The 135,606-nt window shown below is 40.3% G+C and overlaps 1 protein-coding gene across 3 annotated transcripts; it reads right to left on the reverse strand.

Moving 5' to 3' along the window:
- Positions 1-57,334: 57,334 nt before the first annotated feature.
- On the reverse strand, positions 57,335-119,446 carry FRK (fyn related Src family tyrosine kinase). Of its 3 annotated transcripts, XM_081325426.1 has the most exons (9): positions 118,252-119,446; positions 117,952-118,135; positions 90,168-90,289; positions 88,389-88,552; positions 83,064-83,232; positions 76,559-76,717; positions 72,974-73,155; positions 67,289-67,454; positions 58,849-61,859 (listed from the first exon to the last, which is right to left on the reverse strand). In XM_081325426.1, exons 1-9 carry the CDS (start codon positions 118,283-118,285, stop codon positions 61,645-61,647), a joined length of 1,395 nt encoding a protein of 464 aa, XP_081181552.1. In that variant the 5' UTR covers positions 118,286-119,446; the 3' UTR covers positions 58,849-61,644. The 3 variants fall into 3 exon arrangements, with proteins under 3 accessions (XP_081181553.1, XP_081181552.1, XP_081181551.1); XM_081325427.1 differs by lacking the exon at positions 58,849-61,859 and adding an exon at positions 57,335-57,714 and having other exon boundaries at positions 117,952-119,446; XM_081325425.1 differs by having other exon boundaries at positions 117,952-119,446.
- Between the last annotated feature and the right edge of the window lie 16,160 nt (positions 119,447-135,606).

A 135,606-nucleotide genomic window follows, 5' to 3' on the forward strand; every position in this document is an offset into this window, starting at 1 on the left:
TTCAGCTTTGAAACAGAGATGAGCACCGGCCCCTAGAGTCGGAAACGACTAGCATGCATGTGCGGGGGAACTTTACCTTTACCTTACTTGAAGGATGCCTGTCCCCCATTACATTTAACCAGTCCATATGGACATGAAGGCAGGTTCACCATCCTTCTTGGTGATGGCCTCTTTCCTGTGGAAGATCATTCCCCCAGAGATATGACTGCCCCCCCACACACACACCTTGTTGCTTTTCCAAAAGGCCCTGAAGATATGGTTTTATCAATGGGCCTAGGGACTGGAAATGATGATGAAACTGATCAATTGGTTGATTTAATTGTTTTATTGCTGCTCTGTATGTGTCAGGGAGGGAAGAGTTAGGGTTTTTACAGTATAGTTTTTTTAATGTGCAAGTCATTCTGAATTACTTGTGTGTGAGTTGGATGTCCATATAAATTGAATAAATAAATATTCATAATGCATTCTGGAGTTGTAGTCCTAATTAATCTGCAGGATAGCAGATTAGGGAATATTAAAGTTGGCACTGTAAAATATCACAAAATACTACCAAGGAAACAGCTCAATATCTTCTACAATGTCCAGATTTTAGATAGATACATAGATAGATAGATAGATAGATAGATAGATAGATAGATAGATAGATAGATAGATAGATAGATAGATAGATAGATAGATAGATAGATAGATAGATATGGAGATGGAGATGGAGATGGAGATGGAGATGGAGATGGAGATGGAGATGGAGATGGAGATGGAGATGGAGATGGAGATGGATAGATATATAGATATAGATATAGATAGATATAGATATAGATATAGATATATAAATGTTGGTATGTAAAGAACTGTGCATTAAGTATAGTGCCCCTTGGGAACAAGCACTTGGAAATGGCATCATTTTAGTCTTAATCGTAATGTATTTAAGCAGTTTACAGTAGAGGACTTGTCTTCCAAACTGCTCCTGCAGAAATGCTGTCTTCTACATAGCTTTTACCAGACTCAAATTGTCCTATTCTGGACCCATTATACAAAGACCAAAGTCTCTGGAGAAGGCTCTAATGCTGGAAAAAGTGTGTGCATGGGGGGGGGAGAGATATCCATCAGCAAAGTGGATGGCTCAGCTACAGTAGCAATAAGTGTACTGTTGAAAGAACTGAAGGACAAATCATCATGGAGAACATCTTTCCATCTGGTCACTAAGAGTTGACAACAATTTGAAGGCATGTCATCATCATCATCATTATCTTGCTTTTATAGATGAAAGAGCATTGTCCAACTGCTCCCAACCCTAACATGTTACTAAGCTGTCACTCTTATGTTATTAACAGCAATAGACTGACTAGCATTCTAGATCTGGAGTCCATTAAAGTTGGAAGGTTAATACATTTCAAATAAATAAATAAATAAAAATCTATTTTACAGCCTTGCCCAAGCTGATAGGTCACACCTCAAAGATCTGGATTAGTTAGTTCTCCAGTGAGGTCGGGAGGACGGGATGTCTTACTTGCCAAGGCGAAATAAAAGACTGAAGAACTTTGGGTTGCCTTTTCCTAGGCAGCTTTCTCCATCACTGTCAAGCAGCAGGGAACACAACAGAATTGTACTTAATTCTTCCTTTGGGTTTTGATGTAATATCAGAGGTTACACATATTTAATCTCCCTTCAGTTACACATAACACCACCCACTCTTGGAAACCCAGAACAACTTTTCTGTTGTAGCATACACCATTATGGAGCGCCCTTACCTAGAAATAAGGCCATTTCAGTGGATGGGGGAACATTTGTTTTAAAAAACTGTTTGAGAAGTGTTTGATTTATGATGTTGCTCTTGTACCTGTCATCTATATTTATACCATTGTTACTTGCCACCTAGATAGCTAGACCATAAGTAGAAAACTATTTCTAAAGAAATAAATACATGCACACATGCATGATTCACAACTCCTAACTCCATTTAAAATAGCCTTCCCTTATCCTAGCATCCTTGAGATATGTGATTTGCCAGGGCCTTCTTTCGGGGTAGTTTTGAATTTCCCAGACTGTTCTACAGCCCAAGAATCTCCTGATGATCTCCCACTAAAGCATTCCCCAAGCTCAGCCCTGCTTAATTTCCATGCCCAGAGAAGGTGTTCCTACCTGTCTTTTTCAAACACCTGAAGAATATGGATTAGATTGGCCTTCTCAATGCAGAGCTTTTGTGAACAGTCGTCCAAACATCTCTGGAAAACACCAGTTTAGGAATGCTCAACTATATCCTTCCTAATTCCTTTGGAATTAGACTAAAATCAAACATTCACCATTATTAAAATAAATCCAAATGTGTGGAACTGATAGTAGTCCAAAATTAAAGCTATGATTATAACTGGAGAAAAAAAGATTGCACTAATATTGAACCTATCTGGAGTCAGACAATTTTTTATTTCTCTCTGCTGTAATTGCTGGTTTTAATCAGCTGGATCCAGGAACACGTGGATCCGAATATCAACTTATATAGACCAATTATTTGTTTTTCTAATCTTGGCTTAAAGAGTTCTAACCAGTATGTCATGGTGTCAGGAGATATGTTTGGATTGTAGATAGAGAACTTTTGTAGGAATGATGAACCACAGCATCAGCCAACAGAGGAAATCGAAAGGTTCAATTTACAATAGCTCTCTGCAGCTCTCTGACTGAAGGCCTTGGTTTTTTTATTCAGGTCAGGCCTTACTGCAGACTCAACACACATGGGAGAACAGAAGCTATACCGAGTGGCTATCAAACATGAGAATTCTGCACAAATAATCGATTGCAGCTAAGCACAAGGGGATGGAGGGGAGAAACATGGCAATAAGAATTGGAAGCTAAATTGTTTAAGCATTTTACTAAGAAAGCAAGCAGACTGTCCAAATTAATGCATGAGGTAGCATGCCAATAATATTTTTTTCACATTTCTCTGAACGTCATAATACAGTGCCCCAATTATATGAATGATGCAAAAACGTGTAGATCTGCCGAAACTATATATGCATGCCTACATGCACTATTAAACATGCCATACACGTGTGTTTTAGTTAAACTTTATTAAAAAAAAACATTTAAATATTGAGGATAATCACTTCTTTTCCCACAAAGTTTGATAAACACTAAAAAGTTAGAGTGGAAAGGCCCAAGATCAGCACATCTCAAACTGTTGCTTTGCTACCAGTGCAAATTCCCCAGATCATGCTTTCCATGATCTCTGTTTTTCTTTCATATTCATATTATTCAATTCAGGATCTTCTCCAAGTGCTTTGCCCTGCTTCTCAGAGAGAGAGACAGATGCTCAATCCATGGGATAGGATCTTAGAGGCAAGGATGTCGTAGCTGGTTTGGAGACATGAATTTCCGATAAATCGTCCCATTCTCTAAACATGTTATAAATGTTCTTAGTAGTTCCTTGATAACACACAGGTTAATAATTGGATAAACAAGAGGCTGAGAAGAATAGCCCATGTCTCAAGAACAATGCACTTTAAGAATATTACAGATAATCCTTGACCTAACAATCACAGTTGGGACTGCATCTTCCATCACTAAGCAGTATGGTCATTAAGAAAGTCATGCTTGGTTTGATGACCTTTTGGCTGTAGTTGTTAAGCAAATCACCATGGTTGTTAAGCGAATTCAGCTTCCCCCATTGAATTTTCTTGTTGGAAGACCCCTGGGAAGGTTGTAAATTGTGATCACATGATCCCTGAATGATGCAACTACATGTAAATACATGCTGGTTGCCAAATGCCTAAATTTTGATCATATGACCACGGGGATACCATGACAGCCGAAATGGAGGACCACTTTTTCAGCACTGTCATAACTTTGAATAATTGTGAAATGAATGGTTGTAAGTCAAGGATTACAAATATAGTATCTCTAATGCTAAGCATAGCAGCTTTGTGATCTTAAATCTATTGGAGAATTTCCACTCCCTCACCAAGCATTCAGGTGACAGTGGTGTTTTTTCCCCCTTGTATGGTAGATAAATAAATTTGATTATCATTTCAGTGGTATGAAAGACATATTCAAAGCTATTCCTTATTATATGGCTCCACTGGATAAGTCAACTTGGACAATTAGCTAGCCTTTGGAAATCCATGTTGTATGTTTGTGTGCGTAGCTATTATTCCATGATTCATCAGGTTTCGCCCTAAAATGAGCAAAATTAATTTCCTGACTTATTTAGATTGAATTGCTTTAGTAAATGAATTATTAATCTCTTAATAATTGGTATTATTAATAACAATTACCATATTAATACTTCTTACTGAAAGAATAAACCAGCTTTGGGATTTTAATCTGTTAAGAGCTCTCAATCAATACCATCAAGATGTACAGGAGGGGCAGAGAGAAAAGGAGAAGAGGATATGTAATAATGTATAAATAAACTTTACAGTATAGTGAAGCAAATTGTGCACCAAAGGAAGAAGATACTTCAGTCCCAAAGTACTTAAAATGTTGCACTCAAACATCTGAAATCTGCTTGAAATGCTTATTGGTCTGTATATTGGCGTGGGGGGGGGAGGAGGGGTAGGTGCTTATCAACTCTCTTTCTCATCCCCAGAGAATTATTTTAGTACAAAACATCTGTTTTGCATTTAGCTTTCTCCCCATCATCTCCACCCTACCTTCAGTGGCCTCCACCATCTCTGAAAATGTAGGTTAATATTAAACACAGTCTTAATGGTTGTCCAATCAATCGTGATTTTTTCTCTGAGTTAACGCCAGGCAGAGCAACACACTTTATAAGAAATCAGAGACAGGAGTGGATGAGATAATGTAAAATCACTTATGTCGGCACTCTAGAGACATTGCCCATTAAATATTTAATAAAGTCATTAACCTGATAGAGAGAGGAAGAGGGTAATGGATGGCCTTTGCTTATAGGGCAAGGCTTGAAAAGTGTACCATTTTCCCCAGGGCAAATACTGCAAATGCCCCAAATCTATGAAGAGAGTCACAGACAGAAAGGGGAAAAAAAGACTTAAAACAGTCTTAAAATACCCAGTTTGGCTCATTTCAAAATTGCAGAAGTGTTTGAGACAGTGACACAGTGACGATACTTTGTAGCATACACAGCCTTGCCAAAGCAATCCAAAGTCTCACTCAGGGTCTTTCTCCACCCATACTCCACTGTGGCATAATGCCTATTTTCTGCCCAAGCTCCATGAAACTGTCTTTATTTTATCCTCAACCACAAATGGGATTGGCTTAAGTCACCCTTGGCTGCATGGGTGTTAAATAGCATTTGCCCCTTTAAGCCAATGGCATCTAAGGACAGCTGCAAAATGTGTCAAAACTATGAGGTTTTCTCACCCATTTCCTTAGAGTCAGGACTTGAAAGAGATGAGAGACAAAAGAAGAAGCAGAAGCAGGACAGGAAATTTCATGCTCGTATATAGTTTTCCGCCTATTGAAAGACAGATGAAGAGTGTTAGATCGTGAGCTCTGGACCGCATGGCCAAGATGGACGATGCAGGACAACAGGGTTCAGCATAACATTCTTTATTGATGTAGCACAGACTTGGCAAACAAAGGGGCAACTGCCCCCCTTATATACCTAGCCAGGTATACTTGGAACCAATCCCATTGTCCGGATTTCCCGCCAAAGACTGCCCTGCCAATCCTGACAGGGCACCCTGCCACCTGGTGGTGTTAGTGGCTATCTCTGTGAACATCTCCTATATACATATATACATAACAAAGAGGGCTTCAGCTCAGCAGTTCTGAAAGATCTTTAATGTAATAAGGCAGCAGCATGTGTGTAGACAATGAAATTTGGAGAAACAACCCCAAATAAACCATCATTGGAGAGTGGGGAAACATTCTGCAAAATAATTGTGAATCCTACCTCTCAATCCTTCCCTTTCTTCAAGGATTTGTTTGTTTTCAGTTTGGCAAGAAAAGCCCATCCTTAATTGTTACTGTATTGTTTACTTCTTTCTTTATAGTGAATCACCCTCTTATAACTACAGTAAAATAGAGTACCAGTAGAATAGAGCACAGCAAAATAAAGCATTACAATGATGTCTTACAATTCAGGGAGTAGTAAATGACACCCAAACAAGATTCTTTCTCACTTCCATGTCACAAATAATTTCCTTTTTAGGTCACATTCTGAGGCAGCTTAACATTACCTGTAAGTGATCCAGTTTCAAAGTAGTATTTTCTCTTTCCCTCTCTTCTCCTGGCACAAATTTTGTGACCGACATGATCTACGTACCACACTTCACAACAGGAGCCATGTAAGAACATAATTCAGATGAGTGCAAATGCACTGCAGCAGCCCAGAACACCAGAAAAAAAGGAAACAGACCATCTATACAATACTTTCTAACAAAATGGATACCTACACAACTTTATCAAAAAGTGCCTGACCATTCAACTCACCACAGCACAACCAACACAAGCTATGAAAAGGATAACACTACTGTATATCTAAACTACCTTAGAAATAACCAACCGACTATTATAACTATTATGTCATGGGCTTTGGTGTTGGAGAAGAAGGGCCTTGAGATCCTGGAAACTTTTTTCATGTAAATCAGTCCATTTCCAAGGGGCTTTTTTATCAAGTAGCCTGTGGAGGGGCTCTGCTATTGCAGCCTTATGAGGTAGAAATGTGTGATAAAAATTCAAGAGGCCCAAAATTGCTAGCAGCTCTCCTTTTGATTTTGGCCTAGGAGCCATTTTGATGGCCTTTACTTTTGAATCAGTGGGGTGAATTCCATTAGCATCGATGCAGAACCCCAAGAATTCCCAATTCTACATTTGTTTTTCTTTAATTTGAGGCCCGCATCGCGGAGCCTTTGCAAAACAGCCCTGAGCCTATTGGCCAATACTTCTGGGGATTCCCCGGCAATGAGAATATTATCAAAATAAGGACAGACACCCTGTATACCCTTAAGTGTGCATTCCATAATCCCTTGGAAAATACCCAGTGCAACGCTGACTCCAAACTGCAAGTGTTTGACTTTGAATGCCCCTCTATGAGTTACTATTGTTTGAGCCATGGCTGTGGCCTCATCTACCAGCAGTTGCTGATACTCCTGCGCTAAATCCAGTCTAGCAAAAATGGTTCCCCCTTGCAAAGAGACTAGAATATGGCCGACTATCAGGACCGGGTATGCATGTTTGTTTTTTTTATTGAAAAGTTTTACAATACATTTTTAAATACAAAAAAAGCCCCCCTCCTCCCCCTCCCCTCTCCCCAACCCCTCCCTCCCCTCCCCTCCCCCCTCCCCGACTTCCCAGAGCTGAATGCAGGGTATAAAAATACAAACAAACATAATCTAAAATATGCTAACAACAATAAAACATTAAGTTCTATCGCACTTTAACTCTCCATCGTCAAATTATTAATAAAATAATTATTTTTTTTTATTGAAAAGTTTTAAAATACATTTTATCTTTAACAATCCCCCCTCCCCCTCCCCTACCTATCCCTCCATACCCCTCCCCCCCTTTCCCCCCTCCCCCCCGACTTCCCAGAGCTAAGTACAGGGTATAAAAACAAAAAAAAAACAATCATAAGCATCCATTTGCTACCAATAATAAATTCTTAAATCTATCACTCTCTAGCTCATATAAGATAACTACAAGCAATACTAATATTTCATATAGAAAAAAAAGAAAATAGAAAGGAAGACTTATTCAAATGCTAAATGAAACTTTTTAGTCCCATATTTGTTCTGGATATATTCAATCCATTTTTTCCACTCCATAATATAACGTTCTTGCGAATGATCTTTCAAATAAGCCGAGATCTTTGCCATTTCTGCCAGGTCAGAAACCTTTAAAGTCCATTCTTCTATAGTCGGCAGTTCCTCCTTCTTCCAATATTGACCTATTAAAAGTCTTGCTGCTGTAATTAAATTCAAAATCAACTTAGTGTCCACAACAGTAGCATCTGCAATTATACCCAACAAAAAGAATTGCGGACAAAACTTTATCCTTTGCTTGAAGATCTTCTGCATATTCCACCAAATTTTTATCCAAAAAGCCTTGACCTTTTTGCAGGTCCACCATATGTGAAAATAAGTTGCATCTTCGCCACCACACCTCCAGCATTTTGGCTGATAATTCGGATACATACTTGCAAGCTTTTTAGGATCTAAATGCCATCTATAAAACATTTTATAAAAGTTCTCTCTTAGATTTTGAGCTTGTGTGAATTTTACATTCCTCACCCAAATCTTTTCCCACGTGTCCATTGTAATAACTTCTTGGATATTCTGGGCCCATTTTATCATACAATCTTTAACAAGTTCTGTTTCTGAGTCAATTTCTATCAATGCAAGATATATCCGTTTAATATGTGCTGGACCCTGATTTCTAATTTGCTTTATCAAATTTTCATCAGTCATTGCAAAACCAATTTTCTGATCTTCTTTCCACCTGGCCCGTAACTGAGTATATTGAAACCAAGTTTGAACAATCTTCTCATGTCGCAAGAGGTTGTACAGCTTCAAACACCAGACATTTCTTTCCAAGCTTAAAATCTCCTTATACGTAGTCACATCATGTTTGAAGCCAACATTTATGTTTTCTATTGCGTGCTTTGGGATTGCCCACAACGGCATCTTGTAATCTAACTTATGTCTATACTTCTTCCAAACTCTCAACAATGCCTGTCTTAAAATATGCACTTTAAACACATTATCTACCTTCTTATCATACAACAAATATGCATGCCAGCCAAATAACAAGTCATGGCCCTCAAGATTTAATAATCTCTCTTGGGACTTCCGGTGGCTCCGCGGCGCCGGAGACAGCCTTCCCGGGCTGCCCGCCGCTCAGCTGTGTGATTTTTCGCCCGAAACAGCGCCGATCAGCTGTTCGGGTGAATTTGAAGCCCCCTCCTCGGGAGAAGAGGAGGGGGTGAGCCCCCAGGTAGGGGTTGAGTTCTCCGGGGCCGCCTGAGCTTGGAGCTTGGGCGGCTGAAGGATCGAACTCCCCCGTAGCCTGGGCTGCTCCCAGCTGGCTAGCGTCTCTGCTCCGGACTTCATGGAGCAGAGCCAGGCGTCTGCGACCATCCCTGCTTGAAGGAGAGACTATGAAAGGAAAAGAGCAGGCAGAGCAGTACAAGAGGGAAAGATGAAGAGATGAAGAGGATTATTTTATTTTACTCTCGAGCTTGATGGACTTTGCTTAAAACTTAAAGTGAAAGTGCGTCACAATTGTAAGTAAAAGATGGCGTCTAAACCTCCCCCTAGAACTTTTCGGAGTGCTGGAAATTCTCCGGTGCAACAACAATCATTACTGCAGGCGTTGCACTCTCCAGATGTATTGACATCGAAGGATCTTGAAAAACATACCCAGTTAATTTTGGAGTCAATGGGTGTTAAATTTGCACAGATGGAGGAGAAATTGGAGAAATTGGAGCAGAGAATGGAAGAAAGGATGGAACAGAAACTTAGAGAGATGAAGGTAGACATTTTGTCCTCAGTGCATAAAGTAGCTAATTGTGTGGAGGTGCTGGATGACAAAGTGAAAGAACTGACTCAAAAGAATGCTATATTAGAAGCAAAAGTATTGGAAATTGAAGATTTAAAAGACAAAATGGATAGCGAACTGAGTCTGGCTCAATTTTATCAGATGCAGTTTGCTGTTAGAATTAGAGGCCTAAAAGAGAATATTAAGGAAGATTTAAAGCAGCTGGTTTCTGAGGCTTTTGAGGTGGTATTGAACCATCCAGCATCTGAAATAAAACAAGGCATGGACAAAGTGTTTCGTGTGAACTCGTGGATTGCTAAACGGAGAAAGTTGCCTAGAGATGTGGTGGTTTACTTTGTAAAAAGGGAAATTAGAGATGAAGTTATACAAGCTGCCTATGATACTAAAGTTGTGATTGCTGGTCAAGAAGTTTTGGTTCTAAAAGAAATTCCTCCAAAGATTTTAAAGAGAAGGAAGGATTTTATATTTCTTGTGCAAGAGCTCAAGCAAAGAGAAATAAGGTTCAGATGGGAGATTCCAGCTGGGTTGAGTTTCATGTATGAAGGCAAAAGGTACTGTTTGGGTACTGTGAAGCAAGCGCATGATTTTTACAACAATGTCTTAAAAGCAATCCCATCAACACTTTTGGAAGATGCAGAGGGATCTGGAGAAGGAGAACATCAAGAGGATGAAGATGGACAGATAGACGAGAATGGTACAGGAGGAGATCAAGCTGTAACTCTTTTGGATGATCCTAGAGAACAGAGGGTGACGCGTGCTGCCTTAAAACGCTCAAAAAAGAAAAGAAAATAGGACTAGTAGAAATCTATGGAACTTCCACAACATACTGATAGTCAAGTGGTAGTTGTGTTTTTTAAGAGTTTTGGGATGATATGTATGGTAACAGAATCTTTAATTTGGAATTAATGGACAATTTACTACAGAGGAAGAGGAAAAAAGTTTTGTGGGTTAATGTGGGTTAATTTGTGTAAGAACTATCTATTATAGCCTATTTTGGCTAGAGAGGTTAATAGGGATAGGTGCTTGTGATGTGTAAATGAGAATATGTTTAGGAAATAGTGAATTGTGGAAGAACATAGATGGGAATGACGCTAGTTTTCTTTTATTTTAGTTCTTTATACATATTTAGTATTATTAAGGATTGGTTTACTCTATATAAGCTAGAGAGTGATGGATTTTAGAGTTTATAATTGTTAGTATATGATTGTTTATGATTGCTTTTTAGATATATACCTTGTATTTTGCTCTGGGAAGTCGGGGGGGGGAGGGGGGGAGGAGGGGAAGTAGGGGGGGGGGAGGCAGGGGAGGGAGGAGGGAGAGGGGAAGGGGGGGTTTTTAAAGGAAAACTGTATTTTAAAACTTTTCAATAAAAAAAAAACATAATAATAAAAAAAATAAACAAAAAATATAATAAAATAATAATCTCTCTTGTGTCAAATTAATCCAATCACTTATTCCTGCTAACGCAGCAGCTTCATAATATAATTTAAGATTGGGCATTTTAAGACCTCCTCTTTCACGAGTATCCTGCATAATCTTAAATTTAACTCGTGGCCTTTTCCCTGCCCAAACAAATTTATTGATACCCCGTTGCCATTCTTCCAAATTAGAATCTTTCTTAAGAACCGGTATCATTTGAAATAAGAATAAAAATTTAGGCAGGACATTCATTTTCACTGCTGCGATTCTTCCCAGCAAAGACAATTGCAATTTTTCCCAACTCTCCATTTCTTTTTGAATTTTTCCCCATAATTTTTCATAGTTATTTTTATATAACTTAGTATTAGAGGGTGACAAAAACACCCCCAAATATTTGACCCTTTTAGCAATCTCAAATCCAGTTAATCCTTCTAAAAGAGCCTTTTGCGATACTGTCATATTTTTGGCCAGAATTTTAGTTTTTTGTGCATTAACTTTAAATCCAGAAACCCTCCCATATTGCATTATTATCTCCATCAGGTCCACAACAGAGTTTTCTGGCTGGGTCACTGTAACAACCAGATCGTCTGCAAATGCCCTCAATCTATAATCCTGATCTCTAATTTGTATACCCTTAATTCTTTCCGAATTCCGTATTTTAACTAGTAATATCTCCAATGTTAACACAAATAGTAAAGGCGATAACGGACACCCTTGCCTTGTGCCCTTCTCAATATTACATGCTTCAATCAAACTATTGTTAACTATTATTCGGGCAGTTTGTTTTTGATATAATGCCCTAATTGGTTGCAAAAATTTATCCCCAAAATTCATTTTATCTAAAACTTTCATCAAAAATTGCCAATTCAACTGATCAAAAGCTTTTTCAGCATCTAAAAAAATTAGCGCCACAGAAATCTGGTTGTTCCTTTCCAAAAACTCTAACACATCAACTATATGCCTCACATTATTTTTCATTTGCCTACCACTAATAAACCCGGTTTGATCCCCATGAATCACCTGTTGCAGAACCCTCATCAATCTGTTAGCCAACACCTTAGCAAATATCTTATAATCTGTATTTAAAAGTGATATCGGTCTATAGTTTTTTACTTGAGTAGCATCTTGATCTTCCTTCGGAATCAAAGAGATAAAAGCAGTTCTCCAAGATGGAGGCACCTTTCCCCCTCTCTGAATTGTCTGAAACAGTTCCTTTAACGGCTTTATCAACTCCATTTGTAAATTTTTGTAGTAAACCGCAGTCAAACCATCCGTACCTGGCGCCTTATCCATCTTCAATTCCTTAATTGCTATAAAAATTTCTTCTTCCGTTATCAATTGATTAATCTCCTCTTTTTGTGCTTGTGTAAGAACCGGGATGCTAGCATTCTCCAAATATACATCAATGTCTTTTTCATTAATCTTCTCCTTAGCATATAATTTAGAATAAAAATCCACAAAGGCTTCCTTAATAAGATCCTGTTGAAACACAACCGTTCCCTTATGTTCAATTTTATCTATATTAGAAGCCCTTTGCTTTTTCCTTAGTCTGTAAGCTAGCCATCTGCCTGGCTTGTTAGCATTGCAAAAAGTATTATGCCTGGCAAACCGCAAGTTGGTTGCCACTTGATCAGCCATCAATTTATCAAATTGTCCTCTTAATAGCTTAATAACCTCCTTAGTCTTCACATCCAATGGGTTCAAAATTAAGGCCTTTTCTTTTTCCCTAATTTCATTCTCCAATTCTTTCCTTCTGGCTTCCAAAGTACGTCTGTATTTATTATTCATATATATCAACACCCCTCTCATGTAGGCCTTGCTAGCATCCCAAACCATGTCCATAGAGGTACCCTTATTCATATTAATTTCAAAAAAATCCTTCATCCGCTGTTTACATTCTTCCACATTTCTCTGATTTCTAAACAAATTCTCATTTACGCGCCACGAGCGCCTATCCCTATTGTCCTTATTAATCTCTAACCAAACTGGACTATGGTCCAAAATAGTTCTTGCACAAATCTTTACCTTCTTAATCCTAGAAAAAAAATCATTAGTCAGCAAAATAAAATCAATCCTGGAAAAAGATTGTCTGTCAGAAAAAAAAGTATAATCCTTTTCATATAAGTGTGTGTCACGCCAGATATCTCGCAGTTCCAAATCATCCTTCATTTCAAAAAAAGATTTAGGCAATCTGGCATGACTCGGAACACGCTTAAAAGAACCAGCCTTTAATAAAATAATTATTAACTAATTATACATCATATAGATCCACTACTTATTCAAATGCTAAATGAAACTTTTTAGTCCCATATTTATTCTGAATATATTCAATCCATCTCCTCCATTCCACAATGTATCTCTGTTGCGATTGGTCTTTCAAATACGCTGAAATCTTTGCCATTTCCACCAAGTTAGAAACTTTTAAAGTCCATTCTTCTATAGTCGGCAGTTCTTCCTTCTTCCGATATTGAGCTACTAAAAGTCTAGCTGCCGTAATTAAATTCAACATCAACTTAACATCTATAACAGTAGTATCTGTAATAATACCCAATAAAAACAATTGCGGAGAAAACTTTATCCTTTTCTTAAATATCTTTTGCATATTCCACCAAATTTTAATCCAAAAAGCTTTAACCTTTTTACAAGTCCACCATATATGAAAGTACGTTGCATCCTCACAACCACACCTCCAACATTTGGGCTGGCAATTCGGATACATACTTGCTAATTTTTTAGGGTCTAGGTGCCACCTATAAAACATTTTATAGGACCGGGTATGCATGTTGATTGAGGGCTTTATTTAACGTGCATTTGTAGTCTGCGCAAATGCAAACCTCCCCGTTGGGCTTTAGTGGGGTGACAATAGGAGTTTCCCCACTCCCCCCCCCATCAACAGGCTGTAATACACCCTGCTCTACTAACCTATCGATTTCGGAATCGATTTTGTGTTTCAAGGCGAAAGGAACCCTGCGAGGCTTGACCCTAATCAGTACAACATTAGGATCTAATTTAAAAGAAATTGGTGGCCCAGTATACGTTCCCAGTTTTGACTCGAAAACATCCGCGTATTCCTCACAAACAGCCATGAGGTCTGCTGTCTGTGTCCGGTTAATGCCTGTTATTTGAGTGCCCAAAGCCTCAAACCAATCAAGTCCAATAAGACTTGTTCTTTGGCCCTCTACTACTATGACATCCAGGTGTCCCAAAAACCCTTTAAATTTCACCAATAAGGTAGTTTCACCCTTAACTTTAACATGAGCATTCTGAAAATCTGTTAAAATAATATCTGAGGGCCTTAGTTTAGCCCACTGGTTGCTGCGTCTGCACACAAAGTTGAATGTGTCATGCGAGATGATCGAGACCGCCAAGCCGGAGTCCAATTCCATTTTACATGGAACTCCTTGTAGCTCTACTGAGAGCTTGAGTTTAGGCTTGAGGGGGGCAACAAGCCCCAGTGTGGCAAATGCTTCTCTGGCTCCTGAAGAACCCCACACTAACTGGACCCTGGGCCCCAGTACCTCTCCTAGTCGGTTCCTCCGACTGGTGCTTGGGTGGCCTGTCTCTCTGGCAGACTCTACACACCACTGCAATGTGGCTGGTCCTTCCGCAATCTCTACACGTGGCTGAACAGAATCTACAATTGGTGCGGGAGTGGTTGCCTCCACACCCCTTACATCTAGGTAAGAGAACTGCCTTGTAATCATTCTCTCTTTGTTGGTTGCTGCGGTTTTTCGTGTTTGGTTGTCTCTGGAGCTTGTTTATTTCGGGTTCTTAGTCTTCTGATGATTCTCCACTGCATTTGGTGACCTCAAGGTAGACGGAATCTTCTATTTTTGAAGATTTGGTGGGCTGCACTGTTTGTACTGCATCTCCGGCTGCTTCGTCAGCCATGACCTCGTCCTGTGCTTCGGCGAATGTTAAACTTGGTCTGGCAAACAATCTTTGCTGCAGGGTTCTGTCTCTCAGGCCACAGACGAGTCGGTCTCTTAGACGTTCCTCTAAATTCGAAAACTTGCAGAGGCGTGCGGCCTGCCTTAGGCCCGTGATAAACTCTGATGCTGTCTCACCAGGAAGCTGCACTCGATGGTCGAATTTAAAATGCCATGCCATCTCTGACATTTTGGGCTGAAAATGCCCGGTCAGCTTCTTCTTGTCAGCAAACGATACTGCTTCAATGGGCGTTGGCGCGAAGAGATTTTCCGCTAGATCGAAAGTTTCTGGCCCACACATGCACAGCAACGTTGCAGCTTTTAGGCCTTCCTCTGCAATCTGGTTTGCTCGTAGATAGTTCTCCACTTGCGAGAGGTAAGACAGCAATCTTCTGGATGTTTAATGTCGAACTCTCTAAGTTTGTCGACCTTCGGCAACTTTTCCTTGATTCCTGCATTCTTGGATCCTGCTTCTTAGGCTCAGGGAATGTGTCCTCTGAGCATGCAGCCACTAGTGTAGCTTTACTAGCCGGCCTAGGGAAGGGGGGGAAGATGCCTCTTCCCTCCAGCAAGTAATGCCGACCCCTCGTGACTTCAGCCCTTAGGCGGTGAAGCAGGATCCCACCTTTGTTGCCACTATTATGTCGTGGGCTCTGATGAATAGGAAGGAAGATACACAGTTGAGTACAGAGAAACTCATTCTTTTATTAAGCTGGAACTGTACTGAGGACTTGGGTGCACCTTGCCACAATATATAGCCAGACCCTCTGGTAGCAACCAATCAGATTGAACCCATGCTTGCCGCCCAAAGCTGACCAATTGCAGGACCGGAGACGTCCTGTCTGGGTTGCTGGAGAACTTTTGATACCGCACGTGGTGAGGTACCAAAACCCCAGTACATAACAATAACCACATGGCAACCTGCCCCATCTGGTCAGGCAGAGAGGGTATGTTACAGACTCCATCAGTTAAAGAATTCCAGCCGGCAGGGTCTAAGAAGAAAGCCTTTTCTATCATTGCCCCTGCCCTATGGAGCTTCTTGTTCCCCAGTGGCAAGGTCGACACCCATTTCCCTGGCCTTCCAGAAGAATGATAAGACCTGGCTCTGCCAACATGCATGGGGATCAAAGAGCGGCATGCAATCTTGGTGATGGCTGGTGGCCTGAGAGTACTTCATCTACCTTTTAACTTATCTTTTAGCCTTTTTTTCCATTTGGTTTTAATTCTATTTTAACTCTTTTATTTGATTTTATCATTTTTTTTAATCTCCAAACCACCCAGAGTCAGTTAGATAGAGATGAGCAGTGCCTACATTTGGTAAATCAGTAAATATTTAATGTCATTAAAGAATGACAGCACTCGAGAGACTGTTCCAGACAAGTTTAGCATTTTTCACCCAAACTTAGGATAAGCTTTGGAGGCATTAAAATGAAATACTAAACTCTCTAAAGAGGTTAGAAGGAGAGCAAGGGCAAAACAATATTTGTAAGCACAGCAAGTCCTGTAGCTTGTTTTATATGCTTTTCATGTTATACTTGAAATTGATAGCAACTTCAGTGCTGATAAAGCAGCATTGGTTTTTAGCTTGCTGTGCTTTTCCCGTCTTTCAGAAATTATGGCTAGCTAAAGTCTAAATGATGCTATGAGCCATTTATAAAATGCAATTCAGTGACAAGAAGTTTTATTATTGTTGCTTGTTTGTTTTGGAGATAATGGCATAAATACTCAGAAGGAAACTCAAAGTACTTCATTTTTAAGTTTGGTTCCCCCCAAGAATAACATTGCAAGATGTCTTTGGGCATTATCCTGCAGCACATCTCCCAAATGCAGGAAAAAAAATGCCCTGTTAATTTTCTTATAAGCAGATTGCATTAAATCTCAGCCAATGGCAGGGCTGCCAAAGAGCTCTGCTATTATAGATTTCAGATATGATTTCAAATAACGGTTGACTGTTATTTGTGTATCTCCGAAACAAATTATTTCCTGGAAAGCAGCATTATCTTTGGGGTATTGTTGCTCTAATCTGCCCAGACATGTTGAGGAATTATTTTTAAGAACGTGTGAGAATTTTATTTTTCATGAGAACTTCTTAAACTTCCCAAGAATCTGGAAAGATGAAAAAGAAAAAAAAACATTTTTCATTATTTTTCTGTCAGATTTCCCAGCTTTGCCCTCTTTCCTATTCCATTATTAGTGATGCTTCTTCTAATGAAGCCAAACATAAGGCAGGAGAGTGGGCAATCATCGGTATACAATCAAGCAATATCAGAGCTAAAAGTGGCATCCGGAGGAAATGCAAGCAGGTGTTGATAGCCTGCTGAGTTAAAATGGTACAAAATTGCATCAACATAAAAGAAACAACATAAAACAACAGGACGGCAAGAACTAAAAATGGCATAGAATACAACAACACAGATTCAAACCAATTTGGGGTATGCAGGAAGCTTTTCAACTGTGCCAACAAGAGAGGGATCTAAATCGATCCTAATTAGATTTTCTGTTATGCCATGAAATCCTGTGTGCCGCCAACCAATGGATTTTTTATTTATCCCAGCTGAATGCCCTCTAACTCATAAATTATTAGCATTGTGTCATTCTTTTTAGCATCGCCTACTCTTTCAATCTTCCAAGTACATTCACAACATGCTTAAACCAGATCTGATTATGGATAGTCCTTGACTTACGGTCACAAATGGAATGAGAAATTCTTTCGTAAGTCACTGCAGTCATAAGCTGAGTCAGATTTCACAACAATTTTTACAGTGGTCATTAAGCAAATCACATGGCTGTTAAGCAAATCCAGCTTCCCCAACGAGCATTTTTATGGTGGAAATTGGGCGGGGGGGGAGGGTTACAAATTGCAATGAGAGAACTGCAGGATGCGGCAACTCTTTGCAAATGTGAGCTGGTTGCCAAGCACCCAGATTATGAGCATGTGAACACGGGGGACTGCAATGGTCATAAATGTAGTGCAGGTCAATTTTTCCAAGATTGTTGGAATCATTGTTAAATGAAAGATAGTATGTCAAGGACTATCTGTGTGCATAATCAAGGCAGTGCTTACTTTTAGTAATGATATACATTTTTTTCCAGGGTGATCTCTGCCCAAAATGGTCTTGCAGATGTTCCAACTATGCAGCCATCTCCATTGTTATTGAGTCTATGGTTTCTTCTTCTCTTTCATTCTACTTTTCCTAGTATCATAAAACCTCTTCAAAGATCTATGTAGGTATTTTCATAATGTGTCTAAAGTATGGTAATTTGACCCTGGTCATTTGTGCCTCACCTGAGAACTTTGGATTGATTTGTTCACTGATCCATCTGTTTGTTTTCTTGGTTATGAATGGTAACCTCAGGAATCTTCTCCAACACCAAAGCTGAAAAAGCAGCAAGTACTCAAAAGCATCACTACTCTTTATATCCTGCTTTTTCAAACACTTCCATAGAGGGTTGAAAGGAAAACCATTGCCAAAACAATTCTGATCTTTGCATGTATAGACACATCTAAGAATCTGAATAATTTCGGCAGCGAGACTTTTAGTAAGGCAATATTGGAAGAAGGAAGAACTGCCGACTATAGAAGAATGGACTTTAAAAGTTTCCAACCTGGCGGAGATGGCAAAGATCTCAGCGTACTTGAAAGACCATTCGCAACAGAGATATATTGTGGAGTGGAGAAGATGGATTGATTATATCCAGAATAAATATGGGACTAAAAAGTTTCACCTAGCATTTGAATAAGTATTGATGTGATATTTATATTGCTTGTAGTTAGTTTATAAGAGTTAAAGTGCGATAGATTTAATAGTTTATTGTTGTTTGCATAAGGTAGACTATGATTGTTTGTATTTTTATACCCTGTATTGAGCTCTGGGAAGTCGGGGAGGGGGGAGGGGGAAGGGAGGGAGGTGTTGGGGAGGGTTGGGGAGAGGGGAGGGGGTGGGGAGCCGTTTGCATTTTCAGCTAGCTGAATAGTGCCATCAGCACAATACAATTTTACTGAAGTTTCTTCCCCAACTTTAAAACCACCCACATCTTCTTCCCATCCAAAATAAATATAGTGAGAGTTATACAGCCTTGCCTCGTTTCTTTGCCAAGATGCAGCCAATCTCTTTTGCCATGTTCCGTGCGGACCATGTCTTCATAACTTTTACAGTGCTATTGCATGAGGACAAGATTTTCACCTAAAACCGAACATGTTTTAAACTTACCTGCTACTGTAGATATATCCCTTGTATAACACAGTCTGCTTAGTGCTCTTGTTCCTGTTCTTAAAATAAAACACAACCAGAAAAAGGAATAACATCACACTGCTGGGATCTCATGAACAATATTTTGCCTGCAGGTAGTCCTTGTTTTACAACAGTAATGGGGCCTACCCATTAGAGTTGTAAGTTGTGGCAGTTGTAAAATGAGACACCCATGTGACCGACCCAACTTTACTACTTATTTTGTGGTGGTCATTAAGTGAACACTGTGGTCTTTAAGAGAATTAATTGTTTGCTATGATCCATTTTTGTACCAAAAACTAGAAGTAAACAATGATTTTTGGCAAAAATGTTGTAAAATGCAGTCATGTGACCATGGGATGCTGCAAATGGCTGCAAATGTGGGCTGATTGCCAAACACTTAAAATGCAGCCACCTATTCACAGAAGAGGCAGCCATTAGAACTTTGGAACTTGGTCATAAGTACCCTCAGGAGCTCCATTATAATTTCATCTGATCACTAAGCAACCACCATTAAGTCAAAGATTATCTGTAGTTACACGTATGATCTTTTTTATAATTTTAAAAGATCATATTAATTTGGGCTTAATTTCTGAACAGCTATTAGGGCTCTTTTGAGGCCTTTTGACATTGCTTCAGGTGAACACCTCGGCCCATACTTGGCTGATATGCCAAGCAATGAATATTTTCCTGCTCCAATACACTTTTATGGGCTTCTTATCCAACTACAGACCATACCTGCTGATGGGAGAAAGAAAGGGGCCTCTTTCAATAACTGTTTTCAGTAACAAAAAGTGTCTTTGATTAAAGTTTCTATTTCTTTGAGGTAGACAAGCAAAAATGTGGGTTCTGATAGCAAGAATCTGGATTCTGATACTGTATGAACCGGTTCAAGGCAGACGGAGGCAAGAACTGCTCAGAAAGAGAACTTTAATAAACTGAAAACTCATTACAATGTAAAAGCCACACTTGTTGAATATTCAACTAGTCATTAGCAAGATCATGGTAAGAATATTATGGGATGCTATGAAATGTTACATGTTACATGAATGTTAGAAATGAAGGGAAATGATACTAGCCAATGGGGAGCACATTCTAAACCCAACATGTATAAACTGTATATAAAGTGATTTTTCCCCTTCCTATGAGTCTCTCCACTTTGTACCTATCCTTTACTTATTAATAAATAAAAGATATTTATCTACCTTTCTAGCTATTTTTGATGTTATTTTTGCAGGGGCACACCAGACTAAGAACCTAACTATGACTTGCAGCTAACATTGGGAGTTCAACAAGAACAGTATCAGATATTCTTGAAATAATCATATTTTTATTTGAAATTACTTTATGCAGGACCAGCATAAAGCATATTAAAAATGAAGCAGCTGTTATCTTCCCCAGCCCTTCCCGGATTCTCACAACTGGAGTTGACACCTGAAAAGCCAATTCACTAAAACTCTTTGGCAGCCCCTCCCCACACCCACACCCAACCGCAAGTGAGAGAAAAAGTGACATGGTAGAGAAGGTAAAGGAGGGAATAATAGGTTCTTTGCCCAACCCAAAATTTATTAGCCATATCAAATTGTAATGGAGGCATATACCTTTGAATATATGCTAGCTATACCACTGAATGAATAGTTGCAGCACCTATCCTATGGCATAGATAACCAAAACCAGCTATTACGGTGAATATTTAGGCCAGGCTGCATATGCTACTATATGGTTCATCCAGTGTTGGGATTCAGCCAGTTTGCACCACTTCAGCAGAACCGGTAGCTATTTTTTTGTTTCCCAGGCCCAGAATGGACTTCCGGAAGCAGCATCCACACAGAGAACCGGTTGTTCACATATTTGAATCCCACCACTGGGTTCATCCCAGCAGGAGAAACAGATTTCCAATAACTCTTATGACACTTTCTCTAGCAGTCTCTGCTTCTTTTAACCCAATGTCACATCACAGTCACATCACTTGCAGGTCATAAGAATTTTAACTAACTCCAATCTGTTTGGATAGCCTATACCCTTTCATTAAATGTTCCATTTTCTAGTATTTAAAGTAGCATCTTATCTCTTACCGACATATCTCAAAGAGGTTGTTTTAATTTTTTTTTAGCCCTCTTATGGTTTAAATTGGTTAGTTACATTCTCAAATCTGAAATCACTCCTCGTTTCACTACATTCCTATTCTCTTTCTAAAGTCCATTCCATGTGAACAGCATTGACACGGGAAATGCTCTGAATTTTTCATTTTTCACCCATACTGGAAGGACCCAAGCAAAGGAGGAGCACATGATATTACTGTAGGTACCAAAAATGAATGGATCCCATGACATTTTTCTCCTAAATGATATTCAGAGCAGCTCTGTGGATCTTTAGATAAAGCTTCTGAAAGAGAGTATCAGTGAGACGGATGGTGGATGGATGGATGGATGGATGGATGGATGGATGGATGGATGGATGGGAGGGAGGAAGGAGGTTCTATATATCCCAAGCCACAAAATTCAATTTTTGAGATAAGTGTAATTAAAAACAAGGTAAAAACTGACAAATTAGGAAAACAAAGTTATTTAAGCATCCAACACTAACCTTAAACCTTGACTTACACTCTTCAAACATGTGCCTTGTAGCTGAACAATAAGCATAATCCCAAATCAATGGTATACAGTGCTATGAGCATTATGCAAGACATTCAGATTTTGTTTGTTTTTAATTGCATTAAAAAGGCTTACAAATGTCCATTTCTTCTAGTATCATCTTTTGCTCTAACAGTTAAGAAAAACAGAATAAAGTGGTAGTCCAAAGAAATAATTACTCTTAATCCTCTGAAATAATATAACTACTGTAAGTTGTTACAATAAAAGATAATGTCATATAGAAGCAGTTCAAATTTTGTACATTAAATAACTCTTTATATAGAAAACAAAAAAGCTGATGTTTACTATCATTTGAAAACTTTTATACCACACTCAGTAGAGCAGACAAAAATATAAATAATATGTATTTCCACCCCATGAAACATATTCATACATGAGTAAGTGGTTGGATGGAGGAATAAATACATCTTAGGACACAATATTATGGTGAAGCATTTGAATAATTTAAGGTGTTTATTCACTTGGATTTTTTATTTGAATGAATAGCCCACTTCAAATTCAGTTAAAATAATAACAGCTATAAAAATTCAGCCAGTGCTGATGTAACCCCATTCTACAAAACTGTTCCAATTGAAAAACATAACTTGCAATTCACATTGTTTTGTGGAACAGGGTATTTCTATTAGTTGAATAAATAGGACATGAGAAATGCTTTTCTGTAATTCTTTCATGACAAGATTATTTAGCAACATTTTCGCTTCATTTTTTCCCCCTTTTACTCAATCAGCGAATCAATCTGTACCAATGTTGGGTCATTATTCTTTTTCCTTTTTTTTAAGTGACACCAGTAAACTCATATTCATCTCCAATAACAATGTGAAGCATTGAATTGAACATGCATTTGCCCTTATTTCCAGGAGAAAACGAAACCTAAAGAAACTAAATGCAGCCCACATCTTGAACTGGACTACAGGTGGTCCTCAACTTACAACAGTTCACTTAGTGACAGTTCAAAGTTACAACACTGAAAAGGGGCTTGTGACCGTTTTTCACACTTATGACCGTTGCAGCATCCCCATGGTCATGTGAGCAAAATGCAGACAATTGGCAACTGATTCATATTTATGACGGTTGCAGTGTCCCAGAATTATGTCATCCCCTTTTGCAACCTTCTTATAAGCAGAGTCAATGGGGAAGCCAGATTCGCTTAACCAACTGCATTACTAACTTAACCCTGCAGTGATTCACTTAACAACTGAGGCAAGGAAGGTCATGAAAGGGGGCACAGCTCACTTAACAAATGTTTCACTTAGCAATGGAAATTTTGGGTTCAATTGTGTCCATAAGTCGAGGACTATCTATACAATACTTGCCTCCAAGAGTCCCATAGTTAGAGTCCATAGGGCTAGTGGGGAAAATAGAAGCAGGCTCCATCTTCCCCTTTGGTCCTCTAAGTAGGAATCACTGAAATCCCCACCTAACAAACTAATTTTCTTCTAATTAGTTGCCACTCATGGAACATATTGAAAATGCTTTTAAAGTGCATTGAAAACAGCTTTGTTCTTCTACCTATTGTGAAAAATTAAGCTACCTAGATGAGAGTTACCTCATTTCAAGGCACACATTTGCATCTTTTAAAATAGTTTCTCAGCTGTTCCTCCTTTGGGCCATAGCACTGCTAGCAGGAATGAAATCTCTTTTCTTTTAACACTAAACTCGGCAGGAGATTGCAGATGGAGTGATAATTTCACCTTTTCAATTTGCAAAGTCAGGGCCACCCTTAAAGTGTCGAACATTGGTGTAAAGTTTCAGAAAGAGATATAAAGCACCTTCATGGATTTTAGGCATTGCAATATACAGTAACCACATTTGTTCATTCCTTGATAAGAATAACAGGGGCATATAATATACTTCACAATAGTCCCAATTTAATCACCCTTATTATTATTCTTTGATATATTGCTAGTGCTTTGTTTGACCTTATTTTTTTCTTCTTGATTGATGGCTTTGGAAATTGCAATGGGGCTTCATGCTTGAGAAACATGCATTCCAAAAAATATTGTAGATTGTATCATTCTGGCTTCCCACTGTGGTGAGAAGGTCTCTAGATCCTCTATTCACAACCATTCTGCACCCTCCCATATTCCTGGGAAGAGACATTTTTTTTTATCCCAGAGAAAAATCTGATTCTGTACAGTTAAATTAGAAAAAATGGGGAAAATAATCTGTGCCTTTAAGGTCTTTCTTTCTTTCTTTCTTTCTTTCTTTCTTTCTTTCTTTCTTTCTTTCTTTCTTTCTTTCCTTTACACTGAAAGAAAAGCATGTAAGCTAAAAAAATAATATACTATATTAGTAATATAATTAGTATTAATTATTGTGTAGTGGGTCCGACGCAAGGAAGAGACGCCAGCCGGTGTGTGAGTTCAGCTCTTTATTGAAGGGGGGGTAGTGAACTGGGGAATGAGGGCTACCTGGCCTCCTTAAATACCTAGCCAGGTAAGCGGACAGCCAATGGGGTTGGCCCTAGGTTTCCCGCCGAAACTGGGTTTCCCGCCGAAACCGTCCAGGCCAACGCCCCCTGGTGGCGGTTGCTATGCAGGTGCCTGCATACATAACATTAATAATTAGTATTATTGGAACTTGAGATTTCACCCATTTGCTATATATAGCATAGACTATTTGTACAACTCTTGAGGAGCAAACTAATTACAGATAATCCTCAACCTATGACACAACTGAGCCCAAAATTTATGTTGCTAAGTGAGAAATTTGCTAAGTGAGTTTTGTCCCATTTTGCGACTTTTCTCACCACATTTGTTAACTGAATCACTGCAGTTGTTAAATTAGTAACATGGTTGTTAAGTGTATCTGGCTTCTCCATTGACTTTGCTTGTCAGAAGGCCATCAAAGGTGATCACATGATCTCAAGATACTGCAACCATCATAAATGTGAGTCAGTTGTCAAGCATCCGAATGTAAATCACATGACCATGGGGATGCTGCAACAGTCATAAATGTGAAAAACGGTCATAAGTCACTTTTTTCAGCGCCTTTGTAACTTCAAACAGTCACTAAGTGAACTGTTGTAAGTTGAGGATTACCTGTACAAAGAATATTTCCATAATTCTTCCTTCCCATTGTTTTTTAGTGAAATCAGTTCTTTTCTTAAATATTTTGTAAAGCTGAAAATCAATAACAGGGAATGTTGTCCAATTATTTTTTAAGTGTACTTTAAAAAAAGAGAAAAAACCTTTCAATTTCTCCTGTTATTCTTAATTCTCCAAACTTCTTGTAGGGCATGGAAGAAAAAAGAAATAAGAAATGGTAGGGATTAGACAGGACTTCTACTGAATAGGAGTTATTTGGGTATATGTTTCTCTCTTTTTAAAAAAAAGTTGGTCATATTGGATGAAGTGTTAATGTAAGGACCCACTTCAACTAACCACCCAAGAAAGCAGAACTCTTGAAACAGGCGTTATCTCCAAAGGATATTTTTATTGAGGGTCAATGACAATAGGGAAGTCAAGGCGAGATCTGGGGAAAAGCCCGCCAAAACAGTATAGTTAAGCAAGTAATATTCCTCCTCCCAGTGAAGTCATAATGTTCATTTGAAATCCAGCCAATCCACAGGTGGTCTGAAGAGCAGGTATCTCAAGGTCTTCTCCAGTTTTGTTTCTTTGTAACCGTCTCCCTGATAAGGGAGACACATTCTTTACTCAAAGGGATGGAGGCAACAAAAGACGGTAGGAAGTGAAAGTTATCCCAAGCTAATGCAAAGCTCCCCCTCCCCCAACAGAATGGCAGGCCCCCAAAGTAGAATATATATATGCAGGGTAACGAATAAGGGTTTGGGGACCTGACAGTTAATGCCCAGCCTGTTTGTGTCTGTGCCTATTATTATTATTATTATTATTATTATTATTATTATTATTATTATTATTATTATTAATAATAATAATAATAATAATAATAATAATAATAATAATAATAATAATAATAATTTTATTTGTATACCGCCCTTCTCCCGAAGGACTCAGGGCGGTGAACAGGGCAATACATGTTAAAAAGACAGAATACAAAAATTAAAAAAGATTAAACAAGTGCCCAGAACTCTTAGATAGATTAAAACGCATTTAAAAGTAATAAAAACCCAACCCCCTCCCATCAGGCCAGGCCAGCTTGTTCAAAAAGATACGTCTTTAGATCGCGCCGGAAGGAGCGAAGGTCGGGCGCCATCCGGAGCTCAACCGGAAGACGGTTCCATATCTATCATTTTCTGAATGTTCATTTGGAGACACAGATACAAATAGAAATAGAAACACACACTTACACGCACATACAGAGAGACTACTTGCAAGATCCTAAATAAATAGCTGGGCTATTGAGAGTTTCCCCCTTAAGCACAATAAGCCTGTGTGAAAAAGATTCTCATCTGGGGCTTATCACAAAAGCCATCAATGAGGCTGAGAGAACACAAGCTCATTACCATCAATGCAAGAGGCTGTTCTTTTGAGATGTCCTCCTGTTATGCTTTGGAAAGACTGGCAGCTGTTGCGCAAAACTAAATAAATGTTTCGGAACTAGCTGGCTCCATCAAGTGATTGTTGATGAACATTACAAAACAAAGACATTTTTAGGGCTTTACTTTCAGAAAAATCAACTTCAGACACGAAGTGGTTTTTTTTAATGATGCTATTTATTTTTAAAAGGGGTTTACAGGGGGATGTTGTTGATGAAACCCAATGTGGATTGATGTGCCTGCAAAGGAGACATCACGGATGCTCTCATCTTTTAATTAATTAGGGGGAAAAAGTAGGAGAAATTCAACCATACCTTTTTTCCCCTATAAGTTTATATTAAGGGGGATTTCCACCTAGTTCTTCAACTGCTGATGTAGCACAGGTAGTCCTCAACTTAAGACCACAATTGAGCCCAAAGTTTATGTTGCTGAGACATTTGTTAAATGAGGTTTGCCCCAGTTTATGACTGTTCTTGGCACATTTGTTAACCGAATCAATCCAGTTGTTAAATTAGTAACACGATTTTTAAGTGAATCTGGTTTCCCTATTGACTTTGCTTGTCAGAAGGTTGCAAAAGGTGATCACATGACCATGGGACACAGCAACCGTCATAAATGTGAATCAGTTTTCAAGCATCCAAATATAAATCATGTGGCCATGGGGATGCTGCAATGGTCGTAAGTGTGAAAAATGGTCGTAAGTCACTTTTTTGTAACCTCAAATGGTCACTAAATGAACTGTTGTAAGCTGAGGACTACCTGTAAGTCAGAAATACAATATCAGAATCAGGAATTAAATCCTGCAATCAAAGGCCATTTTCATGGACAAGACCACATTATTTCTCCAGCAAAAATTCAAAAGAGGATCGGCAGCATAAATGGATTAGCCACAAAGAAAGTAATTTCTAGGAGCTAGATTTATTAAAAATGTTATCGGAAAAATCTCATATTAATGCATTAATGCATTTGGAATCTCTAAATAATGCTTTTTTAAAAATGTTCATTTCTGATGAGAAGGGAATAAATGTTTTAATGAGAAATCAGTAAACTAGGCAACATTACAACATATGCCATCTTTGATGAATCTTCCAAAGACGTTCCAGGCATAATGTACACCCTTGCAACAGATGTGAATGGCATTTTACTTTCTAACAGAACACAGCTGGAAAAAAATTATGCCATCTATATACTATTAAAATTCTTGTGCCTGTAAACTTTAACTGGGCAAAACAGTGTGCCGTAGGCAACCATTTTTGAACTCAAATGGGCTAACTTACATAAAGCATCCAAAATCCAGGATTTATGACTATCATGGGATTGAAAATTGGCAATTTTTTATTTTGGTCATTTCAGTGCTGCCATGCTACCACCTAGAGATTCAGTCCTGCCCTCCCCCTCTTGAGGCCAGGTAGACTGGCTCTCCTTTGGCTGCTGGAGATCACATACCGTGTTTCCCCGAAAGTAAGATCTACCCTGAAAATAAGGCCTAGTTTGATTTTTGGGTGTGGGCCCAATATAAGTCCTACTCCAAAAAATAAGCCCTTGTTTTGGGGTGAGGCACACACCTAAACTTTAAGCTAGGGCAGGGGTGGGAGTGTGGAGCTGCCCCACGCACCCCACACCCACTTACCTTGCAGCCACGCCTCTCCTGTGGCATCCCCAGGCCTGCATTTCACAGTAAGAGACCTTTCCAGAAGGCCACTTGCAGCTGAAATCTAAGCAGTGGATTGAAATGCAGGCCAGAGCTCCATTCTCAGCTGCAGAATGAAGCTGCTCCTTTGGCCAGAGAAGAAGTGGGCCGGCTGGGCGGGGCTGGCAATGACAGAGGTGAGTGGAAAAGACACACACACATACTCCAAAAATAAGACCTGGTGCCTCTTTTGGAAGCAAAAAAAAAAGGCTGGGTTTATTTTTAGGGAAACACAGTAGACTGGTCCCACCTAGACTTCCAGAGGCTGAGTAGATTGATTCTACCCATTGGCTGCTAGAGGGCTGTCTGTTGTGGTCAAGCTAGTAGGAAATCAGAAGTTGCTCCTGCTGCTCTTTTGCCCTTGGTCATTCCATTTCTCAGTTTAGTTAAGAAAATGTCTCTGAAAGAATGACCCAAAGGTCACAGGTTGTCTAGCTTCTCTATTAAATTTTAGTCTGAAAGTGATAATTCAGAATAGATTCCATAGACAAGAATTATATCTGGTATGCACTTTAAGATAATAGTAAACTATGTTTATACAGTATATTATAAACAGGAAGTGTCTGCCTTTAGGATTTGTTCATAAAGAGGTCACAGTATTGAAATCTATCGGTGTCCTACTTATATTTAAAATCAAACTATTACAGGTAGTCCTGAACTTGCAACTGTTCATTCAGTGACTGTTCAAAGTTACAATGGCATTGAAGAAAGGTGACTTATGATCATTTTTCAGAGTTTGCAACATCCCCATGAACATGTGATCAAAATTCAGATGCTTGGCAGCTGGTTCAAATTTATGACTGCTGCTGTGTCCCAAGGTCACGTGATCACTTTTTGAGACCTTCTGACAAGCAAAGTCAGTGGGGAAGCCAGATTCATTTAACAACTGGGTTACTAACTGATTCACTTAACAACTGTGACAAGAACGGTCATAAAATGGAGCAAAATTCACTTAACAAATGTCTCTCTTAACAACAGAAATTTTGGGCTCAGTTCTGGACTACCTGTATTTTATTCCTACAGGAGTTTCTTCTATTGGTAGCCCTTCTTATTCCTACTTACATGTATAGCAATGTGGCATTCCCCAATCACAGAAGAGACCAGTCTATTATTGCTATGTCACTGTAGCATGGTCTTTGTAGTTTTTCAACAAACTTCCTAAATGTTCATCTCTGAAAATATAAACAAAGTACAGAGAGTACTATGAATGGAAAAAAAATGTCACTGGCTTTGAGCCTGAGTTCCTATGGGGATCCTGTGATCCAGCCCATAAATCAAATTCATGCACTTTGGAGTGGGCAGTAATTAGAGCACTAAGTGATTTGACTGATAGTAATTGGCATGTCATGCTTAATTTAAGTTGAAAGGAATGCATAAATAGGAATAATCTGGTATTATGCTATATAAATTTTGCATATGTAAGGCAATGGGGCTACAGTTACCATTACTATAATCCCACCTGTCCCAGTTACTTCAGTTTCCCATTACTCATGCTCCAATTTCCAGGTTTAGCTCCACAGCAGCTTTTGTTCATGGAAATGTTCTGAACACTTAGGCATTAGCTGGGCTTCATCTTTCTCACAGTGATGGAAGGGTAGAAGTCAATTGAGGTTTTCAAGTTTTGTGGGTGCATGAAAAGGTAGGATAGAAAGACTGAAGATGTGAAAAAAGCCTAAATCCTGATAACCCCTGTGGTTATTTCTTTGATCCATGGGAAACCAACTAGTCAAAATAATTTCTCTTTCAGAACATGTTTTTAAAGAAGAGCCCTGGGAAAGATCAAGGAGATGCAGTTGTTACTCTGAAGTTGACAGGATGTTAGCTTTAAAGAGCACCATGAGGTCAGCAAAGAGACTATTATGTTGGTTAGCCTGTGCCCTTCAAGTTTCCCTGAATAAGTCTGTGATAAGTCAGGGAAGATAGCTTTATTTTAGTAGGGGAAAGATCCTACTGCTATCAATAAAATGTTAATATAAAATGTATAATATAAAAAATAAACATCAAGACAGGCAGTTAATATCTTTTAGACATTAGATACACCACTAGAATAGTGGGTCCAGCCAGAAGGAAATGCCTTGGATAGGAAGACCAGTGAATCATGCCCTTCATCCTCTCAGCGATATTGACAGACTCTACTTATCAAGGAAAATGAGTAGGCGTTGAATGTTGCAGGACGAGGAGGAGGAGGAGGAGGAGGAGGAGGAGAAGAAGAAGAAGAAGAAGAAGAAGAAGAAGAAGAAGAAGAAGAAGAAGAAGAAGAAGAAGAAGAAGAAGAAGAAGAAGAAGAAGAAGAAGAAGAAGAAGAAGAAGAAGAAGAATGCATTTCTTGTTAGTTTCAATCCATTATGCAGGTACCATAATTTGTTCTTTCTCTTTTATTCACATTTAAGTTCCCAAACATGGGGGACCTTAAGTTTAGTCTCTTTAACATTACATTGATTTAAATGGGAAATGCTTAACAATATGCTAAATTTTGTCACTGAATAAATGGAACATCTATTCAAAAATGTGGACCTATGTTGAACAGATATTTGATTCATCTGCTTATTCCACTCTACCAGAAGTCTGCTATCAGATATCTCATTATTAGATATGCCCAACTATATACCTAAATTATGTTCCATACTGATGTGCTGTGCCTCACTTTACCATTGGAAGTTGAGCTGAATGATAGCTGGCAATCTGGAAATTGCTGAACTACAGCTCTGAGATTTACCATGAAAAAAAGGGCTGCTGGCTTAGGTTGCTTTTGTTCATGGAAATGTTCTGAGCTCTTGGGCATTAGCTGGGCTTCATCTTCATCCTTTACTGAACTAGCCATCTGGAATGTTGCAGTTTTGTAGGGCTACCACATCTGGCTACAAACATATAGATGATCACTAAAAGATGGCAAAGAATCACAGAAGCTCCAACTACCTCTAGTAGGGTTTTTTCCCCCTCAGTTCTGATCTTGTAACCCTGACATGTTGCTATTTTGGATCCAACAAAACCCTGCTTCATCTGATGTGGCATCTGATGTGCAGCCCCAGGAAGAAGTATCTCTGAGAGCTCCTAGGTTGACAAGTGGGAGGACCAGTTTTGGTGTCATAGAAAGCCACAAGCTACCTGGTTCATTCTGTTCAAAAGAAATGATGCACAAACAGAGCATAGGGAGGAAATGAAACACCAAGATTTACTATGATTTATGTTGCAAACCTCTCGGCAACTACTCCTAAAACAGCGAGCAGGAAAGCATCAAGAAGCTTTTCTCTCATGAAGATACTGACCTTGAGGCAAAGTTAACTTATTTGGATAAATATGTCATCTTAGAAAACTAATATTTGCATTAGATGAAAAGTTATTTATGTGTTTCAAAGACAAAACATCACTGGAGGAGAAAAGCAAGTCAAGAGACAGCACTCTTTTTCAGTTTTACCTCTTTATGCAGTCACCTTTCAATAAAGTGCATTAAAATGCAACTTGTGGCAAAATATTGCAGTATTCCAAGCTTCTGTTTCTGGATATAGTCACGACATTTCCCTTTACATTGCATTCCACTACCCACCATTTTTGTTTCTTTTTCCCCCTGTGTACCCAGTGGCATCTACAGTAAGAAGGGGAGTTGCAAAATTTACAAGATGGTGCTATCTTGGATATTTTGACCCCCTTCTTCGGATACCCTGGGTATACTGCAATTTATGGTCCTTAGCTGTCAACATTTCGTGACCAATGAGCTGAACCAGAAAACCCAACAGCAGGAGACAGAAATATATTGCCCAATGGAGGAATAATTGGATGCAATCCTAGAGGGCAGTGGAAATGTCAAGAAATCATCACATGTTATAGAAGTTCAGCTTTTTCACATGAGGTTGCAGGAGATTTTGAGGCTGCTTCATCTGATGAGATATGATCACCTGTAAGCTCTTGAGTGATTCAGGGGACAGTCTATAACAAGATCATACAATAATATATTGCACTAAAAAATATCCTGTCCCCCCATACTTTTTTCTTCCATCAGGTCCTTCTCTGATACACAATCACAGATCACACACAAACACTGCTTTTCCTAGGCAGAAGTATAAACTGACTGTATTGGAAATAAAAGTATGGAGAAAAGTATTCATTGAGAAAAGTATTCAAGATCAAGTGAAGTACTAATACCACTTTACAATGCTTTGGTAAGGCCACACCTGGAATACTGCATCCAGTTTTGGTCACCACGATGTAAAAAAGATGTCGAGACTCTAGAAAGGGTACAAAGAAGAGCAACCAAGATGATTAGGGGGCTGGAGGCTAAAACATATAGGGAACGGTTGCTGGAATTGGGTATTGTAGTTTAATGAAGAGAAGGGTGAGGGGTGACATGATAGCAGTGTTCCAATATCTCAGGGGCTGCCACAAAGAAGAGGGAGCCAGGCTGTTCTCCAGAGCACCTGAAAGCAGGACAAGAAGCAACGGATGGAAACTAGTCAAGGAGAGAAGCAACCTAGAACTAAGGAGAAACTTCCTGACAGTTAAAACAATTAACCAGTGGAACAACCTGCCTCCAGAGGTGGTGAATGCTCCAACACTGGAGGTTTTTAAGAAGAGACTGGACAGCCATTTGTCTGAAATGGTATAGGGTTTCCTGCCTGAGCAGGGGGTTGGACTAGATGACCTCCAAGGTCCCTTCCAACTTTATATTATTATTATTATTATTATTATTATTATTATTATTATTATTATTATTATTATTATTATTATTATTATTATTATTATTATTATTATTATTATTATTATTATTATTATTATTATTATTATTGACCTGTAACTTCCCAGTGTTTCTAAGGATTTCAGCTAATGCTGGTAGAAATCAGTCCAAGATTAATGCAGGTACAAACTTCCCACTTAATTCTTCCAGTTACCCATGAATTATAAATTAACAAATGCATATCAGGTTTGGCAATGCAAAAAATTCTATTATCGCCACATCAAATAGTTATAAGTACTTAGCTCTGCCAAAACACCGAAGCCAAGTTTTATCTGTGTTCTATATTCTATTTTAATAACTCTTCCCAATGTATATGAATAATTTATTTTTGTTTAAATCCATGGGGGGAAAAATAGTTGTAGTCTTGTAGTTCCCAGACAATAGAAACATACTTCCTCACAACAATCCCCAGACTCTTCTGTTTCCAATGACTGCAAAAATCCACTTTAAAACTTTTACTTGCAAGCAACTCATTGGGGAGTAAGTGAAAGGAGCATTTGGACCTGGGTTTTACCATATGGAAGAAAAATGTTTGACAGCAATTTAAAGGCAGAGGCAGCTGTTAGTTTCTCATATGTTTAATTGACAACTATTATAGCAGTGGATGGTGCAAACCTAAGGTCAGAACTTAGCCCATTAGAAAGAAATGGCTATGGAAGGGTAGACATGTAATATGGGGGAGACATCCTATTGGTTTTCAAAGGCACAAATGAGCCTCTGTTTACTCTGTCCTTACAGTTTCCATGAGCTTCATTTCTTTTTAACAAGAGATTCCACCATTACACTAATCGAAACTTGCGTCCTTCCAGATACTTCCCCCCCACACAACTTGCTTCCCCCCACCCCACCCCCAGCATCCAAATCGGGCTTGGCAGACAATTCCTGCCAAATCAGCCTGATTGGTAGCCATCTTCATGAGTCACAACACAGCAGCTCCAGATGGAAGGCAAAGAAAACTGTTCCCTCTAGTGTTATTTCCAATTCGCTTCTATCAATCAACCAGCAGCTGGGAGTGAAGAACCATTCAGTGCTTTAGCCAGCTCACTCATGCCAACAATTCAGCACATTATGGGCTTCCCATGCTCATCCTTTCTGGGAACAGAGAGGAGAAAAGGGCTTTATTTGCTCATGATTTCCCCAAGAGATGCTACAAGTATCAGGCTAATCTCAGGATGATGTTTGTTCATCTCTGAACGCGAATATGCTCTGGTGAATCTAATCATGGTGGGCTTCGCCATACATTTGTTGTAAGCCTTGATCTGTAAGCTTTGTGGCGAATCAAGAATGGGGATGTCTGCAGATATGTGCTATTTAAAAATAACTCTGCTCCCTCCAAAAGAAGAATATGTGTCTTTTAAAATGGAAAGGAATGAAAACAAAAGTATCAGAATACGGAATATACTGGAGACAGCCACTCACTGCATAGAATTGTTATGCTTATTGTGCAATTGGCATTAATAGAGGAATTGGCTTGCCTTCTCTGGAGACCGAGGACATGGCAAGAAGTTAGTTTATCTATGAGCCAAGATTAAAATGGAAAGTAAACAATTACACTATCCAGCCAAAGTTGTGAAGGCACATAGCTATAAAACTAGCACAATGTGCAGCCAGAGAAGTCCAGTGAGCCTTGGACCTGGTGGGAGTGAAGGAGGAAAGGGATGGCCTTGCAGAAGTCAAGTATTAAGACATGAGCCCCAGTTCACCAGTATAGTGTTGTTTAGGGCACTTCAATTTCACCACTGCAGACTTTGACATATTCAGCTAAAGGATGACAGAAAAATCATCATCATCATCACCACTGTCTTTTCAGATATTTAAACCAATTCCCATACATTATAATTATTTGTGAACTTCATATGTTCTCTTTAAGAAAGGTCAATATTATCATTTGCCAGAACACTGATGGGAACACAACAGTAGTGAATTCATGAATGAGACAAGTTTTTAGATCAGGGACTTGGTACATAGTTTTATTTTTTAGCCTCTATGCTGAAGTAAAGTTGAGAAAATTCTGTCAGAGACTCTGGAAAGTGTTATGCCTATGTAGAGCTAGATTAGCTGAACTGATTCTTCAGATTTATGGCAACAGCATTTCAGCATACATTTGAAATTTCATCTTCCTAAGTGTATGGGACTGCCTCGAATGTCCTGAATGAACAATAGTTTCTGTAGTTGTTTGACATTGACATGACATCTGTTCTAAATCTGTTGCCTGATGTCTTGTTCCTCATTACAATAGAAAATGTCCTCACTCATTTATTTTAATAAAATCAGTTGGCATTCCTTAGCATTATTGCTAATAAGGCTTCAGAAGAACCTGAGAAAACTATTTTTTTCTCTTGCTGGAATAAAATGAGGGATAACAGGATAAAAATGAGGAAGTGGCTTTAATAGGACCATGACTATCCTTCTGCTTATCTCAAATACCCATGGAGTGTGTTAAGAATGTGCAAGATGCTGTTAAAAAAAATGAGGAACTAAATCTTGTTCCAAGACAGATTTACATCCATAGTGTTATGTATGCAGGCATCTACATAGCAACAGCCATCAGGGGGCGTTGGCCTGGACAGTTTCGGCGGGAAACCTAGGGCCAACCCCATTGGCTGTTAGCTTACCTGGCCAGGTATATAAGGAGGCCAGGTAGCCCTCATTCCTCAGTTCACTTCCCCTTCCAATAAAGAGCTGAACTCACACACCGGCTGGCGTCTCTCTTGCGTCGGACCCACTACACAATAGTGGCGACGAAGGTGGGATTGCTGCCGACCAAGAGCTGAAGTCACTGGGGAAACGCTCCGCGAGCTGAAGGGAAAAGCATTTTTCCTTCTTCCCCCCATGACCACCAGCCGAACCGGCAACGCCAAGTGCCACATCCACGACCAACTGCCGCCATGGCTAGAGCCGGCCAACCCCGCGTATTCGAGACCCACCGCCCCGAAACCTGGACCCATTACCTGGCTCACGTTGAACTGTACATGCGGTTCAATAAGATATCGGAGGACGGTGCAAAGGCGGCCGCCCTGCTCTGCCTTGGGGGACCAGTGCTGCTGGAAGTCACCGCGAACCTGTTCCCCCAGGAGGCCATCAACACCGTCGCGTACTGAGACCTCGTGGCCAGGCTCAACGCACATTTCAGGCCCTGGCGCTCCAAGGTGGCCGCACGGTCACAATTTGAGAAAAGGGACCAGCGCCCCGACGAGACCGGCACCGACTTCCTCGCCGCCCTACGGGAAGCTGCCGTCGCTTGCAGGTTCACAAATTTGGAGGAGCGACTATGGGACCGGCTGATTTGCGGCCTACGCGACAGGTGGTTGCAGGAGCGCCTGTTCGAAAGAGAGAAGGTCTCTCTCCAGGAAGCCGAGGACGCCATCCTAGCCCACGAAGCGGCCTGCGTGGCCGTCCAAGCCTGCCAGGAAACCCGGCCCGGCAACCAGGCAACCAGCATCCACCGGCAAGGGGCCACAGAGGAGGACGACCTGAGCACCGACCTCCTCCAGCGGAAGTCGACCCCCGACCAGCGAGCCAGACGCCCCGACAGGCCCAGGCCTTCCAGCAACACTGCCGTTCCCCAGAGGTGCGCAGGGTGTGGTGGGAACCACATGCGCAGCCTCTGCAAGTTCCGGTCCGCCACGTGCCGGGCCTGCAAGAAAACAGGCCACATAGCCGCCATCTGCCATAGCCGCCGCCCCCGAGAGGAGATCCACGAGCTGCAGCCGGAGGAACCGCCGTTCGAAGGTACTGGGGCCCCCACCAAAACAAAAATTGGCTATGTCGAGAGCCGGCTGGCCATTAACCACACGGGTAGCCGCTGGCTGCTCAAACCCAAAATTAGATTAACAATCCATTTGCAAGGTGTCCCTTGCAGCATGGAGCTTGACTCTGGATCAGCGGTCTCGATTATTTCGGACGAGACCCTTAACCACATAATTAGCCGGAGCAAGCAACGGATTAAATTACAGCCTACTAAATTAACCCTGACCGATTTTCAGAATTCGCCGGTCAAGGTGAAGGGGGAGGCCACCATTTCAGTGGGGTTTAAGGGTTGCGAAGGGCACCTGGACATTGTAGTGGTAGAGGGCCGCAGTGCCAGCCTGGTCGGGCTGGACTGGTTTGAGGCCCTGGGAATCTCAGTATCCGGGATCCATTGGATCCAGTGGGACTCCGTTGAGGCCGTTTGCCGGGAGTTCGCCGACGTCTTCAACGGGTCATTAGGCAAGTACACCGGGGGCCCCATATCGTTCAAGCTTAACTCGAACGTCTCCCCCGTTAGGGTCCGGCCGCGGCGAGTCCTGTTTGCGCTCAAACACAAAATCGAGCGCGAACTAGACAAGTTGGTGGCCCAGGGAATCTTACAGCCTGTAGATGGAGGGGAGTGGGAAACCCCCATCGTGACCCCCCTCAAATCCAACGGGGAAATAAGGATCTGCGCCGACTATAAGTGCTCGGTGAACCGCGCCCTAAACCCGCAAGCTTACCCGGTTCCCGCGGTCAGCCACGTTCTCGCTTCCCTCCAAGGCGGTGCCATTTTTGCAAGACTCGATCTTGCACAGGCGTACCAGCAACTCACGGTCACTAGGGAAACAGCTGACATCCAAACCATAGTAACCCATAGGGGGGCGTTCCGGGGGAACAGGCTGCAGTTTGGAGTCAGCGTTGCTCCCGGCATTTTCCAGGAGGTTATGGAAAAGACACTCAAGGGCATTCCAGGAGTCTGCCCCTATTTTGATGACATCCTGATCGCAGGAGCATCAGCAGAGGAACTGGCAGGGAGGCTTAGGGAAGCGCTGGCAAGGCTGCGCACAGCTGGCCTCAAACTCAAAAAGGAAAAATGCAGCATAGGCGTTCCTTCCACAGAATTTTTGGGGTTCAGAGTAGACGCCAGGGGAATCCACCCCACAGAATCCAAGGTGAGGGCCATCAAACTAGCACCCACACCCAAGAACAAAGCAGAGCTTCAGGCATTCCTGGGTCTGCTGAATTTCTACCATACATTCCTCCCACACAAGGCAGCCATCGCTGAACCGCTCCACAGGCTGCTAGACAAACAGGCAACATGGGCCTGGACGGCCACCCATGATCAGAGCTTCAAGGCCCTGAAGGCATTGCTGTCGGACAAGTCCACAGTAACCCATTTCATCGAGTCCAAGCCCATTTGTATCGCCTGCGATGCATCCCCTTATGGTGTGGGCGCTGTCCTAAGCCACCTTGAGTCCAACGGGGCACAAGTCCCCATAGCATACTATTCTGGGACACTGTCTGGAGCAGAAAGAAACTACGCCCAAATAAACAAAGAAGCCCTGGCAATCGTGGCAGGAATCAAGAAATTCCATGATTACTTATATGGCAGGGAGTTCACTGTCTTCACGGACCACAAACCACTCCTGGGCCTGTTCACCACAGACAGGCAAACCCCCCAGATTCTGTCCCACAGGATGCTCCGGTGGTCCATCTTCCTTGCAGCATACAATTGCAAGCTGGTACACAAGCCAGGGAAGGAGATGGGCCACGCAGACGGTCTAAGTAGGCTCCCCCTAGACACACACGACCCAGACCCAGCACCAGCCACACAGATCCTAGCCCTGCAGGAACTACCCGAGTGCCCAGTTCTTGCCAAGGACATTGCCAGCCACACAGCCACAGACAACATCATGGGCAGGGTGCACTCATGGGTTTGCACAGGGTGGCAGGACAAATCCCCGGGACCAGAGTTTCAGGCCTATTTCATTAGACGCGATGAAATCTCCACACACAAAGGGTGCCTCCTTTGGGGTAGCAGGGTCATCATTCCACCCGCACTACGCGCCAGGGTATTGGACTCCTTACACGAAGGGCACCCGGGGGTGGTCAGGATGAAGGCACTGGCTAGGAGCTACCTCTGGTGGCCCGGGTTGGACAAGGAGGTTGAGGATCGGGTCAAGGCCTGTTATACGTGCCAGAGATCCAGGCCAGAAGTGCCACATGCACCAGTACACCGGTGGGAGGCCACACACACGCCATGGTCCCGCATTCACATTGACTATGCGGTGCCATTCCAGGGTCAACTATTTTTAGTAGTGGTGGACAGTCACTCCAAGTGGTTAGAGGTAGTCCCTGTCCCCAACATGACCTCGGGGAGGACAATCCAGGTGCTCAGAGCTCTCTTTGCCACACACGGCCTCCCCGACGTAATTGTGTCTGATAATGGGCCTCAGTTTACTGCTGCTGATTTCCAGGCGTTCTTGAAGGCGAACTGGATTAGGCACGCCACCTCCGCGCCTTTCCATACATCTACCAACGGGCAGGCCGAACGGATGGTAAGGACGACCAAAGACGCACTCCGGCGCATCATCAGCGGGGACTGGCACCACAGACTGGCCAAATTTTTACTAGCCCAACACACAACACCATGCGTGGCTACCGGCAAGAGCCCAGCAGAACTGCGATGGGGACGGCGCCTCATCACCAAGCTGGACCGCCTACACCCAGACCGGGTAGCAGCCGAAACCGGTAGGGCAACATCACCATCATCACCATCATCACCATCACCACCAGCATCACTACCATCACCATTGCCATCATCACCCACACACAGGGTCCTCAACCTGGGGGACCTGGTCTGGGCAAGGAACTATGGGGCTGGACATCCTTGGGTTCCGGGGACAGTGGTCGGGAAAACAGGACCCCTTTCGTACATTGTAGGGGTGGAGGGGGACAGACGCATAAGGCGACACATCGATCAGCTCAGAGGAAGAGTCCCTGAGCACGTCACACACGCCCCTGAGCGCGTCACACACGTCCCTGAACTCAACGCACATGATCAACAGGAGGACCACACTCCAGGAGGGGTCAACCCAGCTGAGGACGTCACAGGGCAGGGACCAGAGGAGGAGGACTTCCTGATGCCGGCTCCTTGCAGCCCTGCACAAAGGCCTCAGGAACCCACGGTCCAAGCCCAGGGGCCAAGCACACCCAGATGATCCACCCGTCCACACAGGACACCAGCCTACCTGTAGGACTATGTGTGCAAGTGACCCTCACACAAGGACACCACTGTTTTTTTTTATGTATATACTCATAGTTATAATAGTTGCATGTTGTTGTTGTTATGTGGGTCTTCTCTAAGGGGGGAGGGGTGTTATGTATGCAGGCATCTGCATAGCAACAGCCATCAGGGGGCGTTGGCCTGGACAGTTTCGGCGGGAAACCTAGGGCCAACCCCATTGGCTGTTAGCTTACCTGGCCAGGTATATAAGGAGGCCAGGTAGCCCTCATTCCTCAGTTCACTTCCCCTTCCAATAAAGAGCTGAACTCACACACCGGCTGGCGTCTCTCTTGCGTCGGACCCACTACACAATACATAGTGATGCCTACACACTAGAAAGACTGGCTGATGTCAGTTGGGGAGCTTCGAGGATAACGTGCATACATATAATTACAAATTAAGTAAGCTACCTGATCTTAACAGGCAAAGTTTGCTTGTTTGTGGGGTTTATATACCCACCCATCTCAACCATGTGATTTTAGGCACACCTACAATACAAAACACCATAAAACACTGTATATCATAAAACACATTGCAATAAAAATCTCATTATGTCAGACTCAACTTTTATCAGACTGGCTTCAGTGTCTGGGGGAAAAGCCAAGGTTTTTGTAGAAGGCTAACAGGATCTGGGCGATCTGGGTCTCATGAAGGATGCTTTTCGATAGAGCAAAAGTCATGAGAGGAAAAGAGACCTTCCTGGGTCACACTAGATGGCACTGTATCATGGAAGGGCCCAGAGCATGCTCATTCAGCCAGATCCAATGAGATAGACTGGGACAAATGGTTCCACAAAATAATCTGGCCCCGTGCCATATAAGGCTTTATAGATAAGTGCAAGCAACCTCAATAATAACATCAGTACTGTAGTAATATTTATGTGCTGTTTCATATCAATAACTCTGGGCTCAGAATTAGGAGAAGGCCCTCATCTTCTCTCATTCATTTTTTGAACCCTTTGCTCAACATGAAAGGAGAGGCTGAACTAGAATTGGAGATGGTGTGGAATCAAATGCAGGACGCAAAATGAATAATCAAGGCCTACTGCAGTGTTTATGAGATAGCACATGGTGGCAGGACTCCCTCCAGAGACTATTGAGAAACAAAAGCATCCAACAAAAGGATGCATTCATATTTATACATCTCAGAAAAGCAGAACAGACCAATGCATAAGCAGCTGGTGATATAAGCAATGTATATTCACAGGTAAAGGATCTCAAGTTACTATAAGTAACAAAGCTCAGGTTACTTCATGCACCTGTTTTCCTTCAGAAATCAAAAAGAAGCAATAAAGCTATAAAATAGAAGGGGAAACTTCTCCCACAAGTTAAAAGGAAGGGGCAGTTCAGGAATGCCAGACACCCAAAGAAAAACATTTCCCATTGCAAATCTATAGGATTGTTTCATTGTCCTGTGGCCTTATATCTCTATATAACAGCTTGATTTAATTGACTCCATTCATTGAAGAACCAATTGTTCCCAAAATGGGGAAGGGGCATGTGGAGAGATTACGAGTAAGTCACATTCAGCTCAACAGCATCAGTTGGTAAACTCAGGTTGCCTTGGGATGTTTGAAGGTAAAAGTCACCATTTTCCAAACCTCTAGAGAGTGTAGTACCCTTGGGATTAACCACCACTTGAAAAGGAAATTAAAAAGTATAAAATAAAGCAATGAAGGAAACAGAATTCATTTGGTGAGGTGGTATTTAGAATACCTATTCAGTCTTTAGCTCCACAGATCCCAATGGCAACAGATTTCTTTGCCATTGCTCTGAGAGTTTCTTCATGCTCTATCCAATGTAATATTTTAGTTCTAAAAAGCCAGAATGTGATTAAATAGAATGACATTTGACATTGCCTTAAGCTGCCCTTGTGAAAAATGTGATTATTAACCCAGGGAATTGGGCAAACCTGTATTGTCTGCTGAGGTTAAAAAAACCAGCCATATCTTCTCTTACATCTGCTCTTTTCAGTGGCAGCAGGGAACATCAGTGATGGGCACAAATGAACCAGGCCTCCCTCTTTTCAGTCAGAACTATTAAACACTATTTAGTATGTTTTAATTCTGAAACAGGACAGACACCTCACCTTTCCAAAGGCGAGGAATGGAAAGTAGAAGACGGGCTCTGCCTTCGGATTTAACTGCAGCATGAATCTGGATAAAAGTCATCCTTTAACTGACAAGCAAGGTGACCTGAACATTGTTTGTACCCTTATTCCAAAATCAGTGGGGGACTTGTGTGGAAATAAGCACCCAGGGTATGTTGTATAGGTTCACAGCCAAACACAATTTTCTGCCCACGGAGCTCGGTTCTCTTCACTCATCAGACATTTCCCAAACCACCTGTCACTACTTGGAATGTCATGTTAATGTTTTATGGTCAAACCACCTTTCTTGCTTCCAGAAATGGCAAAACCATGTGAATAATTTACAGCACTACATTTCTGCTCAGCTTTCCTCCTCCAAGCTGCTTTAGACAGCAACAAACAGTGGGCTTATAATGGGATGCCGGTGGTCTGTTTGCTTGCACACTTTGGCCAGTCTTTTTCTGAAGGAATTAATTAAAAAATATGTTCCCAAATGAAATAGTATGTCTATCAGTTTAGTTTCCATCAGGTGCAGGAAGGTTTAAATAAAGGCCTCCAGCAGTAAATGCTTTGTTTCAGGCTCTCCTCACAGCTTCTGCTGCAAATTCCCATTGCCCAGCTGCCTTGGAGATCAGATTTGCCTATTTGGCCAAACAGCAAGCTTAAATAATACCTTTATTCCGCTCACTTTTGCATTCGTACATCATTTCACCATGTTTTGGTAAAGGAGGTAGCTGTGCAAGGAGTGATTACTCCTCTGTCCATAGAAACTCTTTCACTAGTTCATCTTCATACTATCTCATTTCTCTTGGCTGTCCCACTGTTGCCCATATAGGCCCATGCAAACTCTATAATGAGTAGATGCTGGTACCCATTATTGCTATCAGAATAACAGAATAACAGTGTTGGAAGGGACCTTGGAGGTCTTCTACTCCAACCCCCTGCTCAGGCAGGAAGCCCTATATACCATTTCAGACAAATGGTTTGTATACCATTTCAGACAAATGGTTGTCCAATCTCTTCTTAAAAGCCTCTAGCCTTTAAGCATTCACAACTTCTGGAGGCAAGTTGTTCCATCCTCACTGAAGTTGCTGCTATGTTTCCAGCAGCTGTTCCTACATTTCACCATGTCCTGGTGGAATGTCCTTCACATTCTTTTTTAGTATCCCAAGAAAGTAAAGCAAAAGATAGTCTGAGTTCTATAGATAGCAATAGCACTTAGACTTATATACTGCTTCATGGCACTTTACAGTCCTCTCTAAGCAGTTTACAGAGTCAGCATGTTGCCCCTAACAATCTGGGTCTTCATTTTACTGACCTCAGAAGGATGGAAGGCTGAGACAACCTTGAGCCACTCAGAATCAAACTCCTGGAGTGAGCAGTGAGTTAGCCTGCAGTATTGCATTCTAACTGGGCCACTACGGCTCTAGATAAGATAACCATTATTGTCACGTTTTTCTGTGAACACACTGGCACACATTAAAAAATGAATTTCTGATGCTCACTCTTAAATGTGTGTGTGTGTGTGTGTGTGTGTGTGTGTGTCACAGACCATTTAGAATACAGCCAAGGCAGCTGCAGCCAAGCAAGGCACCACCATTTTGAATATTTTGTTATAGGTAGGGCTCAGCTTACAACCTTTGGCTTAACTATGGTCTAAAGTTAAGACAACCTCAGGAAAAGTGACTTATGATCTCTACTCGCACTTACGATTATAGCACACACACTCCTACAGGCATGTGATTGTTATGAAGGCACTTGGCAAGTGGCTCAAATATATGACCAGTTGCAGCATTCTGCAGTCATGTGATCACAATTTGCAACCTTTTATGGCGATTTCCAGAATCGGAGTGGTGGCCTAGTAGTGAAGATGTTCACCCCCCTCTCAGAAGTTTGAGAGTTCACTCCAAGGTAACGGCAGATGTTTCTCTCCTAGGGTGCAAAGATAAAATATCTGCTGTGAACTTCGCATGGTATCAGGAAGGGCATCCGGTCAGACAATGCTCAGTTCCATCCAGTCGCCCCCAACTCTACCCTGAATTAAGGGATTGCAAGATCATAAAAAGGGAATTTTCCAGAAGACCCACTGAGGAACTAGATTCACTTAACAACCAATGATTCACTAAACAGATGACTTAAGATTATTTGAAAATTGGGTCTGACTTGGACTTACAATCACAACCTATGTCAGAAATCCCAGTCCCAATTTTGTTCATAGGTCAGGGACTACCTGTACTAAGACAACCATCTATATCTGATAGATATATTGGCACTCAACAATGGGCCCTATCCAACAAAATGAGTTTTAATGTGGAGAAAACATTAAAACATAAACATGATTTTACATTTAGGCAGGAAAAATCAAAGATATAAGTACAGATTAGGTGAGACCTGGCTCAAAAACAGTAACTGTGAGAGGGACCTTGGAGTCCTAGTGCAGGGCTTTTCAACTTTTTCACCCACTGTACCACTTTTAGGATATGGCAACATCCGAGTACCACCAGTCACCTAGCAAGGTGTCAAAAACTTCATGCCAAAAAAAAAAGGAAAAAAGTGATGAAGTACAGGTAGTCCTCGACTTACAACAGTTCACTTAGTGACCGAAGTTACAATGGCACTGAAAAAAGTGCCCCCCAAGCCACAGCCGAGCAAGACACCTGCCTGCCCACCCAGTGGCGCTCTTCCTCTTGTCCAAGGTTTTCATTGTTGTGAGCATTTCTGTTGAGGATTGGCAGTGGAGGTGGGGGGGTGTTTGGTTTTTATTCCCCCCTCTGCTGGGTGGTTGCAGCACGTTTTGGTCATTTACATCACCCTGGGACACTGTGACCATCATAAATATGAATCAGTTGCCAAGCACCTGAATGTAAATCACAAGACCCTGGAGATGCTGCAACATTCCAGCTGATCGGCACTTCTTCTGGGCTTAGCAGAAGCACCGGAATCAGTGCTGAGCTACAGCTGGAGCCTGGTGCTGATTCTGGTGCTTCCACTGAGCCCTGACAGCCCCAAAGAAGCGTTGATCCTGGTGCTTCCACTGAGCCCTGACAGCCCTGCAGCTTCAGCCATCTCTCGCTCAGGCTTGTGCAGTGCTGCCACTGGTTCAGCTCATTCCCCTCCCCCGCTACTACTTCTCTAGGATGGTCGCGTACCACCTGCTAGGTGCCGATGTACCACAGGTGGTACCCATACCACTGGTTGAAAAGCCCTGTCCTAGTGGACAATCACTTGACTATGAGCCAGCAATGTGCAGCAGCAGCCAAAAAAGCTAATACAATCCTGGGTTGCATAATCAGAGGCATAGAATCAAGATCATGTGAAGTATTAGTACCACTTTATAAAACCCTAGTGAGACCACACCTGGAATACTGCAGCCAATTTTGGTCACCATACTACAAAAAAGATGTTGAGACCTTGGAAAAAGTTCAGAGAAGAGCAACTAAGATGATCCAAGGCCTGGAGACTAAAACATACGAAGAACAGCTACAGGACTTGGGTTTGGCTAGTGTCTAAAGAAAAGAAGAAATTGGGGTGATAGCAGCATTTCAGTATTTGAGGGGCTGTCACAAAGAAGATGGTGTCAAACTATTCTCCAAAGCACCAGAGGGCAAGACAAGAAAAAATGGTTGGAAATTGATCAAAGAGAGAAACAACCTGGAATTAAGGAGAAAGTTCCTAACAGTGAGGACAATTAACCAGTGGAACAGCTAGCCTTCAGAAATCATGGGTGCTCCATCACTGGAGGTTTTTAAGAAGAGACTAGACAGTCACTTGTCTGAGATGGTATAGGTTCTCCTGCTTGAGCAGGGGGCCGGACTAGAAGACCTCCAAGGTCCCTTCCAGCTTCTATTCTATTCTATTCTATTCTATTCTATTCTATTCTATTCTATTCTATTCTATTCTATTCTATTCTATTCTATTCTATTCTATTCTATTCTATTCTATTCTATTCTATTCTATTCTATGCTAGCTGAGCACTAAAGACACTGCAGCATCAACACATCTATAGCTATAGCATAGTGAGGCTTACTGCTTAATGTCTTCATTTGACACAAAATACCTCTGGAAAGAGAACCTGAAAACTTTTTTAAGTTCAGAAAAGGAGAGAAAAACATCAATAGCCAGTTGAAGGAAAGGTATTAATATATTTTTTCAGTTGGGAAAAATGCATTTCTAATCACAGCATATAACTAGACGCCTCAATTCTGGGGCTGCAGTTTAATTTTACTCATAAAATATAAAAAAACCATAAAGTATAGAGGTCAACACTGCTTAGCTTTAGGAAATATTATCATTAGGTTTTAGACCCCAGACATAAGTTAACTCAAAATCAATATTTGATGCTTGCACTTTATTTAAATTACCACACTGAAAAGCACATTAAAATTTTAATGTTTCAAAAAAGTCCTCGACTTCTCATATAAAACTAAGAAAGGGCCAGGCAATAAACAATTTATATTTCTTTAACACATTTTTCCCCAATTCCATTGTGCCCTGTGGGTATATTTCATAGCCTAGCAGATTACTCAAGATATCTCTCATTTTCCATTCTTTGTAGAATTCATAAGGTTTAGTGGACTTGAATTAGATCCAGATCATGTGCTTGCAACTTGTAACCCTCAATGGGAAGCTTTTCCCCTTTTGTTTTAGAAGCCACATCCAGCTGTACCTATGGGACATTGTCATTCAGATGCAACTAAACATCTGGATGCAGGTTACATTATATCAGTTTGCAGTTCCTTTTTCTGCTGACTTTTGGACAAAAAGCTCTGCCAGGTAAGAATTAAAAAAATAATAATACTTTAGCCCAAAGAAGCCTTTGCCCAGGCATTTTTGGTATTCTTTTTTATAATGATGCTGGATTACAGGTAGTCCTCAATTTATGACCAAAATTGAGCCCAAAATTTACATTGCTAAGTGAGTTTTGCCCCATTTTATGACTTTTCTTGTCACATTTGTTAAGTGAATCACTGCAGTTGTTAAATTAGTAACATGGTTGTTAAGTGAAACTGGCTTCCCCATTGACTTTGCTTGTGAGAAGGTCACAAAAGGGAATCACGTGACCATGAAACACTGCAACTGTCATAAATGTGAATCAGTTGCCAAGCATCTGAATGTAAATCATGTGACCATGGTGATGCTCCAATGGTCATAAATGTTGAAAGTTGTCATAAGTTACTTTTTTCAGTGCTGTTGTAACTTTGAACGGTCACTAAAAAAACAGTTGTAAGCCAAGGACTACCTGTACTCCACTGGAGTTTTTGAGGGGCTGATCTTGAGTTGAGTTGAGTTGAGTTGAGTTGAGTTGAGTTGAGTTGAATTGAGTTGAGTTGAGCTAAGCTGAGCTGAGCTGAATTGAATTGAATTGAATTGAACTCAACTCAACTCAACTCAACTGAATTGAATTGAACTGAACTTTATTTAGCCAAATATGATTATACACACGAGGAATTTGTCTCCGGTATAGAAACGCTCTGTGTATATGCACAGCAACAGAATCATCATCATCATCATCATCATCATCATCATCATCATCATCATCATCATCATCATTGTCATACCAATAAAAGGATGAGTAAGGAAGATGAAAAGAAGGATAAATAATAATACTACAGCCACAATTCATGGGTAATACATAAACATTAAACAACTAAAGCAAATTTAGAAACTGAATTTGGAATGGTGTGTGTCATCTCCAAAATTAGGGCTGTGCAATACTTCACATTCAAACGCTAAACCATGCTTTGACATGTGCAGTGGCCACATTAACCACACATTCAGGCATTAACAGCACAGGCTTCGCAGGTATGACACACCTTGACAAGTTGCTTTATTGTAGACAAGAAAACAGTCACAGATACACAGAATCTCTGCCTACTATGCAGTGACCTCCATGGGGGAGGGGGTGTCACGACGTATTGTGATGCAACCTCTGGTCCTTTGGAATGTGACTTGTGAAACTGTATGCATGCATGAAAGGAGTGGAGTTTGCATTGGAACAAAACAACACTGCTTTCCTAGTTTTGATAAAAGCACCACATCCCACAGACACCTCTGCTATCGCACAGAATGCAGAAATCAAGGCATGTGTGTATATGTATGTGTGTGTGATTGTGCTTTTCCCATCTTTGAAATTGGATTGTACCCATTCAGTGTTTATATAATGGTTCTCAACGACCTGAGAAGCACTACTCACCAACTTAAACCCTGGTACAAAATGCTGACTGATAATTTCAGGTGTTGAATTCTCACATATCTAAAGGACATTGATTTTGGAAATGCTGGACTATTGTTTCTCACTTACATTGGTTTATTATTAGTCTGTGGACCTAATATCAGGTACTTTGTTTACTGAAGGAAAAGACAATTATGCAGAGTTATTTATGTGAGGCTCAGTGGTGCAGTGGTTAGAATGCAGCATTGCAGGCTAATTCTGCCAATTGCCAGCAGTTCGATCCTGATCGGCTCAAGATTGACTCAGCCTTCCATCCTTCTGAGGTTCGTAAAATGAGGATCCAGATTGTTGGGGGCAATGTGCTGATATTTGTAAACAGCTTGGAGAGGGCTATAAAGCACTATGAAACAGAATATAAGTCTAACTGCTATTATTTATCTATGTAGCATACTTACATTTTACCACATGTTCATAGGACTCTCAGAGGCTTTACAGGTCTGTGCAATCAGGAGACCATCTGCCTTTGATAGTATTAAAACAATAATAAAGCTAAACCCTAACCAGATCTCAAATCCCATGTGCCCTTTGAAAGAACTCAATTTTCAGCTGCTTCCAGCAGCAGAAAAGGTCAGTCAGAGCCTGCGCTCCAGAGTAAGGCCATTCCAGAGGAAGACCAGCATCATTGAACCTCAGTGTCCTGTACCCCTTAAAAATGGACAAATAGCAACTGCTTCTCCCAGGAAGGCTGAATATAGCATGGTATATTTCTTATGTCATTTAACGCACACCCTTCCCAAAGAAGAGTAAACAATAATGACAACACAGTTCTATAGAAAAAAAAATCAGAACACAGAATGGGAGTCTTAATTTTCTTTCCACCTCTCCCTCTCACCTCTACACGACCTGTCACTTCTCCAATCATTTGCATGTGGGCTGACCTTGCCCCACCTATCTAGTTTTATGTCAACATGACTGTAATGAGCCTTGGTGGAGCAGTGGGCTAATGCCTCCTTAAGTAACACCAGCTGCCTGCAATTAGTGCAGGTTCGCATCCCACCAGGCTCAAGGTTGACTCAGCCTTCCATCCTTCCGAGATAGGTAAAATGAGGACCCAGATTGTTGGGGGCAATTAAGCTGACTTTGTAATAATGCCGCTTGGGGTGTGTGTGAAAGCCCTAATAAGCAGGCATATACATAGAATGAAGGCTACTGCTAAGCTTGTAAGCCGTCCTGAGTCTTTGGAGAAGGGCGGGATATAAATGGAATTAAAATAAAAAAAATTGATGCTGGGGGTTGTTGCTTCTTTTCCTTTGGTTTAGTATAATTGAATAGCAGATCAAAGGGAATTGGTACCCCATCTGGTTTACCCATTTTGCTTGTGGTTTGATTTTTATATAATATAATTTTTGAACTGGAGAGGCCATTGAGGCCACTGAGTCCACTCCTTGTTCCTTGCAGGGATCAAAATTAAACCAACAAATGCTTGTTTAGCCCTCCTTCACTCCTTACAGCGAAGGCTTCCTATAATCTTACTGGGGCCGCACAGAAAACAGAAACTGTTTGCTTCAAAGCAGTTTTTAACTGGACAAGTCCCTGTAGTTGGAAATATTTTGCCATTGCATCCTACCTAGGGCTGAGAGAGAATGACTGGTCCAAGGTCATCCAGCTGGTGCCTAAGGTGGGATTGGAAAACTCACAGTGTCCTAGGTTTCTAGTTTGGTACCTTAACCGCCACAGCAAACTGGCTCTCTGTAGATTCCCTAGATTCTTGCTAGACAGCAATTATTACAATGCTTTGTTTCTATGCACCAACTACTATTGGTCTAAGAGCTATATTGAGCTATTTCCTGAATTTTTGGTGTAATGTTTCTTCTAAACTGGCTTTTCTTTAGAAAAGTATTCTGCATTCAACTCAACTATTATACTCAAATATGACTGCTTTCTTTCCACCACTCTTAGTATGGGAACAATGATTCCTTCATCTCTTTTTCCTTCTCCTAGCCTAATGTCATATGCATAGGAAGGTGTGCAGACTGGGGTCCGTTTTTCTCAATGAGCAAGGGGTATGTGGTGACAAGTGACTTCACCCTGTCTCTCTGCTCTTTCTCATTATTGTATTCCAAGGAAGACATTAGAGAGAGACACTTGCTTTCCTAAATCAAGTGCTATTTTCCCAGATCATTGTTTGCATTATATTTGTCTCTTAACTTTCATTCTAGGTCAAGGATTAAAAGGCAAGCCTGCTTTTTCAAAGATAACTTTTTAAAAAAAACAAACCACTTCACCTTCTTTTCAGAGAAATGCTTCTGTCTTTTCTCTTCCACTCCAATATCTTTTAAAGCCTAAACTTCGAATTGTGTGATTGGATTGGATGGATTATACTTCTATGAGCTTCCTGAACAAGAAAAATTCAAGTGGATCTCCTATTGGCTGGCTTTTCAGCCAACAGAATCCTGAGCTTGACACACATAAGGACAGGGCATTCTTAGATCTTGGACCCAAAAGTACAAGGATTCAAGATGGCTTCAGCATTGCTAGTATAAAGAACCCTTCAGAATGCATACTTATATTTTAGCCCCTGCTCCTGCTTGTTTTGGGGGTTGCAGTTTTATTGCTTTTTCTGAACTGATATATTTTCATGTGTTTCAGAATCCTATAAGCTGATGGGGATATTTCCTGTGAGGCAAATGAATCTTTTGACTCAGTAATTAATGAATGAATACACTCCAGCAAAACAGCATATGACATCTTATTTGTCCATCCATCCATCCATCCTAGATACTTAGTCTTCACATATTGAAAGACATAATGATTTCATAATCTTAGAACAAAACCCAGAAATGGGCAGAGTGAGTCTTTAAAACTTTTATAAGCAGATGTTGAATCTGATGGTAATCATACCAATTGGCTTAATTTGTGTTGGAAGAAAAACCAGGTCCAGTTCCAAGCTGGGAATAAAATGGAGGCTGCTTAAAGAAATAAGGTTTCTGTTTATTGATGAGCAGAACAAGCAACAGCATGCAGTTCTGGGACAGCTGACAAAATGGAGTTGAGAGTGGGTGGGTTTTTATACCTTCTTTGGGCTTTGTATTTGAGATGCCAGTTCTTATGCAATGTACTTTGACCTGTGATTGAATGTGCCCTTTTGGTATTCTAATTATTGTTGCCTGACTCCCACTGTGGCGCCTATCCTTGGAGCTGGGTGGGGCAGCTGTGGGGGCTGAAGGCATTTCACTTATGAATAGTGTGGCCCCAGTCTTTCTGAAGAAGGGACGCGGTGGCTCAGTGGGTTAGGATGCTGAGCTTGTCGATCAGATGGTCGGCAGTTTGGCAGATCGAATCCCGAGTGCCGCGTAACAGAGTGAGTGCTTGTTACTTGTCCCAGCTTCTGTCAACCTAGCAGTTCGAAATCATGTAAAAATGCAAGTAGAAAAATAGGGACCACTATGGTGGGAAGGTAACAGCGCTCCGTGCGCCTTTGGTGTCTAGTCATGTCGGCCACTTGACTACGGAGACGTTCTCAGACAAGCGCTGGCTCTTCAGCTTTTTTTTTTTATTTAAAAAGTTTTACAATACATTTTGACTTTAATCCCCCCTCCCCCACCCCTATCCCTCTCCCCCACTCCCTCCTCCCCCCCCCCGACTTCCCAGAGCTAAATACAGGGCATAAAATCAAAAAACAAACATAAACACCCCTATGTTATCAACAATAAACTATAAATTCTCTCTCTCTCTAGCTCATATAAAATGAGTACAAACAATATTAATATTACAAATAAAGTAGAAAAGAAAAAGAGGAAAACAGAAAAAGATCTTTACTCAAAATAAATTTTCTTAATCCCAGTCCTTATTCATATTAATTTAAAAAAAAAAGGAAAAGAAAAAAAAACTTTCACCTGCTATTTGCATTCTACCACCTTTCTCTAATTTCCAAACAAATTCTCAGTTACGCGCCAAAAGCGCTTATCTCTATTAATCTTAATAATCTCCGACCAAACTAAACTATAATCAAAAATAGTTCTTGCATGTATCACGCCAAATGTCTCGCAGTTCCAAATCATCCTTAAGTTCAAATAAAAGTTCAAATAAAAAGAGTATATAAAAAAAAAAATTTAGGCAATCTCTAAGACAACTTGTTGTTAATTAGGAGCTTACATACCCATTCTTAGTTCAACACATACTTTAAATCCATAACCCTAATATACTTTTCTAGCAAGCAAATAACATCAATCTTAAATTGTGTAAAATATTAAAAAAGAAAAAAAAACCTTCTTTCTCCTCTATAATAATTTTACTCCATTGACATTCTAATCTAAAAATTTAATCAGCAACCTTAACGCCCCAAAACTTTTGGAGCACCTCTGTCATGACCCCCAAAACTTCTTTAGACCGCTCTCCTGCCACATCTTCACTGTAAGCACACTTTGAAGATTCCATAACTTTCTGCTGGTCTTGCTCTTGCTCTCGTCTCGCTCTTCTTAGGGCGGCACGCGTCATCTTCTGGCCTCCTGCAGCAACCAATGAGACTGTGGCTTGATCCCCTCCAACACCATTGTCCTCTGTCTGTCTATCTGCAACATCTTGAAGCTTTCCCACACCGTATCCTTTTGCAGCTTCCAAAAATGATAGGGGGGTTGCTTTTAACACATTACTATAAAAATCACGTGCCTGAGCCACAGTAACCAAACGATGTCTTTTACCTTCGTGCGTCACCACCAACCCAACTGGAATCTCCCATCTAAACTTAATATCACGTTTCTTAAGTTCCTGTACTAGAAATGCAAAATCTTTCCTTCTCCTTAGGATCTTCGGAGGGATCTCTTTTAAAACCAAAACTTCTTGCTCAGCCACTACCAAATTAGTATCATAAGCAGCTTGAATGACTTCATCTCTAATTACTCTCTTTGTAAAATAGACCATCACATCTCTGGGTAACTTCCTCTGTCTTGCAATCCATGAATTTACACGAAAAACTTTGTCCATATTTCCCTCAATTTCAGATGCTGACTGGCCCAGTACCCCTTCCAGAGCCTCAGAAATCAGCTGCTTTAAATCTTCTTTACCATTCTCCTTTAAACCCCTAATTCTAATAGCATACTGCATCTGATTATACTGAACAAGGCTCAATTCTTCGTCCATTTTATCCCTTATATTTTCATTTTCTAATACCTTTGCTTCTAATATAGAGTTCTTTTGACTGAGATCCTCCACTTTTATATCCAGCTATAGCACACATTCAGCTACGGATTCAACCTTAGACAAGATGTCCACCCTCATTGCTCTCAGCTTCTCTTCCATCTTCTTCTCCAATTTCTCCATTTTCTCCTCCAATTTCTCCTCCAGCTTTTTCAACTTTTCATCCATCATATCAGACATCAATTGTGCATGCTTTCCAAGAGCGTCTTGTAAATCCTTAAGCGTCAATACCGGGGGAGATGCAGGAGGAAGCAAAGCTTGCAATGAGGTCTCTTGCACCAGGGAAGACCCCGCATTCCGAAGAGCTTTAGAAGTTTTAGCCGCCATCTTCCCCCACTTTCACTTATTACGCACTTTCACTTTAAAGCTATAAAATCCATTGAGCTAGAGAGTAAAAATAAAGAGTCCACTTCACCTTGACCTCCTGTACCGCTCTGCCTGCATCTTGATAATCAAAAGTATTTCCTTTTGGCAGGGGTGGTTGCTAACGCCTGGCTCTGCTCCAAAAATCCCAGAGCAGAGGCGCTGCGCAGCTCGGAGCAACCCAGGCTTCGGGGGGGCTCATCCTTCAGCCGCCCAAGCTCTCAGCTCAGGCGGCCCCGGAGAGCTCAACCCCTACCTGGGGCCTCACCCCCTCCTCTTCTCCCGAGGAGGGGGCTTCAAATCCATCTAAACAGCTGATCGGCACTGTTTACGATGGAAAAACACAGCTGCGGAGCGGGCAGCCCGAAAACGGCTGTCTTTCGACGTCGCGTCGCCACCGGAAGTCGCTGGCTCTTCAGCTTTGAAACAGAGATGAGCACCAGCCCCTAGAGTTGGAAACAGCAAACACACATGTGCGAGGGAACCTTTACCTTTACCTTTTAGTCTTTCTGAATGGATTTTTAAAAATTCCATTTCTTCTTCAGGGGAAATATTCTATCCTGCCTCTTTTAATATTCCCCAAAATATTTCATTCTCAGAGGGAGGGGTGCTGACTTCCTACACAAGTCTGGTATCTGCATTCAGATTTGCCCTGGTAGTTTGTGAAAAATCTGCTACATTTTATATACAGTGGCATAACACTAGGAATCTATGTAACTTCTCTAATGTCACCACTTGCAGGTTCACTATCAAATCTTCAAGCTACAGCAGACCTATCTATAGGGTGCCTACAAAGGGTGTTAAGTGTATTCCTTTTAGTTATACTTGAAGGTGTGCTAAGATAAAAAATCTTTACCTCCATCTACTGGGGATTTTTAAAATTGTTTTAAAAAACATCAGTGGTATGTTTGTATAATTGAATTAAAGGTAATGCTGAGGGGGAAAAACAACCAACTGCATTGTTATTCTTCTTTCTGGAGCAATTGTTCATATTATTAGGCTTTTGAGTGACCCTTTATATTGTAATGTTGAATCTATTAAAGGTACTTTCTTTTAATGGAAAAACAAAATCAATGTCATCTGGTATTTTACTTTATTTTTATTTTATTTATGAGATTTAGAGCCAGTCCAGCTTGAGAGGAATTCTAAGTGGCTTACATTAAAAAAAAATACATTAAAAAAAACCAATAAAGAAAAGCCTATGTGTCTAGACAAACCACACTCCCTAAAACATAAAACACAACCAGACAAGGCTCCAAAATTACATGACTTCAAGGTCTGGAAAAATTATTCTTTCCCACTCTCTCAGTCCAACAAAGTTGCTATTGGAGAGATAGAATAAAGATGGCTGCCCAGGTAAGACTTGAACTCTTCACGAAAAAGAATAAATCTAACCAAGCAATGAACCCAATCTCAATCAACCAGTTGCTCAGTTGAAAAACCACTTAGAACAGGGGTCTTCAAACTCGGCCCTTTTATGACTCATGGACTTCAACTCCCAGAATTCCTCAGCCAGGCATGCTGGCTGACGAATTCTGGGAGTTGAAGTCCATGAGTCATAAAAGGGCCGAGTTTGAAGACCCCTGAGTTGGAAGATGACCACTTGCTCAGATGGCCTAATCTAATGCCATTCTTTCCACCTTCCATAAATTCATCCTTCAAGGTAAATATAGAAACATACATTTCATTTGTTTCCAACAGTATGCCAAACATTTTGGATGAAAAAAATCATTATATTTCAGCTTGTATGTGAAATGGCAGGTTGGGGAAGCGGTGTTGCTCTAATGTGCATCAGTTTAGAGCAGTTTTTCCCCAACCTTGGCAACTTTAAGACATGTGGACTTCAACTCCCAAAATTCCCCAGCTAGCCATACCATTAGAATTTCTCAAATTGAAATGTTTGCTGTTTGATTAGCCATTAACCAAAGGATCCTTCTCAAACTTTTCAATAGTTTGAGTATAGTTTCCTACTCTCTACCAGATTATTGCTTAAGAATCAATATCATTTTTAATAACTTAAAAAGCACCCTTGAAGGTCTCTATCTTTTTATTTCCCCAGTCCCAGTTTTAGCTTTATGTTTTTGAACCCATTAGTAAAGAGCATGCCCTCTTGTTCCATGACCGTTTGTTTGCATTTACTTAAGAGCTTTTAATGAGGGATTTTGCCAGAGGCTTTTTGAAAATTCCAAGTACAGAATATCACATGCACATCTCCATTCATACGCCTGCAGATATCCTCAACAATGGTTAATAAGGCAGGATTTGTCTTTGCAAACTCCGTACAGATTTTCCTTTAACAAGACCTGAACTACTTTTTTTTCTTTGATTATTGTTTTCAGCGATTTATGGATACATAAAGCTCATGGATACATCATTCCCTAGGTCCTTTTTTAAAAAACTGTTGCCACAAATGGGGTCACACTTTTCCTTCATTGGCCTTTTTCTCAGTTTGGCTATTTACCAGCCTGCCCTGGATGTCTAATGCAAGGGATGAGACATTCCTTACAAATTCCCCTGCATTTGGGAGGAAGCTAAGAAAGCCTACCTCTATCCTTAAAAGAGAAGTGATGGTTCAGATTTGGAATGCCCATGTAAGAAAGCATTCCAGCCTTTTCACTACTTCTCCATCAGCTGAAGAAATGCTGACAGGCTGTCAAAGATGACATCTTGAAAAGTTGTAACAACAGGAGAGTGGCCTTGTGCATGCTTTAGATAGTTCTACAAATTGAACTGATATCTTGGGGGGGTGTCTCCTGTAATCCTCCCACAATATCTTTACAAGTCCACTAACATTAGTGTTAGAAGCATTGTGGACAAAACAAAAGAGTGAATACACAAATGTGTGCATTGATGGACTGAGGCAGAAAAGAAGCTGTTGAGAGTTGGGGAGCATACAAGTTTAATTTGATTATGGTTGGTTGCATTGTCAGCCAATGGTTGTTTAGACTGGAAGTGGCATTTTTATTCACCTGTCATATACTTCCCAAGGACCTGGGATAGGCAGGTGTTGTTGTTTGATGGTGACAAAGGTATTGTTGCAGGATATGAGCTGTTCTGAATAAAGCTGCATTTTGTGACTGATGGTGATTTTTGTCAATGACAATGGTGTTCAAGTGGTGCTCAAGTTGTTTTGAGATTGCATTCAAAGTGCCTATCACTATTGGCACCATTTTGTGTGCCACAGTTGTTCTACTTCTGTTTGCAAGTCTTCGTATATTGTGATTCCCTCCCCCCAGTTCTTTCTCTTTGATTCTGCTGGCTCCAGGTACTGCAAGTCCACTATCCAGACTACTTTTTTCTTATCACGAGTTAAGTCTGGCATGTGTGGCAGGTGCATGTCACACTAATACTCCAGACATCATCATCATCATGATCATAATCATCATGATCATATTATTATTATTATTATTATTATTATTATTATTATTATTATTATTATTATTATTATTATTATTATTATTATTATTACTACTACTATTATTGATCTTACCTAAATCCATCTTTATTTCTTAATGAAATGTTAAGTTTCATTTTACTTTCTTTAGTAGGCTAGCTGAATGACTAACTTAAATGTTTTGGATAACTTAAATATTGGGTATGCTTTAGCTATTTGAGACAATTTGCAACAAAAAACATGCTCAAACATTCTGTGTAGTGAGTTTCATAGGATATTTGAGAATAGATCATTACAATGGATATTATCCATTATTTATTAGGTGTATACTTCAATACTAGAATCTTCTCTTTAATTCAGTATATTATATATTGGATGGGTTATTTGTGGACTGTGGACTTTGCTTTTACAGCAAAGAAATTTTCATTAGAAGCATTAGGAACTGCAGTACAAACCTACAGTATGTTTATTTCTTCTTGTTGTAGTAGTTTGGCTTGTGATTGATCCTCTACTTGTGGTCAAAATCATTTCCATTGTCTCTGGCCAGTTCTATTGCCAATTAAGATTCTGCATTGCTTGCCCCTGTTCCTGGGTACTGTGTGTGAAGCAATAACTGTTTCCCTTCATGTGCTAATGCTAAAATGTGTTTCAGACAAACCATGGAAGGTCACAAAAGAAACCTGTTTATGCATCATATTGTTTACTTGTTTATATTCATTGGCCTGTAGACTGTTTATGCATCATATTGTTTACTTGTTTATATTAATTGGCCACTCAACTCCACTTGACTCATGCTCAATAGATCCTCAGGAATTTTGAAGAAATTTTCCATGGAAACAAGCCCATTCTTCTAAGTCTGAACACATAAAAGCAGGAAGGCTCCTATCTAGACAGTCATATGATCTATAAATATGAATATGAAAAAACCTTATAAAATGAAGTCAAAACTTGATTAAAACTGAGTCAAAGTATTTCAACTGCTTTTTCTATTCTTGCATAAACCAGACAAACATAATTTGCCATCACAGGTATAAAATAGGAACATGGAATTTTTTATGGAACCAAATTTATCAGCCAGGCTAGGAGTAGGGTTGAAATATACATTAACTAAGCACATGATGAAGTGAATTACTGTTATAAGTCCTTCTTTCTTCTCATGCATCTAGAAAAAAGAAGAATATGCCAATAGAACCAAGTACATTAGAGCAGGGGTGTCAAACTGCCGGCCCATGGGCCAGACACGTCATCCGGAAGCCGCACCCACTCCATTGCCGGCAATGGCAAAACTGTCCCAATACATTGCACGACATCATGTGACGTCACGAGTTTGACATGTCTGCATTAGAGGATTAGCTACATGAAAAACACTCATGGGACTTCATTCCACCTGATCCATAAGAAGCAAAATTTGGAGGACCATTATCTTGATTTTTTTCAGGAGCACAGATTCCCAACAGTGGTTAACAGCAGTCATAATGACATAATTTCTTTTCTTTCTTTTTTTCTAAGATTCATTAGGTTTTGGTTTTGTGGATAGCAGCTGCAACAGTTGGGTTCATACATCTCATTAGGATTAAATCATAATGTGGGTTGTTTGGTTAGGCTTTAGCATGTGGTATGAACTAAATCTCTGTGGCTTTTCAATCAACAAAGGTTAAATAACCATAGCTTAGACTGGTCAAAGAGTCGGGATATTTTGTTGACAGCCTGGCCATTTAAATCTACTTAATGCTAGAGATTTAGCTTCATTCTAGGACAATTTGTGTGGGAAATACTTGGAGAAAAATCTGGAAAGATTTTTTTCTCCAATGGGAAAAATATAATAAAAGTCTTGGTTTGTTATATTTTTTAGAACTGTCAATTCCTTTTTAGATTTTATTAGAATCCCTCTACCTCTCCTGCATCATTCATTCACCATCCATTACATGACTGTGTTGTTTAATGGTGCTTACATCTTTTCATTTACATATGTTCTAGCCCATCAAGGACAGAAACAAAGCATTTTGTTTATTCCTGAAATAAATTATAGCACAAGTACATTCAACAATTTATGTGAGTAAGACTACATCTTTATAAGCAGTTTTTCACTGCCAATTAAATACATCTCTTTGATGCAATATTGAGAATGGATGACAAATTCTTTCTTTTTTTTTTAGAATGGAGTAAAACCGAATATGCAGTTGCCAATAGTAGTACCTTTCCTATCACCACAGCAGAAAAGAAACAAAGCAAACCAATGACATTACAGTATTTGTTCATAGATAATGGCTTCACTGGTGTTATGCCACCTTCACTGCATTGGCATGATACTAAGTAGTCTTAACCCTCTCCAAATAATGGACTGGTGTTCTTTTTTCAGTGACCACAGTAAAAAATTGAAATGTAGAACCTTGGATTTACATCCAAGGCTTCAGAAATCAAGTTCATTGAATGATGTCACAGTTAGAAGAGATTTGTTCATCATAAAAGAATTATTTGGTATAAAGTTATTATCTGTTGTTGTTGTTAGTTGCGAAGTTGTGTCCAACCCATTGCAACCCCATGGACAATGTTCCTTCAGGCCTTCCTGTCCTCTACCATCTTCTGGAGTCCATTTAGGCTCACGCCTACTACTTCAGTGACTCCATCCAGCCACCTCATTCTCTGTCGTCCCTTTCTTCTCTTGCCCTCAATCTTTCCCAGCATTAGGCTCTTCACCAGTGAGTCCTTCCTTCTTATTAGGTGGCCAAAGTATTTGAGTTTCAGCTTCAGGATCTGACCTTCTAAAGAGCAGTCAGGGTTGATCTCCTCTAGGACTTACCGGTTTGATCGCCTTGCAGTCCAAGGGACTCATAGGAGTCTTCTCCAGCACCATAGTTCAAAGGCTTCAGCGCTCAACCTTTCTTATGGTCCAACTTTCACAGCCATACATTGCAACTGGGAAGACCATAGCCTTGACTATACACACTTTTGTTGGCAGGGTGATGTCTCTGCTTTTTAGTGTGCTGTCTAGATTTGCCATTGATTTCCTCCCCAGGAGCAAGCGTCTTTTAATTTCTTGGCTGTAGTCCCCGTCTGCGGTGATCTTGGAGCCCAGGAAAATAAAACCTGTCACTACCTCCATTTCTTCCCCATCTACAGTATTTGCCAGGAATTGAGAGGGCCAGATGCCATGATCTTAGTTTTCTTAATTTTTAGTTTCAACCCAACTTTTGCACTCTCCTTCTTCACCCGCAACAAGAGGCTCTTTAGTTCCTTTTCACTTTCTGCCATTAGAGTGGTATCATCTGCATATCTTAGGTTGTTAAAGTTATTATTATAAAAGATAAATGTAATTAATGTGAGAGGAAGATTTCAATCTATACTTTATTTTTATTGCAAGTGATTTTTTTTTGCCATATCAAAGGGTGATGCTTCCAACACGCAAGTCTGATCTCTGATAATACCTGCAGAAGTTAAACACAATCTCCAGAAAGTAGAATATACTTTCTTTTTTTAGTGTCAAAAAGTAGACTTTCGTGGATTTGCCATTTATAGAAAATGAATTGCCAAAAATAACTGGCAGCATAGTTCTCATTAAGACAAACTAAAAGAATGCACAATGAAAATAAATAACATAGATGTCTAACAAATAGTACCTTTATCTGGAGTTTTATTTAACAAGCCAATGTTTTACATTAGATTGTTTTTTTACGGTCCTAGAAGTACAATCCAAGTACCTCAAACAGGCATTTCATAAAAAGGATGAGTGGCCCCAATTCAATCAGCATTGTGGTCCAGGATCAGACAAATAAAAACAGAAATCCATCTATATCAGAAAATTGGTTGACAGAATTATTTGAAATCACTGCTTGGAGGCAGCTGATCCTTACTGAGAGCCTGTTAGAAGAAGTAGAGGCTGGCACTGTAATGCATAAACAGTTGTGCACTATTTGATTGTTATAAAATTACAAAGGCTATATTTATGAACTGAAGCTCATCACTTGACTGCAAAAGAAGCCCATTATCTGTGCAGATTGTTTACCCAGGTAAACTTTCTTTTTTCCCCCTAAAGTAAATATATATCCATTGCATGGGTGCAGCCCCAGCATCTAATTCAGGATGGCCAGAATTGTAGCTGCAGTATATGTATAGAAAAGGGAAACATGTATAGAAATATGTATAGAAAAGGAGACAAGGTATTTTTATGGATAGATTATCCATAAGCACAATCACATACTTTCATAAAAACAAATCAATGTGATTTAACAGATTACTTGTGGAATCTGGAGAATAACCCATAATCATTCTGAAGTATTAAAAGTAGTGTTACAATGCCTCTTGTGTGGCGGCTGTTTATGATTTGTGTTCTTTACTATCCCTTGTTTAAATAATAAATAGAATAACTTCATTGTACAGCAGAGAGAGAGAGAAAGATCCTGCCTATTTCAGTATTCTTAATCTGACAGTACAAATGACTGCCATCAAGACTGTGGCATAATGTCACAGATTTTAATAAACACACATTCCTTGGCATTCGCCACTATTTTAAGTTCACCATTTATCTGCTCTGAGGTTAGATTGATCTCACAGTTACTTTGGTGAAAATAGCAGCTTTTGTTTGATGTAGCATGTAATAGCCTAACAAATGCATTATTCTTACAGAAAAGGTTTTCTTTCTTCTAGTCCCATTGCAGAGAGTATGCACCTATGTGTATGGGTGTGTGTTTGCATGTGTACATATATGTATATGTACACACACACACACACACATGTACACAGGTAGATTATCTTCATTCTACAACTTTGACTTGAAATGATTTTTAAAAATTCCTAAAGGAAAGTTGTTCTTGAGCAGTAGCAACACGTATTCATTCAATGTATAAAAGTATTTGCATCTGCATAAGATGTGGAATCCATGTCATAATAATCTTCTAATCTCCAGTGCAAAGTTTCAAAAGTTGGTCGTTCTTTGGGTTCGACATTCCAACACTGTAACATAATGTTGTACAACTCTAGAGGACAATTAGCTGGTTGAGGCATTCTGTATCCTTGATCCAGTTTCTGGAGCACTTGAAAACCCATCAGACCTATGATGCAGTTTTAAAAGATTAGCAACGATACATGATAAACATGCTAACTTGAAATAAAATGGGAGGAGGATACATTCTTTTGCACAAGACTTCATGCTTTCTAGCATCTCTGCAAATTAGCATCCTTAATACAAGAAATAATTCTACCCATTTAAATTTAATTTTTAGTTTGGCAAATGGTTAAAAATGTGGAAAAGCTCACACTGAGAGTTTTGGGCTTCCCAATAGGATCATGGAACTGACTCGAGAAATATGGCTGTCTTTGCTGAAATGACAGAAATCTCTCCCTGTTTATTGTAAGGATGCCAAGAAAATTATCCACAAGCTCCTGAAGTGATCAGTTTGCCTAATGGTAGAACCAGCATTGCTTCAGTTAAACAAATATTGTCTGGATTCGGACAGAGCACGACAACTAATCTTTTCCTTTCACTTTGGGTGGGCTGGGGGCACTTGATACAATAGGCATCTCTCATAAACCAATGGCAAAAATTGTGCATTGCATGTCACAATGTAACCTCTAGTCATTCACATTTCCATTCTGGGATCAAACACAAGTACATAAGCTTTTTTTTTCCACTTCAGCTCTTTCTTCCCCTCCCCTGCAGATGCTTATGGTTCTTGCAGTGTATAAATATAGCGACTGGGACTTAAAATTACATATGAATCTGGGCATTCTGGCTTAATCCACAAACAATAATTAATACTGTGGCTTAGAATTATTAGCAACCATAACAGAAGACATAAGGGAAGACCAGGAAGACCAATCTTTTCAGGTTCTGGGTTGACTGAACAACTGTGCACAATAGCAAAGGGGAAAATATGTTTGCTTATATAGCTATAGGGTCCTTTTAAAAGTATAAAATATAACTTGTGCTGGTTAACAAACTCAGTAAAGTTAAGTAAGTATAAAATATATCAGATCTCATATGAGAAAATAGGTATCCTGAAACACCTGGTTCAACTCAGTGGACCTATTTAGATGTTTTCAGCAGGGATTTGGGGAATTTCCAGCAATTTGGTCAGCAGTTTTGTTGGGTGCATAGATAATTTTTGGAATTCAGAGGCAACACAGGCATTTGCAGGATTGCTCTTGAGAAGCTCTCCCCAGGTGTCAATCAAACAAAGGCTGTTCCTTGTAGAAGAAATGCTACAATTGATGATTGGAGTCACACTGTGCGAAACAAGAGTGGCATTGTTATGTTTAAGTCAAATTCTGAGCTTACACAATAGCAATAAGGCTAGTGAAGTTTTGCCTGGGCACAGGACAGAAACAACATTGATTGTTATGGATGATCTGTAACAGGACCCCTCCTGATTCTGTAATTCTGCAATTGATGCCAGAAAACATGCATGAGTCAGCTCCAAGATATAAATCAGACCAAGAAATGAACTCCAAGTTAAGATGAAAATGACTTTATCATTGATAACTAACACCTGATAAATTCTCAAACATGTATAAAGTCATTGACATGTATGTTGGAAATGCATTTCTAAAGAAGGTGCTTTTTATCATCTTTGGTGGACTTGTGATAAAGCAAAAAAATATTGGGGCCAGATCCATGTTACAAGGCAGCAGATTCTTAAAATGAACATAAAATTGAAAACTGAAGCTTTTCTTTTAGGATTACTGAACAAGGAACTGGGGGGAAAATGGAACTTTCTTATTATATGTATATGCTGACTGCAGTAAGAATTCTTTATGCAGTGAAGGTTAAATCTCAGAAAAGACAATTTAGTCCAGATTGCAAAAAGATCTTTTTTTTTTTGGGGGGGGGGGTGTTTCAAAGAAACTCTACTCCAGTTACCTCATTATAACTGAGGCTGGGGAATGACTAGTTTTTGAATCTTCATTTGCCCCAGGCTAGTGTTAAGATACCTTCCTGAAATATCTGTTATTCTTCTGTTGTCTTTCCTTCCTGGCTACATAGAATTTGACAAACTGGTGCAGAAGGCAGGTGCTAATTTGCTGACAAGTGAAAGTTGATGTAGCAGAGTGATACCTAAATTGTAGAGGCTGCATTGGTCCCCATAGGTTTCCAGGCCCAGTTCTAGGTGCCAATTGCTGGTCCACGTGCTCCAGTAAAATTTGCCCAAATATGCTAGCTTAGAGCACATCCATGCATCTCTCTTGTTTCGGTGTCAAGGGGAGGACGAAGACTAGCCTCTCAGTTCAAGCCCCCTGCTCTTTAACAACTCATACCTCATATTTCAGGTCAGATTCTTATTTCTTTATCTTTCAGGAAAGGTATAAAACATGATTTTTCTCAGAAAATTTGGCAGAAGATGTCATCTCAATGATAGCAGCAGTTTTGGGTAATAATAAGCTAATTTAGCTGAAAATCTTGTTTACAGGTCTATGGTTTTATTATTTTATTGATGTAAGCTGCTTAGAAACTTTGGAAGAAGCTGTGGGGCAATGAGAAGCAGAGGTGGTCAAACCGATTCTTTTATCAAAGAAGAGAATATATTTAATCTTGCTTCCATTTTGACCTTGCTTCCAGATTTTGTGCTTGCAATGAAAAACTAAAAATGAAATCTTGATTTTGTTTTAGTTAATTGTACATTGTTGTTGTTGTTAGCTGTGAAGTCATGTCTGACCCATTGTGACCCCATGGACAATGTTCCTACAGGCCTTCCTGTCCTCTACCATCTTCTGGAGTCCATTTAGGCTCATGCCTACTGCTTCAGTGACTCCATCCAGCCACCTCATTCTTTGTCATCCCCTACTTCTCTTGCCCTCAATCTTTCCCAGCATTATGCTCTTCTCCAGTGAGTCCTTCCTTCTTATTAGGTGGCCAAAGTATTTGAGCTTCAACTACATGATCTGGCCTTCTAAAGAGCAGTCGGGGTTGATCTCGTCTAGGACTGACTGGTTTGATCGCCTTGCAGTCCAAGGGACTTGCAGGAGTCTTCTCCAGCATCATAGTTCAAAGGCCTCAATTCTTTGGTGCTCAGCCTTTCTTATGGTCCAAATTTCACTGCCATACATTGCAACTGGGAAGACCATAGCCTTGACTATACGCACTTTTTTGATAGGGTGATGTCTCTACTTTTTAGTGTGCTGCCTAGATTTGCCATGGCTTTCCTCCCCAGGAGTAAGCATCTTTTAATTTCTTGGCTACAGTCCCCATCTGCAGTGATCTTGGAGTCGAGGAAAATAAAATCTGTCACTACCTCCATTTCTTCCCCATCTATTTGCCAGGAATTGAGAGGGCCTGATGCCATGTATCTTGTTTTTCTTAATATTAAGTTTCAACCCAAGTTTTGCACTCTCCTTCTTTACCCGCAACAAGAGGCTCTTTAGTTCCTCTTCACTTTCTGCCATTAGAGTGGTATCATCTGCATATCTTACGTTGTTGATATTTCTCCTGGCAATTTTAATTCCCACTTTTGATTCATCTAGCTCTGCCTTTGTCATGATGTGCTCTGCATACAAGTTAAATAGGCAGGGTGACAGGATAAAGCCTTGCTAGACTCCTTTCCCAATTTTGAACCAATCAGTGGTTCCGTGTCCAGTTCTCACTGTTGCTTCTTGACCCGCATATAGGTTTCTCAAGAGACAAATAAGACGGTTTGGAACTCCCATCTCTTTAAGAACTTGCTACAGTTTGTTGTGATCCACATAATCAAAGGCTTTAGCACAGCCAATGAAGCAGAAGTAGATGTTTTTCTGGAACTCCCTAGCTTTCTCCATGATCCAGTATATGTTGGCAATTTGATCTCTAGTTCCTCTGCCTCTTCAAAATCCTGCATGTACTTCTGGTAGTTCTCGATCCACATACTGCTGAATTCTAGCTTGTAGGATTTTAAGCATAACTTTACTATCATGTGAATTGAGTGCAATGGTGCGATAGTTTGAACATTTTTTGGCACTGCCTTTCTTTGGACTTGGAATGTAAACTGATCTTTTCCAATCCTGTGGCCACTGTTGGGTTTTCCAAATTTGCTGGAAAATTGAGTGTAGCACTTTTACTGCATTATCTTTTAAGATTTTGAATAGCTCAGCTGGAATACTGTCACCTCCATTAGCTTTGTTTTCGCTCAGTTTTTCTAAGGCCCACTTCACTTCACATTCTAGGATGTCTGGCTTGAGGTGAGTGACCACCTCATCTTGGTTATCAGGGATGTTAAGCTCATTCTTGTATAGTTCTTCTGTGTAATTTTGCCACTTCTTCTTAATCTCTTAAGCTTCTGTTAGGTCCCTGCCATTTTGATCCTTTATCATGCTCATTTTTGCATGAAACGTTCCCTTCATCTCTCCACTTTTCTTGAAGAGATCTCTAGTCCTCCCTATTCTATTGTTTTCTTCTATTTCTTTGCACTGTTCATTTAAGAAGGCATTCTTATCTCTTCTAGCTATTCTCTGGAATTCTGCATTCAATTGGGCATATCTTTCTTTTTCTCCCTTGCCTTTCACTTCCCTCCTTTCCTCAGCTATTTGCAAAGCTTCCTCAGACAGCCATTTTGCTTTCTTGCGTTTCTTTTTCTTTGGGATGGTTTTAGTTGCTACCTTTTGTACAATGTTGTGAACCTCTGTCCATAGTTCTTCAGGCACTCTGTCTATCAAATCTAATTCCTTAAATCTATTTGTCACCTCTACTGTATATTCAACAGGGATATGATTTAATTCATAACTGAGTGGCCTAGTGTTTTTCCCTACTTTCTTCAGTTTAAGCCTAAATTTTGCAACGGGAAGCTCATGGTCTGAGCCACAGTCAGCTCCTGGTCTTGTTTTTACTGAGTGTATAGAGCTTCTCCATCTTTGGCTGCAGAGCACATAGTCAATCTGATTTCTGTGTTGACCATCTGGTGATGTCCATGTGTAGAGCCGTCTCTTGGGTTGTTGGAAAAGAGTGTTTGCTATCACCATCATATTCTCTTGACAAAATTCTATCAGCCTGTGCCCTACTTCATTTTGTACTCCAAGGCCAAACTTGCCTGTTATTCTGGTTATCTTTTGGCTTCCTACTTTAGCATTCCAATCCCCCATGATGATAAGGACATCATTTTTTGGTGTTAGTTCTATAAGGTGCTGTAGGGCTTGTGTAAAAGCAAAAAAAAGTTATGATTGTATTGTTATCTTCTACTGTGCTAAAGAGAGTCAGAAGTTGGTGCCTTTTTCTTTTCCTTCCCTCTTTTTCTAGTTTTCTATTACTTTTTTGAATTTCTCTTTGTATTTTATATTTTGACAAACCAATAAAACTATTATTATAGGAAGAGGTATCAGGTAAATAGATGTAAAAATAAATCTAGCAAGATTTTAATTGTTTGAGATTAGTGGTGGTACAATTTCTGCATAGATTATCTAAGAGTTTCTATTCCATAGAGAAAGTTTTATTAACTTTTCCCATCAACAGAAGAAAAGTGAGGTGGTCTCATTAAAAAAGCAAAAATTGAAATCATGATTTTTCAAACAAAACACTCACCTGCATAGGGCATTTTTCCATAAGTGATTATTTCAAAAATGAGTATTCCAAAAGACCAGACATCAGATTTAACGCTAAACCTATTCGAGCGAATTGCTTCAGGAGCTGTCCATTTCACTGGGAGCTTTGTTTCATGTTTGGCTTCATAGACATTTTCATTTTCTACCTATTTTAAGCAAACAAGAAACAATGTGATAAATGTCCAGATTTATACATTTCCTCTATTGTGACCTTCAAATTAATTTAAAACCTTTTTTTTTCATTTGCTAACATTTACAAAATCCTAATAATCATTACACTGAAATTGCTTGTTGATTGTTAGCTGAAATTAATGAAGTTTCAAGATGTTCCCTAACCACCTGAACCAGCCAGGTAGCATTTTTGTTCCTTAATTCCTAGCCCTTGTTTTGTCAAGCATCCATGCAACATCAGTTTGGCCATGATTAATTGGGGCTTACTACTGTGAGTCCTGAATCTATCAGGGACAGGAGTGCAAGCTACCTGTTGGCAGCAGGGCACAGGACTCATGTGAAGCCTTTAGCAAAAAGACAAGGTGACAGCAAGAACTAAAGCATTCAGAACCTTTGTTCTGTGATTAATTACAAGCACCAACAAAACACTGACTTTGATAATCACCACTTAAACAATTCCAGGATTTAAAAAGCAGACTCCAAGAAGTGCAAATTAATATATTTGTTCAAAGTGGTGCCAATTAATTTAGGTAAAGTGAGCTGACAGACTCTGAAGAGTAAATGGAGCATTATTTACTTATATATTAGATTTTTTTCTGAGTGTCTATGGAGATTCCAGGTCATCCGTGGTTGTCCCAAAGGTGCTTTTTCAAGAGGCAATTGGACTTTCTTGTTTTTCTTTGAAGACATTTCACTTCTTAGGTCCGGGGTATTTGAGGGAACACCTGCTGCCGGCATCAAGTTCCCTTCGTCCTGTGCGCTCCCACAGGGAGGGCCTTCTCAGGGTGCCGCCAGTAAGAGACTGCCGGTGGATAACACCCAGGGGGAGGGCTTTCTCTGTGGGTGCGCCTGCCCTTTGGAACCAGCTGCCCGTGGAGCTTAGGACTGCCCCCAACCTTCGTTCATTTCGCCGGGACCTGAAGACCTGGCTCTTCGAGCTTTCTGGCCCAGGCTGAGAGTTTTAATTGGGGGTTTTTATATTCTTTCAGGGACTTAATTTAATCTTTTAAAATTGTTTTTTAATTTTTGTATTGATGTTTTAAGTACCTTGTAAACCACCCTGAGTCCTACGGGAAAGGGCGGTATATAAATTCAATAAAATTCAAATTCAAATTATCTTCTTCAGCTCTGACTAGATGGTGGGGAATGGAAGGATTTATATTCCTTGAACAGCCCTCTCTCAACCGAGGGGGAGGGATATGACATCATCTATCTCCGGTCTATAACACAGTACTTTCAGCAGTTCCAAGAAGGCTCCACACCCATTTGCACCACTCAGGTGACCTTGAGGACAGAGATAAACCTCCAAGTGGCCTCAATGACTCTCTAAAAATGCAAATGACCAGCTGTCTGCAAGGAGTATAAATCCTTCCATTCCCCACCATCCAGTCAGAGCTGAAAAAGCTTCTTGGATGAGAAGCAAAACATCTTCAAAGAAAAACAAGAAAGCCCAGCTGCCTCTTGAAAAAGCACTTTAGGGTTTGTTTGTTTTTTAAAAAAAATGTTTATTTTTTTTGAGGTCAGCCTGCTCCCTTTCTCAGATGCATATTGCTCTGAGTTTCCGAAATGTAATATTCTATATTCTTTTTTTCTTATCAGGCAATACAGATCACCATGACGATCTCTGTATTACTTCAGTGCACCTTTTAAAATGTATGACTGCATCTGTACGTCATGTTAAGGCAAAGTAGTTGCCCCTGTTTTAGTCTCTCTGCTCTCTAGGGTAGATAAACAATTCACAGAAAGAAGTGCAGTGCAAATATTTAAGCTAAAATGCTAACGTGAAAGCAGTTTGGTAGAATCTTTCCTCTGAATCAAATATTATAATGAAATCATCATATCAATCTGATGGGTAAACATTTCAATTCAAAAAAGTAGCAAACATAATTTTATCTGAATCAGTATGAATCCATCCAATTGATAATGCAGATTCATTTCATTTAAAAATGAATCAATTTAGAAGACCAAGCTGAATCACTTTTCCAAAGCAGAATCACGAATTCAAAAATGATCTGTGAATGAGATAGGCAGTTTCTAAATTCTCTCTCTCTCTCTCTCTCTCTCTCTCTCTCTCTCTCTCTCTCTCTCTGTGTGTGTGTGTGTGTGTATATACATATACTCTTCCAAATGTAAAAAAGAAATTCAGTCTTAATTTATGCCACTATTAATTTACACATTCTTCATAGTCAAAATAAGACCAAAAAAAGATAAATAGGGGAGAAAGTGATACCATCTTAAAGGGTCTAAGGCAAACTTAAACATTATTTTGCCTGAATATATACCTCTTTGTCCCTGAAAGGTCTCACTCAGAACATATAATAAATGTTGCCAAAGCTGCCACTTGAACCAACAGTAATCCACCTACAAATTTTCTGTAGTATATTGTCTTGATTTGCTGGTTCCAGACAGTGCCTAATCCCAACAAGCCTGAAGCAAAAAACCAATCTATGGAAATCAACTTACAACCTCTTGCCCTTTCATAAGTCAGCACATTGGCAGGAGGTGCAGCAGATCAAGGAATGAGCAGTCAGTGTTCTAAAAGTACCCACTAAACAAATCACAGAAGGGGTTTTTATTTAGCCACTGCTGCTGCCAGGAAAATCCAGCTCAGAGAAACTGAGCAAGGTAAAACATCACATTTCATGGTAAATTAGAATTGTGTCTCGCTGTGACTTCCAAACATAGCCTTTGTCTCTAGCTACAGCCAATTAGCTGATTCTTATGCTGGAAACTCTGCTACAATGAGTATTGTTCTTTGTCCCCAAAATTAGACACCCTATATAGATGCTGCCTCTTTGTAGAGCAATTCCACACTTGTAGATGTTGTATCATTTAGCATGGTGTTTTGTAAAGTGTATCTGAGGACAATGGGGGGGGGGAAGGTTCCTCTAAGACACTCTCGTGTGTCCTTAAAATAAAATTTATTTGCCAGATATTGAAGATATTTGCTAAAAATTAAAACAGTCACTCTTCTTGTTTTTTTTTTGTTTCTTAAAAAAAAAATTCAGGAAAAATATTTGTTAACATCTAATGGGTTTAATGTTGTAATTTTTATGTGATTCTATAAATGGATCAATTTTAATTTTTAATACGGTAACTAATGATAAATATAACCATAAATATAAAAAATATAAATATAAATCCAAGGCAAACCATTCAATATCACAATAGTCCATGTCTATGCCCCAACCACAGGTGCTGAAGAGGATGAAATTGACCAGTTCTATGAGGCCCTACAGCACCATATAGAACTAACACCAAAAAATGATGTCCTTATCATCATGGGGGATTGGAATGCTAAAGTAGGAAGCCAAAAGATAACCAGAATAACAGGCAACTTTGGCCTTGGAGTACAAAATAAAGCAGGGCACAGGTTGACAGAATTTTGTCAAGAGAATACGATGGTCATAGCAAACACTCTTTTCCAACAACCCAAGAGACAGCTCTACACATGGACATCACCAGACGGTCAACAAAGAAATCAGATTGACTATATGCTCTGCAGCCAAAGATGGAGAAGCTCTATACAGTCAGTAAAAGCAAGACCAGGAGCTGACTGTGGCTCAGACCATGAGCTTCTCATTGCAAAGTTTAGGCTTAAACTGAAGAAAGTAGGGAAAAGCACTAGACCACTCAGGTATGAATTAAAACATAGCCCAGTAAAAGTGTACACTCAATTTGCCAGCAAATTTGAAAAACTCAGCAGTAGCCACAGGATTGGAAAAGATCAGTTTACATTCCAAGTCCAAAGAAAGGCAGTGCCAAAGAATGTTCAAACTATCGCACCATTGCACTCAATTCACATGCTAGTAAAGTCATGCTTAAAATCCTACAAGCTAGACTTCAGCAGTATGTGGATCGAGAACTACCAGAAGTACAGGCAGGATTTCGAAGAGGCAGAGGAACTAGAGATCAAATTGCCAACATATTCTGGATCATGGAGAAAGCTAGGGAGTTCCAGAAAAACATCTACTTCTGCTTCATTGACTACGCTAAAGCCTTTGATTGTGTGGATCATAACAAACTGTGGCAACTTCTTAAAGAGATGGGTGTACCAGACGATCTTATTTGTCTCTTGAGAAACCTATATGTGGGTTAAGAAGCAACAGTGAGAACTGGACACGGAAGCACTGATTGGTTCAAAATTGGGAAAGGATTATAGCAAGGCTTTATCCTGTCGCCCTGCCTATTTAACTTGTATGCAGAGCACATCATGAGAAAGGCAGGGCTAGATGAATCAAAAGTTGGAATTAAGATTGCCGGAAGAAATATCAACAACCTAGGATATGCAGATGATACCACTCTAATGCAGAAAGTGAAGAGGAACTAAAGAGCCGCTTGTTGCGGGTGAAGAAGGAGAGTGCAAAAGTTGGGTTGAAACTTAACATTAAGAAAATCAAGACCATGGCCTCTGGCCCTCTCAATTCCTGGCAAATAGATGGGGAAGAAATGGAGGTAGTGACAGATTTTATTTTCCTGGGCTCCAAGATCACCACAGATGGGGACTGAAGCCAAGAAATTAAAAGACGCTTACTCCTGGCGAGGAAAGCCATGGCAAATATAGACAACGCACTAAAAAGCAGAGACATCACCCTGCCAACAAAAGTGCATATAGTCAAGGCTATGGTCTTCCCAGTTCCAATGTATGGCTGTGAAAGTTGGACCATAAGAAAGGCTGAGTGCCAAAAAATTGAGGCCTTTGAACTATGGTGCTGGAGAAGACTCCTGCAAGTCTCTTGGACGGCAAGGCGATCAAACCGGTCAGTTCCAGAGGAGATCAACCCTGACTGCTCTTTAGAAGGCCAGATCCTGAAGCTGAAACTCAAATACTTTGGCCACCTAATGAGAAGGAAGGACTCACTGGAGAAGAACCTAATGCTGGGAAAGGTTGAGGGCAAGAGAAAGAGATTACGTTGGCTGGATGGAGTCACTGAAGCAGTAGGCATGAGCCTTAATGGACTTCAGAAGATGGTAGAGGACAGGAAGGCCTGGAGAGACGTTGTCCATGGGGTCGCATGGGTCGGACACAACTTCCCAACTAACAAGAACAACAACAATATAAAAAGAAAACTACTTCAGCATCCTATGTAATTTTTAGAAGTGGGAAGGGTCTGGAGAGCCAAAAGTTTAAAAAGCACTGTTAGGGCATGATATCTTAAATTATAGCAATAGCATTTAGACTTATATACCATTTCATAGTGCTTTACAGCCCTCTCTGTGTGGTTTACAGAGTCAGCATTTTGCCCCCAACAATCTGGGTTCTCATTTCACTGACCTCAGGAGGATGAAAGGCTGAGTCACGTTTGAGCCGGTCAGGATCAAACTGCTGGCAGTCAGCGGAATTAGCCTGCAATACTGCATTCTAACCACTGCGCCACCATGACTCTTTATATATATATAATATTTTTATTATATATTGGCTTTTGAGTCTAATATAGCTAAAGTATCCAAATATCTGAGACATCAATTTAAAAATTATAATATTGTAGACTACCTTAAAAACCCGTGCAAGTCCAAAATCTGCCACTTTGTAAACATTGTGATCACCAACCAGGACATTCCTTGCTGCCAAATCTCGGTGGATGTAATTTTGGGATTCCAGGTAAGCCATTCCATAGGCCACTTGAGCTGCCATATCTACCTGTTCTGGCAAATGGATTCTGGAACCTGCATCATCTGCGAGGAAGGAATATTTGGAGAAAATTGGGGGAATAGTCTTCTAGGCATTATTTGCAACAACAACAACTCTCTATAGGTATGCCTTGGACAGACAAATTCTACTTGGAATAAACAGCCTTGCAGATGGCCAGGCTCCATACCTGACTTGTATGTGGAAAACAACTAGCAGCCAATTCTGCTCTTGCTGCATATGGCTATATTGAATGGTACCAGTCAGCATCTGACTGAAACATTCTGCATTACAAGTATAATTGCCTGTTTAGTGCAGTAGTCCAGACATAAGGGTAAGAGTGACAATTATGAGGAAGTTATGTTCTTGAATGGTAGACGGTTGGCATACCTGCCCTAGCTAGGCACAGCTCTTCCAGAAGAACAGAGCTGGTCCTTTTAGCTTTGTAGCCACTTTCTCAACAACCTTCTCTAGAAAGGAAAAGGGAAGGGACAGGACTCCAATTATGTAACAGAACTGGGTCCAATTCTCCAAACTTGTCCAATAAAATTATTAGATTTATTTATTTATTTCATTTAAAACACTTATACGACTGTCCATCTTACTGTCCATCTTGGGCAGCTCCCAATCGACAAGTAAAACAACATCACTAATAAAACAAAATAATACGTATATCTAGGAAAACCATAAACATTAAAAATTGATAGCAGAGTTAAACCTCCACGTGCAGTTTACCTGTTAACTCATCCACCTCACCCTATTCCTATCTCACCTTAGAGGAAAAGCCAGTTCTTAAGGCCCCAAATGCGCTTTTTCAAAAGGCAACTAGACTTTCTTTTCCCTTGAAGACATTTTGCTTCTCGTCCATGAAGCTTCTTCAGAACTGAACTGAAGAACTGAACTGAACTGAACTGAACTGAAGAAGCTTCTTGGATGAGAAGCGAAATGTCTTCAAGGAAAAACAAAGGCCAGCTGCCTTTTGAAAAAGCATCTTTGGGACAAACCATGACTTGAATGACTGAGAATCTCCATAGACATTCAAGTCTTAAGAGCTTTTCAGAAGGCTAAGAAGGTGGATATGTCAGTAGAAAGGGCTATAGGGAAGGTCTGCCATGGAAGAGGCACGCTTCCTAGATCCCACAAGATGGCAATGTTTTGATCTACGTGACTGTCATTGAGGATTTACTGCTCATTTTCCTTCTTCACCTAGCCAGACTGAGGCTGCAACAGGATGGTTATCGTACTTTATTGCGTTTTGTTTTTTAACTGCTCGGGGAAGGTGGAACAGCTGGGAGACAAGAATAGAAATGAATGACAAGTACTGCAAGTGTTTCGGCAGATATCAAAGACTAAGTAGCAGAAAGGAGACATTGTAATCACCAAACTGCTACTGTTCCTTGAGATCTGTGTGCTTGCTTTTTCCCCTGACCTTTTTTCTGCCTCAGTAAAATTTGTTTCTTTCACTGATTCTCTTTAGAGAAAACACTACAGCATCTGCTTCAGCTTCACCCAATTCACTGAATAACCAGATGCAGCCATCATATTAATACTGCAGTTTTGGGGAGGTGAGAAGGAAGGTGGAAGAGGATTTGTGGTTTTAAGAATCAGGTATTATAGTCAAATTATATTATACAGTAGTGAAGATTAACTACCGAGAGGATCTTACAACAGTCCTATTGTAGTAAGCGGTTGGGAGGAAATATGTTGGAGTAAAGTAACCGATGAATATTGTACAAAATATGTCACTGTTAGTATTGCAAGTCAAAATGGGACTGAATCTTCCCTGCTGTTGAAAGTTGCATTTCTACCTATAGAGAGGATGTTATTTGCATCCACTTTTTTCCCTTAATTTTTTATGGTGCAGATCTCCAAGGATATAACATGTCACCTTCATACTGTATTTGTAAAGTCCCATTACACTTCTTTTAACACATGATATAAAGACTAGAGCTGGCAAGGAAGAAACGAGAAGCTTGAGACTCACCGTGGCTGTTTTGTAAACATTGCCCCTCTACAGCCATGCCAGGGTGAGAAATAGAATGCAAACAATCTCTTTCCAAAAAGCACACACACACACAAATTCTGGCTTTAAACCTCAAAGTGGTGGTTTATGGGAGTGTGCGAGTGTGTGTGTGTGTGTGTGTGTATGTGTGTGCATATGTAGTACTTCTCCTGGGGAGAGAGCCAGTTTGGTGTAGTGGTTAAGACACCAGGCTAGAAACTCGGAGACTGTGAGTTTTAGTACTGCTTAGGCACAAATCCATTTGGATGACCTTTGGCCAGTTACTTTCTCTCAGCCTTAGGAGGAAGAAAAGGGAAAACAACTTCTAGTATCTTGTGAAGAAAACTGCAGGAACATGTCCAGACAGTTGCCAGAACTCAACACTGAGTCAAAGACACAAATGTCTGTCTGTCTGTCTGTCTGTTATTCTGAAATGATACATCAGGTGAGGAAGAATTCAAGAACACAATATGGTCCAGAAAAGCCTGGGTCGAGGCCTTTTCTCAGTTATGCAATTTTCTGGATAACTGAAGCACCCAGATTCATACAAAGCAAAGATTCCTGTGAGGATGGTCCGTTCCTTAATATATTTCTAATATACTATATGATCTTGACTTGTTATCAGAAATAGAGACAAACAGATATGCATCTGCCTAAAAATAAAACACAAAGTTTCATCCTTTCTCTAGAAATCCTTTCCCATAAATGTTTAAGTTTACACAACATTTTTCAGTCTTTCTGTGTCTGTACATCCATGTAATAGAAAGAAAAAGAAAGATATCTTCTTCAGGTTGTATGGGAATGTCCCTGCAATATGTATAGACTAAGAAAGACAGTTTTTACTATTTGGAAATAACAATGACCTATTTTTGTTTGCTTGGGAGAGCATTTTGTGAAGTCTCTGAATAGCTATGAAGGTTCTAATAGAGGGTCCACATACCTTCGCAAAGCTTTAAGAGGGACTTGGACACACCATTCCAAAAGTTCCACTAAATTAGAATGTTAAATGAGACTGAAGGCACAGAAGGAACAACCGCACTGACTATTTCATTTCACTTTGTTAAGATTAAATCTAAATTAAATCTACTTTAGCTTTTGTCTGCCCCATTATTTCTTAGTATATATTCCCAGCATGCCATTCAAAGTGTAAGTAGTTTGGGACACACACACACACACACACACACACACACAGAGAGAGAGAGAGAGAGAGAGAGAGAGAGAGAGAGAGAGAGAGAGAGAGAGAGAGAGAGAGAGAGAGAGAGAGAGAGAGAGAGAGAGAGAGAGAGAGAGACCATGTCAATCCCTGCCAGTCATTACTGGCTTCATATCCAATCACACTAGATTGATCTGCTCATCTCTCCTTCTCTCCCCTCCCTTTTTTTAATACCAGTATGTTTGCTTTACTGCAAACTGCCATACTCTATCTAAATGAAATGTTTCCTACTCACTTTGGAGATATTCTAGCAGACTCCCATGTCTCATCAGCTCTGTAACAATATAAATTGGATCCTGTAAAGTGCAAACAGCATAGAGCTGTATAAGCTTAGGGTGTCTCAAATTCTTCATTATCTGTGCCTCCCTGAGGAAGTCTTTTGGATCCATTGAACCTGAAATGAGAACAGCAGTGAAAGGAAATTAGTGTGTGTTATTAAGGGCTATTCCAGTTTGCCCCACAGTCTTGTGGAAATAACCAGGGATATTGTCTGCCTCTCTGCTAATCAGCACAGATAGCAATGCAAATCCCCCCTACCTAATTCAGATATGGAATTTATGAAATTGAAATAGCAAAGGAGAACACATTACTTTTTGCCCCCCAAAAATTGATTCTAAAAACAAATTCAGCAACAATAGCAATTGTACGTCTGGTCCTCCAACTTCCCTCAGTCCCCACATAAATGCTACTGGTTATTACCAAAGATGAAATCGCAGCAGTGTTATTGGTTTCACTGTTCATCTGGATCCTCAGAAAGGAAGCATTATGTTTCGGGTTCGGACGAGCAAGAAAGACGCCAGGCAGATGAGTACAGAAGAATAGTTGCTTTATTCATAACTTTAACTGTACTGAGGGCTAGGGGTATCCATGCAGTCTTTATATAGTCTCCCATAGTCTGAACAACCAATCAGATTGAACCCATCATTCCCGCCAAGTTCACTGTAGCCTGCACTGGAAAGTCGCATCCGTGTTGCTGGAGAACCGTTAGCTTTCCAGCGTACACATGATAAAGTCTTTCCAAAAGCTCAATACATAACAGGAAGCATGATCAGAAAATGTGCGGTAAATTTCAACATCTTCATTATCTGAATTCAACTTCTGGCCACAGATTTAATCCATAACAAAGATCTCCTTACCATCTTCAACATATATCGTTATAGCTCATTGTATCTTGGAATCATTGTATTACATGTTATAATAAATAAGTATTGCAAGTTTTGGTATCAAGAAATGAAACACAGTAAATCCATGCCAGGGAAAAATCAGTTTTCACAGCAATCTAGATTAGTATTGTGTTAAAAAAAAATTTCTGCCTGTGTGTTGTCAATATAATCCATTTAAGTGAAGATGAAATTTCTTTGTTATTATTGTTGTGAACATAGGTGGGTTGGAACCACATGTGAATAGATCCATCGTCTTCCATCACTATCACAGTCTGAAAGTGATTCCATGAAGCCAAAAGTATCAGTTCATGACACTATCCATTTCAATTTGCTCAAATTCTTATTTTATTCACTTTGAATTCTTTATGACTCAATTGCAAACACTTGCCCCCCAAATAGTAACAATCCACATGCAGATTTGTTTGCATTTTGGGGAATTGTTTTCTAATAAACACATATTCCAAATATTTGCATTTTTTGCAAATAATAAACCTTTAGTGTTTCTTTTTTTAAAATAAATCTTTTAACACTATTTTCCATATCTGAAGCATCTATATGTCTTGGATTTCAGATTCCATCTGGCTGGGAACTCTGAGGTTCTAACATTTCTTGGGCGATAAAAGTGAGGAAAGTTATCCTATAGGTTCAGTTGGGACAAAAATAATAAATAGATATATAAATAGAATATGTTTGGCTATTTTAGTGGAAAGATTTATTTAATTACTATAATCTTCTCCAAGCCTTTTATCACGGCAAATCAGTGTTTTATTCCCTTACTGCATAGTCTTCTCACCTCATATGTGAACCTCACATACTTTTAAAATGCATGAAGACTACTGAGAATTTTATGGGAAATTTTATATGGAACCTTAGAAAAGATAGGGGGAAATGTATGGCTTTCTGGCATTGTTGAACTTTAAATCCCAGCATTCCTCACTATTGGCCTTGCGGCAAGAACAGAAGGGATTTGGATTCAGCAAAACCAGAGGGCTGTTTTTAGTCTTCTTCTGTATTAGAGCCAAACTAAGCTTTACTGAGGTGTGTAATCCCCCCTGTAGTCCTCTTAAAGTATTATTGCATGAGCAAATGTAATATGGATTTTTTTTTAGATTGGCTCCTTAAACCCCTGTGCTTAGAGATATTATATTTAAATTTTAAAGCAATACTTGGCACAATATGGTTAAAATCTATTCTATCCTATCAGGTATTCTTACCAAATAATGACTAAATCACTGTTAGAAACTTGCTACTCTTCTTTTCTTTACTATCCCTCCCTTCCTTTTAAAAAGCTTCAGGAAAATGCATTAAAATGTAAAATATTTAAAACGCATAATGAGCTAGTAGACTTACAAATGTAGTTGGTATGGTTTTTAAAAAAATACTTCAGTGCTAATATAGTAATCAAAGATCTCACAATTGCTTCATGGGACCACTTTGTTCCTATGAAGATTGGTGCCAGTTTAATTAGGCACGGTGTGTGTGTGTGTGTGTGTGTGTGTGTGTGTGTGTGTGTGTGTGTTAATTATTTTTCCTTTTAATACAACATTGGAAGGATCAAAGATCAATTTTTAAGCAAATGGAGAAAATGGCTCAAATGAATGGGTTTATCATGTGAAAATTTTCAAATGTGTAGCATTCAATAATCCTAGATATTATTATCCCTATGTTCTTTTTTTAAATAAATAGTTCAATTGCTCTTTATGTTACAATAATTATCTGTCCTACAATAATTATTTAACTGTGCCTGTAAAATAGTACAAGTATTTTGTTGGTTAATATAGGAGTTTTTTTAAAAAAATCATCAGAACAAAACCTATTCATGATATCCATTGCTTGAACAAATATGACTCTCACATTCAAACTCACTATTCACTTTATAGTGTTACAAGATTTTTAATTGAAAATTCTCAGCATCCATCTGAATTTTTTAAAGGGTTTTTCTTTCTGCCTTCCATGTTGACAAAAAGAATTTGTCACTAAATGCCACGGCTAATATTTCAATCCTAACATTATTTGATTCAAAGTAACGTCATGCTTCTAATTCCATTCAACATTAACGAGAGAATTTAGGATTAATAGGAACCAAAATCCCTACTGCTATTTCAGTGAAATAAATCTAGGTTTGCTTTTACCAAACTGTTATGGGAAAGTTCCCTCTAAGCAATCCTTCTTTTCTCTGCTGTTATTTCTGTGGAAAGATAAGCTATTCTCCAAAGAACCTGAAGGCAGGACAAGAAGCAATGGATGGAAACTAACCAAAGAGAGAAGCAACATAGAACTAAGGAGAGACTTCTTGACAGTTAGAACAATTAATCAGTGGAACAACCTGCCTCCAGAAGCTATGAATGCTCTAACATTGGAAGTTTTTAAGAAGAGACTGGACAGCCATTTGTCTGAAATGGTATAGGGTTGGACTAGATGACCTCCAAGGTCCCTTCCAACATTATCACTATCATCATCATCATCACCACCATTATTATTATTATTATTATTATTATTATTATTATTATTATTATTATTATTATTATTATTATTATTATTATTATTATTATTATTATCTTCCATCCTTTGTCTCCCCAGAGATAGCAGTCTTCTTCAGCCACCTCAGGCCTCGTTCTACTTTTGATAAAGGACAATTGTCCTGTTGTTCTCTATGTGTTCCTGCTGTCTTTCAACATTCCAATCCAATGACAATGGAGCCAAGCTACTGCTTGGTCCGCACTACAGTCATTACAAAAAAACAGATTGGTTGTTCCCCTGCTTCTTGATCTTCCATTCTGCGAGGGCAAAACTTCCACCTTTAACTTTTCCTTTCCTTTTTTCTTTCCCAGATGTCTACTCACTGGGATGCCTTTGCCCCCTTCCTTCCTCTGATGGTAATGCAAACCTATCTTTTTGTTTTACCAATGATGTTTGGATGCTGTAATGATTAAAGCAAGGGTAGCAGGCTCCTTCATTTCTACCTTCTACTGTTAATCCAGGGAATGCTTGTAGCAAGGGAGAACAAGGTTCAACTTCATAGAATAAATAGCACTTCCTGAAACTTGGTAGCTCCATTGCAATTTAAAGGAGGGCAGGTCTGGGAAAGCCAAGGAGAAGATGTTTCAACCAGCCTGGGCAGAAACTGAAAAGATACACACTGGAAGATCTAAGGAGTAAATATATTGATGAGCTTCTCGGGGGATGAGAGAGTAGGAAAACTTGGGGTGATGAAAGGTGACATGAAAGTCAACCCTAAATTAAATTTTAAGAATGGTAGTTGTGAACTACGAGAGAACACCGGATGCTTTTCATCTGCTAGTTGCACAATGGAGGGCAGTGATGTGCTGCTGGAGGAGATGGAGCATGCCAGGCACTATAGTGAATCAGAGCTAGGGCCGTCACTATATTGGAAGGAAGACCATCAACCTAAGTCTTAAGATGGTTTAGCAGAAGTGATGTCATCTATATATGAACTTAGGAAATGGTGGGCAGCCTGACTCATGATGGGAAGCAGTAAGTCTGAATTGCACATAGTCATTTCAGACTGCTGAGTCAGAAGGTCAAACAAAGCAATGCATATTAAGTAGTTAGTGTATATTATCTTAGTATTTCTTACTTGTGAGCAATTGGTTTTGTTTAATTGTATACCTTAGATGACAAAGCCTTGGGGATAAGGAACCTTAAGGGCTAGGGAAGAACAGGTAGAAAGTGGACTATATACTTTTCTGACTTATGTCAAATGCCTTGGTCTGAATTAGAAAAAAAGGGTATAATATAAAATGCCAACCAAAAGTCTTGCTATCTTAAGAGAAACTTAAAGTTTTGCTTGGCATCATTTACCTGACACATTTCTCCTTGGTAAGGAAATGAGGCAAAATGCCCAGGAGAATACTTATAAGAGCCTATACTATAAAACACCTGTACAGTACAGCTAAGATTTATTCATTCATTCATCTAATTTATATGGCCACCTATTTATCCAAGGAACTCTGGGTAGTGAATAAAATAAAGAGAATTTCATTAAAAGAGAAAACTAAAAATTAAAATTGCATCAAAGTTCAATAGAAACATGAAACCATTAGACTCATCAATCCATGCCAGTGCTCCCATGCTAATATTCTCATCCCAAAGGCTCTGGAAAAATCCAGCCTTCACATCCATGAAAAGCCAGCAGAGCCCAAATTTCTTTAATTTCAATAATTAAAACATCCCCAGATAATACCAACTTTAATTTTTAATTATTGCTGTTTATTTTTATTTTAAGAGACGTGAATGCATTAATTTAGTGAAAATCCACTTGCAAATATAAAGCAGCCTAAAGGAACGTCCACAGAGTTATCAATTTTACTTTCTAAAACTTGTGAGTGCACCACCCTCACTTCAGCACTGCCATCCTCACAATTTTCAGTGCTTCTATCAGCTAACCAGAATCAGAGCTTTCCTCAACCCCTTAACGGCATAGCACAAAAATTAGCATCCACCCAGCACCCTACCCACCCATCTTCTTTGCCTTGAAATTGTTCTTCGTACAGCAGAAGACAGAAAACACCACCTGTTCTTCTTCTCTGTTACAAAAACCAGTTGAAATGGTGTTAAACCAGGGCTTTTCAACCTTTTCACCCATTGTACCACTTTTAGGATATGGCAACATCCAAGTACCACCAGTCACCTAGCAAGGTGTCAAAAACTTGATGACCAAAAAAAAAGGAAAAAAGTAATGAAGTACAGGTAGTCCTCGACTTACAACAGTTTGCTTAGTGACTGTTCGAAGTTACAATGGCACTGAAAAAGTGCCCCCCAAGCCACAGCCGAGCAAGACACCTGCCTGCCCACCCAGCAGCACTCTTCCTCCTGTCTGAGGTTTTCATTGTTGTGAGCATTTCTGTTGAGGATTGGCAGCAGGGGTGGGGTGGGGGTGTTTGGTTTTTATCCCCCCCCCCTCTGCTGGGTGGTTGCAGCAGGTTTTGGTCACTTCACATGACCCTAGGACACTGTGACCGTCATAAATATGAATCAGTTGCCAAGCATCTGAATGTAAACCACAAGACCCTGGTGATGCTGCAACATTCCAGCTGATTGATGCTTCTTCTGGGCTCAGCAGAAGCACCGGGATCAGCGCCGAGCTCCAGCTGGAGCCTGGCACTGATCCTGGCGCATCCACTGAGCCCTGACAGCCCTGCAGGTCCAGCCATCTCTCGCTCAGGCTTCTGTGGTGCTACCACCGGTTCAGCTCATTCCCCTCCCCCACTACCACTTTTCTAGGATGGTCGTGTACCACCTGCCAAGTGCCAATATACCACAGGTGGTACCCGTACCACTGGTTGAAAAGCCCTGTGTTAAAGCACCAGAACACTTGCATTTCAGCAGAGAGAAGAGACAGCTGTAGAGCCAGGATGCTGTCTGAGGGTTCACCATTGGAAAAAAAATGACCAACCTATAGGTCAAGAATTAAAACTGCAAAATGATCTTTGCAGCATCAACACTAGGACTGAATTGGATGTTTAAAGGGTTTAGCTGCAGAAGTGCTTATGAAGATGTTGATCACATCAGGATTGTACCATTTGTCTAAGAAAATTACAGAAGTGTTCAACATACCTGGTTTTAATGTTTTAACTGCCACTGGTGTTCTGTTATTCCATAATCCTTCCCAGACCTCACCAAATTGCCCAGAACCCAATCTTTTTAAAAGTTGTAGAGAATTTCGATCAATCTCCCAGTGATCTACAGTTTGATATGATAAATCATATGGTGTTGGGACTTCTGTCTGGATGGAAATAAAAAAAACATACATAAACATCCATTTTCGCTTTGCCCAAGAATGTCAAAATGGCAAACTTCATAGGTTTTTATTAATAGTCTGCCCTCTAAACAAAAAGCTTGGGACAGCAAATAAAGCCATGCTTTTAACAAAAAGATGCCTATCCTTACAATGACTACCAAATACTTTCTATTGTAAAGACAGCATGTTGCCTTGCCTTTACTAAAGTAGCATGAAACAGTTGCTTTGAGCACTAACTTCCAGCAGGGAATGCTATATTCTTATTGTCACATTCTCATTTTATTATTTTTATTTTAAAGCCAGAAAACATTATTTGAATGTTTTCAAATTCAAAAATATCTAGGATGAGCCATGTGTGTTGGGGTGCTTCCAGACAGATGGCTCCTAACATCCTCCTTCCCCACCCCCCTGCCACACTCATTTTACTGGAGAGATGTTCCATATTTATTTCCATAACAGAATTATTTTCCTATCAAGAAACAAATGAAAATGGTGGAGGAACGGAGATGGTTCCAGATAGAGGATCATGTCTGAATCCTCTGTAAAATTTGGAACAGGAAGATGACCTGATTGGATGACTTGAGTTCATCCAAAGGCTTTATTGACACCTTTCACAATATGGGACTAGCAGGTGAGAGATGAGTATTCACTGTTTTTGGCAGAAGATTATATTGGGTTCTTCAGTTGCCATGACAACACTGAAGCCATCATTTCATCATTCACTCATTCCTGAACTTCTGGAGTCCTCTCAGGGTTTCCTTCACCCACTGGCATTGACACTGGTGTGGAGATGCAGCAAGATTCCTGCACAGTCTAAATATTTTTTTGTATCAAGCCTTAAAGCATGTGTGAAAATAGTGCAATTGCTAATTCCTTTGAAACTTGGTCAAGATAATCAATACTTGGTATAGAAACCAATGATCTCCAGAAAAAAAAATCAGACCTATCTCCAATCCACAGAGTATAAAGTCTGGATTAATTATTTCTACTTAATAAATCATGGAGAAAAATCTATCTCTGGGGTTGCTACGAGTGGAAAACGACTTGATGACAGATAATCAATCAAACAATTAATCACTTGATAAAACCCTGATATTTCTCAACTGATTTTCCTCCTTCCATTAAAAGTTGGAAAAGCAATGAAGACAAACTTTCCAGACTGTTTTATTTAATATGTATAAAAGGTACTTACCTATGCTTCCACACATTAACCTTTAGATGCTAGCATTTTATCTGACACACACAGAACATTAGTAGTTGTACTTTTTTTTGCATTTTCAGGAAGAATGAAGACAAATGTATCAGATTCAGAGATGGCCACAAAGGGTGGCCAGCATTACAGGGGGAAAAATAGTTTTATGGAGAAAGTTTGAAGAAACTAGAACTGTCTAGCATGATGAAAAGGTTGCTAAGAAGATATGAAGAATTAAAAAACTGGAAGAATTTATCTCTGGATATGCAATAAGCTGCTACCAACCAGTAGACAATAGCAACCTCTAGGGCATTTTCCCACTGCAGAGTTATAGCACTATCCATCCATTCTTGAGTCAATAGAATGCTATACAGGTGGTCCTCAACTTACAACAGTTCATTTAGTGACCGTTCAAAGTTATAACGACACTGAAAAAAGAGACTTATGACCATTTTTCACACTTATGACTATTGCAGCATCCCCATGTTGGTCATGTGATTTACATTCGGATGTTTGGGGCAAATGGTTCATATTTATGACAGTTGCAGGGTCTCTGGGCCATGTGATCCCCTTTTGCGACCTTCTGACAAGCGAAATCAATGGGGAAGCCAGATTCACTTAACAGTCGTGTTCCTAATTTAAGAACTGCAGTGATGCACTTAACAAATGTGGCGAGAAAAGTCGTCAAGTGGGGCAGAACTCACTTAGCAACTTAAATTTTGGGGCTCAATTGTGGCGATAGGTTGAGGACTACGTCTACCAACCTGAAATGTCCTGTCCCAGCTGGCTACCTCTGTCTCCCACTTCTGTTTCCTATCAATGCCAGAAATCCAACTTTTCTCCAGAGTAATAGTAATAAAGTCTAACAGATTTTATACACCTTGAGGCAGCCTTGGGATGCAGTCAAAATAAGGGAGAAAATGCTGCTTTAATGCTAGTAAGCTAAGGAAGATTTTAAGCTTGGCTTGTGGGCCGAGGATGAGGATGAGATGAACATCATAGGAACACAGCAGGAAAAAAAGCATGTAGGTGTACATGGGGACAAAATCCAACTGTTTTTTTTTTAATCTAACAAAAGGAAGGCAATTGAAATCAAACCAGTCTTACCATACTAAAATTGGATGTCAATGATTGTCCATCCAATCAAGAATAGAACTTGGTGCTATAAAACAGATTGCACTCTTTTTCCATCACCATCTGCATTGCACAGAGATGTTCTTGGATTTATCATTCACTAGAGGTGCAGGGAGCTCTGCTCTTCAGTCACTTTTCATCACTTATTACTAATGCTGATCATGTTATTCCAGACACATAAGTAATCCTCTGGTAATTATTTCTACTTTGATCATTGCCTGCTTTGCTTATTGCACTGTGCTTGTTGCGTTGTGCTCATGGCAAAGCACATTAGGCACTGAAAATGGTTTAGAATTCCCACTTATTCTCTAGCCAGAGTCCATTGAATGCAATTATGGTGTGACACTTCCACTAATCCATCTCTTAGATCAATTCAGAACACTGGTCCTAAACTTTACATCCCTAAACAATTTGCATCATATTACCTTTTGAGGTCAGACTGTCTGAAGGAATCTCTCTTTCACTTTTTAGCTTTGTTATCATTCATGTGGGCCTTCACAAAGCAAGCACTGCTATATATCACTTCTGCAAAATATCCCCCTCAGATAGGCTTGCTTGATATCTTCATTATGGTATTTCCAACAGTTCCTTTTTCTGCTTTATTTTTCCAGGCTAGACACAGGCTATTTATGCGTACCTTGTTGCTGGCCTCCCCTTAAATTTATCATAGGGTATTTTATTCATAAAATGATAGATGGCCTTCAACAGGGAGATATACAAAGATATTATATCCAGGGGAAAAGAATAATAGAGCACACCTACGTACAAGATGAGAAATTCATGGCTACATCAGAGGATATGTGAGTGCTGCCAGAGTCCCTCAAATATATTTGCCTTTCATTCTTCCCTTTCTCCCTTTCTTGCTTTCACCTATGTATTTTCGGGGCTTGCCATACTGTTGGAGGAGGGTGCCTGCATGGGGCATATTATCTGCTTCATTCTGCTCTGGGCGAGATGGCCTCCCTCCAGTCGAGAGGAATGCAAACTGAAAACATCTGCCTTATCTCCAGACAACAGAATGTGGGACCATTGGGAAACGAAACCAAGAGAGACCTTGAGAAGCATAATAAATCTCCAGCTTCTCATCATAATATGGTAGCATCTATGGATTGGCTGGGTTTCAACCGGACAGTTGGACTCTGGGGGGAGTAGTGATGCATCGCCTTTTTGATGTGATCCATTACATGCCAAATCTCAGATCTTGCTTTGCTCTCTTGCCATCACTAACTCTCAGTAAAAGTTTCCTTTTGAGACAATGCCTGTTTCAAGAGTTCTGCTTTCTTGGAGATCTAGTTGAGGCAGGTCCTTACAGGTGCGGTCACTAACAACCAACTGTCTACAGTGTGAGATAGTTCTAAAACACAATTCTGGGATGCTTCAAGAAGAAATACTGTGTCAAAGACACATGAAATTCTGCCCTGGTAAAATTACTAGAGTACAGGATGTGATTCTGACTACCGCATTTCCAAAAGAATTTTAAAAGTGAGAACGTGGACACAACAAATGTGATACAGGAACTTAAAGCCCCACCCTGTAAGGATAGGTTGGCTGAAGGGCTGAAAAAAATATGGATATTCAGCCTGAGAAAGGGAGACAAAAATAAGTGTTTGGTTGTATAAAAAGGTCTTACAAGGAAGCGTGTGAAGAACTATTTTTCATTGCCAGAGAAACTAGGACTGCAAGTTTCAGCTACCTAGATTTCTTCCTTAATTAAACATAAGGAGGAACTTACTGATTATGAATCTATACAACAGCCGAATAGTCTGCTAACAAAGGTTATGGGTTTTCCATCTCTCGAGGGTTTTAGGAAGATGTCCAGAAAACATGAATTAATAACTTAAGTTCTCTGGACAATTACAGGTAGGTCAAAACACAATGTATTTAATTAATCTGATAAATAACAACAAAAAAAGGGAAGAGGCATGGCAAGAATAATCTGGGCTTTGAATATCCTGTACTGCATAAGGACTGAGTGTGTTTTGAATACAACATCCCTCAACATGGGCAGATTTATATTTTAAAGTGAACCAATCTAATTTATATCTACATCCAAATGTTAAACTCTGAGCACTATAGAACAATACGTAAAAAAAATGTGCATCTTAGGAGAAATGTATATAAAAGGGCAGATTTGTTTTCACCAAAATAAATATCAAAAGTGGATGCAGAAATAGGATGTAGAAAACAAAACATATTTGCTTATGCATTGTGCAACTCTGCACAAAATGCAAAGAGTTAATCTTCACACGGTCTACATTTCATAACAGCATCTCATTTCAGTGAATCAAAAGAGTAAATGTGAACACATTCACATCCTGACACAATTGCTTTTGAAATGATCTATCACGTTGGAAAAGATTCAGAGATTTAACGAATAGATTATTTTTGTTCAAGTGTTTCTTTTAGTATCTCAAAGATTAAAATATCCCTAGATGGAGGCAGGAGAAAGCCAGCAAGCTTTAAAGTATATTTAAGTACTGTCTCTATAATGCTGATCGGATCTGTGGTTTCTACTTTTAGGCAGCCCTTAGAAACAGAAAGAGTTATGAGCTTAGTGATTTCATCTCAATATAAGTTTATACTGTGACTTCATAAATCACACAGTGACATGCGTCTTTTTCCACCTCAATTGCACATTTATTTGCCCAAAATGATACAATGTTGAAATGCCTAAGGAATGGAATGATACAGTTAAGTGCATTTCTTAGAGCAATGATCACAGCATGTAGGGGAGTCATACCTGTATTATCTCAATAATCAAATACTAATCTCTATATTTTTAGGGGGAGAGGAGAAACATTCAGACTTACTGTACCTTAATGCAAGGCCTCCCAAGCCTTACACACAGCCCATCGCTGGATTTACTGTAGTGCTTGACAAAAGCACTTAAAGTGTGAAATGTTACCCTCCGTGTCACAAAATAACTGCCATGGTCCATCTGTCTGATTCGGTAGTGCTTCACGGTTGCTCCATCCCGAACTAAGAAAATAAAAGGATACAAAAATACCATGTCTTGTTTTTCCAATGCCTACAAAGAAATCAGAAAAGGCTATTCTGTAGTTCTCTTCTGCAATGGCTTATGAAAACTGAGTCCTTCACGGAGCTTTTTCATGAATCATTCTCTGCGGCAAACATGGATCTCCTATAATTTGCAGGCTGCCTAGGTTCTCCTGTCAGCCACCAGGCTCACCCCAAAATTGTACGTTTGACATTCAGCTATGTAGTGCCTTTCCTCAGTATACAGGGAGTCCTCGATTTACAACAGTTCATTTAGTGACAGTTCAAAGTTACAACAGCACTGAAAAAAGTGGTGACCATTTTTCACACTTATGACCATTGCATCGCTGTGGTCATGTGATCAAAATTCGGATGCTCGGCAACTGGTTCATATTTATGATGGTTGCAGTGTCCTGGGATCACATGATCACCTTCCGACAAAGCAAAGTCAATGGGGAAGCCAGATTCACTTAACAACCGTGTTACTAATGTAACAATTTCAGTGGTTCGCTTAACAACTGTGGCAAGAAAAGTCGTAAAATGAGGCAAAACTCACTTAACAAATGTTTCACTTAACAACAAAAATGTTGGGTTCAATTGTGGCCATAAATTGAGGACTACCTGTATTGGGAGCGTTACACTGGAGCTCTAATGCTCTAAATCTAAGTAGCCAGATAGAAAAGCCAGAAAGGCCAGGTATACATGTAATAAATATAGCTAAATAAAGTAAATAAGTAGAAATATATTTATCTTTTAAAAAGTTCATAAAAGTTAGTGAAAGGATTAAAATTAAAATTGCTCTATTCTTCCCTCTAGAACACAATGCTGAGTTGTTCTATTTAATTATGCTATTCCTCTATGGGTTTTTCTTATATACATTCTATCCTTCAGCAGCAATTACATATAGATTAAAAAGTTCATGAGATGAATCATCTTATAAAGCTTCACTTGCAGAGTTGTCAAAAAAATATATATCAAGAGGGAAGTCTTGCTGGAATGGGAATATTTTCACCAAAAAAGTCCAGCTATAATATCTGGGCTGTAATCTTAAGAATGACCACTATTGTTGTTGTTGTTGTTGTTGTTAGTTGCGAAGTCATGTCCGACCCATTGCGACCCCATGGACAATGTTCCTCCAGGCCCAGAATGACCTAGAATGACCACTAGATGTCAGCAAATATAAACAACATCCTTAACCCTCTGCCGCCATAGAATGGTTGTTTGGATTTTGGCAACCGAGATCTGGTATCCTTGTGGAAAAGAAAGCAAAAGGGTTGGGATAAGTGAAAGTAATAAAGTTTTCTATAATTTGGCTTCCCTGTCCCAAATGATTCAAAGAAAATCAAGTTTATAGGTAAGCTTTTTTTTCCCTTTAAAAGCACCCAAAAGCACATTCCCACTGTTAAAAACCTAAGGAATAACAGTCTTCTCAAAAATATTTATTCATTCGAATCTGTATGCGTGTGTATTTCTAAACAGTAAGCCACTCACCAAATAAAAAGTGCATGAGATCATCAACAATTGCCAATTTACCTAAACCAAAGTAAGGAAAATTAATTTAACAGCATTTCTATGGTAGAAACAAAATGGAAGTTACCTGAAAGGGAAAATTCACCCTTTTGACTTTCACTCTCTCTGATCAGGAAGGCTCCTGTCTCATTCTCACGATAAAGGAGTTGTTTCTCAGCATCTGCTCGTTTAATAGCTCCAAAAAACCACCTAAAAGAGAAAGAAGTGGGTACAACTAATTAGTAGTCAGAACTAGATTTACATGAATGTTAAAGCAAAGGACCAGTTCTCAACAAATCATTTATCTATTAAGACTAACCTTCGCCACTATTGCAAACTAATCTTAATAGTAATGATACAACGAAGAGGTCCTTCCTCACACAGGCAGGGAACAGCCCAAATGAATACACAGCAGCATTTTAGCAACACATCTGGTCCCAATGTTTCTCAGCCTCAGCAAGTTTTAAGATATGTGGACTTCAATTCCCAGAATTCCCCAGCCAGCCTTGACTTGTTGAACACACCTTAATGTTGCTGAGGTTGAGAAACACTGTGGAACACTGTCTTATCCTGTGTGCATCAGCGTCATATCAGCCGTATACCAATTACTCTTCCCCCAAAATACAAATTAATAATGAGTAAAAAGGGCTAGAAGTTGACACTCATGCCCTAATGCATGGGTATCAAACTGCCGGCCCACGAGCCGGATGCATCATAGTGAAACCGCGTCTACCCCATTGCCGGCAATGGCAAAAAAGTCACGATACATCACGACATGTCACGTGATGTCGTGAGTTTGACACCCCTGCCCTAATGTCATGCAAGGTCCTTGATCTCATTTCAAACACTCTTGCAAGATATATTATTCAGGACCTTTTAAAAAAAAAGTCTTTCCTTTCATAGTATTTTGGACATTTTTTGAAACATTTTCTGGGGTCAGAGTATTGTAAAAAAAAAAGGCCTACTGAGCTCTTGCTTTAATAATCCCTGTTGTTCTGCTGTTTCCTCAGTTTATGGATGCTGACTAAACTATAAGTAGGTTGGTAAAGAATCTCTTGGACAGTAAATCACTGTAATAAAGCTGATAAAATGATCAATCCCTCTGTAGCTGCAAGAGATCATGAAAGCTAGTTATTTTGTTGAAAGATAACACAATGCTTTAAATTAAAATAAGGAATTAAAGGTGGAAAAGAAAACAACTCTGCATTATCTTAGCCTGGTTATAGAACAATGCATGTCTAAATAGAATTATTTTTAATTAAAAGAAATGAGTAGAAAGGATTACGAAAAGATTTTAAATTGTTTTAGGTTAAATATATTTAGCTTTGTGCAAGTTTTTTAAAATGAGTTTCCTCACCGAGCTATGTTAAAATTTAACACTATGATCGCTTTTCTTCACAAAAAAAAAACATTGGGATTTCAAAAGGTATCTAACTTTTGTAATTTTGTGAAGTGGTTTCCTTTGCTATGTTAAATAACAATCCAATGAAATAGCTCAGTATTTTGATATACTGTATTCTAATTTTTTTTTAATTTTTAAAGCTGCAATGAATGGGAAATATACCAATGAAAATTAAAGAGACTGGGGGGAGGGGAGGGTTGACCAGAAGGAAAAAAATGATGGACCAATTTATGGCTTTTGCTTATTGAAAGGGAATGATGGGTAAGATGGAGCAATTAAGGGAGGACAGAGGATAAAGGAATTATGATTTATTGTTTCAGCTGTTAATGAAGATGGTGTCAATTTTGAGAAATTCACAAGCAGCAACCAAACAGATTATCAAAATATTTTGGCAAGTCACCAGAAATAATGGGGTCTGCATGTGAGATATTGCTTCATAAAAAATAATTAGCCTCGTAACAATAGGCTCTGTTGTTGGATTCTAGTTTCTAGTCTCTTGAGATGGAGAGACAGACAATTTTATTTTTGTAGTCTCTTGGCTTATTCTTTGTCCTCTGGTACAATTTTCCCTCTCTTCTGACCTCCTAAAAATAAACTGTGCTGATCTTTTCTCTTTTCCATTTTTCAAAGGGCTATTGCTTGGGGAACTTTTTAATTCTTTTAGACACTTTCCATGTGTTTTAATAATGATCTCAGAAGACTGAATTTTTCATTGGATTTTTTCGTGGAACATTAATTTTAATACATTTTAAATTGGCTTTCCTTATTGTGTGGTTCTGGTTTAATGATCACTTTCCATAAGTTTATCGAAAAAAATAAGAATGTTAAGTCCTCTTCTCAGTTAATAGGGCATCGGAAGGAGGGGGGATTGAGAGTGGGAGGAGTTAGAGAGAGAGAGAAAAGAGAAAGAGAAAACAAGTGTTCATAGCCATTTCTGGCTTTTTCTCATTTTATTTTAGTACTGCCTATCTTGGGAACCCAATGTACTAACCATGAGAAAATGAAGACCTGTCAAAAAAAAGTAATTGGACACCCCAGCCAAAAAAAAAGAACAACTAGCTTTTAAAAAGATTCAAATATACTAGGTGGAACTAATCTAGTTTTACATATTGTTTCCCTTATACATTATTATAGAATTGTATCTATTATATATTCCTCTCTTTCAACACACACACACACACACACACACACACACACACATTCACATGCACATTTTTGATGTTCACTCATAGAACTGTATCTCCCCTGCTCCAATGTAGACAAAATATGTATAAAGAAGAAACAACTCCTCGGGACTTTGAGTTCCTGTACGCTGAGTCCTTATGTTGTCTGCCTGACAAAGAAGGCATTTAGCCTCAAGAAGTAATAGAGGTATTCTATGATATGATATTGAATTTCTTCTACTGTTATAAGGTGGCTGGCTTTAGAATGGGAGGAGTCACTGAGAGCCTTAGAATAGGTACCACTGGTGTGCTTTGAATCTAACTCCAGGAAAATAGCAGCTGATTATTTTGATTGAAACTTGAGTGTGTAGGAGTTCAATTATTGGAAAAACAGAGTTCCAAGTTCTAGTCCTCCCCCACAGATGCTCACAGAATGACTTTAGGCTAGTCATTTTCTCTTAGCTAAACCCACCTCGCAGGCATACGGATGCAAGGGAAAATAGAAGTTGGAAATGTTTTATATATTTCTTGAGGTCACGAACGAAAGGCAGAATATAAATCTAACACGTAAACAAATCAGACAACAAAGAAAGCAGTGGACAGAAGTGAACAGGCTCAAATTAAAACCAGACAAGACAGAGGTGCTATTGGTAAAAAGAAAACTGGCAAATTGGAACTGTAGTTCCATTTGACTTGTCTACTGTAGTGTGTTCTTAAGGAACGTTCAGAAATGTTAGCTGGTGTAAAACCAACTGAAGATGCCAAATGGTGACTGATACAGAGAAGATTTTATTCTATTGCTGAAAAAGTTGCACTGGTTGCCAATTGTATTCCAGGCTTTTTTTTCCCCAAGAGGGAGTGTTTGTTTTTTTACTTACCAGCCTAAACAGTCTGTGATCTAGTAGTTTGTCTGAGGGACTAACTATCTGGCTATGAACCAGCCTGGATGTTAACATGAGCAGGACAGCCCCTTTTATATATTATAGTCTCCCTTTCTCAAGTCCATTTGTTATGATCCAAGTTTCCAAACTATACTTTTTCCCCCAATTAGATGGTACCGCCCCAGGCGCTTAATGGACCCTGACGGGTTCCGGGCAGCGCTGGGATCCCCACCTGCCTCCGTCGCTCACAACTCGGCGGATGCCTTAGTGGAAGCCTGGGAAAGGGCAGCCACTGAGGCACTTGACCGGGTTGTACCCTTGCGGCCCCTGACCCGGCGCAGATCCCAGCGAGCTCCATGGTTCTCCGCGGAGCTCCGGGAGATGAAGCGTCGGAAACGGGGCCTAGAGAGCTGTTGGAGGTCTAGCCGATCCGAACCCGACCGGTTGCGGTTAAGAACCTATATTAGGTCTTATCTCGCAGCGATGAGGGTGGCGAGGTGTAATTACTTCTCCACCCTCATCGCGTCCGCAGATAATCGCCCGGCCGCCCTGTTCAGGGTGACTCGCTCACTTCTTAATCAGGAGGTGAGGGAGGACCCCTTGCAGGGTCGTGCCGAGGAATTTAGTCAACATCTGTCGGATAAAATCGCTCGGATTCGGACCGGTTTGGACTCCAACTGGGCGGAGTCAGGCGATCAGGACACGGGCGGTCTTGTCAACGTTACCTGGGAAGAGTTTGACTCTGTGACCCCTGATGAAGTGGACAGGATTATGGGGAGGCTGAGCTCCTCCACATGTTTGTTGGACCCGTGCCCTTCCTGGCTGGTTTATGCAGCTAGGGAGAGGACACGAGGCTGGCTCCAGGCGGTTATATCTGCTTCCTTGAGTGAGGGCTATTTCCCCACCGTCTTGAAGGAGGCGGTGGTGAGACCTCTCCTCAAGAAGCCTGCCTTGGACCCGGCTGTTTTGAACAACTTTCGTCCAGTCTCCAACCTTCGCTTTCTTGCGAAGGTTGTTGAGAGTGTGGTGGCGCATCAGCTCCCTCTGGTCCTGGATGAAGCGGATTATCTGGACCCCTACCAATCGGGTTTCAGGCCCGGGTACAGCACGGAGACGGCATTGGTCGCTCTGGTGAATGATCTCTGGAGGGCTCGGGACAGGGGATATTCCTCTGTCCTAGTCCTATTAGACCTCTCGGCGGCTTTCGATACCATCGACCATGGTATCTTGCTGCGGCGTCTTAGGGGATTGGGAGTGGGAGGCACAGTTCTTCAGTGGTTCTCCTCCTATCTCCTGGGACGCTCGCAGTCGGTGTTGGCAGGGGGGCAGAGATCGGCCCCTAGGTCTCTCGTTTGTGGAGTTCCTCAGGGGTCAGTTCTCTCGCCTCTCCTGTTCAACATCTATATGAAACCGCTGGGTGAGATCATTCGTGGTTTTGGAGTTGGGTATCATCAATATGCCGATGATACCCAACTTTTCCTTTCGACCCCAAACCACCCCAGTGATGCCCTCGCTGTGATGTCCCGTTGCCTGGAGGCGGTTCGGGTCTGGATGGGGAGGAACAGACTTCAACTCAACCCTGACAAGACTGAGTGGCTGTGCATTCCGGCATCCCGGGACATTCAAAACGTTCCATCTCTTTCTATGGGGGGTGAGCTCTTACCCTCCGTGGATAGGGCTCGCAACTTGGGAGTCCTCCTAGATTCACGGCTTACCCTGGAAGATCATATAGTGGCCGTGACTAGGGGGGCTTTCGCCCAGGTTCGCCTGGTGCGCCAGTTGCGGCCCTATCTGGACCGGGATGCCCTGTGCACGGTCACTCATGCGCTCGTGACCTCTCGCCTTGACTACTGTAATGCTCTCTACATGGGGCTTCCCTTGAAGACCACTCGGAGGCTCCAACTGGTACAGAATGCGGCCGCGAGAGTTGTCTTGGGAGTTTCCCGGTACTCCCATGTTACACCTTTGCTCCGCGAGCTGCATTGGTTACCAGTTGTCTTCCGGGTGAGGTTCAAGGTCTTGGTTATGATCTTTAAGTCCTTACATGGCATGGGTCCGGGTTACCTCGGGGACCACCTGCTGCCGGCGTCAACTCCCCTCCGCCCTGTGCGTGCCCACAGAGAGGGCCTCCTCAGGGTGCCTCCAGTCAGGGAATGCCGACTGGCGGCCCCCAGGGGGAGAGCCTTCTCTGTGGGTGCCCCGGCTTTGTGGAACCAACTGCCGGTGGAGCTCCGGATGGCATCAGACCTCCGAACTTTCCGTCGTGGCCTGAAGACCCATTTATTTGAATTAGCTGGTCTGGCCTGACAGGGGATTTGGGTTTTAAATTGTTGTTCTAGAATTGTATTACTGTTTTTAACTGGGCATTGATTTAATCTTTTTTAACTTTTGTATTGTATTGTATTGTTATTTATATATGCCCTGTGAACCGCCCTGAGTCCCTAGGGAGAAGGGCGGTATACAAATCAAATAAAACTAAACTAAACTAAACTTTTAATGAAGAAGTCCAGACTTTCCTCATAAGCTAGGTAAACGTAGCATAAACATTACGATTTGAGGGAATTAATACCATGCTTGCTGAAAACAATCTGTGTTTTGCCTAAATAATCACCTGTGCATTAACACAGGGCAGGTCAGTTGCCTTCACTGAGAAGAATAGAAGACTGTTGAAAACAAACAGCTAGGCAGGAGGTACAAATGGCTGTAGACTTCATTGCTGATAAGCATGGATGCCTTTGAAGATAAGCTGAGCTTTAGCAGATGTTTGCCTTCTGAGTGGCAATCTATTTTGTAATACCTAAAACATCACTTTCTTTCTCTCCTTCCTTTCTTTATTGCGCAGCAGCTACTCCTTACCACAAAACTACTAATTCCTTCTTGATTTCTTCCTGTTATTCACTACTTATGCTTGATAAAGAGAAAGAATATACTTGTGTAATATATTTTCATGCTTTTGTTCATTGGGTATGCTTGGTATATGCAGATGATGATAAATAAGTTCACCTTATAAATTGAGTTCATACGTCGGACCCACTACATTGCAGGCAACTCATTTTAATCAGTTAGGAATTCATAGTATTAATTTTCTTTGGAGTATGATTTCCTTCCAGTGTGTAATGATACATGTACATGAATGCATAGACACACTCACATTTATTGGGTAGAATTATTTTCAGATGGAATGTGTAATGTTAGATTGACAAATTAGGAATACTGAGAATTGCAGATGATTTTTTCTATCAACTTTCTTTATGCTCGTTTTAAATGCAAGGTTACTTTTCTCCATTGTTGTTTTAGTAAATTGTACTGTAATTGTTTGTTATAAAATTTTTCTGGTTAGCTCTGTTGAGTGTCTTCTGAAGAGGAAAGTGGGCTAAAAATCTGATCAAATTAATAAATAGTTAATCAATAAAATTTCATATAGCCCGACCTAGATGGACTGGGCTAAGCATGTCTGCAATCCAAGTCATGAGGTAATTCATGTTTCACAGATAGAAATAATGAGGTCAAAATGTTAATCCTATGAGTTAAACCATCCTGAGAGTAACCTGTGAAAAAGCCAAAGGGGCATCAACAAATTTAGATTACAGAAGAAACATGAACCCAATCCTGATTCCAAGGTGAAAGCCTTGCAATAACAATGATTTGTTTCTTTAATCAAGCTGTTGAGTGAGCACTGTTGCCAGGGTGAGATGAAGAATGAGGAAATAGTAAAGGAGTAAATAAAGACAGAGGATCATTGGTTTCATCCTCAATGCAGTAAGTGGTTTCTAACAACTTCCCGTCATCTTCTGATTTAAAGATACACTTTGTGATGAACAAACTGCCACACACCTTTTTGTTTTATTTATGATATTATAAAACTGACCTTTAGAAAGATGTATCATAATCCTGACAGTTTTTTAGCTTTAATTGTACTGGAGAAAGGACTGTTTAGGATTCTTTAGTTTAGAAAAAAGAAATCTTGGAGGAACACGACTGAGGTATACAAAATCAGGCATGGTCAGCGAGAAGCTTTTCTCCTTCTCTCAAAATGCTAAGACTTGAAGTCATCCAGTGAAGCTGGCTGAAAGGAGAAGCCCTTCTTCATACAACATATAGCTAGCCGATGGCATCCATTTTCACGACAGCCGCAAACCTGGATAGTTGTAATAGCAGACTAGATATATTCAAGGAGAGTAGGTCTATCAAGAACAATTAGACTGTGTGGTCTTCTGATTGGAGGAAGCCTCTCTCTTAAAGGGAGGTTGCAGGAAAACTACAAAAGGAAAGGATGCCTGCATGGAAGGATCCCAGAGACATCTGGTGGGCCACTGTGAGAAACAAAAGGCTGGACTATAAATGGACTCTTGTGTTCTCAGCACAGGCCAGCCTCATTCTACACAGTAAACAGAATAATATATAGCCAGATTACGCTGGTCTATGACCATGATACATATTTGATTTGACTTGATTTAGGATCAAAACAGAGAAGTTGGGTAATGACACATCGGCAAGCACACACCCATACTCAGAGAAGCACCAAGAACTTCACAGTTCAATCCTGAGCTACAAATATTCTCCTCTATTGGTAGAAAAGTCTAAAATAGTCGCAACCTAATAAAATGAATGGCAGAGCTATTCAGAAGATTGAAGGGACATCTGCATTTACACTGAACGTTTTAACAGTTTTTAAAGGTAACAGCAAAGTATGAAAGGAAAATCAGAACCAAACCATATATTTATAAGAGCCGTGGTGGCACAGTGGTTAGAATCCAGTACTGCAGGCTACTTCTGCTGATTGCCAGCTGCCAGCAGTTCGGCAGTTCGTTTCTCACCGGCTCAAAGTTGACTCAGCCTTCCATCTTTCTGAGGTCGGTAAAATGAGGATCCAGATTGTTGGGGGCAATATGCAGACATTTGTAAACCACTTAGAGAGGGGTGTAAAGCACTGTGAAGTGGTATATAAGTCTAAGTGCTATTGCTATTTCATTTACATATTTTAAAGCAAGACAGAAATATGTTTTTCAAGGAGTCTGCCACCAAAGCATATTCTAGCTGAAAACAGTAAGATTATTTTGTTTTCATTATTCATAAAAGTAAAGAAAAAGGGATTTTAAAAAAATCTTTAAGATCAGTTCAAAAATTATATAGTAACCAAGCTTTAAAAAATTTAGAAAGGAGAAAACCCTATCTCAGAACTCAACAGAACTATCTCTTTTTTCCAGCCAGTTACAGGTTGAAATAATCCTCAGTGTAAACATTTTCAGGTTATGAAAGAACAGGCTGTAATTGTATTCTTCATTTTCCTCTTCTCATCAGCTCTGTTAATATGTAAACACATGAATATTTCCCTCAATAAATCTTTGAATAAGAGTCCACCAAAGAACTGCATTTTTTTAATGCTACGCTTTTTTTTCCTTTTTTTTAGCGGAATCCATTCTTCTGCTTCTTTCAGGTACATATTTAACCAATTAATAGCCTGCAGATGCAACTATTTTTTGCTTCCTAAATAGTCAGTGATGCCAAGTAAAATTAGATGAGGTTTTGGCATCCAGAAACTGAGAGAAATAGGAACAGGAACATGGGTATCTGCAGCTCCAGCTGCTTTGTTAAAATAATTAAAACTATATGATATTGTAAACTCAGCCCGATTAGGGTAGGTAATGATGCACAATGAAAAAGGCAGGGATTGCGTCACAGTGGCATGACGTTACTTTTGTAATGGCAGCTTGCCACTGTTCCCCCCAGGAGATTGCTGCATGGCAAACAGGCCAATATTTTTTGTAGATAAATGCACATAGTCTTTGTTGAACAACCACTCCTTCAGTGACTGTTCAAGGTGAAGATGAGGAGGCCTTATGATGGAGCCTCGTAGTTGTGGCCATCACAATATCCACTGTTCTCATGATCATGATCATGATTTGGCAACCGGCTCACAATTGTGATGGTTGGAGCATTCCAGAGTCACACAATCACTATTTGCAACGTTCACTGCCAGCTTCTGACAAGCAAAGTCCATGAAGAAGACTGCAGAAGATCACCAATAGCAATCTTGTGATAGTGGTATATGTTCTGTGACTGTGGTTTTCACCTAATGATGGTAACTGGGAGTACCATAGCTGCCTTAAGTCAGTCCATTCATCTGACTTCATGCTTTACAATCATGTTGCTTAGCAATAGAATTGCTAATCCAGTTAGCATTATGAAGCAAGGTCTCCCTGTACATAGAACAAGGAAGGAAAGTATGCAGCGAATGGCTCTGGGAAGTTGGAGCAGTCAGCAGTATTCTAGGCCACTGTCCAAGGATCCATTAACATCTTTTTCTGGATCTTTTCCTCCACAGTTCCAAGCTGAATCTGGCCTACGTTTTTAATCTCTGTCTTTCTTTTGCTTGTTTCTCCTCTCTCACCAAATTTAATCCCTTGCTGTTCTCTTTCTGAGAGTTATCTTGATGATGGACATATGGATGGACAGACAAGATTCCAAAACTCCAATACAATTTTGCTCAACCATCCTATTGGGTTGAAATGAACAAAAATGCTAAAATAAGTGATGCTGAATGTGGAAAGGACATGGATCAATTATATCCTCATTCATGTGTCTACCTCATCTCATCATATCTGTCAAGAGAGACAAATGTCTCCGTGGTTACAGGCTTGGCACTGCAAGATCCTTTTCTGGAATTACACTTTGCACTTTGAATGGCCGAAGATTCCAGATAGACTACTGGCTCCTTGCTTAGACATTCATTCAGTCCAATTGACCCTGGGCTGCAAACAATATCACAATATGCTATATCAGGGCTTTTCAACCAGTGGTATGGATACCACCTGTAGTACATTGGCACCTGGCAGGTGGTACGTGACCATCCTAGAAAAGTGGTAGCGGGGGAGGGGAATGAGCTGAACCAGTGGCAGCACCGCACAAGCCTGAGTGAGAGATGGCTGGAGCTGCAGGGCTGTCAGGGCTCTGCGGAAGCGCCAGAATCAGCGCTTCTTCAGGGCTGTCAGGGCTCAGTGGAAGTGCCAGGATAAGTGCTAGGCTCCAGCTGGAGCTCGGCACTGATCCTGGCACTTCTGAGCCCAGAAGAAGCATCTATCAGCTGGAATGTTGCAGCATCTCCAGGGTCTTGTGGTTTACATTCAGATGCTTGGCAACTGATTCATATTTATGACGGTCACAGTATCCCAGGCTCATGTGAAGTGACCAAAATGTGCTGCAACGACCCAGCAGATGGGGGGAATGAAAACCAAACACGCCCACCCCCCACCCCCACTGCCAATCCTCAACAGAAATGCTCACAACAATGAAAACCTCGGACAGGAGGAAGAGCGCCACCAGGCCAGCAGGCAGGTGTCTTGCTCAGCTGTGGCTTGGGGGGCACTTTTTTCAGTGCCATTGTAACTTCAAACAGTCACTAAGCGAACTGTTGTAAGTCAAGGACTACCTGTACTTCATCACTTTTTTCCTTTCTTTTTTTTTGGTCATCAAGTTTTTGACACTATCCTAGGCAACTGGTGGTACTCGGATGTTGCCATATCCTAAAAGTGGTACAATGGGTGAAAAGTTTGAAAAGCCCTGTGCTATATGCCTTGCCTTGAGAACAGGGTTTGTTTTGGTTTTGGTCCTTGCATCGTATCTGGACACTGAAGCTTTCCAGCTTAAAATCCTGCAACTGCATTCAGGTCATATGGCTGCTCACCTCCCTGTTCCAAATTAGTACGATAACTTGGACTTCTGCCCTGGGCTTCATTCCTTTCTGCCATTTGCCCTTGACCTTCAAATTGCATCCTTGATCTATTTCTAAGCTGCTTATTTTAGCTCACCCAATTGTGACTTGTTAATAATACCATTCCATTGGGATTATGCTTTCTGGAAATAGCCGTGCCTTCTATGTGTTCAGCAAAATGTAAAGGAGCAGACAAACCTGCATTCAAAGGTTGTATGAATGCAGCATATGAGAGCTCAGAACATGCCATGATGGATGCGGCCAATTACAAAATATCCATGAACAAAATATTAGCCACAGCTATCCAAAGTTTTATTTTCTAAGAATGCCTCTTGAATCTCTAAAGGTCCCAGAGATATTGCTGAAAATATAAAGTAGGCTGAGTGGTGAATCTCTGCTTTATAACCTGCTAAGTTTCCTTTTTTTAACTCACCCTATCTTTAAAAAATAGCTAGAGGAAGAAGCAAGATAGGCAGCAAGGAACATATTGTGAGAGGTGTCCAAACTGTCCCATGTTGTGCGTGCTTTCCATACCTTCTTCTAAAGACCTCATCAAAAGTGTAGTCATCATTCTCATTCTTATTTATATCAGACATTAACATTTTGTATCATTTCAATCAGTATTTCTTAACAATTTGGAGGCAAATTATACTGTATGTATGAGCTACTGCATATAGTTAAATTCAGCTGAAAGAATCACAAAAGATATGAGTCAGAAGAATGTAAATACTGTAGCTAAAACAAAATAAAGTGCATAACATACATTTTTTAGGTTGATTCATGCTGGGCTCACAAGGTATATATGCCAACTGACTCTGTATAGAAATGATGAATAATGTTACTGGGCATATGGGAAACAGTACAGTCCCATCTGTCAGTGCACATTTATATTTTTATTGGCAATGGGTTTTGGCTAATATTGTGATGTTTTATCTGTATTCATTGAATCTAAGTTTATTGATAATATATAACACTTAATTATATTATATACCCATGACCCCAAAATACTGGCTTGTCATCAAAAGTGTGAGACCAAGATTGGAGATAAAAGATCATCTGCACAAATTGCCTAATACATGAGCTAAGTGCTATCCCATGCCTCCGGTTTTATGCTTCCATGATTTCTCGATAATGTTACTTAGAGCAGAGTTCCCCAACCTTTCTGGGTTGACAGCCCAGAGAGGGGAGAAGGGAAAGAGGGGATGGTTTTGTGAGAGGGGAAGGAGCATGTGCACATGCATGTGCATGCATGAGCACCGATCGCTCACCCAAGTGGTGCTGAGGGCACCTACGACTCTCATGCGAATGAGGCTGAGTCCTCATGTGAGTGAGGCCTTGAGCACGTGCAACACTCACATGAGTGAGCAATGTTCACATGAGTGGGGCTGCAAACACCTGTGACCCTCACTCAAGTGGGGACATGAGAACCACAAACCTCACTCGAGTAATGTCCCAAGCGCTCACACAAGTGAGGCTCTGAGCGTCCATGCAAGAGAGACCCCCAAGCCCCTGCAACTCTCATGCAAGTGGGGCCATGAGCCCACAGTAATGGGCCATGGCCCACAGGTTGGGACCCCTGACCTAGACCGATTTTGAGTTAATCCAGTGATTGAACAAGGCAATCTAAATAACAGTGATACTGCAGTCCATATGTCTCTTACCAACATACACTTCAGGAAGCGTATGAAAAGGCTGAGTTAAGGCTCAAAGGGAAGATTAATTTTCCACCTGAATTGTGATGTCAACCATTTCTCCTGTATTTCCTAGATTGGAGTGTTCCTCATTCTCAAGAACTTTTTATGATAAATGATAATGATAATGTTGTATGGAGCAATATACTAATAACTAATAAAACTAATAAAACCGTTACCCCTTTTCCCACTAATATTCTTATCTGTATGCTTTAGCAATATCTTAATTTATTTAGAGCTAACTTGCAAGTAATTTACGCCCTTTGAATTGTGGACTTTGTTCTTTCCTGGCGTCATCACTGATAACAAAAAACACCAGAGAAGCCCAGAGAGGTGTGCTTCAAATGTATGCTGAAGAATCATTGTTTAACAACTGGCTAAGGAGGTCAGAGTGGAAAACAGCTGATATCTCCAAAAAATTAACTAAGCCTTTTCTGTTTTAAGCAAAGCAGTTTCTGCCAGGAGCCTACACAGATTTATTTATTAGATTTTTATCCCATCTTTATTATTTTATAAGTAACTCAAGACTGCAAGCATACGTGGTATTCCTTCCTCTTTCTGTTTTCCCCACAAACAACCCTGTGAGGTGGGCTGGGCTGAGATAGAGTGACTGGCCCAAAGTCACCCAGCCAACTTTCATGGCTAAGGTGAGACTAGAACTCATGGTCTCCCACTTTCTAGTCCAGCACCTACATCATTCTGGCAGTTCTCAACTTAACGCTCACAGTTCAGCCCCAACATTTCTGTTGCTAAGCAAGACTGTTATACAGCTTTAAAGCTCACAAATGGATCGTTTTGAATATTTAAAGCTTTCATGCTCAGAATAGAAATGTTGGTGTTAAAAAAATGTATTTCAAGTGGTAGATAACGGGTGTGCTAGCTACTGTAGATAAAACAATGAACCACAGAATACAGGATCACGACTCATCCAGCTGAAGCAGCCAAATAAGAATTGCGACAAAAAAGATCTGTGCTTCTCAAGCATGAGACCTAGAGAAAATTAATCATTACCACCCGCCCAAGCTTCTTATTAAAGGAGAGCTATTTTTATTACAAAGTGGGTTAAGGCAGAAAGCATAAGGAAGAGAATGGGAAGAGTAGCTTTGAGCAATTCCAAAAAAGAAGCGAGAAGAAAACCAAAGTCTCCCACTATTTCATCTTCCATTCTCTTGAAGGAAGGTTTAATTTCTCTCTAAAACACCAGTAGAAAGTCAGTCCAAACTCTTAAATGAGCGGGCTTCAGGTTGAAGCAAAATTATTGAGTTTGCTGAGTCTTCTTGGAAAATTATGCAGGTCTCACAGGAGTTGCAAGAAAGATTAAACCTTAATAGAATTTAAGGTACTTTGATTCTTTGTCCTGTGGTTCTATGTCATTTTCCTAGTGAATAGGAAGCATGGTGGCTCATGTGGTTAGGATACTGAGTTGGAGGTTAGCAAGCCGGCATTCAAGACCCAAGTCCTGCATGGGGTGGGGTGAGCTCCCATCCTTCACTCCAGCTCCTGCCGGGGACATGAGAGGAGCCCCCAATTCATCATCTCCTGGACAACAGTGATGTCACTGTCTAATCTTTTCAACCCTGAAGCACCGCAATGCTCCAGAGGAAGAATAATGCTCAGCGGAAAACCTTTGCCATTTCCTCCAAGAAAGGAATGTCAGTAGAGATGATCTGTTTGTTTGTAAATGGCCATGTGTAGCATTAAGACCTTGGGAAAGATATTCAAATGCCAAGATGTGTGTGTGTGTGTGTGTGTGTGTACCTACAAAATAATAATAATAATAATAATAATAATAATAATAATAATAATAATAATAATAATAATAATAATAATAATAATAATAATAATAATAATAATAATAATAATAATTTTATTTGTATACTGCCCTTCTCCCGAAGGACTCAGGGCGGTGAACAGGGCAATAAATACTAAAATACGAAGATACAAAAGTTAAGAAAAGATTAAACATAATGCCCAATACAATACAACAATAAATACAGTACGTTAAAAGCAATAATAAAACCCAAACCCATCAGACCAGGCCGGCTTGTTCAAACAAGTAGGTCTTTAGATCACGCCGGAAGGAGCGAAGGTCGGGCGCCATCCGGAGCTCAACTGGTAAGCGGTTCCACAAATCCGGCGCACCCACAGAGAACGCTCTCCCCCTGGGGGCCACCAGACGGCATTCTCTGACCGGTGGCACCCTGAGGAGGCCCTCTCTGTGGGAGCGCACTGGGCGGAGGGAAGTTGATGCCGGCCGCAGGTGCTCCCTAAGGTACTCCGGACCCATGCTCTGTAGGGCTTTAAAGGTCATTACCAGCATTACCAAACATCAGAAATGTGCAAGGCATGGTACTTTGAAGTTTGAAAAAGCAGGAAATTGTAAGCAGTATCAGTGCTTTTGAACTTTGGAGTTGGAGAAGACTCCTGAGAATACTGTGGACAGCCAAGAAGAGAAACCAATGTATCACTAAACAAATGAACCCAGAATTCTCACCTGAGCCACAAATGATGAGGCTCAAATTATCCTACTTCAGACATATTATGTGAAGACTTAGATCTCTGGAGAAGACTCTAATGCTGGGAAAATTGGAAGGAAAGAGAAAAGGATGAGCCAGCTACAAGATGGTTGGACTTAAATACATTAGTAATGGGTACATATATTGTTGGAACAAGGGACGCGGTGGCTCAGTGGGTTAGGACGCTGAGCTTGTCAATCAGAAGGTCGGCAGTTTGGCGGGTCAAATCCCGAGTGCCACATAGCAGAGTGAGCGCCTGTTACTTGTCCCAGCTTCTGCCAACCTAGCAGTTCGAAAGCATGTAAAAATGCAAGTAGAAAAATAGGGACCACTACGGTGGGAAGGTAACAGCGTTCCGTGTGCCTTTGGCATCTAGTCATGCCGGCCACATGACCACGGAGACGTCCTCGGACAAGCGCTGGCTCTTTGGCTTTGAAACGGAGATGAGCACCAGCCCCTAGAGTTGGAAACGACTAGCACGCATGTGCGGGGTAACCTTTACCTTTACCTTTACTACATTGTTGGAAGAGCTGAAGGACCAGATCATCATGGATTAAAACTATCTATGTGGTCAGTAAGAGTCAACAATTCTTGATGGCACATAATCAATCAACAGCATTTACAATAAAATTGTAGCAAACCTCCCATAGCTTTCTGAGTGAAATTATTCGTGGGATGCAACTGAATATAAGTGAGCATTTCAGTGTCCATTCTTTCTTCAGAATAATAGAGACGTGTACAGATTTACTGCAAATTAAATAATGTTATCTTATGAGGCCTCCTAACCTCTCTGTTGTAATCAATGGTGTAATTCTGTGAAGTCTGCTTAATCATAATGAAGTCATGATTCCACCATGAGTCATTATCTTAATCTGAATTCACATGTTGTTCATGTTTAATCAGTCAATTACATTCTTAATGCCTTGCTTACAATAATCAGATTTAGCTTCTTAAATTTTTCTTCAAAGAGTCATCTCTCCTGTTATTTCATTTGATAGAAATGCTTTTAGCTTCCTTTAACATATCCCATTTTCAGGGTAAGGTAAAGTACTCTGGGATAAATTACTGATATCACTTAAAGTAAAAGCTGATACTGTCTGCTATTGAAGAATTTAAACCAGCTTCTTTTTCTTTATAACATTATGATGTAAACTCCCCTGTGTTTGCATTCATGAGACATAGACACACAAAAATTCTGCCCAGCATGATTAGCAAATTAAATATCATAGATGATTATTATTAGTTAATGTGTATGTTTGATTATACCACTAATCAACCAACACACCTGTTTATTAAAAGGGTAAAATTTACTATTTTCTAATATCTGCTCTTCAGCCATAGCTATGTATTTGAATATTCTACTTTTCAATTGCTCCATTTTTAGAATCCTTAGTTTTCCCCAGTCAAAGCACAGAGAATCTAGCAGTAGTTATTAGACAGGGGAACAACTCTTGACACTATCTTGTATTTGTATACGTCACTACAAATTGAATGAAAAAGTATTTATTTTCCAGTAAGTCTTTTAACCGTCTGATTAATATTAAACCTCAAAGCTTAGTTTATTTTCTTATAGAATTTAAGCTTGAACTGTGATATTCAGTGTGATTCCAGTAGGAGCCCATAGACTCCCTCTTTCCATTATCAATTGACATTTATAAACAGAACAGAACAGGGGATGTTAACATGTTGTAAAGTAATTTCAAACAATTACTTTTACTACCAAGACCTTACATGGGCCTTACATGGCACACGTGGACATCTTTGGAAATTAAAAATAGGGTGTTCGGTTTGGAAGAGATGTCTCCAACCTAGGTAAAAATCATACAAACCAAACAAGGAAATTGCAACATAAGATGCATCTAGGGGAACTACTGGGACCTGATCTTTCTCAACAGTTTGGTTATAGTATATTGGGATTTGGTCACTGGCCATCACCGCCATAATGGCCACTTTATGAATGGAGAACTAAACTCTTAGTTTATAAAAGAATAAGAAAAGAACCCAGGTGATTCTTTCAAAATTCCAGCTGTGCTCAAATGGCTCCAAAGTTTGAGGGTGTTCTGTACCAGCCTACTACCGGCCCTGCAGATAAGGCAGGGACAACCCCTTTACAAGAAGGCAAGAGGCTGGAACTAAGCCTGCCAAATTTATGGAAACAAAAGCAAACAGAGCAAAAACAAGACACGAACCATGAAACAGGAGCTATTCAAATGGTTGCCTTCAGCAAACCAGCCCTCCCACACATTCCCCCTTAAATACAGTTCAGGGCGTGGCTTCTCTCTGCCTCCTTCTGAGGTGCCCCATTGCCTTCCTCTGTTTACTCCTGATTGACTGCCTCCTGTGTCGGGCGTCCTTGAACAGGGCCAGCTGTGGGTCATCTTCATCCACACTGTCAGGCTCACACAGCTGGGTCTGCGTCGTAACCAGGTGGGAGGGGCCTGGCTGAGGGCTCTCATCAGCAAGCTCTCCAACACCCTCAGCAACCTCTCCAACACCCCCCTCCTCCTCCTCTGAATCGTCCGACCCAACTGCCAAACCCACAGGCTGACCCTGAATCAAAACAGAGGGTGCTTGGAGAGATTTTGATTATTGTAATCCTATTTTGACAAGTACCCAACCAAATCACAATTAGATCTTAAGGCAAAAATAATATAAAACATTTATGCTCTTTCCAGCTACCTTTCTGAGCTTTTATTGTTTTATAGTGTTTTTCAATAGACTTTTATTTTGAATTGTTCTATTGATTTTGCTTCTAACATCACCCTGCGCTACTTTGGGAAAGTATAAAAATAAATTTGCATTCAAAACTTATGAAAATCACACAGAATTAAAATTGCTAGAATTTTATTTCACAAGAGAAAGGAAAATAGAACTTTAAAAGTTCCTCTGAAAATATGCAGACTGTTACTTGTAATAATAATAATTGTCATATTTGCGTAGCTCTCCATTTCAAATAAAAGTGACTTCTGGTGATGTACAACAAAAGAATGCTTTTCCTTTGCTCAAAATATTCTCACATTCACATATGCGACTACATATCTCGGAAGTTAAAGTTTCAGCATTCCCTTTTTAAGAATCTGCCTGGATGGAACAACAATCCCATCACTCCATAAATTAATTTCAAACTTACTATTCCTTGTTTTCCATCTACAGGTAGTCTGCACTTCCTTCAGTCACCATTTGAAATTACAATGGTCCTGTATGAATCTTCCATCAAAGTTACACAATTGCAATACCCTGTGGTCACAGGATGAAAACCTGGTTGCTTGGTTGCCTACCCGCATTTATGATCCATAGGGTGCACTTCAGCTCCATTCATTCACCCTGTCTCCCTGCATCTCTGCCATTTTGGCTGCCGTGCTCTTGACCAACCCTGCTGCTCTGTACTCTGCCCCCCCCTTTGCTCTGCCCCCCCCTGCTCTCCATCACCCTTGTTCCAGATGACCTTTTCTGTCTTCTTCCTCCCACTGCTGACCACACTGTTGTGTAGGGCGGCAGAGTAGTGGGGTACAGGGTGGCCAAAAGGGCAGAGATGGGGGGAAGAGAGCCAGGGGGGAGCTGAAGCAGAGAGGAGTACAGCAGAACAGAAGAAGTGTGAAATCCTGGCCTAATGAACACAATCTACTGAAACTGGCAACACGAAGCAGTGAAGTCATGTGATGTTTTGCTTAATGATTACATCACTTAACCATGGAAATTCCGGTCCCAAATAGGGCTGTTAATTGAGAACTACCTGTACAAACTGATAATTGACTTAATTTTGATTTGTGCAACCTTTTTTTATTAAATTTGTACACTATTAGAATACTGTGAAGCCTGAAAGACTAGGACCACATGTCAATTAAACTGATTTATTATTACGCATGCCTATGAACAAGAATCTACTCAACTAACAGATAGCACTATTTTGACGCCAGATAAGAGTTAACAGAATTCAAGAGGGATTGGGCTTGGCCCGCTTGTAGCTACATAGCGACTCTAAGCCGATTCCTCTTTTGACTCCACCTCAGGTTCTGCTACTCCTTTTCCTACATCCTCTGTATAACCATCTCTGTATCTCATGCCTTTTATTTATAATTATCTCCCCTGGTACAGCCATGCTCTTCAAACAATTAATATTCCCTTTAATAATTCCATTCCTCTCTTCTCTTTTCCCTTAAGGGGTTTATTCCCAAGTCTCAAAATTCTCCCCAGATAATACCCTTATAGCATTGCAATGTTCTTTTCAATATGGTAGTTCTTTCCCCGGGTAGAAAAATCTGAAAAACAATTGTGATTGTGGTTTTTCTCTTTCCTCCTAAAAGGAAAGGGAAAGACCGGGGACACTTCTGGTTGTAGAAATGGAAGTCCTATTTTTGCCTCACTAAAGTGTGCTTTCAATATATTAAATTTCTTAAGAATGCTTGCTATCACAGGTACCCCATGTCACAATATAACAGTATCCCCTGAAAATCACGCAAATTGGTGGGGAGGAAGGCTAGCAAATATGTAAGAAAAGACACTAAGCCTTTTTTTTGCTCCTTCATCTTTTTAGAAAACAAAGGAGGATTTGTTGTCAACCAGCAAATCCTACCTGGACTCGGTTATTACCACAGTGCAGCTGGACAGCATTTGTTGTCTATAATACTTTGGCAGAGGGTTATTATCATGTTTAGGTAAAACAATTGTCACTAATACATCAATGGAAGGTGATTTATTGTTTCTCTGACACTTATTTTGCAGTGCAGAATATTATAAAAAGAAATGAAGAATAAAAAAGAAGGATCAAACTTTTAATTTGGACACTTTGATACCCCCGAAGTGCTAATTTACATGCTTTGTTAAAATAAATCTACCGCTAGAAAATTCAGGCTTTGCTTCCTTGCTGAGGATTACAGATAGTTAGGATAATTAAAGTAAATATTACTGATGGGATTTAAATAATATATGCATTAAATCTATATTCATACCAATCTTATTGAGGTCATTAAAAATAAGCCACATTACATGTCTAGATATGTTCATTAAAATCTGAAATATTAGTTGGATACGGGGAAGAAAGAGAAAGAGAGAGGGAGGCAGAGAGAGACAGAGAGAGGGAGGGAAGGAAGGAAGGAAGGAAGGAAGGAAGGAAGGAAGGAAGGAAGGAAGGAAGGAAGGAAGGAAGGAAGGAAGTTACTGGAAAAAGAAACAAAATCATCCATTTCAAAAGACTGAGATCATGAGTATGTGATCTTGTTTTCTAACCAACTTTATTAAGTTTCAAAAGGCAACAAAATATAAAATAACAACAAAGGAGTGTTAGGAAGAGGAGAAAATCAAGAGGAAAGAGAAGTTAAAAAGTGACAAAAAATAGAATAAGAGGATATTTTATTATAAAGTTGTAGTGCTGTTTTGATTGTTATATTTGTATATTTTTATGATTTTGTTTTGTAGAGTAATCAGTTACCTTATGTAGTTGTTCCTTTACAGAAGAAAATCTGAATAATATATGATCTTGATGGGTTGTATATAATAATCTTCACTAAAAAAATCATTCAAACCTAGTTTAAAAGAAGTGGCGGTGAACCTATGGCATGGGTGCCAGAGGCAGCACTCAGAGCCCTCTCTGTGGGCACCTGCACCGTGCCCCGGAGGTGGCAACTGTCCCTCTTCCACCAGCCGCCTACTAATTTGCCAAGGTCCCACGTGGCTGAATGCATCCTGTCACAGCTGGTTTCCCTCCCCCCATCCCGTCCCTCCTGGCCTTACATGCTCTCCTTTTCCCAGGCACCACCCACTGCATCACCTCCTCAGCTTTGGCTGACCATCCATCTCGGAGGCGGCTTCTTTGAACTGCTGGCGACAGGCTGCGGAGTCCCAGAGTGCCGGCGAGGGGCCGGCAGGCTGTGGCTACTGATACCGTTTGCCCCCATGCACTCACTGGCCTGTGGGGGGGGGCGATGGTGTCAGGCTTCAGCTGCCCTAGCCCTTGCCTTGCCCCATGGCAATGGCACCCCCACCCTGCCTTGCCTCACCCCACAGGATGAGTCTCCTGCCTACCGTCCCACCTGCCAGAGACCTCCTGGAGCTCCCCCAACCCTGCCCACCCCCCACAGGTGTCCCTTCCCATGAGAAACATTGAGGTGACCACACCCACCTTGGCCACATCCACCCAATCTTCCATGACCACCACAGCCACAGCCACCCAGTGGGCCACACCCACCCAGCACCCAGCAATAAATAAGTGGGTTTTGGGTTGCAGTTTGGCCACTCGGTCTCTAAAAGGTTCACCACCACTGGTTTAAAAGAATCAAAAATATTTTAGAAAAATATGTTGGTTGTATTATTTTAAATTTGTAGATAAGTCATTAAAAGCCATTAGTTAAGAATACCCCTGCTCTGTGCTTCAGCTGATTAAGTTCTTCAGAAGGCAATGCCTACTTTTGATTGTACAATAAAACTTTAGTTTTATAATAAGCTGAATTAAAACTGTAAAATCAACATATTCTTTAAAATCATCTATTAGTTATAATAATATTTCATAGTTTCAGTAGGTAGCTTTGAAAAGTACATGTAATAAATTACTTATGTTAGTAAAGCCTCCAGTCACTGAATTGGCTAATATAGACAAAGGTCTCCAAAACCCTAATACCTTATCACCTAGGCAGCCTTTGGGGAAAATGGCATTCTTTCACCCTTTCTGTATTTTGGTACATGTTGCTACCTACAATAATAACAATGAAAGTTATTACTAGATTTCTAAGCCAGGACTATGAAAATTGCTTCTGTCTTGATGAAACAGCTGGATATAGCCGGATGCCTAATCTACCCACATGAGGATAATATGCTGAGCTAATATATAAATGCTAAACAAATGTGAAAGAAAACAATCCTTGAAAGATCTTTTTTTTTCAACTTTACAAGCCTGGACAGGGTTTGCTTTCCAGCTGCAAATAATAGAGGACAATGGCATAAATAATAGATGGTAATAGAGCTTTCTCCAGATTGGGCCTTGTTAATCTATTGAATAAAGTTCCCATATTCCCAACCGACTTAAAAAGGGAAGATCCAGAGGTCACCCTTCTCTGCAACTGATATATAGCCTTGGTGGAGCAGTGGGCTAATGCCTCCTTAAGTAACACCAGCTGCCTGCAATTAGTGCAGGTTCGAATCCCACCAGGCTCAAGGTTGACTCAGCCTTCCATCCTTCCGAGGTAGGTAAAATGAGGACCCAGATTGTTGGGGGCAATTAAGCTGACTTTGTAATAATGCCACTTGGGGTGTGTGTGAAAGCCCTAATAAGCAGGCATATACATAGAATGAAGGCTACTGCTAAGCTTGTAAGCCGCCCTGAGTCTTCGGAGAAGGGTGGGATATAAATGGAATTAAAATAAATAAATAAAATAAATAAATAAATATTCAATACATGGTTAATAAAGAGTTTCTCTCTGTGAAATAAAGATGAGGGGCAATTACAAGGAACCATTCCTTTTATGGAGAAGCTTTTTGTACATGCACCAATCCCTTTCACATCAAATGAGCATCTGAGCCCCATGAAGGAGGGGACGGTCAGGGGCAAAAAACTAGTTCTACACAGAAACAGTTCAAAATTACCAATTTATTGTTCAAGCCTATGCACAAGAATCTTCTCACACTAATGGTTTGCACCTATGTAAAAGTAAGGTTCAACAGCATTAGTTCTCTTGTGACTGCCTAGAGATTCTAAGGTGATTCCCCTTTTGACTCCTTCCCCTGGCTCTGCCAATCTGTCTCCTACAGGGAAAAACAGAAAATATACTGTAGTGGTAGATCCTACATAGACTACTCATGGATGGCAAAGTTTAATCAACATGTACAGGTAGTTTGCAACTTACAACCATGCATTTAGTAACCATTCAAAGTTATAACAGCACTGGAAAAAGTGGCTTATGACTGGTTTTCACACTTACAATGGTTGTATCATCCCAATGGTCACATTATCAAAATTCAGGTGCTTGGCACCTGGCATGTATTTACAACAGTTGCAATGTCACAGGATCATGTGACCACCACTTGTAACCTTCTCAGCTGGCTTCTGACAAGCAAAGTCAATGAGGGAAGCCAAAGTCACTTAACAGCTGCATGGTATAGTTTATTAACAACAGCAGTGATTTGTTTATAAAATGGGGTACAATTCACTTAACAGTCTTGCTTAGCAACAGAAATGTTGGAGCTCAACTGTGAGTGTAAGTTGAGAACTACCAGAATGATGTAGGTGCTGGCCTAGAAAGCGGAGACCATGAGTTCTAGTCTCACCTTAGCCATGAAAGTTGGCTGGGTAACTTTGGGCCAGTCACTCTATCTCAGCCCAGCCTACCTCACAGGGTTGTTTGTGGGGAAAACAGAAAGAGGAAGGAATATCATGTCTGTTTGCAGTTTTGAGTTACTTATAAATTAATAAAGATGGGATAAAAATCTAATAAATAAATCTGTGTAGGCTCTTGGCAGAAACTGCTTTGCTTAAAACAGAAGCAACACTGCACATATACCAGTCCACAATACTTTGTAGATATTATAAGCTAAGAAAAGATAAATATGTGAAGTAGTAATTTTTTTTTTATTGCTGAGAACTACTAAATTTCTGTAGCATTAGAAAACATTTGTTTGGCTATGAAACCCATCCATAAGCCCATCCTTCCTGTGAACTGCATGTCTTCATTAACAGCTCTGAACAGCACGCATGAAACTGTATGACTCCCCAGTTTTGTCCCTCAAGTTCAGATACAAACAATGACAAAGCAACTATGTAGATAGGATGTTATGAGCTGCCTGGGCTGAACAGGGGAATGAAAATCCCGAATCTGTATATTAGTGAAAAATGTAACACAGCTACTTCTCTAGCGTTTTGTGGACAATGAGCATTTTATTGTTTAGCTGCCTTGATGTGTGAAACAACTAAGATAGATAATAAGGTAGCCTTCCTCAGCTAGGCACTTGATGTGCAGGTTGTATTACAACTCCCATAAAAACAAAATCTTTTTTTTACATCCACATTGTGCTCCTCAATATTACAAATGAGAAGAGACGAGTGAGTCTCAGATGTCACTGACTTCATGACCTATTTAGCGGGCTGTAATTTTCTTGTCATCGATCAGTTGCAACCGGTGCTAAGCCTTAAAGGGTGATTTCTGAGATACAGATGTGCTTGCATCAAACTCAAATCCTGGTGGATGCATGGAGACATCCCATCCTATCTAAAATCCTTTGCTCTGGATTTTATTTTTAGACCTTCCCAGTCTCACCTGGGATTCCCTGGCCCAATCCTGCTTAACTTCTGAACCGAGGTAAGATTGGCCTGATAAGCCCATATCTGAGAGCTGCCAGCATGCAGAAATGGTCATTATGTAAATAGTATTATTCCCCTTCCAGGAATAAAAGGCTGTGCTAAGAATAAGAAGTCATTATAAGCATTTTTTCCTAATGCATTCGGTTGTAGATGCTCCCATTGGCAGCAAGCATTCCTGGAACAGCCGAGCAGCACACACCTGGTATGTTTCTGATAGCAGCAGGAATACCTAAAAGACTACTGATATCAACAAAATCTTGTTTATGTGAGGCAGAGAAACAGGTGTGTTGAATTAACATCAGCAAAGTAGTTAAGCAAGAAGACATTATTTCATTTCTTTTTACCGAAAAATAATAATTAAAGCACATTTATTTCTCATGTATTTTTAAAAGGTACTCTATGTGAACATACTTTCAAACAAATATTTTCCCAGGGAATCTTACAAAATCTTTAGAAACCAACATGTGGAGAACAAAAAAAAGGGAAGGGGAGAAGAAGAGGAGGAAGAAAAAAAAGTGAGAAGCATACCGTGTACAAAAAGCAGTAAGTAATCTTTTGAATAGGGACGCGGTGGCTCAGTGAGTTAAGACGCTGAGCTTGTCTATCGGAAGGTCGGCAGTTTGGTGGGTCGAATCCCGAGTGCCGCGTAACAGAGTGAGCGCCTGTTACTCGTCCCAGCTTCTGCCAACCTAGCAGTTCGAAAGCACGTAAAAATGCAAGTAGAAAAATAGGGACCACTACAGTGGGAAGGTAACAGCGTTCCGTGCGCCTTTGGCGTCTAGTCATGCCGGCCACATGACCACGGAGATGTCCTTGGACAAGCGCTGGCTCTTAGGCTTTGAAACGGAGATGAGCACCGGCCCCTAGAGTCGGAAACGACTAGCACGCATGTGCGGGGGAACCTTTACCTTTACCTTTAATCTTTTGAAAAGCATTCAAATTTATGTTGGGCAGCAACACACTATTCATTAAAAAGTACAACTGTAGCATAGATGAAAAGTTGGCATGAAAAACCAACCATAGATAGAATGTCTTTTCCTCAGAGCAATAACCCACAATCCACCAATTCCAAGCCATCTCTCTAGGATAGTGTATCTCAACCTTGGCGGGCAACATTAAGCTGTATGGACTTCAACTGCCAGAATTCCGAGAGTTGACATCTACACACCATATAGTTGCCAAGGTTCAGACATGCTGCTCTAAAAAAGTATTCCAGAAACAGGGGACCAACACTGAAATGGCTCATTCCTGGATATCCATGGCTTATCCAGGCTTATCCAGGAAGCGATACCAACCACATGTTGCTAAAGATCAAGGCATGTACCAGGGCTTATGAAGTCTTCAGGCTCCAGACCTGTATTTGGCTTAGGGCTTGCACACAGTAATGAAACATCCAAATGTATAATGGCAACAAATTATATTTATTTCCTTCAGATTTCACTCTACCCATCTTTTTCTTTACATGGTAGCTTACGCAGCTAAACAGCTCCATATCTTTGTTCCAATGAAAATAATAGAAACTCATAACTTCTAGTAGCTGTTTTTTTTAATTGATTGTATAAATGTTTTTAGTCCCAATTAAAAATTGGAGTTGTATGCTGCTCAGAATTGGCAGATTGGAGAGATCTACACATAGTCCTTGACTTATGACTACTCAAGAATTTTAGAGCATATTTGTAACTCTATTGAAAAAAAAATGGAAATTACTTTTCCCCTTTCTCCATGACTTTTACTTTTAGTTCTTATGCCATGAATTATGCCATAATGCATTACTTTTTAATAAAATAAAAACATTAGTGTATAACGATGAGTGCACCTAAATCCTCAAATGCCTTTAAAAACAGAACAGACATGCACCAATGAATCATATCCACTTGTTGAAACTCCCTATAGTAAGAGAATTTTGTTCAAGATGTGTTACTTCATTCAATAATGAATGCAAATTGCAATAAGGAACTTACAGCCCTGGTTTATCTATTCATGCAAATAAAACCTCAAACTTTCTGGACTAAAGTAAACAAGGAGCAATCAAGCTGCAATTAAGTCTCACCAGCCTTCATGGCCAAACTAGTTTTCTAAATATTTGAATAATTAAAATAGCGATTTTAAAACTTAGGGGACCTGGAATGCTTCACTTTCTAAGGGGCATAGATATTGTATTTCCACTTTAAAAGCCATTCAGTTTTAGTCATATGCTCCCAAGCAACAGCTAAATACAGTAGAAAGTTGCTCCCTTTATGCCTTTGGGCAATCCCAGGGGCCACAATTTACCTTTTCAAGATACGGTATGATGGCAGGAAAAAAACCAAAGAGTTTTGCAGCCCAGAAAGCCTGTTTAATGAAGGGGACATCCACATCTTCCAGGAAGGGCTCTCTTTCTTGCTATCTAGGCACCTCAAGGGTTATTGTTAAATGAGGGGTGGAAGAGATCCCATTTGTCACATTTACCCTGTACGTCATCCCTAAAGCAACAAAGAGTACATCTGCATACACACATCCACACATAGTGATTTATTAAGAATCAAATAAATTCATTCTGAGAAAGGGAAACATTAATGTTTTTTGTAAAAAAAAAAAATTAAATGAGCTACTGGTATAATATCAGTCCCAATCTCTATTGAAAATAATGGATCTACACAAATGTTATATTAGACCAAAGTCCCACAACAACATTTAGTTGCTTCTAGTCTCTCAAAAGAACATTTTCCATATATTTAGCTCCATATATTTGGCTATTTCCCCAAGACTATTGGTCTATTTGGTGATTGCAATATAGTACATTATCTAGAAATCTACAGGTAGTCCTTGACTTAGAACAGCTCACTTAGTGACTGAAGTTACAACAGCACTGGAAAATGGACTTATGACCATTTTTCACACTTATGACCATTGCAACCTCCCTATAGTCACATGATCAGAATTCAGAGGCCTGGCAACCAACTCACAATGATGACAGTTGCAGCATCCCAGGGTCATGTGATCAGCTTTTGCAACTCCTGACAAGCAAAGTCAATGGGGAAGCCAGATTCACTTAACAGCCGTGTTACTAATTCAACAACTGCAGTGATCCACTTAAGAAAGGTGGCAATAAAAGTAGCAAAACGGGGCAAAACCCACTTAACAAATTTCTCACTTAGCAACATATGTTTTGGGGCTCAGCTGTGGCGATAAGTTGAAGACTACCTGTATTTTGTCTACTTCTACATCTGTATCAGAACTTACGGTTCAGCTTCAATACTCTGGTCAGGTGCAATATAGTTAGCTGGGATATAGCCTTGCAGCTTTTGTCCAGGTCTGGCAAGACCATTCTCCACAAGCAGTTTGGCAAACCACCAGCCCTCCTGAGAGGTATCCAGCACTTCAAGCTTATCTCCAGGTTGAAAACTCAGGTCATCTTCAGTCCGAGCTTGGTAAGGAAACAAAGCAACAAATCTGCAGGTCTGATTTACTGTTCTGAGTGGGGGTGATATCGGTGGTCCTACCGGAGAGCCATTTGTATCACTGCCCATCTTACCTACTGACCTGCAATCACAAACTTTGAAAAGCCAGAGCACATAGGACTCCAGACTGGCACAATTCTTCTGGCAGCAGTTCCCCATACTGCGGCTCCTCTGACTTGCTAGCTTCAATTTCTTCGCCTTCTTTTTTTCCTCTCTCCTGTCCCCCGTTATGCATTCACAAATCCTTGAAAGCTATTTCTTTCATTATCTGTCATTTCCAAACTCATCCTTCAAGCCCTTTGAACAAGATAAAAGCGAAGAGACTTTGCTGGTATTGCGGAAGATCGCTTATTTCTTTCCTCTCAATTTCTAAAAACAAAAAGTCTTCACCAAGTTTCTTCCTCGTCTTGCAGCTACTCGTTCAGGATTGAAACCTGAGCAATGAAAAGCAAATATTGGTGTCAGGGGAATTTTTCACTTCCTCTTCTGATTATTCAGAAAGACCTGAGCCGTTCTCTTGGGATCCAAAAAAAAAAAAGATAAAACAAGCAAATAGAAGCAGAACAGATTTTTTTTCAGCTTAATCTCCCTACCTTTCTTCCTCCTCATACTCCTTAGTCTCTCAAAGATATAGCTACTGCAGAGAGACCAAAACCATGTCACTCTCGGTAATGAATAACCAATCAGACTGACCTTTTGTGTTAATAAGCTGAAATGTGGACAAACCTCTTTTGTATGTACTTCCTGGTTTCTCCTCTTTCTGCCTCTCTTTTATTACACAGAGAGTGGCATATTATCCCTTCTGTTCTGCATACCACAAATAAAACAATCCGCAAAATCATTGTACCATAGAAATAAATGTGTTGTTATTATCATATTTGGCATGAATTCTCTTTTATATAATTTTATTAAATGTTCTTTTAAAAACAAAATAAAAAACTGATGCAAAATAATATAGAGTAAGAAAAAGAAAACTAAATAAAAAGGAAAGCTAAAGGTAGGAAAAAGTAAAAGATAAATAGGAAATGATACAGAGAAGTAGCTTTGAATTTTCTTTACAACAGGTGTAAGTACAATTATAAGATTACTTCTTACTCTTTTCTTTCTATTCTAATTGTCAAAACCATAAATCATACGGTATGTTCATTTTTTTCTGTTTCACACAATAAGCATATAAGGGGCTTCCAGTCAGCAATAAAAGTGATTTATTGTTTGGTTTTTTTTCTGATCAAAGAAGTCAGTTTAATCATCTCAGCAAGATCCAGCTCTCATTTTAAGTAACCATTCCTCCATTGTGGGCAATGCCCAATTTTTCTATCCAGGTGCTACAATAATATCATGGCAGTTATCATGTACAAAAACAAAGTTCCATGACATTCTTCCAATTGTTTATCAATCAATCACAAAAGAAAAACTTCTAGTTTCAATTCTGTATTAATCTCTAAAAACCTCTGAATCAGTATAAGTCATACTATTCAAGACATGCATTTTTTAATCACAAAAATTCTCCCCAGCAATGAAAATTGTACTTCCTCTCACATTAACATGTTTTAACTTCATTCCATGTCTTAATGTAATTGTTTTGAAACAGCAATTTATATTTGTCCTAAGGATGTCATATTTTGCCTTCTTCTCAACCTTAAAACTAATTTGTTTATCAATTCTGTTTGAGCTTCTATTTTCATATTTTTGTTAGTAACTTCATCTTCTCTTTATTAATCTTGAAGCCTGCTAAAGCTATTCCTTTAATGTGTAAATTCATATTTCAATTATCTTTAAGGAATCGTCTAGAACCAACACCAAGTCATCTGCAAAAGCCCCTAACTTATAAGTTTCTTTTTTAATCTTTACTCCTTCAATTTTCTCATCTGTCCTATATCTGTATTCAATATAAACAAGAAAAGGACTGTCAGTATTCCTGTCTTGTCCCTTTTTGTACTTCACAAGCTTTGTTAGATCTCCATTAAGAATAATTTGTGCTTTTTTGTACGGCAGGGGTGTCAAACTGCTGGCCCACAGGCTGGATGCATCATGGCGAAACCGCACCCACCCCATTGCCAGCAATGAAAAAAAAGTCATGATACGTCATGACACATCACTTGACATTGCGAGTTTGACACCCCTGCTGTAAGGTATAGATCGATCTCATCCATTTTATAAAATTCTGTCCAAAATTCAATTCTCAATAGAAGTACCTTTATGCATATTAATTTTTAAAAATTCTTTCATCTGTTTTTTGCACTCTTCCATATTTTCCTGGTACCTAAACAAATTTTCATTTAAACACCAAGACCGTCTATCTCCATTATCTTTTTCTATCTCCAACCATACTGGACTATGATCAGATATAGTTCTTGGACAAATCTTGATCTTTTTAATCCTAGGAAAAAAATCATTAGTAATTAATACAAAATCGATCCTGGAGAAAGATTGGTGTCTGTCAGAGAAAAAAGTAAAGTCTTTTTCTTGCAAGTTCCTCTCTCTCCAAACATCTCTCAATTCCAAGTCATCCTTCATCTCAAAAAAAGATTTAGGCAGTTTAGCATGATTTGGCGTGCTTTTGAAAAGACCTCTCTTGTCCATTTGTACATCCAAGACACCGTTCCAATCTCCCATAAAAATACAAGATTTATAATCCCACTGAATAATCTTGCTGTGTAATAAATTGTAAAAATCTCCTTGCTGTTGATTAGGAGCATCTAATCCAACCAAAAGTGTTTTCTTGCCTTCCATTAATAATTCAATTATAACATATCGTCCTTGTTTATCTGCTTCAATTAAACACATTTGTTCAATTTTCTATGTATATGAACTATAGCCCAGCAAGCAATTGATATATATGTGGTTGAAAAGGTGAAACATGTATGTTAAATGAACATATGTGAGTTCCAAAATCTCCTCTGCTGAGTGCTGTTATAGCATCCTTACACATGGTGGCTTTCAGACAATTTGAAATCCACTGTAGACCTCCCTATTCCCGTGACATTGACAGAGATTGGAAGCTGAATTGTTTTATTATTAACTCCAGAGCTGTGAACATAAACTCACTGAAAAACTAATCTTTTTTCTTGAAGTACTTCCATTCCGCAGAACCTCAGAACAGTCTCTTCCTTCTTTGGTGGGAACTTTGATCTCTGATCTTTCTGATTCATTCTGCTTAATCTTTCAAAATCACATCAACTTTAATGAACTGATTCTTTAAACAGTAGTTGATGTTTTAAAACATGAGTTAGCAGAAAAGTGCTATGTTCATGCAAGGTCCAAAGCATTTCTTTCAAATTATTTTTGAATTATGCACAACCATACTACATATGTTTTATTTATGAAAAAACAAGCATAGTAGATGGCAAAAAAGTCCTGTACAGTCAAATCAACTGTGACTGCATACGGTAATATCTTTAGAAACAGATTGAACTCTGAAAAGTTTTTGTATCTGTTGTGTATGTAAATAGTTGCAAACAAGGGAATTAGCAGATTGCAATATAGCTTGGTTTTGAGCGGGAAATTTGGGTGCAATCATTGGTTGCAATAAACTAGAAGCGGGAAAATAGTCTCCTATGATTGGTTACAGTTCAAACAGTTCCACTATAAAAGGTTGCAACATTTGACAGTTGACAGTTGACTTATGTGTATTCAATAAACTCATTCTTGCAAAAACCACTCTGAGTCCTCGTCTATCAGAACTAAACAATTGGCGACGAGGGTGGGATAGACAGAAGACCAGAGAATTGGCGGAATTGTCGCGCAAAGGCGGCAAATACGAAAACGTGTCACAGTCAACCGAGCGGCCGCGGCGGAATAAGAAAAATTCTCCGAATGGCGCAAATTGGGTCATTGAAGGAATTCGACCCAAATTTCCCCGAGGATTGGGAAGAATACATCGGTCAAGTCGAAGGGTTCCTGCTAGTGAATGGGATCACAGACGACCGGAAAAAGGCGGCAGCATTATTGACGATTTGCGGCACACCGGTCTATAGAATCGCTGTCGGACTGTGCCAACCGCAACCGGTTTCAAGTGTGCCTTATGCCGACCTCTTAGCCAAACTTAAGGTCCACTTTACACCTAGGAGATCCGAACTCTTCTGGCGGCGCATCTTTGAGAAAAGGAACCAGAGACCGGGAGAATCCATACAAAAATTTGTTGCTGCCGTCAGGGAAGCTGCAGTACGATGTAAATACGATAACTTAGAAATAAGAATTAGGGACCGAGTAGTACTGGGCTTGCGTGACGAGCAGCTACAAAACAGAATAATCGCCAAACCCACCGGCGATCTGCAGGAGGTGATCGATGAACTTTTAACGTATGAATCTACGGGGTATCGCGACCCCCCCCGCAGTAGCATGGCAGTGTCGTCCGAGATCAACCAAGAGGGCTATGTGGACTGCGGGGAGGTGGACCAGCAGTGGGAAGAAGATATTGCTGAAGTCTCCAGGCGATTCGGAAAATTGGCGCCAAGACCACCCAGAAGTGAGGGGCCGGAACCTAACCGCCGTCAACAACCCGCAACTCCGCAAAGACAAGCGACAGGGGCACAACGACCATGGAGGGACACCGCAACCAGACCGCGCGACAACGACAACCAAAACCGGTGTGGCAGCTGCGGAGGCAACCATCCCCGCGCATCTTGCCGATTCCGTACTGCAAAGTGCAGGGCGTGTGGGAAGACCGGCCACATCCAGGCCATCTGTAGGAGCCGTGCTCGCGACAACCACCTTCACGAAGTCGATGTGTGGCCCGAAGGTAAGGTAACCCCTTACTTTAGTGGCAAAGAGACCCCTAGACCCCGGGTTAAAATTCCAAATCTAGGGGAGGTGGCGCGTGTCAATCGCAGGAGGAAAGGGAAAAACAGCAATTTTCCAGATGGAAAATTAAAAATCATAGTCCATCTGCAAGGGGTTCCTTGCAGAATGGAAATAGACTCAGGGGCTTCAGTGTCAATAATTTCCAGTGAAACCCTTGAGAGAATTGAACAAATTAGTGGAAGGAAAATTCCACTTAGTTCAACAAAAATTCAATTAACTGATTTTCAAAAAAGCCCAATAAAAATTAAAGGGAAGATCAGCCTTAGTGTTAAATTTAAGGGATTTAAGGGGGTTTTAGATTTAATAGTTACTGAGGGGCATAGGACTAGTCTAATTGGCCTTAACTGGTTCCCTGCCCTGGGCATTTGGGTCGGGGGAATAAATTCAGTAATTAAAAATAAGACCCTCGAATCAGTCTGCAATGAATTTGCAGACGTATTCGATGGATCTCTCGGTAAATACAAAGGGCCCCCGATTAAATTTAATCTAGACCCCTCAGTAAAACCGATCAGGCTTAAGGCCCGAAGGGTACCTTTCGCCCTGAAGGAAAAAATCGAGGCCGAGCTCGACAGGCTTGTAGGCCAAGGAGTATTAGAACCTGTTGAGGGTGGCCTGTGGGAAACGCCGATTGTCACACCCCTCAAACCCAATGGGGATGTGAGAATCTGCGCTGACTACAAAGCCACCCTGAACATTGGAATGAAAAAACATGCTTACCCGGTCCCGACGGTGAAGCAGGTCCTCGCCACGATCCAGGACGGCGCCATGTTTGCCAAGCTAGACTTGGCGCATGCGTACTTACAATTGACTGTTTCTGAAGAGGCTGCAGAAGCACAGACGATTGTTACCCACAAGGGGGCGTTCCGGGTCCACAGACTGCAATTCGGTATTGCAGCAGCTCCAGGCATCTTCCAAGAAGTGATGGAGAGGACCTTAAAGGGCATACCTGGTGTATGCCCTTACTTTGATGATGTCTTGATAGCTGGAAAAAATGAGGAAATGTTAGTAGAGCGGCTGGAACAGGTATTGGGCAGATTTAGGAGGGCTGGATTGAAATTAAAAAAGGAAAAATGTTCCATTGGGGTTAGGTCCACTGATTTTTTGGGGTTCAGGATAGACAAGAATGGAATCCATCCTACCCCTGACAAAATTAAAGCAATTAAATGGGCTCCTGAACCAAGGAACAAGGCTGAACTACAAGCCTTCCTTGGCTTAGTTAACTTCTACCATACGTTCGTGCCACACAAGGCTGCCATTGCAGAACCCCTCCACAGACTCTTAGATAAAAAGGCTCCTTGGCAGTGGCTGAACAAACATAGAGTTAGTTTCCAAACTTTAAAGGACATTCTTTCCAGCCAATCAACTGTAACTCACTTTATAGAAAATAAACCTATTTACCTAGCGTGCGATGCTTCACCTTATGGTGTAGGGGCTGTGATCAGCCATTTAGACAACCAAGGAATACAGAGACCAATCGCATATTATTCCCGGACACTAACTAAAGCCGAGCGGAATTATGCTCAGATAGACAGGGAAGCATTAGCAATTGTGGCAGAAGTAAAAAAGTTCCATGACTACCTTTATGGTAGGAACTTTACCATACTGACTGACCACAAACCCCTGTTGGGACTGTTTACCACGGATAAACAGACTCCCCAAATCATGTCACCCAGAATGCTGAGGTGGTCCATTTTCCTCTCAGCATACTCATTTTCTCTCCAATACAGACCGGGCAAGGACATGGGACATGCTGACGCCCTTAGCAGACTGCCATTAAACATCACTGAGGATGACCCTGCCCCTGTGGGACAAATAATGTCCCTACAGGACATTCCTGACTGGCCTTTAACCGCTAAAGATATAGCTGCGGCAACAAACAATGACCCAACTTTAAAGAGAATAATGGCCTGGGTCCTGAGTGGGTGGCCAAATGCCAATCCGGATGCCAAGTACATTCCCTATTTCAGAAGGAAAGATGAACTGTCAGTTCATTTGGGATGTTTGCTGTGGGGTAACCGTGTGGTTATTCCTGAAATCCACAGACCAGCCATTTTATTAGAATTACATGAAGGACACCCAGGAATAGTACGTATGAAGGCGTTGGCTAGGAGCCACTTGTGGTGGCCAAGACTGGACAACGACATTGAGGAATGTGTTGCCAATTGCCACCTCTGCCAACGTTCTAGGCCAGAACACCAACACATTCGCACGCATAAGTGGGAGCTAGCTAGAAATCCTTGGTCCAGGATTCATATTGACTTTGCTGGACCCTTCCAGGGGTTAACATTTCTGGTGGTTGTAGACAGTTTCTCTAGATGGCTAGAGGTAGTACCAGTCAGTTCATTGACTTCAGGTAGAACAATACAGGTATTAAGGGGCCTCTTTGCCACTCATGGGTTACCGGATGTAATTGTGTCAGATAATGGGCCACAATTCACCTCTGTTGAATTCCAGGATTTCCTCAAGGCCAACTCGATTAAGCACAAGACATCAGCACCCTTCCACCCATCCACCAATGGCTTGGCTGAACGAAATGTGAGGACCACGAAAGACGCTTTAAAAAGAATCATCCGAGGTGACTGGCATCAAAGACTGGCCGAATTCTTGCTGACCCAACACACGACCCCATGTACTGCTACCGGCAAAAGTCCAGCCGAAATGAGGTGGGGAAGGAGACTAACCACCAAATTGGACAGATTACACCCTGACAGACTTCTACCAAGTGCTGAACTGGACATTCCTAATAGAACATTTAAAGTGGGGGATTTAATCTGGGCCAGGAACTATGCACAAGGGGACAAATGGATCCCAGGGGTGGTCACTGAAATATTAGGTCCCCTATCGTACACTATTGAGGGGGAAGGGAATAGGATCAGCAAAAGACACATAGATCAGCTGAGGAAGAGAACTAGTGGATGTGTACCAGTAGAAGGGGATCAAAGTATATTTGGGGGGAACAGTACATCCTGGTTCAGTGATAACAACATGCCAGATAGTGGGGTAGCAGAAATGCAAAATAACTCATCCCCTGGTAACCAACAACAACAATTTAGTCAGTTTGACTGGGAAATACCCCTGCGGAGTAGGCCAGTGACCGCTGATCCTCAAACACAAACAAATCCACAAAGCAGCAACAGGGAAGCCTCAGAGTCAGGTAACCAAGAGCCCAGGTCCAGCAGAGACATTCAGCCAAGCAGACAATCAGGGAAGGGTGTTCCTAGCAGCCAGGGCAATAGATACCCTTCTAGAATCCATAGGCCACCAAAATATTTAAAGGATTTTGTTCATAAATAACAACAACTGGGGGGTAAGGGGTGTTGTGTATGTAAATAGTTGCAAACAAGGGAATTAGCAGATTGCAATATAGCTTGGTTTTGAGCGGGAAATTTGGGTGCAATCATTGGTTGCAATAAACTAGAAGCGGGAAAATAGTCTCCTATGATTGGTTACAGTTCAAACAGTTCCACTATAAAAGGTTGCAACATTTGACAGTTGACAGTTGACTTATGTGTATTCAATAAACTCATTCTTGCAAAAACCACTCTGAGTCCTCGTCTATCAGAACTAAACAGTATCCTCATCAATAAAAAACAGACATTTTATTTTCAAAGTCTAGAGAAGGAGAATTGCAGTCGTTAGGGAACATTATTCTTCTTTAGTTAATTCACTAAGCAGACCGCTCATTAGTTTACTGGTGTACACAATCCTTTCATAGTAATTAGAGCATCCAAATTCATAGCATTGTAAATACTTTTCCATTATAAGGCATAAAAAAAAATCTGAGCCATTTTTTTCACTCTGAAGACTTATCCCCCAAATCCGTATTAACATAATGAATAGATGTGATAAGTCTTGTTTTCTGCTACTTGAATTGTGAATACATTTTGAGGTCTATGGCAAGGCTCAGTAACAATACACATGAACGCACTGCTGAAATTTCGGCTTATAATTGTTATTCAGAATCTTCAAACTCCAACACTAGAGACAGCTTTTTCTCATTTAGAATCAGATATATTTTATACCTATTCTTTTATTCTAATGACTTGATTGCCTAAGATGCTTACATTACAACAGCATGTTTTCAGTGCTCTGAGTGGTTCATTTACAAGTGAATATAAATTAATGAAATCATAGCAATAGCCTGGCTGTACAAGATGATGAGGTCTAGAATTGTTACATGGTGTAAAATGTCGAAGCTATAGTCATACAGTACTAGCTGCTACATAAATGTGTTGCCTTAGTGGCTTGGCTACCCATTTGGTGGTATTGCCAGAGTAGAGGGCACTCCCGCTAAGGCTCCTGCTGCTTACCCTATTTTTTTATCTCAGCCATTCTCTAATTAGTTGCACTTTTTGTTTTCCTCTTTCACTAGGGAGGGAGGGAAAGGAAAGGAAAGGAAAGGAAAGGAAAGGAAAGGAAAGGAAAGGAAAGGAAAGGAAAGGAAAGGAAAGGAAAGGAAAGGAAAGGAAAGGAAAGGAAAGGAAATCTCTTAGCATCTCTGTATCTCCAGATGGCCTTTAAGAAAGGGAATATGAGGCCAGATAATTTTTGTAAATTGGAGTATAACAAGTAGTTCTACTCTTTTTTGTGGGCAGGGGGCACCAATACTTTCAAGGATGTCGAACTATGTCAAAAATACATATTTGTTTATTTTATTTTTAGATTTTTTAAAACTGCCTTCATTATTTTTATAAATAACTCAAAGCAGTAATATTCCTTCCTCCTCCTATTTTACCCTGGCTGGGGAAAGTCCACACATCTTAAAATTGCCAAGTGAGAAATACCACTCTACTCATTTGAAATTCTTCATACAATTGTATGAGCTATGTGTTTATATGGAAGGCTTTCCCGTGTGACTTACTCATTGACATGGGATTACAGATCTTTGATTATTCTTCTTGAACATAACAGCTGGATTGCCTGAACTGCTACTTTAAACAAGACATAATTAGATTATGCAGAAATGTAGTAACTGTTAGCAATTCAAGTGTTCAGTTTTCTATGTAGTGTTCACTGCTGTTAGCATTGTGCATATACTCTTCTGAAAATTATAGCATTTTAAGTTGTTTTAAATGCACAGTTTGTGGCCTATCGGTGTGCATTCTTTACGAACATTTTCCTGATAAAAGCCTGCCATTACCTTTAATTCCAATAAACCCTATTCCATTTAGCATAATATCAGCTTAGGTTGTTTACTTATACAAAATAACCATAATGATTAAACACAGCTGTACAACATGCTTTTCTTTACTAAATAAGGGACAATAATTCCATAAACAAATTAGAAGTTGGTTTAATGGAGGAAAAACCTTGGATGCCTTTTTTTAATGTGTTGTGTATATATGTGTGTATAATTAAATCACAGTTCTAATACAGCTGAAACAGTTGCATTTCTGGAATATATAACACTTATTTGCACATTAATTGGCACCATACTTTACAATGGAATTTGGGAAAGCAATAACAAAATTGCTTCCTTTGCTATGTGAGTCTTTTTTTAATTTGCATTTACTTTTTGAAATATCCTTGAACATGTAGGTTAAATATCCATTATCAGGTTTAGTTATAGATGATGTTATAGAGAACACTGAAGTGCATTTGCAAAATGAATTATGACCAATGCTACCAATTACCTTAGCTGGTTTGTATGTTCTGCATTTAAATCATTTAGCCCACTGCCATCCTAATGTAGCTGCAGAGAAGAGGGGAAAAGCAGAAGCAAGGCTATTCTATCATTTCTGCCAGCTGCCTCAGGCGCTTTCCTAAATAAGACTTTGCCAGCAGCCATTCCATCAGGAAACCTGAAGAGTTTTTACCCCAGCTAAGCAGCATACGAATCATAACATTAAGGACTGGATTTTCTTTTTCTTTTCTTCTTCCTCCATCATCCTTTCCTTTGTGGACCAAATATTTTAGATTGTAAGTCTAGTGCAGAGGCCATCTTTTCAAAATGTTTTTCACAGTGCTAGCATGTGGTAGAAATGTTTTAAATTAATACATTAAAATTGCCTAATCTGAAGGGTTCCATCTTATGCCTCATTACAAAATCATTTATTTTCTCCAAGGTGCTAGACAGGAAAAAATCTGAATCTTTTTCTACTGGCATTGAGGGGGCTGCAGATTTCAAAATGCATAGGTTTAGTCAAGGTTAGGAAATCAACTTGGAACAGATCCAGGATTAGCTTAACGTTCAACATCCCCCACCCCCAAAAAGATGCTTAACACCTGCTTTCAAAGTAATAGCTGCTGCACTTCCCCCACCATTGTTCACCCTTACATTTGACTACATTCTGAAGTGACCCTCCCTCCATCTTCCTCACCCATCCTGCCGGGTTATCCCAGGTCCTTGGTTTGCCACAGCAAGGCAAATGGAGCCTGAAATTGGTCATACACATATAAATAGGGCTTTTTTGTCATAGAACGCACCGGAACAGAGTTCCGACACCTTTTCCAGAGTTCTGTTCTTTTCCTATTGTTGCCCTTCCTATTGTTTGCTTTTGAAAATGCCCTGCTGGTAGTATGGTGCGAGTGGGGTCACCTCTGGCGTTGTCTCCCTCCTCAAGGAGGAGCCATGAGGCGCTGGAGCACCACAGCCAGACCGTGGCTTGATTGGCTGGGTTGGACCATGTGGTGTGGAAGCCAATGCTGGCAGTGGGAGACACTTAAACATGGAGGCCATCTTTCATGAGAGGGTGCCTTCCCTTACAGAAGTTGAGGTGTGAGGTTATAAAGAGGCGAAGCTAGAGGAAAGAAAGGCGGCTGGCATGGAAGCTTGCCCAACAGCGAAAATTTGCTGTTTCATTTCCCTAGGTAGTTCAAAGGCTGGGATATCTACAAAAATCTCTTTTTAGTCTTTTATACTTTATATTCTAACTGCAGAGGGGAAGAATAAGAATAAAGCCAATATCTTGTGATTTGGAGATATTATTATTAATAATAATATATACTAATTATGTATTGGTCAGATGTAAAGGTAGACTGAGAGTATGAGGTTTAATCAGTTCTATTTATTAAATTGGGTTTAACTTAAAAGTAAATTAAAAGTAATCTGTTCACTGACAAAGTTTCAACTTTAATTTGTTTCAAGTCAATATCCATATTAAACTCCAAATGCAATTTTTTCCACCTTATTTGACAACTTCTTAAAAATAATTCAATCTTTTACAAGCAACCAAATTTTGTTTTACTGGGCCAATTTCATTCCACATAGAAAGCTGACATTTCCACTCATTAAACTAAATGGGTATGCCAGTGGTAAATGTCCCAAAAGATTAATAAAATGCCTTCTTGTAATTTAAAGCCACACAGTGCCTGGTAACGTTAATAGTATTAACTTACCTTGAACAAAATCCTAGTCTTTTAGATACACTAAAAATTGAAGGAGGGGGGGGTTCAACTACAAAGGTAAACCTTGTAGGTAGGCAAGGCAGGTTGTATGACGTGTGTGAGTTCTGGCACCTTTTTTAACAAAAAAAGCACTGCATATAAATTGTAATGTATTGGGTTTTGTCTTACTAAAGAGTATCACATAGATGGGAGGAGACACACACACACTGGTCAAGGATTCATATAGACTTCGCTGGGCCCTTTCAGGGACAGCTCTTATAGTGGTCAACAGCCACTCTAAATGGCTGGAAGTTATACCAATCGCAAATATGACTACTGCTAGGACCATCCAGGTGCTTAGGAAACTCTTTGCAATGCACAGGCTACTGGATGTCGTAGTGTCTGATAATGGGGCCCAATTTACTGTGGCAGAATTTCAAGCTTTCCTGAGGGCAAACCTCATTAGGCATGTGACATTGGCTCCATTTCATCCATCTAGTAATGGGCAAGCCGAACAAATGGTGCACACCATGAAAGAATGACTGAGGCACATAGTGACTGGGGACTGGCACCACAGACTGGCCGACTTTTTGCTCTGCCAATATTCCACACCATGCACAGCAATGGGCAAAAGCTCAGCAGAGCTGTGCTGGGGGAGTCAACTAATCACAAAACTGGACAGGTTGCACCCAGACCGTGTGGTAGCAGAGGCCTCTCACCCAAGACCCCCGAGGGGGTTGCAAGTGGGTGACGGGGTGTAGGCCCAGAACTATGGGAATGGGAACTTGTGGGTGCCAGGGAAAATCACCAAAACGTCAGGCCCTCTCTCATACGAAGTGGGCCTAGAGGGTGGGCGAGTCGTTCGTCGCCATATCGATCTGCTTAGGAAGCATTTTCCAGAACGGCCACAAAGCGAGGACTTCATCCCAGGTCACATCCACAGATCTCAAACCAGCAGCCAGGCCGATCAATCCATATGCTCTGAGGTTCCAAGCAGTCAGAGCAATGGGGAGGTGGCCGTAGAGGGGCAAAGCCCGGGTGTGCAACATGGGGCCCCTGATGGAGGAAGTCAACAGAACACTACATCCATTGTGCTAACTCTGCGGAAGGATTAGACTCTGGGGTATCCAACCTGGAATGCCCAGCCAGAGAATTCCGAGTCAGCCAGACTCGCTTGAACTTATGGACCCTGGTCTACCCAGCCCGGCAGGCAAGCTGGTAGACCGGGAAATGCCCGGCTCTCCCAGGTGTTCCACAAGGGTTCACAGGCCTCCTGCGTATTTACAAGATTTTGTTCCGAAATAACAAGTTATAATGTTGTATGTGTCATCGAATTGCTGCTAGCCAGGAGAGCCTCTGTATTAGCAACGGGAAAACTGTACTCTTGCCTACTTCTCTTTCTATCTTTGTAAAACTTGTAGTTGCTATAATCATTGCTTTTGTTGTTATAATCTGTGTACATTCTAGGGGGGAGGGGTGTAATATATTGGGTTTTGTCTTACTAAAGAGTATCACATGGGGTTAATTGCTGGAAGGTTGTTTAAGCAGGGAAGCTGGCTAACAGCTCCCAGCTCCTCAGACAACCCGTCTCCAGCGCTGCCATTGGCTGCTTCTAGGGCGGCAATAGGTTGCTTTAAACCTATTGGCCGCCACCTAGAGGCCAGGGTATAAATAGCTGCATTTGCAGCCCTGTTTCTCAGTTCAGTTCCTGCAACCAAATAAAGAATGATTCTTGCTGAACTCACTTGCCTCATCTTGTCAATCAAGTAACGAACCCAGTACATAACATAAATATTAATCACTGTCCATTTTGAATACATAGCGGAAAGAGGAAACTTGAGAAATGTGATGCAATATGAGCCTCAGCTTTCTTGCAGAAGCTGCTGGCCTTTCCTAGCAAGGAGTACTTCTCATGAGACTCTGTAGGGAACTCTGTTTTCTAAGGAGGCTCCAGAAACTCGATAAATAGATGGCATCTCTTTCTGGGAGCCAGCTGAGTCTGGGGAACCCTGAGGAACAGAGAGCAGAGCACCAAGTGCCTCATAGGTGGGGGAAGGGTGGGCCTGCACTAACCCTCCATGGACCTCCCCATCTCCGAAGCACATTCCTTTCATCACAACATGAAACCATAATGGTCCACTATGGTCATAAGTCAAAGATATGTCCTTCTTGGAAAGCGTCTAAAAAAACAGACAAAGAATAAACGTAGGCGTTTCCCACTAATTTAACTTTATAGGCAAACCATATCAAGTGCAACAAAGAGGATGGTGAAATTGTCCATTCACTGCAGAAAGCAATCCCTTGCTTAATCACTGTTTGTGGTTGCTATAAAGGAAATTGTATTATGCAAGGAAATATTATAGCTTGCTATTTTATTGCAGGAATTCCCTAGAACAGTTAATTTGACTGCCATACTAATGTTATCTAGATTGTTTGTTTTAGTTACACAATTGATTTCCCATGGAGAGCTGGTTTAATTTAATGGATAAAAATAAAAGGCTAGGCTATTCGAAGCCAGAAATTCCACACTCAATTTTTGCCTGAGTTGCTGATTATATGTAAAAGTTCTGTATTTGTAGATATTCGTGCAATTTTGCTAGACTTTTATGATGATGTAAATGATGATTGTATGGGATAGAGAATATATAACTTTTCTCTGCTTTTGCCATCCTCAATTCAGCTCTGTGTGTGTCTGTGTGTGTGTGTGTGTGCGTGCGTGCAATCTTTCATGACTGTAAGCAACCCAGAGTTACCTTGTGAGCGGCAAATAAATTTATAAATAATAAAAATAAAAGAAATTAAAGTTTCAGCAATAAAAATAGCTTTATCTTTGGCTTCAGCAAAATGAGACTAGCTCATTTGAGAACTCTAATATTCTTTGGGAGAAATTGCCTTTTTAAATTCCTTTTTGCTCAGCTCCCAATAAACATTTATCAAATCACAGAAGACATCCTATCATCAACCTTAAAGGTATTTAAGCTTTTGTCATTCATTCATTCAAATAATATATATAAAGGTCTGTAATGAAAAACATATAATTAAGTATGTCACTGAATATATGACTTATAATTATCTCTTTAACTCTGCCTGATGTGAAGTAGCAGAGGATTGGGATTTTAATGTTTCATTAATTAGCCTAAAATGCATTTGCTGAATTATATTTTGCAAAGGTAGAGCATTGCTAAAGTATGTAAATTATTTATAAAATGATCTTTGACCATTAATCTGCTTCTGAGTATCTGGCTACCATATCTGAGCTGCAAAATCCAATTGTTCTTTGCTGCTATCAAGGGGTAATCTGGTTTTTTGTAGCCCACTTATGGTAGAACTATTTAAATGTCAGGCACAAGCTATTCCAGCAAGATTCGTGTCGTTAGTGGCTGCCTGGCATGAAGTAGTCAACAGAATTGCGTATCCAGGATGTATTCAGCTGTAAGACTACAGCTGAATACCAGCAAGGTGAAGTTACTGTTGCTACAGAAACCTCCTGGTATTGTCTTATGTGGAGTTGAACTTCCCGTGAAGGAAATGGTGTGCAACCTTGGGTTTCTCCTGGACCCTTGGCTCCTGCTGGAGTAGTGGTGGAAGCTGTGTGGTAAGGAGACCCTTTGATGTCTCAGGAGATTCTGCTAACTACATCCTTTCCTGAACCAGGAGATGCTGAAGATACCATGGTCATTTCTAAATTTGTTTTCATTAATAATCAATTAAGTACCATCGAGCCATTTTATCCAGGATAAACCTTAACCCAGAATAATCTGTCCCCAAACTGGCCCAATTGAGCCTGGCTGCTGGCTATCCTCTTCTACTCCTGACCCCAGCATAATGGTATTCTCAGGGGAGCTAGATCTTCACCTGATATCCAAATATGTTGATTTGAGTTTCTTCATTTGTACTTTAACTCTGGATAGATTTATTTGATGGCCCATTTATTTTCTTGGCTAACCATGGTATTCTTAGGAGTCTTCTTCAACACCATAGTTCAAAAGTGTTGATACATTCTTGGTCCTTCTGCTTTAAAGTCTAACTATCCTTCCTTCCATTAAGCACCACAAGGAACACCACTGCCTGCACGATTCTGATCTGTGTAGGCATTTTTTCCAAAGTCTCCATTGCTATTCTAAAAAATAGCCAAGTGTTATTTTGTAGCATATTTCTTGACTGCTGGTTCCTTTGTCGTTAGTAGTAAATTGTAAAAGGCAGAAGCTATTTAGCACTTAATTGTCAGTTCTAAAGGTACTTGATGTACTATTATCACTAGTCTTTTTATATTTTAAATTGAATGCTATTTTTATTGCATTCCTTGACTTTATTATGACAGCTTGCAGATAATTTGCATTTTCAGCTATCCGACTAGTGTCATCACCACGGCAGAGGCTATCAAACATTTCTTACTCCAATTTTAATTTCGTTTCCCTCAATATATATTCAGCACGTAAACTGAAGCAATAGAGAATATACAGCTTGTCTTACTCATTTGCCAAACTGGAGCCAGTCTGATTCACCATACTGAACTATGATTTTTCTGTCATTTGTACAGGTGTCAAATAAGGACAAGGAGGTATTCTGAGGTTTCCACTTTCCAAAGGAGTTTCCCCAGTTTGACTCAGTCAACACAATTGAAGACCTTTGTACAAGCAATAAATCGTTGGCATTTTTTTTGCTTCCTCAGTTGTCCCAGCATGCTTCGGGAATCTCTCTTGTACCATTGGCTTTTCAATAACAACAACAATAGAGTTGGAAGAGACCTTGGAGGTCTTCTAGTCCAACCCCCTGCTCATGCAGGAAACCCAATACCATTTCAAACAAATGGCTGTCCAGTCTCGTCTTAAAAACTTCCAGTGCTGGAGCTTTCACAATTTCTGGAAGCAGGTTGTTCCACTGATTAATTGTTCTGTTAGGAAATTTCTCTTAGTTCTAGGTTGCTTCTCTCCTTGATTAGTTTCCATCCACTGCTTCTTGTCCTGCCTTCAGGTGCTTTGGAGAATAGCTTGACTCCCTCTTCTTTGGGGCAACCTCTGAGATATTGGAACATTGCTATCATGTCACCCCTAGTCCTTCTCTTTATTAAACTATATATAGCCAATTCCAGCAACCGTTCTTTATGTTTAAGTTTCCAGTCCCCTAATCATCTTTGTTGCTCTTCTCTGCACTCTTTCTAGAGTCTCAACATCTTTTTTACATCGTGGTGACCAAACTTGGATGCAGTATTCCAAGTGTAGCTTTACCAAGGCGTTATAAAGTGGTATTAATATTTCACGTGATCTTGATTCTATCCCTGTTAATGCAGACTAGCACTGTATTGGCT

The sequence above is a fragment of the Vipera berus genome (genome assembly GCF_964194415.1).
Source record: "Vipera berus genome assembly, chromosome: 1".
In the NCBI taxonomy this organism is placed as follows: domain Eukaryota; kingdom Metazoa; phylum Chordata; class Lepidosauria; order Squamata; family Viperidae; genus Vipera; species Vipera berus.

Bases quoted from the DNA above. Each gene is read 5' to 3' on its own strand.
- FRK (XM_081325425.1), bottom strand. From the start codon at position 118,328: ATGGGGAACTGCTGCCAGAAGAATTGTGCCAGTCTGGAGTCCTATGTG. The intron at 76,718-83,063 runs GTATGTTGAACA...TTCTCATTTCAG, and splicing joins AGTTAAAACATTAAAACCAG to GTTCAATGGATCCAAAAGAC. The intron at 73,156-76,558 runs GTGAGTAGGAAA...CCTTCCTCGCAG, and splicing joins TCTGCTAGAATATCTCCAAA to ATGATGCAGGTTCCAGAATC.